This window comes from Cornus florida, unplaced genomic scaffold (genome assembly GCF_030987335.1).
Source record: "Cornus florida cultivar Cherokee Brave unplaced genomic scaffold, ASM3098733v1 CherokeeBrave_3.0.0_Hap2_Chr10, whole genome shotgun sequence".
NCBI lineage: Eukaryota > Viridiplantae > Streptophyta > Magnoliopsida > Cornales > Cornaceae > Cornus > Cornus florida.
In genome coordinates, this window is record NW_026775580.1 from 84,335,261 (window position 1) to 84,479,439 (window position 144,179).

A 144,179-nucleotide genomic window follows, 5' to 3' on the forward strand; every position below is an offset into this window, starting at 1 on the left:
TTCATCTAGATATCATAGCTATATTCTGACAATGGCACCACAAACAACACAACCAAACTAGATAATAAAAGTGAGTCTATGCCTATTAGCCAACCCACATGTTCTCCACAATAAACACAACTCATATATGAATGATTATTATCATTTACAACTTATAAGTTAAATAAGTTTGTCCTTGTGCATAGAACAAATCATTAATATGATAATCATCATTTAATAATAGAAAGACATGATTAACATAATCTATTACAATATCCCATAGTACTCTAATATGATTAGTGTTGAGGGTGAAATCCACGCGGTCCGATACGGTACCGTTTTCCTGCAAAGAAGGGAATAAAAGATCGATGAATCTTGACGGCACCGGTGTGGTGCCTGCCAAGAGCTCTCCGACAATTAAATCAGTCACCAGAGGTCTAAAAGAAAGGTAAGGATTTAATAATAGTTTTTTGTCGTACCTTTATTTACTGGTAGGATCTCCTTCTTATAGTTGCTCTTCCTCAGTTCTTCTACGGGATCAGAGGAGATCCATTTGTGCGAGATCAAAGGAGATCCGCTTATACGAGATCATAAGAGATCCGTTTGTTGCCATATTTGTCGGGGATATGATTTAACCCTTTTGACTTTCTCAATTCATATCAAGGTTATCTTATCCTGTTGAACCACATCATCTTATCTTTTCCTTGATAATGAAATATTATCATTCTTATCCAATGAAAATATCATCGTTCGAAAGTAAAAGAGATCTGGCGGTTGGTTAACACTTAGTTGCCTCTATCGTTAGGTCAAGGTAGGCTAGGTTTATTTTCCCCTATCAGTTGCCCCCTATTCCCAAACTTACTCGTCGAGCTTTGGGAATGTGAATTTTTTTTTTTTTTGCCCTGGGGGAATAGTGCCCGCGGGGGGTTACTGTTCATGTGAACAGTAAAGTTTTTTTTTTGCCCCGGCACTATTCCCTTGGGAACAGTTCCCGTGGGTACTCTTCATTGAACAGTTTTTTTTTTTTTTTTTTTTTTTTTTTTTTTTTTTTTTTCTTCTCCAGTACCCTTGGAACTTTTCCCTTGGGCAATGTTCCCGTGGGTATTCTGCCCTTAGGTAATCTTCCCTTGGGTAATGTTCCCTTGGGTACTCTGCCCTTGGGTAATGGTCCCTTGGTTAATGCTCTCGTGAGTACTCTGCCCTTGGGTAATGTTCCCTTGGGTACTCTTTTTGGTACCCTTGAACACTCTTCCCTTGGGTACTATTTTTGGTACCCTTGGGTAATCTTCCCCTGGGTACTATTTTTGGTATCCTTGGATACTCTTTCCTTGGGTACTATTGTTGGTACCCTTGGGTAATCTTCCCTTAGTAAGGGAATAAATTGTATGAGCTTCACTTAGGTCGTCATTCTTTAATAAGGGAATTAAATTGTACGAGCTTTACTCAGCTCGTCCCTTTAGTAAGGAATTTTTATTTACTATCTCTTATAGTGAGGGGATATTGATTACGAGATTCATTCAACTCAGGTCCTTTTAGTACAGGACATTTATTTATTATCCCTTATAATACGGAGATATTGATTACGGGATTCATTTAGCCCGAATCCTTTTAGTACAGGACATTTATTTACTATCCCTTATAATACGGGGATATTGTTTATGGGATTCATTCAGCCCAGGTTCTTTTAATACAAGACACTCATTATCATCCCTTATAGTACGGGAATATTGATTACGGGATTCATTTAGCTTGGATCCTTTTAATACAGGACATTTATTTTCTATCCTTTATAGTACAGGGATATTGATTACGGGATTCATTCAGCCCGGGTCCTTTTAATACAGGACACTCATTATCATCCCTTGTAATACGGGAGGTAGTCGTCTCGTCTCTCTAGTAAATAAAGGAAGCTTTAATTATCTCACCCTTCTGTGTAGAAGGAGTACTCGGCTTCTTATCCCTTTAATAAGAAAAGAATGTGTTGTTAGCCCTTGGTCCCTTTAATGAGATAAATAGATTAGTATGAGCTTAATATTACCACATAGGTAGGTAACTGAAAACATAATATTTTATTGCGTAGAAATTGAGGGTCATCCATCTCATTGGTGACGGTGACTTTATTGAAAAATAAAATAACATGTGAAATGATGAACTAAGATGCCCCTAGTCTTTATTCTGAATGACTTGATAAGGCTAATTCTAGCTGTGAGACAATTGTTAGTCGGTATAGTTATCTGAGTCCTCCTCACGATATGTCCTATTGCTTTGGCTGAAGAATGATCTTTTATAGCTGGTATCCTTTTCATCCCTGGTGAGAGGGGCTGACCTCTTCTTGTTCTCTCCTTCCTTTCCCTTCCATGCATTCATGGCGTCTTCAGCATTCATGTGTTTCTGCGCTCTGATCAACAAATCTGCCATACTGGTGGGAGGTTCTTTAGATAAGGCGAACAAGAGTCTGGAGGTTTGGAGTCCTCCTATGAAAGCGGTCAAAGCCACTTTGTCGTCCACCTCTTCTACCTGTAACATCTCTGCGTTAAATCGGGTGATGTATTCCCGGATCGACTCTCCCTTCAGTTGATCCACGGTAAGCAGGTAGGTGGCTGGCCTCCTATGTCTTTAACCTGCAATGAAGTGGCTCACAAATTGCTTACTCAGTTCTTCGAAGGTATTAATGGTTCCTGGCTTCAGCTTGTTGAACCAAACTCTTGCTGATCCCTTAAGTGTAATGGGAAAAGCTCGGCACTTGATTTCATCTGGCACGGCGTGTAAATGCATAAGAGCTTGAAAGGTCTCCAGGTGATCGAGGGGATCTTTAGTCCCATCGAAGCTTTCGAACGAGGGCATCCTAAACTTGCTAGGCAGGGGGCATTTCATAACAGCGGGGCTGAATGACAAATTGGTCCTCTGCACCAAGTCATTTACGGCGGTAGGACCTTTCCCTTTCATAGCCTGCATTACGTCTTCCATTTTCGCCTTGAGATCCTCGATCTGTAGGTCGAAATAGGTAACTTTCTCTGTTTTTTTCTTAACACAGAAGGTTGTGCCTATTTAAGACTGGGAATTCTGCGAAGGCGGGGAAGGAGGTTCTTTGTGTCGATTTTCGACTTGGCTTTATTCTGCCTTGAACTTGTGAGAAGGATTGTATTCTTGGTCTTCCTCGTGTTGTCCCCTATCATTCAGATTGGGATGATATAAGTCGGACAATTCTTGTTGAGGTGGTGGTCCCGTTGGGATAAGATGTTGCAGGATCTCTGCATTTTGTTGGATCAACTGGTCCATACCCTGATTCAAAGTTTGGACCTATAGTTCTAGCACTGCAAGCCGTTCCTGGTTATTCGGGACGTCTGGGTGTTCACCCGACCCTTCTCTTTGACTGGACCCTGCAACGATGTTTCTGTTCTAGTTATCATACCGGACCCCAAGTGCATATACCCAATCGAGTAATTGATTTAAGGGAATTGTCATTTCCTATAGACAGTGCCAACTGTTGAGGGTGAAATCCACGCGGTTCGATACGGCACCGTTTTCCTGCAAAGAAGAGAATAAAAGATCGATGAATCTTGACGACACCGGTGTGGTGCCTGCCAAGAGCTCTCCGACGATCAAGTCAGTCATCGGAGGTCTAAAAGAAAGGTAAGGATTTAATAATAGTTTTTTATCGTACCTTTATTTGCTGGTAGGATCTCCTTTTTATAGTCGCTCTTCCTTAGTTCATTTGCGGGATCAGAGGAGATCCATTTGTGCGAGATTAAAAGAGATCCACTTATGCAAGATTAGAATAGATCCATCTGTTGCCATATTTGTCGGGGATATGATTTAACCCTTTTGACTTTCTCAAATCATGTCAAGGTTATCTTATCCTGTTGAACCACATTATCTTATCTTTTCCTTAATAATGAAATATTATCATTTTTATTCAATGAAAATATCATCGTTCGAAAGTTAAAAAGATCTGGCGGCTGGTCAACACTTAGTTGCCTCTATCGTTATGTCAAGGTAGGCTAGGCTTATTTTTCTCTATCAATTAGTATCATAAACACAACTACAATCTTATTATGATTAATCATTATAAATAACATTATTAGTATCATAAATCCCATTAAATTCAATTATGATAAATATCATTTATAATATTATTAATATCATAAACCATAATAAATCACAATATGATTAACATTATTTATAATATGATCAATATTATTTATCAAAATATCTAATAATAACAACGATATAATAAATATCATTTATCAACGAAAATAAATAATTAAGTTTAATCGCGTTTATCAAATTATACCATATACTCCAACTACGATTATTATATTCTAATACAATACCCAGTATGTTTTCAATATGATTAATATTACTTATCAAACATACACCATATATTTAATTCATTTTAAATTTATCGAGTTTTAGTGTGATAAACGTAATTCTGAAAATAAGCCTAAAAATAAATTTTCTCTAAAACTTATGAAAAAATAGAATAAAAAACATAATCAACAAAAACTACAAAATTTAAAATGTGAGAATAATCGGACTTCGTTTCAACCTCCAACAAAAATCACAACAATTTTTCGATGTCTCCTAATAGATTAAAAAATGCGATTTCAAAATCATATACGATAGTTTTCAACTAAAAATTGATATGGCCCTTAAGCTAAAACTAGTGGGTTTTTCTCAATCGATCGTTTACACCAAAAAAATACTATGATCTGGTTGAAAACGAACATATTGAACTGTTGTTCAGAATTATTTTCAAACTGACATAATTCTGTCCTAGATCGTCTGAAAATTATTTCTTAACAATTTTACAGAACAGTTTAAATCATTCAATTACAGTTAATCAAAACATAAAAATGTTCAAATTCATCAAATAACAATAATTAATCAAATTAGAGTTTTCAAAATTAAGTTAATAATTTAGAGAAACAAAGACATACATATATATACACACACACACACATGCATATACAGTTCAATATAGATCAAATTAAAGCATGTAATCATGTTCAATTTCCTCTTAATTAAACCCTAAAGTCAAGCATAAGGTACAAAGCTTATGGGTTCTAAAGGAAATAGTAGAAAATAACTCAACTTAGGATTTTCAGATCGAAAATCAAATTGTAAACTTCTCCGATCTTCTTCTCCAACTCTGGCAGCCTTAGATTAGTTGTTTTATCTTCTCCCTCTTTGCCTCTCAATTATCTCTTTCTCTATTTTGATTATAGGTATGATACTAACTCGAATAATAATGATCGTAAATAAATATATATAATTATAATTATAAAATAAATAAAAATACATATAATATACTACATCGGCTTTAATATATTACATGGGCTTTACTTCTAATACAACCCAACAAGGCCTCCAAATAAGCTAAACCCATATCCATTAACTTAAAATAAATAAAATAATTAATAAAATAAATAATTACAATTAATAAAATAAATAATCAAATAAACAAACAATTAACTTGTAAACACAAATACAGAAACAATTGCGAACACAAATACATAAACAATTACAAACACAACTAGATAATAAAATATATCGAACAGATCACATCACAACCAAATTGACAAATTAACACACAACCAAGATAAATAACTAAATAATTCATTTAAATTAAACCACCCTTAATCAATTACACAAACAATTTAAATTAATTAACCAATTAAATCAATTACAACAATTAAATTAAAAATAATATTCTTTAAATTAGGGGTATTACAATAACATTTCAGGAAACAGACACACGTTAAAATTAGGGGTATTACAAAAACATTACAGGAAACTGACACACGTTGAAAATAAACGTAATAAAAATATTTGTATATCTTTAATTATCCATGCACATCCACAGGGTGTTTTTTCAGATTCTTACTAAAGAAAGAGCAACTGGTTGCATGGGACGCAAATTGGTTTCGCTACGCCCGTCACTCGCCCCGACGGCATCCCATTCGCCCCTGAAGATCCATAATTTACATTTTGATGCCATTTTAAATATTTTTTATGCTTTTTTTGGAGATTTTTTTACCTCATGCTCACATCACACATCCTATATGATAAAATATATACACGCAAAGGTAGTTCCCGTGAGGTCTCTACAACTTCTTGGAAGCCAACCAAAGTGACTTCCAATTAGAGCCAGCCAACTTCATATCGAAGTTGAACTTTTTGATTGCCCAAAGGGCTTTGTGCTCTAATTTTACTGGAAAGGTGACATACCTTACCATAGACAAAAGACGGTAGGGTGGCACATGCCAATGTGAGTCTTATAAATCTAAACCCATAATGCATCATTATCATTGACCTTGAAGGCCAATCTTTTTGATCCGGCTTAATGATTCCTATACGGGTGAACTCTTTGATTACAAGTAACTTTACCTTTTGTTTTCACAATAGGAGATGGAGTAGATTTGTGAACAACTTTTTGGGAAACAAATAAATTCTTCTTTGGAGAAGAATAAGAAACACATAAATTATTAATATAATTTAACATGCACATAAATTTATTAAATATAATTATTACATAAAAAATATTAAATAAATTAATATTACAAAATTATATTTATTAATAAAATATAACTAAGTTATGAGAGAATTGATATCAAGAAAGAGGGAAAACTTAGTGATTGATTTCACCATTAGCTTTATAACATGGTCAATTATAATGATTTAAGGGGAAGTTCATATTTATGTATATACGAGAATTAAGCGGCTACAAGCTATTTAATATTAATTATTTATCTATAATCGGGAAGGCTTTTTCAAGAAGCTCATATGATCTCTCAGAAGCAGCATTTGCCTTCTTCTTGTTCTCGATGTTAATACTATTGTAGTTGTTGTTTTTACCTACAACTCATCACCCTTTATTTCCGGTGACGGTTCCCAAACATGTCTCAACTTGAGTCATATCGTCAAAATATGTCAGGTTAAATGTGCCATTGGTCATTTCACAAAGGGATGGGACTCGGACGGTCTGAGGATTAGCCCACGCCAAACCTAACGTTCTAATTCTTTAAACCTAGACCAAATCTAAGTTCACATCTCAACTTGCGTCATACCATATGGATTACACATTATATAACTTAAATAAAATAAAACCACTCGAGTTATATAATTAACATAAAATAAAACCACTCATATCACGACGAAAATCAACCCAATTATGTTATTAAAATTTGAAAAACTTAATAAAATTCCTTTTTTAATTAAAATTTGGATAGAACTAGAATTATATATTCTTTATTATTTGTTTTCTTAATTAAAATTCAATTTTTATAATTTTAAGGGTGTCTAAGTTAGGTGAATACCCTACTATAAATATTAAATTATCTAATTTTAATTTTATTTTATATTAGCAACGTATAACATTAAAAATATGAAAATTATATGTACTTTTTATGTATTTTGAGTTTCTCAAGTTGCTCAGGTTAATAAAATCTTTGTCCCAAACCCACGTAAGGGAATATTTGGTAGCACGGTATTGCAGTTTTGTAATTGGAATTAGGTGTCCTAATTACAAAATCCTTAATTTTCAATTTGGGATTGGGATTGGGATTGGGATTGGAATCGGGATCGGAATCGGCAAATTGAATCCTTCTGTTCAACCAAATATCAAAACAAACCCAACACTACACTCTTCTCTCCCATGCTCACTCGCACCTAGCACTCATGGAATATCAAAACTGGATAAATGAAAAATTGAACTTTAGCATTTAATAGTGTCTCGTTTTTGTTTTTGTATATATATATATGTGTATAACTATACTATATATTATTAAATGTGCAAAGTGTTTCAGTGTATCAGTATTTCATTATTTATTTATTAATATAAAAAAATATTTATTAATTGATATAAAACTCTAAAAATTACTTAATAAAATTTAAATTATTAAATGTGCAAAGTGTTTTAGTATTTATTTATTAATATAAAAAAATATTTATTAATTGATATAAAACTCGAAAAATTATTTAATAAAATTCAAATTACCTAATAAAATTCAAATTACAAATTACATCATAAATCTAAGAGTTTCTATAAAATAAAATAAATTCTAATTAGACAAGAATAAGTCGACCACAAATTACCTATTATTATTTTCAATAAAACTCTATCACATTAGACAAAGATATATTTAAAGAGTTTCTATAAAACTCTAACACAAATTACTTATTTATCTATTTATTATGAGTTTTTAATTAAAGAAAATCTAATTATACGAGTATTATTAATATAAAAAATTATCTATTAATAGATATAATAAAAGGAAATCTAATTAGAGAAAGGATATATTTGAAGAAAATAAAATAATATATTTATATAAAACTCTACCACAAATTACCTATTTTATCTTCAATAAAACTCTATCACATCAAAAAAGACAAAACTTTAACACATTAGACAAAGATATATTTAAAGAGTTTCTATAAAACTCTAACACAAATTACCTATTTATCTATTTATTATGAGTTTTTAATAAAAGGAAATCTAATTATACGAGTATTATTAATATAAAAAATTATTTATTAATAGGTATAATAAAAGGAAATCTAATTAGAGGAAGGATATATTTGAAAAAAATAAAATAATTTAAATAAAACTCTAGCACAAATTACCTATTTTATTTTCAATAAAACTCTATCACATCAGAAAAAGATATATTTAAAGAGTTTTATTGTATTTGAAACTCAATCAAGAGGGCACATGTCATCCCTATAAATAGAGGCATAGAGGAAGAAGAAAAGGAGACAAATTTTGAGAATTCTAGAAATCTCCCGAAAGCCTCATCTCTCTCGGAAGAACTCTGTGTTATTCTTAATGAAAGTCATTCTGGTCAAGCTTGTTTGGTCTAAACAAGCATGCTTCACCTAGTGAAATCCTAATTCTCAGAAATTGTTTGAACTAAATATTGCCATTCTACTATTCTTTTAGATGTACTTCCACTTCATCAGGCAGTATTGGAAGGAGAATTTGGAAGGTTTTGATTTCTTAGATCCCAAGCTCATGTCCCTGAATTGTGTATGGTTGTGATTTGTGTTATTGGAAAAACACTTGTTAGGAGACTATTAATTGTAACTTCAGACTTAAGGTTTACAGTTGATGCTGGAACCAAGCTGAAAACTGACTTTAGGAAAGCCTAACAACAATGCTAATTAAAGGGACTGTGTTAACCGGATTACCTCCAAGTTTGGAACCTCTGAGAGTATACAGAAGCTCCCAAATTATTCTAAAACCAATGCTACTGAAAGGAGAATTTGGAAGGTTTTGATTTCTTAGATCCCAAGCTCATGTCTTGTTGAATTTTGCCGAGTAATTGTGAATACTTTACATCACTCGGGTATTCCTTTTCTTAAACAAAGTTTATTCCTTTTCTTAAACAAAGAAAAACTGTATACTATTAAATACTTTAGTTCTATAAAGAGTTTTTATAAAAAGAGTTTTATAATATTTATTAATTAATATAAAAATAGTTTTTATAAAAAGAGTTATTTATGAATTAATATAAAAAAAGATTTTATAAAACTCTAAAATTTACCTAAAAAAAAAAATCACCACTTTCAAATTACCTAATAAATCTATACTATTATTAAAAAAGTTTCTATAAAACTGTAACACAAAATAAAAAAATATTTGTAAGAGTTTTATAATATTTATTAATTAATATAAAAAATAGTTTATATAAAAAAAGTTATTTATAAATTAATATAAAAATAGTTTTTATAAAACTCTAAAAATTACCAAATAAAATAAACCACCACTTTCAAATTACCTAATAAAATTCAAATTACAAATTACTTAATAAATATATACTATTATTAAAACAGTTTCTATAAAACTGAAACACAAAATATAAAAAATACACGGTATTCCTTTAAAACTGTGTGGCGTGTAATTATATTTCTATCAAGCAATACTGTTGAATACTTTAGTTCTATAAAGAGTTTTTATAAAAAGAGTTTTATAATAATTATTAATTAATATAAAAATAGTTTTTATAAAAAGAGTTATTTATGAATTAATATAAAAATAGGTTTTATAAAATTCTAAAAATTACCTAAAAAAATAAATCACCACTTTCAAATCAACTAATATATCTATACTATTATTAAAAGAGTTTCTATAAAACTGTAACACAAAATATAAAAAAAATATTTTTAAAAGTTTTATAATATTTATTAATTAATATAAAAGTAGTTTATATAAAAAGAGTTATTTATCAATTAATATAAAAATAGTTTTTATAAAACTCTAAAAATTACCAAATAAAATAAACAACCGCTTTCAAATTACCAAATAAAATTCAGATTACAAATTACCTAAGAAATCTATACTATTATTAAAAGAGTTTCTATAAAACTAAAACACAAAATATAAAAAATATTTATTAATTAATATAAAAATAATATTATAAAAGAGTTTCTATAAAACTCTAAAATTTACCTAATGAAATCAATCACCACTTTCAAATTATCTAATAAAATTTAAATTAGAAATTACCTAATAAAATTCAAATTACAAAATAAGTTTTTATAAAAAGTGTTTCGATAAAACTATAAAATATTTATTAATTAATATAAAAATAGTTTCTATAAAACTCAAAAAATTATAAAAAATTAATTAGTATAAAAAAATCTATACTATTATTAAAAGAGTTTCTATAAAACTCTAACACAAAATATAAAAAAAAATATTTATTAATTAATATAAAAAGAGTTTTTATAAAAAGAGTTTCTATAAAACATTTATTAATTAATATAAAATATTTATTAATTGATATAAAAAGAGTTTTTATAAAAATAGTTTCTATAAAACTCTAAAAATTACCAAATAAAATCAATCACCATTTTCAAATTACCTAATAAATATAATTTATATAAAACTCTAACACAAAATATAAAATCAAATTACCTAATAAAATTTAAATTGCAAAAATAGTTTTTATAAAAAGAGTTTTTATAAAACTATAAAATAATTATTAATTAATATAAAACATTTATTAAAAATATTTATTAATTAATATAAAAAGAGTTTCTATAAAACTTTAAAAATTAGCTAATAAAATCAATCAACACTTTAAAATTACCTAATAAAATTCAAATTAAAAATTACCTAATAAATCTATACTATTATTCAAAGAGTTTCTATAAAACTCTAACACAAAATATAAAAAAATATCACCATTTTCAAATTACCTAATAAAATTCAAATTATAAAAATAGTTTTTATAAAAAAAGTTTCTATAAAACTATAAAATATTTATTAATTAGTATAAAAAAAAATCTATACTATTATTAAAAGAGTTTCTATAAAACTCTAATACAAAATATGAAAAAAAAATATATTTATTAATTAATATAAAAATAATTTTTATAAAAAGAGTTTCTATAAAACTATAAAATATTTATTAATTGATATAAAAAGTGTTTATGAAAATAGTTTCTATAAAATTCTAAAAATTAGCTAATAAAATTAATCACCTTTTTCAAATTATCTAATAAAATTTAAATTACAAATTACCTAATAAATCTATTTTCTTTAAAATTCTAACACAAAATATAAAAAAATATTTATTAATTAATATAAAAAGAGTTTTTGTAAAAAGAGTTTCTAAAAAATTCTAAAAATTACCTAATAAAATTACGTAATAAAATTCAAATTACTTATACTATTATTAAAAGAATTTCTATAAAACTCAAATATAAAATAAAAATTTATTAATTAATATGTAAACAATTAAAATATATATATATAAAATAATTTGATAAGTTACCAAATATTCATTACGTGTAACGCATGTGCCTTTTTCTAGTATATCTGTACACATATAGGATTATTTGACATTTAAAAAATGATGAGAAAAAAATAAAATAAAAACAAAAAAAAGAGAGAAGGGTAAAGCAAAACTGTAATGAGTGGATTTATGTACCCAGAAAGAGAGAGGTGATGTGGGTGAGGTCTTGCTGGCAGCCTATTACCCAAGATAATTAAAATTACGTTTATATTATATATTCAACGTGTTACCATGGGTCACATATATTTGAAGGGATAATTTTATAAAAATGGAGTTTTAGAGGTCAAATGATAAAAGAATGGAGTCAAAATTAAAATTTCTATATTAATGAAATTTTCTCAAATTCTGATGTGGACATGAAAATTTAATGTACATTATATATTTATTTCCAAAATACCCTTCTATTGTTATTATGAAATTCTGTTACTACCCCTCATAGTTAGAGAGAGAAACCCATATATGACAACCCTTCTTCCCAAACGAACAACTAACAAACCTGAGAAATTAATCCAAAACTTTTGGTCATTTGCACTTTTCTAATGATTAAATGGATTTGCTTTTTTTTTTTTTTTTTTTAATTTTAAAATGGGTTTGCTAATTAGGTGGGTGAAAGAAATAGATGGCCAATCAAAAAGAAAGAATTGTTTTTGCCATTAAAGATGAACACATTCAGAAGGGGCTGGTTTAGGGGTGAGAGAGATTGATGATGAAATAGGTTTTTTTTTTTTTTTTTTTTTTTTTTTAATGGGTTTGCTCTGGAACAATTGAGACTTCTAGTCTTACGGGCCTTTGGTCACCAGTAAAAGTTACATGGAGAGAGGGCCTTTCACCCAAAGAAAAGAAAAAAGTTCAAGGCATTCAAGCACAGGCGATGCAGAGGCAAAAATCTATAATAGTAATAGAAGGGTATTTTGGAAATAAAAAGATGATATACATTAAATTTCCATGTCCACCTCAGACTTTGAGAGAATTCCATTAATTTGGAAAACTTAATTTTGACACCATTTTTTTGTCCTTTGACCCACAAAACTCTATTTCTATGGAATTGTCCTTATTTGAAATTTATCTATCATGTGCCTCGGTAAATAAATAAATAAATAAGAAAAAAAAAAATTCCAATCATTCATACACATATTAAGTTACTTAATTAGTTAATTTCTACAAGAAGAAAAAAAAAAAAAAAAAAAAAAAAAAAAAGTTACTTAAAATTTGGGAGTCAATATAAAAATATAAAAATAAAAATAAAAATTCATAGTTATATGCTATTTAGGTGATGATAATTCCAAATGCATATTTTGGAGTATAGAATATTCAATCTTATTTGTTAAATAAAATTTGTCTTATGATTGACATTTATATCAAATAATAATAGAATTGGAAGAAGGTGATCAAGAAAAATTAATTTTAATTATTTTGTTGAACAAAGAAAATATTTTTAAAAAGGTCACTCACTAAAAAAAATATTAGTGTCTTGAATAATTTTGGCTACATATTTATTTGATGTCATTTTTTTTTTGATAAATATATCTCAAAATTTTCATGCAGTTTCCTTTTGGCTAGACGTATCATACAAAATATAAAAATTGTAATTCAATTAGAAATCAATAATGTTATCCAAACAATAAAATTAGAAATGGAATTCAATGGAATTTGAATTTTAAAATTTATCCAAATAGTAAATTTGGAATTGAATTGATAGGATAAAATGATTTTTTTTTTTTTAGTTAGCACCACAAACCTGGGTGAAGAGTCCCACCCCAAGGATATACCAGGTAAGTCGGAGAAATTGAAAGGCTTGGTAGGAGTCGAACACTGGCCGATTGGATGCTAACCCCGAGTCCTTACCATCACTGCCAAGCCCCCAGGGGCAATATGATAAAATGATTGTAGTACCATGAAATTACAATCTCAATACAATTTCAATTTAATTATAATTCGGTGCGATTGAAGATAACCTAAAATAAATTCAGACTCAAATTTTCGAGTGAAACTCGAGTTGCTTGGATTAGGCCCACCTAAGTCCCAAAAGAGCCAGTAAGAGCACTAACGAGAGCTCTCCATGGGTAACACTACTCCTCCCTTGTTTAAGGGTTTTTTTTGGTTTTTTGTTTTTAAAGCCTAGCAATATTTAGTGGTTAGTTAGGGAAGAAGAATTCAACATCTAACCAAGAGGGGGCAATTTAATCCTGACCCTTTTACCATTCATACAATATCACCACACCTTTCACCACACCTTTCGACGTTCTCGAGCTTTGCGCTGTATTTATTTGTGTCAAAAAATGGTGTTGAGGTTAAACATCTAGTTAGGTGTTTGTGATGTTGCTGTCACGCAACGAGGCTATCATAAGCTTTTGGATCATAGTTAGGTGTTTGTGGTGTTTGAACTGGAATATTTGGAGACTTTTTTTTCGATTGGCAAATACAAGATCTTTTTCTTTCTTGTTTAAATCACCTTTATCTTCTCGTGAGAGAGACATAGGAAGACGCGTTCTCTTTTCTTCCTCTGCAAGATCAGGCAATTTCCAGGAAACTGCAGCAATGCAACGGTTACTAGTCATAAAGAAAATGGGATGGGTTTTGGGGGTTTTTCAAAGAAGAGGGGACGCAAAAAAAAAAAAAAAAAAAAAAAAGGTAAGTGATAAATTGGAGCATTACTATTTACTTAAAATATGGCATGTGTTATGTGGAAAAATAGAAAAGAGAACAGTTACCCATTCTTTTCTTTTTTTTTTTCTTTCCTTCTTTATTTTGTGCTTATTAAAAAGAAAAGAAAAGAAAAGAAGAGAATAGTTGAAGCATTGCTACGAAACCCACTATTTTTTGAAATTGAATCTTTTAATTTTCATAGAAGTGCTTATATATATAGTACACATATGTATAGGTGTGTTTTTATGGATTTTTAATTCTAAAGAACGCGGTTAGGAGTAGGTGGTGTGGAACTAAGAAAGGAATCTCCTTGTTTAGGTTGAGTGGCCCACGCATACCATTTTGTGGAGCTGGGTCAAATGGAAAAGAAAACTGGGGACATGTTTGGTGTCTCTAACTTTTGAAACTGTACATCGAAAACATAAATAATTTTTAATAATATATTTTTTCTTTTTTAAAGTGAAAAATGTTTTTCATTTTTATGAAGAAAAATGAAAATATTATTTTTTGTGCTTTTTATATTTTGGATAAACCACAATTACATCACGAGGTTTAATTATTTTTTTTTTGGACAATAACACCTTCTCAAGTTTGAAAAAAGTTGACAAAGGCACTCATGTAATCATTTACCACATATGATACATGAGGAATTGACCAACTTACTCTCTAACTGTTTAGTGGACTTTTTAACTTCACAACTTAATGAATTGGACCAATCTACCTCTTACTGACATTTGATGCAAAAAATTTAAGTGTTGAGTTAAAGAAAAAATTTGCCCAGTAACGAACAAAAAATTTACAAAAAATTCGTTTGAAATTGAAACGGAGCAAACAAAAATGTTTTGGAAATTAGACTCACAGAAGTATAAAACTGAAAATTTTGGTAATGATTCAATGTCCATAAGGTTGTCAAATAAATTAATTAAAAACCTGATTTCAAAAAGTGAAAAATTCCATACAACAACTATTGTCGAATTTTTATAAAAATATCTGTTTGGCCAAAAATTATGAAATTTTTCAAAGAGAAACTAGACATGTAGAGGAACCTTTGGTAAATTTTTCATAGGAATCGATACAATACCTTGGAGAAATTAATGAATTTCAACACAATAAATTATCGCCATTTTGTAGCTCATATTAACTCAAGGGTAATTTCAACATGTCTATTATTTTATAATAAAACTGATTTTAATACTAAGTGGCAATTTCATCTTTTCAAACCATTTAAGGCCTTGTTTGGATGACAATTCTGATAAGGGCGTCATTGTTCAAAAAATAGCCAACTTGTATATATGGCTGTCCATATAGCAAACCTCAGGAGATGTCATTGTACTTTACCCTTATATTTTTGACACTCAATCGTAACAAGTTTTTGGTATTGTTATTACATGGATACTTCAACACAATTTAGTCGGAGTTGCAACACAATTACTAAGGCTACAACACCATTAAATCGAAGTGGAACAATATTATTTTAGATTTATGATACCCTCGAATTTCCACATGTAGGTTGGCCAAGCTCATACCAGAAGACCCAGGGATATAAAAAATAATCAATAATAAACAAATATGGAATACAAGATGGAATAAAATAAATAACTAAAAAACAATGAAAAGAAAACTAAAACAAAATAATAAATCCTCTGATACAAATACTCCATATTAATCTAATAAATAATAAATCTTCAAAATACAACTCGGGAATTCGTATATCAAGGACCCCTAACAAAAATCCCATAAACAAAACAACATCTATTGAAATAATAAATAACTATTAAGTCTGAGAAATAACATAAATCTAAGATAATGTCTTACATCGATGATATGGAAGAGTGAAGACGAACGATCTCTAATCTGCACAAACAAATCTAAGGCTGATACTGCTGAGGACTTGAAAAATAAATAGTGGGTCAGACACAAAAATAAGTTCCCCCTACTAAGACTCGATCAGAGAACCGATAATCAATACATCCTTAGCTAAACTCATACAATACCTACATAGTCGATACATACATTACACACTAAGACTCTCACTGGACAATAAGGCAGTCTCAACCAGATAATGGGTATCTTATGAAAAAATTGCACACGAGATAGTCTAGAGTCCCTTATATCAGGGTACACACGTCTTATATATCCAGCTACCCATCTAAACCGGTAATATACGCCTCAGTCCTAACCACTGATCCCAAGACTTCAAGCTCGTATCATGGCTCACACACACACACACACACATATATATAGCATCAATAAATAGAGTCATATCTAACAATGACATAAGTAGAAGGTCTTGACTTATTAGCCAACCACCTACACATCAAATCGTCAAAGCCATATCTAATAATAACATACAATATCAAGGAGCTTAGCTCATTAGTAATCTCAATGATCTTATCACATATAGGATAAATCTCATCATAGCTATATCTAATAATGACACCACAATTATACACCATAATAGTTCGAATCTAAAACAATAAATATGATAAACATGATTAAAATATAATACCATTTATTCATATTTAATAATGGTAAAACCAATTACTACAGCCATGTATCATGCTCGTAAATCATAAGTATATCAACAATAATGATTATAATAATGAATCCAACAATTATATTTAATTACACAAATTAAATATCACGAAAGATTAAATTATACTTATTAATTAATTCAATCCTTCCCATCCAACATTAAAACACGAGGGTCTAATACAAATTTATATATTTTAAACCTATGTCACTGTCCCTATACTTATAAATATGTTCGGGATCATTTATACTCAAACTGGGGTCATTCGAAGCATTTTTTAAGAAAACAGGTTCCCAGAGCTTGAGCACTACCTCCTTGTGCTCGAGCACAAACCCCAATGCTCAAGCACAGTGCCTTAAAACAGTGTTATGCTCGAGCACAAAGTCGCAGAGCAGTTTTGATAGATTCGTTTTTGGCCTATAAATCCATTGTTTGGGTCCTAAAACATAATTTCTAAGTCTTATACGATCACCAATGATATAGACAATGAAAATACACAAGATTCAATAATTTAAAACAAGTTTTATACATTAAATCAAAGAATCCATCAATTTGAAGAACAAATACATATAAACATGAAAATAGTTAATTTTAATTCATGCATATCAATTAATAGTCCAATTAATTCTCTGATTTAAATCCTAAAGTCTAGCATGTGATGGAGAGACTATAGATTCAAAGGGGAAGAGATAGATAAAAAATTTGCCTTATGATTTTCAGATTGAAAATCAATTATACAAGCTCTTTGGTCTTCTTTTCTAATTCCGGCAACTTTCAAGCTATCTCCGGTCACCTTCTTCTTCCTCTTCTATCTCTCTCTCTTTTTCTCTCTTTCACTCTCTAGATCTTTTCCTCTCTTTGAAATTCACGTATATGTACAAACCCTCTTCTTCTGACTACTACACACACACACACATATATATACGCACACACTAACCCACCTTCAAAATTCTCAAGTTCATACATATCATCCTTTATCATATTCTCATGCCTCTCAAGCACATCAAAGGAACCTCGCCTTTGAGGACAAGGTATTGGCTTCTTTGGATGTCCTCGAGGCAAATACACAATTATTTCATTCCTATTCCCAATCAATTGCAAAACTTGAATCCCAAATCGGGCAAATTGCAAATTCCATGAGTGCAAGGGAAAAAGAAAAATTGCCTAGTCAACCCGAGCCAAACCTAAGGGGAAACTACATGATGGAATCCAATCCCACATCGGGATCTTTCACCTATAAGCAAGTCCAAGCTATAACCACCTTGAGAAGTGGTAGAGTCATTGACAATAAGGTCCAAATGATACCAAGTGAAGAGGGTAACCCGGTGCAACCATATGGTTATCCATTACCCATTACCAAATCCATTCTTACTTTATCCAAAGAAAGTGATCATGACAAGAAGTGAATTCCATCATCATCTTTTCCTTTACTAATAGAGAAACTGTATGAGCCTAGGGCTCCATTTCCTCAAGCTTTAAAAGATTCTTTTTCTTTTGGGAGATAACAAGGAAAATAAATGACATGATGGAGATTTTTAAGCAAGTTAAAATCAATCTTCTTCTTCTTGACGGAATTCGTCAAATTCCACCATATGCCAAGTTCTTGAAAGACTACTGTCAATTGGGTTTTGGCGATCTCAAGCATACATCGATAATTCTCCAACTTGTCAATAGATCTAGAAAACAACCTCGGGGAATTGTTGAGGATATCCTCATCAAAGTGGATAAATTTTACTTCTCGGTTAACTTTGTAGTCCTTAACACCGAATTGGTGCCCAATCTTACAAACCATATCCCAATCATCCTAGGTCGACCATTCCTTGTCATCGCCAATGTCACAATAACTTGTCGGTCGGGCATTATGGATATCTTATTTGGCAAACATGATAGTCAAGTTAAATGTCTTCAATGCAAGCCAACATCCCATAGATGAAGGCCAGTGTTTCCTAGTTAATGCCTTGGATGATCTTCTGTAAAAATCTCTCTCCTCTATACTCTTAAAAGATCCACTAGAATCATGTTTTGCTCATTTCAACATGGATACTTTTGACATTGATAGCTTAATTTGTGAAGTGAATGTTATGATGGATACCTTGCTTTGATGGACTATCCTCAATAGAAAGCTTTAAGGGAACCACTCCCACCACTCTTAAGTACTCCTTTGATACCATCCTTAGTTTCACCACCTACTCTAGAGCTTAAGCCACTTCCATCAAATCTCAAGTACACCTTTCTTTGCCCAAATGATACTCTTCTAGTAACCATTGCTTCTAATATACTAAATGATCAAGAAGAAGAAAATCTTTTAGATGTGCTTAAAGAGAATAAAGAAGTCATTGGATGGAGGGTTTCCAACTTGAAGGACATCGATCCTTCCATTTATATGCATCGCATTCATATGTAGGAGGATGACAAACCTTTATGAGATGCTCAAAGAAGTTTAAATCCAAACATGAAAGAAGTAATGAAGAAAGTAGTGAAACTGTTGGATGTCGGGATTATCTATCCTATCTCCGATAGTGAATGGGTGAGTCCTACCCAAGTAGTTCCTAAAAAGTCGGGAATTACTGTTGTAGATAGCTCAAAGGGGGAATTAATTTCAAAATGCACCATCACCTCATGGCGTGTGTGCATCAATTATAGAAAACTCAACTCTGCCACTAGGAAAAACCATTTCCTATTGTCCTTTATTAACCAAATTCTAGAGCGCTTGGCCAGGCAAAGCTATTTTTGCTTCCTAGAGGCTATTCCAAGTACAATTAAGTAGCCCTTGACCCTCTCGATCAAGAAAAAACTATCTTCACTTATCCATTCAGTACATTTGCATATCGACGGATGCCATTTGGTATGCAATGATCCCCCCACTTTCCAAAGGTGTGTGATGTCAATATTTTCTGCCATGGTAGAAAAATTTCTTGAGGTCTTCATGGATGACTTTTCAATTTTTGGGTTTACCTTTGACTCATACCTCATCACCTATCTCTAGTTCTACAAAGATGTCGAAAGACAAATCTTATTCTTAGTTGGGAGAAAAACAATTTTATGGTTCAATAAGGGATTGTGCTAGGTCATGTTATACCCAAGAGATGAATAAAGGTGGATAAGGCCAAAGTGGAGCTCATTTCCGAACTTCTTCCACCTTCTACGGTGAGAGAGATTCGTTCATTTCTAGGACATGCTGGCTTCTATCACCGATTTATCAAAGACTTTAGCAAAATTGCTAGACCCTTATGTAATCTACTTGCCACGGAGACACCATTCGTCTTTGATAATGCATGCCTAGATGCATTCCAAAAGCTCTGTTCTCTCCTTTCCACTACCCCATTCATGCAATGTCCCAATTGGTCTCAACCTTTTGAGATAATGTGTGATGCGTCAGACTATACTATGGGGGCAGTTTTGGGGCAAAGGATAGGCAAACGTCCTTGTGTTATATAATATGCTAGCAAAACCTTTTCGGGGACACAATTGAACTACTCCACAATCGGGAAATAGTTGTTAGCTATCGTGTTCGCACTAGACAAGTTTCGTTCTTATCTCTTGGGATCCAAGGTAATTGTGTTTTCTGACTATGCCGTTTTACAGCATCTCCTTTCAAAAAAGGAAACCAAACCTCATCTAATTCGATGGATACTCTTGCTACAAGAGTTTAATTTTGAGATGAAAGATAAAAAGGGCTCCGAAAATGTGGTCGTCAATCATCTTTCCTCGTTGGTAGTTGAATTTCCCCAAAAGGACATTTCAATCTTTAATACATTTCCGGATGAACAATTGTTCCATATTTCCAATAGGAATTTGCCTTGGTTCGCCGATACAGTGAACTACCTTGCAATTGGCAAACTCCCTACCAATTGGTCAAAGTAAGAGAAGGACCGTTTCTTTGCTAACATCAGGAAATATTATTGGGAAGATCCGATATTGTTTCGGTATTGTCCCGCCCAAATCATCCGGCGGTGTGTCACTGAAAGTAAAATTCCTAGCGTCTTAGTCTTTTGCCACACTCTTGCTTGTGGTGGGCACTTTAGCGCTAAGAAAATTGCACTAAAATTTCTTCAAAGTGGTCTCTTTTGGCCAACAATCCATAGTGATGCCTATAATTTTTGTAAGGTATATGTGCGATGCCAAAAAATAGGCTCAATGTCAAAGAAAGACATGAAGCCTTTGACTTTAATACTCATTGTTGAAATTTTTGATGTGTGGGGGATTGATTTTATGAGTCTATTCCCTATGTCTTATGGATATGAGTACATCTTCCTCGCCGTTGACTATGTGTTTAAATGGGTTGAAGCTAGTGCAACCAAAACAAATGAACATTCCATGGTGATTGATTTCATCAAATAAAATATCTTTAGTCGTTTTGGGATGCCTAGGGTGATGATTAGTGATCGAGGGAAACACTTTTCTAACCGTTTCATGAAACAATTGTTCCTAAATTACTCCATCACTCATAAGGTTGTTACCCAATATCATCCACAAACTAGTGGGTAAGTGGAAGTCTTAAATAGGTAAATCAAGCACATTCTTGAGAAAATGGTGAATACGGACCGAAAATATTGGTTAAGAAAGCTCAATGATGCTTTGTGGGCTTATCGAAACGGCTTACAAGATCCCTATTGGCACGTCTCCTTATAGACTTGAATATGGAAAATCTTGTCACCTTCCGGTTAAATTGGAACATAAGGCATTTTGGGCGATCAAAAAGCTAAATTTCGATCTTGACAAGGCCGGAGAACACCATAAGCTCCAATTGAATGAATTAGATGAGCTTAGGAATTATGTCTATGAAAACTCTAAAATCTACAAGGCACGGTCAAAAGCTTTTCATGATAGCCATACTGTGAAAAAGCCTTTTGAACCGGGACAAAAGGCGTGGCTCTTTAATTCTAAGCTTCGACTTTTCCTCGAAAAACTCTGCTCTAGATGGGATGGTCTATATGAAATCATATCCGTTTCACCCCATGGGGAAATTGAGATCAAGGATTTAAAAGATCAAAGAATCTTGAAAGTTAATGGCTAACGTTTTAAGTTATGCGTAGAGAATTAAGATCTTTAAAGGAACGTGGTGTCCGTCACTTTGGTGGATCCCATTTACAAGTAAAGTGTTAAATACGTTATCTAGGGATGTTAAACCTAGTTGACAGGGTCTCATAACCCTGTTATTGTTTTTCTCTCTTTTTCTCTCTCTTATCCTCATTCTTTTTCAATAAAAAAAATCTAAATTTTCTGCGTTCTGCCCGATCACTCGGATTCCTATCCGAGTGATTGAATTTTCAATATTTAGCATAATTCTCGAGTCTCTCATTCTCTGCGTTCTTCCCAGTCGATCGGATTCTCCAATCTGGTCGATCGGAATCCTTCACTTAGAAAATGAAAAAAAATTCAAAAATCATCCTTCGGTTCGATCACTCGAACTTCGTTGAAGTCATGTTTAAAAAAGCCTTTCCGGCCTTTGGGCTCCATTTTTTTCGGCTCTCTTCATCTCTTTTCACTCCTTCAACTGTGCAAGGGGATTTCTACTCGAAATCAAGCTCCAAGTCTCACATTTTCCCTCCCTCTTCTCGGATTCTCATCACTAGTTAGCCGTTTTTTACTTTTTCTTTTATTTTTCATGCTTCATTTTTTTTCTTTTGATTTCTTCTCTTTGTGAAGCATCCTAAATATAGGATATGTTTCATGTATATATATGTTCCATTGTGCTCGCATGCTCATTGAATAAGTCCATATATCTTTAGAGTTTTATATATTTTCAAATGTCAAACGGGGGTCACATGCTGTCAAAGTGACCATTTTCTATGATTCTCAAGTTTCTTTGCGGTATATAAGGGGCCACAAGCCTTGAAGTGGCCATGTATTATATTGTGCATGCATTGATGTGATCAAAAGAGGCAAAAATGCATTTTCGGGTGGAATCCAACCATTCAGATTTGAAACCCGATCGCACAGAGTTCGATCACTCGGATTCCTACCCAGTCAATCGGACTTCCACAGTTGAGGATTTTCGAGCCTTTGTTTATCCTTAGGAATTTTAGTACTCAAGCATGCATGATACTTTACACTATTTTACAAAGTGTTCAATACTTCAGTTTTAGATTTAATCTTGCTTGCTTTTACCCGCATTGTTTACTTTACAGGTTATGGACCTTAGAATGAAACACGGGAAAAGTGAAAATTCACTCCAGTTCTTGAGGAGCCATAAGCTATGATAGCTTCATCATCTTCATCGTCCTCCTCAGGAAGCCAGTCTCCACCAGCTCATCCCCCTCCTCCACGTCATCCAGCTCCACATCCTTAGGATATTATGAGGGAAGAGGTCTCAGAGGAGTTCTCCTTCCAGAAGCTAGTTACATAGACTACATTTATGGAGCAACATTTCTCCAACTGCGAGAAACTCTTTGGTCATATAATCAAATCAGGGTTAGAGGACTTGGCGCTCTATTGGATCCTGAGCTTAGCATCTCATACCTCAGATTGGTGAGACTATTCTTCCAGCATTTGAAGATTGATTTCAATGACCCAGATACTCTTCTGACTTTTATGGATGGCCATGAGATTCGCATCACGTTGCACACTCTAGCTGTTGCTACCCACTGCCCATATGAGGCACCTATTCCAGAAAGTGATGCAGATTCTTACTTCCTTTCATATCCAAGGATCCATACTTAGACATTATCCAGTCCATGGGGTAAATTTGTAGACACTCGATATACTACCGCCACTACTTGTAAGTATTTACCACCCAAGATTTTTTTCCTAGATCATGTGCTCTACAAGAATGCCTATCTATATGGGCATAAGACGGAGAGGAAGACGGATCTACTGGTTGCATTTCATGCTGCCTATACAGGTTGCTGGTTCTCAGTCCCAACTTTGATTTGGGGATTTTGGTATGACTACTATGACCGCTTGATATGTAAGCGAAATCATTAAGTAAAGACATAGAAGCTACCATTTGCCAATCTTATCACCCAGATCCTCAGTGACCAGCTTTATCCTTTAGATCCAGAAAAGGAGGCCATTTATGGTTTAGAAAAGTTCGATAGCACGGATTGGAACATGAGTGCTACTAAGTTGCTAGATTTTCCAGCCACTAGTGAGGACTTCCAGGATCCAGCTCCAGCTCCAACAGTGGCAGATCCATTTATGCCAGATGCAGCAGCAACAACATTTCATGACCAGCCTCATCCTGACCATGCAGATCCACCATCGGAGTTGGCCATTTTGGCCCAGCAGTTGGCCCTTCGAGAGGATTTTACCTAGCATAGACAAGATGTGCGCTAGGACATCCTCTCTTTAGGAGCTGACTTTCGACGTATGATGTCTGAGTTTCTACAGTAGCACTTAGGTGGCCTATCTGTACCTCACCATTCTCCCTCTCATTGATCTCTCTTTCATTTGATATGATCCATAAATTATGATTTTCGTACACTTATTTTGACGGCCAGTCTTTGGCCTTGGTATTTGGTAATATGATGTATGGATTATTTTCAATTTGATTTTGATTTTGATTTTGATTTTTATGTTATTTTGTTACTTGCATATCTATCTTGCTATATCTTGTGTGTGACAGTTTTATCAGGTGGACGATTATCTAGCTTGATAGAGATGATTTATCTCTCCCTCTCTCTTTTTCTTCCCTGATGCATATATACTGCTTACATGTATTATCTACAACCTCTTTCCATGTGATATATTGATGAGACTGGTGCTAGTGTTCACTTTTAAGTGAGGCTGGAATCTAAGTTTAGGGGTTACCACCTTGACTTTTCACTCATTGTTACCGCCTTGCTGGTATACTCTATCCATCATATCTTTTTTTCTCATTGCACATTAAGGACAATGTACAGTTTAGGTTTGGGAGTAAGATAGTTTGTTACATTCTTTGTTAGTAATTGATGGAGAGTAGAGAATAATGTAACATTGAGTTCTAAAAGTGGAAGCATTGATTTCTATGTCTCAACTTGAGTTAAAAGTCTAATACTTCTTGTATGCCTTTGAATGCCATTAAGGGGAGATTTTCTTTTCCTTAGAAATTCTTGACATCATGTTTACTTTTGTGGTCCAAATTATCTTGCCTATTGAACATATGTTGAAAAGATTGATTATAGCATACTACATTTGCATAAGCGCATACTAACATTCAAATCGTGGGGTATATGCTTAGATGAACATTGTTTTGGTTATATCCCATTTGAGCTAGTAGGCTTTGATGAGTCATCATTCTTGACAAAATGACCTTACATGTTAAATAACAACCCTTTTTGCTAAGTAACTAGGATTCTTGCCTCATTAAGCATTGAATTCTCGCGTTAAAAGGTGAAGGGCACAAATAAAATAATGAACGCTCTCTCCAAAAAGAGTTGAAGAGTTGGGATATGAAAAGTGAGAGTTGTCTTGATTTGTAACCCAATTGATTTGAGCTATTAAGTCCTCAGGGGTGTCTTAACACCTATGCCCTAAAGCCGTCTGGTTTAGAAGCCATTGATCCAACACTCGTTACACAAGTTTTCTAAAGAGCTTAAAAGATCTTTATATTGCACCATGCTCTCATCTTCGATCCCATTATATATATATATATATATATATATATATATATATATATATATATAAAGAATAAAAGGTTCATTTATAGTCTTGATGATTGATATTTGAGATGTATGCTAGTTTAAGGCCGAATTGTGATCTTTACATTGACTATGCTAAAATAACAACATATTTGGATGCTGGTTCACTTAAAGGATGCTAGATTTTGATTTTGACATGCATGTTTAGCTAGTTAGATATGTGGGGACCATATTTGTTTATTTGATGTTGAGATGTTGAGATCGCTTAGTTATGGTTGAAAGTTGCATACTTAAGATAGTCTTCTTGTGATGATTGTTGGCATGTGCTTAGCGTTTCATTTATGAGAATGAACTCTCAATGTTTGTGGATATTATTTCTGGAAACTCTCACGAGACTTCATTCGTCCACTGGGGGTAACCTAGGGGTTTAAAAGACTTGTTTTATATGCTAAATGCAACCGTGATCTCTACAAAAAAGGAGTTATCTAGTTTTTACTTTTCACAGTTATTGTTTTCTTTCAGTTTTACTTTGTTTCATTGCTAAGGGGCTAGCAATATGTAAGTTTGGGGGTGTGATAAGTGCTGAAATTTGCATTATTCAGCCCTTAATCTTCATTAGTTAGTAACTTAGTTTATCTTTACTTTTCAGTTCTAATCGTAATTTGTTTCATTCTTTACTTTTAGACTTTGTATATTAAACAGGGTTAATTCCAGTGCCTTAGAGATTGACAGATGCCATGCCTTGGAAGAGCAATCAAAAGAAACTCAAAGTCAAAGTCAAGGGAAATCCGATCACTCGGATTGCGTTCGGACTCCGCTCGTTCAGACTTCTGACTTGCGCGATCGGATTGAAGTCTGCTAGGTGCAAAAATCATGTTTTAAGCTTTGATTCAAGGGGGCTCGAGGTGTAACCCATCAGGTTTCCTTGTGCATATATTATGACTATTTTGGGATCCTAAGATTCACATATAAATAGAAGATGAGCCAATTTGCAAAGGAGGTTGGACAATTAGAAGACTGAATAGACAAATTGGACACTCTCTCTGTATTCTCTCTCTAAGGTTTCTCTTAAGGAAGAAGAAGAAAAAGATGAACCCAAGCTTGGAGATGGATTGTGAGACCACCATAATAACATCTACCTTCTCCATGAGTGGTTAGTTCTTTACTTAAGGCTTGGATGGGCCCTAAGCTTGTGTAATTAAACCTTTTGTCTTTCAATTTTGAGGATTATGAATTGTAATTAATTTTGCTTAGTGTTATGAATTTATACTTGGTTGTACTAAGGTATATATTGATAATTCTTTCAATTGATTCTCTATGTTGATTACATGTTGTCTTATATGTGGTTAATTGAGGATTGATCTCTATATGGAGTACTTTTTGTAATTGTGCTTAGTGATGACCATACATGATTTTTATTGGATACATCTGCTCTTAGTGTGATGGATTATGCTTAGTCTTAATGGGTTGTACTACACCTTATAATAATTGTATTTAGGTAGATAATTCATGCTTGAGTTTGATAATTCATACTTATTCATTGCAATTTGTATTATCTTCTTAAACATTAATGTGTGCTTGTAGTCACATTCCTATTCCAATTTGTTTTCCCCATTTATTGAAGGCATTTGGTATAATGGCATGAGCTTAATGGTGTAATCCATGCCCCAAGCCTCTCTCTCCTTATTACCTTAATTCAATTTCACCTTAGTTCAATTAATTTGCATGCTTTCACATTATGTTAATCATTAGTTTAATCAAAACAAACACTATCTTTTCAATCTCACGCTCATTGATGTTGAATTAAATTCCAAGCCAATAATCCCAGTGGACGATTCCTACTCACTATATTAGCATATAATTGTTTAGTGGTTTTACAAATTTAAAAATTGATGTCCGATTTGCCATATATAAACACCTATTTTGATTGACACACTTCGTTCACATCAACAACCCTTTGTGCTCGAGTACAAAGTCGCAGAGTAGTTTTAGCATATCCGTTTTTGGCCTGTAAATCCGTCATTTGGGTCCTAAAACATGATTTTTGAGTTCCATATAATCACCAATGATATAGACAACGAAAATACACAAGATCCAACAATTTAAAACAAGTTTTATACATTAAATCAAAAAACCTATCAATTTGAAGAACAAATACATATAAACATGAAAACAGTTAATTTCAAGTCATGCATATTAATTAATTATCCAATTAATTATCTGATTTAAACCCTAAAGTCTAGCATGTGATGGAGAGACTATAGATTTAAAGGGGAAGAGATAGATAAAGAACTTGTTTTGTGATCTTCAGATTGAAAATCAATTATATAAGCTCTTCAATCTTCTTCTCTAATTCCAACAACCTTCAAGTTATCTCCCGTCACCTTCTTCTTCCTCTTATCTCTTTCTAGATCTCTGTCTCTCTTTGTAACTCACATATATATAAAAATCTTCTTCTTTTGACTACTACTTTTATAGATATATATAATAACCCACAAATGCTAACCGAAGTCTAACTATAATAATAATAGTAATAATAATAATAAATCTCAACATGTATAATTTACCAAATCAATATCTTCTTCTACTAATACACACACACACACACACACACCCCTTCCATGGGTCATAATTCTATATAACTTATCTAACCCTCTCCAATTAGCTCAAATCCATTTCTTTAGGTTAAATAACACTAAAGCCAAACCGTAATAAATTAAAATAACATAAACTAATTAATTAAATAAGTAAATTGCATATAAACAAATAATGACAAATAAAGTACATTAAATAATTTAAAATAACCTAACTAACCGAATTAATCAGATAGCCATTTAAATCAAATAAACAACAATTTGCCAAATAAAAGAATTAAAATAATAAATTAAACACTCTGAAAATTAGGAGTATTACAAGATTCAACACGATTAATCGAGATCTAAGTTACACAATTCTTTTCAACAGGTGTTGCTCTCATGCTTAACGCGCTCTTTCGCTCAAATTCTTACTAATTATGATTTAATTCTGTTACTCTCATGCTCTTGCTCTTGATTTCCTCTCGTTCCCGCTCCCGCTTTATGTGACTTAGATCGAGTTTACAACACATTATTTGAATCCTTAATTAATTATGTCGCTACTCAATTTAGTTGTATTGCATCTTGATTTTATTGTGTTTCATATGTGTGTAATAAAGTTTTTTTTTTTCTTTTTTCTTTTTGACATCATATTTGTGCAATATAGTAACAACACCAAAAATTGTTAAACAAAGGATTCGAATGGTTAAAAACGTGAAGCCTCTTGGGCTCAAAAGCTAGATATTTCGAGTGGGAAATAGAATTATTCATTGATTCTTCCACATGGACAAGCCCGTGGAATGCAAATCCTCTTCAACAAAAATTTTTCTTCGTTCTCTACGGTGTGAAATTTCACATATTTTTACTCGTCTATAAATATAATAAAATTCAGTATTTAAAATTAAAAAAATGGAAAACTGTATGGAGTTGAAATCCATAAAAATAATGAAATTCACCATTTAAATTATTGAAATTCAAAATGGTGAAATTTATGAGAGTGAAATTATCACTAAGAGTAATGAAATTTCAAAATAAATTTGGTAAAACTGCACCTAAAGCATAAAAGCTACTGTAGAGAATTCACACGTGGATCTTATGATTATAATGTATTTAGCACAGGACATTTTTGTCCTTTAGATCTTTTGGTAGATTTTTTTCAATCAAATTTTTTTATTCATAAGAAAAGATAATATAGGGAAGATAGCATCTAATAGTCACTGGGTCACACACTTCACTGAAGATCATCACATTGGGTTACAAGAGTTTTTTGGCTCAAAAAATGAGTTTTTTGGCTCAAAAAATGAGATACAAGAAGGAACCTGAACTATAACATTACCTTTACCTTTCCAAGAGAAGGGCCCCACAAACATTTGATAAGAACACCGACGTAACTTTGATGGCTGACCAATAATTCACTACCTACCAATTTTGTCCCAGTGGTGAAGCTTACCATGTTATGACGTTTGAATTTACCGCTTGGGAAGATAAATTATTCAAGAGAATTCAAAACCTAGTCTTCTTAATTTGACTTTGACAATTATTTTTCTTAAATTGGGATTGGATAAAATTGAAGCCTCCAAACTCCAAGAGGACACAGATTACTGTGCATGAATGCCTATCAATATATTGTTATTACTAATATTATATAAAATTAAATGCTACATTTTAAGACCTATATATATATATATATATATGTTAGGTCATAAGTTTCAGTAAAGATATATATGTTTAAGAACAATACTATTAGTCTCGTATTAGAAGAAATTTTCGAAAATCATAAAAGTGAGTAGACCATGAATCATTTTTCTAGGAAACTGTGCAACATATTTGTAATTTTTTTTTTGGGTAACAATTAGTCTTGGTATATAAAATGAACATCTTCGTATCGATTGTTGATCAAATCAGAAAAGGAAAGAAAGGAAGCTCTGTTGGAAGTTTAACAAATCTGTATCCATAACAATGTAAACCCAATTCTGTAAAATCTGATGCATTCAACAATAATTAACATTCCATAATATGACGAATTTTGATTGGAGCACTCATTGCAAAAATTCTTCAGTATCACAACCACAACACATTTTCAATAAAGAAAAAGATGCAGGTACCAGAAACTTTGTATCCAAAACGAATCACAAAAAAATAGAAATTGGCCACAACCTAGTAGAAATCAACAACTTACTTTTACTTTACATTCACGTAAAATGAAAGTAAAACATATATGACATACCAGGTATTCAGCACCCTGTGATTTTGTAAAACACCTATTAACAACCATAAGTACTTAATATAACCATTCCGTCATTACTGTGCTGCACAGTGTAAAATTTCCCCCGGATGTGAATTAACAAAAAAAAAAAAAAAACACCAAAAACTGCAGAGCAAAAGTTGGATGTTTAACATGTTGAAGTCATTCAGCATCCTCATTCCTTCTATTGACCGAACCTAAAGAAAAGAGAAAAAAAAAAAAAAAAAAAAAGATTAGTAAATAGGTAAGTGAATCACTCAGACACAAGTATATCAATTGATTCTCAATACCTAAATATAAACCATAGAAAGGTTTATACCTTGAGAAGATCTTCGTCGCCGCATTTTTCTCACGATAAATCTTGGTCGCCAGATTTTTCTTATGATATTTTTCATGATAAGTTCACTGAAGGGCGTCTCTGGGACAGGTAATAATTTCCCAAGCACCGCAAGAGGCCAACTGGTTCAAGTGAATAAAAGAAAAAGAAAAAAGAATGCAAATCATCAAATATCATTTCTATTAGAATGTTCATTTTTATAACCAAAAGTGCATAATATTATTAATTGGTTGAGAGAGAAGTAGTTGAATAAAAGCTTATGGTGATATTTGCAATACCTGTGCCAAGTTTTCACATTCCTATATCCCCTCCATGATTGCAGTTTAAATAATCAAATTAAACAAGAGCAATACTACTACATCGGAAGTATGCATATGTGGATCCAGAAAAGAAACAAGGGGCAAGGGGAAAGTGTAATCTATAATTTGTCATGTAGCATGCTCCAAGTACATCTCAGACGCTAGAAGAATGTCACTAATTAACTGCAACACATCAAAATTACAAGTAGTAATAAACTAACCTGATAATGCCAATTGCAATGGAAACAAGCCACAGTTTCCAGCTAAGCCTAACTGTTGTGGTAAATTTCCCAAGGAACATGATTATCATGACCTGATAAATAAAGACAAGAAGATATGTTAAACCATGTACGTAAAAACCAGCACACACACACACACACACACACACACAGACCTGAAGCACAAGAGTTAGGCCCACTATCCCCATGAAGAGACGGTTTTTAGTAACTCCTTTGAATACATTACGTTCGTCAGGCTTCCGAGCATTGAACTCATTGAAAATCTGCAAAATCAATGTTAGAAAGTTCTCCATCGGAAAAGGCGGGAAAATTTGTGATACAGCACATCCCAGGAAATCATATCAAGAACTTCACGTTTAAATGTAGGAGTTGCAGAACACCTAAGCCCAATTAAATTTTACCAACAAGACAAATTCGCAGTGTTACCACTCTCATAATAAGCTTCATTCATTGACCATAGCATCTGCTCCCAGAAAGCTTTTATATCTCGGATTGGCTCAGTTGACATTCAGTAAACAAAGTCTACCTTCAAAGCTAAAATTTACTTTATATTTTTCTTGCCATCTATGATTAAGCATTTGGATGTGAAATGAATATATTGACCTTAAAGTTAGGATGGTTAAGCATCTACCACAGAAGAAAGTGGAAAACAGGATCAATCTCATTATCCTGCTGCCTTTAATGCAGTGACAATGAGAACAAATTAGGACAACTTCATTATCCTGTAGTATCTGAAAAAGAGAGGAGCTATATGCACATTATCGGAGCTTGATAAGCTTACAGAGCCAGAATGGGTCGAGCACCACTCATCAAAAAATGGACTCAGACCACTTTGAACCATTGATATTCAACTCAAACTACAGCCTCAATTATGGAGCAATCCATATAAGATTTTGAACAGAATCAAAAGGCAGGATATCCCAAAGAGTATGCATTTAGTTCACAGCATTGCATACCAATAAATGGCAAATAAACATGTCATTTTCTATTTTCATTTCCTTTATTCAGGTCAAGAAACATACCTGACAAAGGACAAAAGCATTGAATATCAGTGTATTCTTCACTTTGTTGGCATACACACTGTCTTTATGCTCTAAACCAAGGAGGCTTTTACCTCGAAAGTTGAGAATAAGCAGGACAGTCACTTGATATAAAGCCTGTAATAATTCAACCACCACCAATTCTCGTCAATCATGAAGAATAATTTAACCAAAAAGAATTAATTTTTGCTCCCTCAAATTATGAAATTTCTATAGCAAAGAATAGTTGCCATAAACATAGATGTTCCTTCTTTATACACTTTTTAGAATTAGAGTTACACATTACTACTAATGTTGGATTCGAAAGAAAGAATACCTGTATTAGTAAGTTCCTCCACATGATATTTGTTATCAGAGGTTCCCTGAGAAAGATAAAAAAGCATAGTGATCAGTGGATCAGTGCTGTCTAATTATCAACCAGTGAACAAATAGAAGTAAAGAATAAAACATCAAATACATGAAGAAAAAAAAAAAGAAAAAAGACAAGAAGTTATAACATATGTGCCAATCTTATTTTAAAATGTGTACAGATAATGCGGAGAAGAAAACATACAGATTTGCCAAGTAAAGAGGCATCTTGAGTTTATCATATTAAGCGCATCATGGGAATTATCTAAGGATCTTCATGAAAAATTATGAAAATAGAGAGGTGAAAAAATTACTTTAAGAAGTTGTTAAATGAAAATTGTATGAGAAATTTACGATTAGAAGAATTTGATAGCTTTAGGAGGATTAAAGGAAACAATTTATTTTTTCATAAAGTCAGGATTTGCTAGGTAAACAACGTACTGCAAAAGAGAATAAGAAGAGCTTTATAACCATCCTTTTTATAGGATGATCATGTGTTGGACAACAAAATTGTTTAATAAGATCATAATAACAAATAAAGAAAAGTCTAATGAGTGTGTAAAAAAGATCCAGTACAAATATATAAAAAACATAAATAGGATACTCAATATCGTGGAAATTATAGAACTATTAAATTAATACATAGGAGAAGATATGAAGAGAAGACAGATATTTATATGGAATTTATAGATTTGAAGAAAGCCTGTGATAAGGTCCTAAAAATATAACATGGCAGATTTCAAAATAAAAATTGGTCACAAAGAAAGGCACACACATACACAAACACAGAGGGAGACCAGAGAAATAAATTTTGGAAACGAGAAATGTCCAGATACTTTTTTCCTGAAATTGCCCTACTATTTTGGCCCTAACCAAGGAACAAAAATGAAAAAAAAAAGAAAAAGAAAAGAAAAAAAAAAAGGGTATTTCTCAGTATTTATGTGGTAAAGAACTGCTTAATATAATATTATAGATAATGCGTAGAAAAGAAATCTATCATAATAAGTAAGTTTTTAAATATATAAAGAAATGCATAAAAAAAAAAAGTAATAAAGAAAAACTCAGATCAATCACAACTATCACATATAACATGCCTTCATCAATTAAATACATTGACCAATCTCCCTATTATAACTAAACATAAGAACTAACAATTACTTCATGAGCCATTGTATGTTCAGACACTATTTTTGACAAAAAATGAACATTGTTACAAAGATGAACATCTGGCCTTCCTTTTTTGCGTAGTGAGTTCTGTTCCAAAAGTATGTTATCAGAAGTCTCAGAAAAATTAACTAATAATTCAATTAGGTGATAGAAATGGTTTATCCCACATTTATTAATTACAAAAGTCAACAGTAAATAAAAGGCATTGGGAAATGGCCTAAAAAAAAAAAAAGGAATGCAAGAAGAGCAATAGTACTAAACAACCTGATAAAACATCTTTTAATATTTTTGCCAAAAAGGCTAAAAACTTTTTAAAAAATATGAGCATCAGACCTTTCTTCTTTGCAGTGAGTTCTGCTCCAAAAGCAAGTTATCAAAAGTATCAAAAAATTTTACTAACTCTATTAGTTGATAGAAATGGTTTGTCCCACATTTATTAATTAAAAAAAAGTCAACAGTAAACTAAATAACGGTTTCGGTCCGGTTTTGGGCTTAATCAGAAACAAACTGATCCCAACAGTTGCTAAAAAAATTGAACCTGGAAACGGACTGTTGGAACTGTGGAACCGAACCATAAAAGAATGGTTCGGTCTGGTTCTATCCACGAGTCTGAATTAGTAATGGAAACATATGCCATCATCATAACATGTGATTGCCTACCTGCTGGATTTTATAGTTTTATCTCCTATTTCACTTTTTTTCATATACTTTTTCAACAGGCATGAGATTTTTTTATTTTTAATTCCAGAAAGAAAGCAAGAGATTGAGACTCAAACTATGCAACGTAGTGACAAAAGCTCCGTTGGGTGCATGTATTATAAAACAAAGGAAAAACATTATAGATGTGAACAAATTATAATTTAACAAAAAAGTGACACCATTATAATATATATAAATTTAGTTAATGGTCTGATTCAGTTCTGATGGACCTCAAATGAGTCAAACCAGAACCAAACCGTGAGTTGGTTCTCTGTTTTTGGAACCGGAACCGGAACCGGACCAAATCAAAGCAGAACTGGACCATAGCTAGGATCATATCCATCCAATTTGCAAAAATAAATCAGACAACTTTTCCATTTTCTTTAAGCCTGATATTTTGAAATATGCTGTGTCCTGTGAAATATACATTAGTTCTAGACATGGACTTAAACCCATACCAATTCTTAGCCAGCTCTACGTTGGATAAGACTGAATCAAGATTAGATAAAAACGTCTATTCCTGCAATTTCCAAAATCTAAAGAGGTCTAACCTTCGACCCACTGGAGGCCTGTGCATCAGGTGATCCGTTGGTGGTTCAGTAGCCAGCGCTAGCGCTCCAAGAGTATCCATAATAAGGTTAACCCAAAGAAGCTGTACAGACAAAAAGAAGAGGACAATATAAGACAGTGACCCACATATACATACACAGAGAGACAGAAAGGCACACAAGGAGAGGAGAGGGAGAGAGAGAGAGAGAGAGAGAGGATACCTGCACTGCGTTTAATGGGACATCACCAGAGGAAATTGCAGCCACGACATTAATTATTAGAGCAGCAACATTAACTGTGAGCTGAAACTGAATGAATTTTTGAATATTCGCATAAACAGATCGGCCCCATCGAACAACCTGCATTTGACAGACAGAATCACTTATTTACGTTCCTAAATTCTTATTCTTTAATTTTGAGCTTCCAACTTATTCGAATAGAGACACTTGAATACAACATATGGATAAAAAATAATAATAATAAAATTGGCCTAGACAAGCAATTTCCTGGGTCTTAATCCCACTCAAGTGCATGTCAGAAGATCAGTATGGAATTGTGGATCCAAATCAGGATGGCTAAGCAATAAACTACTCTGAGATGTTGAAGGATAATTTCAAAGACCTCAACCACCAACCATCCATAAGAATCACATCTCTAAATGACCAAACGCTATACAATATATAAAATACTATAATTCTTTAAAAGATATTTCCTATACTGACCGTCCAAAATGCCTAGAGACAACTTGCATAGATATTAAGTTTCAGTAGGTCCTAGTATTGATCCTTGAGTGGTACAGTATGCAATTGTGCTAGAGAAAAGCAAAAGAAAAAAGTCATTACCCAGTTTATGTCCAACTGGGTAGAAATCACTACCTCGTTGATGCTATTATTGGGAACTCTCGTTCAAGAGACAAAACTTGGCTTTATTCCCCTTTCAAGAAAAGAAAAGAGGCACACCAAATGCTTCTCACAGAAACAAGATTCATCAAAGTGATCCTACCAACCTAATTACATCATACTAACCTTTACAACGGAAGCAAAATTGTCATCCAATATAATGATGTCTGAGCTCTCTTTGGCTACTTCCGTTCCTTGGATACCCATTGATAGACCAATATCAGCCTAAATTCCAAAGAAATTGCAAACCAATTTATGTGAATATATCAGAAATAAAGTTAATACCTTTTTGAAAGACAGATGAAACTAATAAGCAAAGAAAAAAAATGCCAGAACAAGCTGACAGTTGAAGTCCATCAACCTGACAAGGTGTTGCACATCTGTAAAACCTATAAAGTCTCACCATTTGTGTTCCATAGATTTTTTTTTCGAAGCAAACAATGTTCCATAGGAAATTTATTAAACAAAACTTGGGTGAAAAGTGGAAACTTTTTTGTATGAATCCAAAATGAGGGGAGGAAAATAGGGTACAAATGCAACAATTCTTACGGCTAACAATCAAGAAAAAGAATTCCCTAAGCTGTAGTTGTTGAACAAATAAGTTTACTGTTTCAAATTGACTGAGTAATATTGTTTCCAAGAGGTGAACATGTAAATGGAACACATAAACAATGGAACTTACATTTAAAAAAATATATAACTCATCTAATTGCAAAGATCAGATTTACAGACTTCTACCATCCATCCAACAAGTCCATCGTGATCCTACCATACCTCATGTAGTGCAGGGGCATCATTAGTGCCATCACCAGTTACAGCAACAACATGTCCCCTTTTCCTCAATGCTTGCACAAGCAAGAGCTTGTCGTTAGGAGAAGACCTTCCCATTACCTATGCATCAAATGGAAATTATTATTTATTTATTCATTATAATTATTGTTATTATTAATATTGGCTTTCTCGACACATTACACTTCAACTTCAAGTCTATGAACACATATAATAGTTTACATATATCGCAGTACAAATTGAGATAATACCGATATCTTCTCAGCAGTATCTAGTCTTTGCACTTCTGACAAGGCACGAAATGCCTTCCCTTCAATGAGATTTGGCTCAGTAGCATCTGCATCTGACCCCAGTATCCCGCATTCTAGAGCAATTGCTCTAGCTGTCTGAAGATTGTCACCAGTGACCATCCGTACCTGTACATCGAATTTTTTCCAACCAATTGTATCAGATACTACAATATACAAAACTATTAATACACATGCATATATTACCAAATCCATTAACTTATTTAATATGAGCAAGCTGAAAAATTGAAGAAACCTCCTAAGCCAATAAACAAATAAGAACTTCTTCTTGTCAAATATAAGCAATGAAAATCAACATATGGTGCCCAAGAAAGTATCTCCTCAAATGCTTGAGAAGAACAAGTTCAGTTAATCAAAAAAGCATCAAAACTTCAATGAGATAGAAGACTTCTTATGAAAAGCTTAATTGCATGTTGCTGTCAGTAACTTTTCTGAGAAAAGGTAATTTTAACTTGGTTTTAGAGCAACAAGAATATTAAATTCAATGTTGAAGACTGATAAAAAAAAAATGTTAACTCTGGGTAACGGGGTTCTGTTGCGTAGATGGATGTTCAGTGCCTAGGAAGATGAAAACCTAGAAACTGTATTAGGGTGAAAACCAAACTGACTTTAGGGGAATAGAGAGATGATGTACAGAACTGGGAGAAGTTTGTGGTCACTCATGTCCTCCCTTTCGTTGATGTTAAAAAAAAAAAAAAACATTTCAAAATTTGGTTAAATTTTGTTTCTTTCCCTTGAGAATAAAACTGATTGTAGAAACAAGATCTCTAATTGGGGAGAGAAAACCACACACAGTAAGATCGAGTAGAACTAGGGCTGCAAACGAGCCGAGCCTTTCACGAACTACTTGAACTCGGCTCGATATGGGATCGGTTCGTGTTCGTCTATTTATTAAACAAACCGAGCCCAAACAAAATTATTAGGTTCATTTATTAAACGAACCAATCTCAAACGTGCCTATGCTCAGTTATTTTATCCGTGAACTATGTAAAAATATGATATATATATCTGTAGGATTTAGCCCATAATATGGTTAATATTTTGTCTATTAAAGCCCAGCCCAACCCAATTAGTTTCACTATTTTAAAAAACACAATAAGTCAAGCCCATAACCATCTCAGCCCATCTTATGATTCTTATATATATTCCATCTAAACTAAAATCCTCATATTCACTCCTTACAACACAAACAAACTCTAGCCACACCAGTCCCCACCAGACACACGAAGCTTCTCTTCAGCAAGTCACAGCCCATCATCCAACCTAAAATCCTCATATTCACTCCTTAAAACAAACCCTAGCCGCACCAGTGCCACCATACAAACCCACCCTAGCCGCACAAATCTTCTCTTCCGCAAGTCACAGAACAGCAAAATCAAATTCACTCCATCAACAGTGCAACGAATTGAAGGCAAGAGTCGCTCACTCTCTCTTTCTCTCTCATCTTATTCCTAATCTGCACTCACCACTTTCCATCCGTATCATATGGCATCACTGGTAGAATTGTGAGTGCCTTTGGATGGCACAAACTTTTGGAGATTGGAGATTGGTACTGAAGATCAAAACTGCCCCCAACCCATTGAAACAATTAGGAACGACATATACACACATATTGTATACATATCGGCAAATTGCATAATATATAGCATTGTTTGTAACGTGAACCAACTCAACCGAGTTCGAGCGCTGAGGTTGGAGCTCGAGTACTTCTACTGGAGGCTGAGCAGAGCACAAACAGGCCACTACTTGGCTCGGCTTGGCTCGTTTGCAGCCCTAAGTAGAACTGTAAAATTTGACCTAAATTTAAAGGAAAATGTTAGTACGGAGGACAACTAGAGCTGCACCAGCCAGAAGAACATTGCCAAATTGAAATGCTAACACAACGAGCATGCCAACCGCAATGTGGCGAATGTGACTCTCCATTTAGGGCATCAAGCTGTAAACTGCAAAGGAAACACCTTGACAAACACCCTATCACAAAGGCCATAAACCCTAACGTGGTAAAAGTCTGTAGCCAATAGATAAGATTGTATTCATTCATTCAATGTGTTGTTCAGCATCTGAACGAGATCGTCTAATTTTCCTTGTTTTGTTTTCCATTCAAAATGTCTCATCTCTTTACTGCTTTGTGATTGTACATTTTTACTTGATTGATTGATAGGTTAATCAATAAATGAAAAGTGAAAATTTTAATAATAACCGAACCGGAAAAAGTGAACAATTGACCCCCTTCAAAAACTGTTATATGAGATTACATACGTTACTCCAAACATCACTTTGGCATAATTTAAAGAGATACTTCTGTGATTCCATTGCTCCAAAGTTGTCTTCGAATGGCAATGCCATCAGAAACCCCTGCCCCTCCATGCAAAGCGGTTTAAGGAATAACTGGTTTGCAGTTGACTGGGTCAATGAGAAATTGGTTAAGGGAGAAAATAGATGAACCTCGCAAGGCCTTATGTTCAGGCTGATTTTTTTTGATAGATCTTATGTTCAGGCTAATTGGGTCAAAAAGAAACTAGCCAAGATTTGATTTGCAGTACATAGCCTTGGAGTTAACATCCAAACAATGGAATGGAAAAATAATGGTGTGACGTATCACCAAGCTAGTGCCTTGAGGATGGCTTGTAATTATTTTGCTAATTTTGCTTATTTATATAAAAATTTGTAGTCTTCCCATATATAATAAATTTTGAGTAATGAAACAGAAGCAAATGATTGACAAAAGGAAGGTAATATCTTCATCAATTTGAATAAACAGGTTGAAGAGCCTCAGCTGCAAAATCAAGGAGAATGGAGTGCCTGAGTAAGTTCTCTTCCAAAACCAGTTGGCCCAAGGAACAAGAGAAGCTGTTCTGTATAAGATCAAGGGAACTCTAAGGTCCTACAGATACTTTTAGCAAAGTTATTATGTAAGTGGCTTCTGCCTGTCCATTCTCTCTAAAGATAATGATAGGGTGTAGAATTATAATGAGTAATGTTTTAAGATGCAAGAAGTCATCTGAAAAGTCTGGAGATAAAAGGGTCTGATGGGTATCATTCTGTGATAGAATCACCTTAGCAATACAGAAAAGACGAATTAAATTTTCAGACACAAAATTAGAAAATGTTGAGCCAGTTGCTCATCCCAAAGTCGATAATCCGGATGTCACCTTTCGCAGCCGACAAGCAACACGAGCTTGAGCCAGTAAGATACAACGTCCAAGAGTAAGAAGCAGGCACGGATCTATTGAGGGCTCAGTGAGGGGTGTCCGCCCCCACTGAATTTTTTTGTTTCTGTATTATTACCCAAAAAATTTTGAAATTGTCCCCACTGAATTACAGATAAACCCCACTATATAAGTTTGCCCCCCCATCGCATAATTGTTCACAGATTTTATTCCCCCAGACACTCAGTTTTTTGTGACAAATTGAGGATCATCTAAATTCCGTACCAACAAAAAAGCAGGTGGCATGTAGAAAAACCCTCTACGGACGACATGTCCTAGTGAAGAAAGAACCATGGAATTGTCAATGTACCCAAACAGTCTTAGAAGTAAAGAGTTCTCCAAAAATAGTTGATATACTTGCCTTCAGTCCAAAAGAGAATATACAGTATTACGCTATGATTTGTTTCTAAATTCCTAACATGTGGACAATCTTGTTAAAGCATTACTGCCTCTTTTGCCATCACATGCTAATCATATCCTTCCCATTGCATCCGGCTATAAAGGTTAAAATCACCATTACCACAAGACTTTTTATGATAGGATAGAGGTAGCCCTTCATCATGTTTGAAAAAGATAGTGAAGAGAAAGAAAGGAAATGATTGTTTTATTCTGTGAGTAGCAAGGGAAAAACAGAAATTCACTTGCTTTAAAAAATAGGGGCAAAATGGGTAAACACCAACTCTCCTATTCTTTACTCCCATGGGAAGGACAGCAAAATCACTATTCAAAGGGTTAGGGTATCCATCATCCTCCCAAACCCAAACCCTCTCCTCTCTCTTCTCATTTGTAAAATGGATACAAACTTCTCCTTTTTCTCTCTATTATTCCCTCAATCCATACGAGACCTTATGCAAAGCAATGGGTGAGGACCCCACAGGTCGATAGAGGAAGAGATCCCCTGCACTTTGAAGATCTAAACCTTCATAAATACTTTTCGAGGATCTAAACCAGCATAGATCCTTAGGTACAACAATCCCCAGATCAAGGGGAGCGAGGGTACAAGGGTAGTGGTTTACATAATCAACTGTCAGTGGCAAATTTTTTGAGAAGACAATTTTTTAATACACCGACATGAGAAAGAAAAGATAAAGCCGTAGTCATGCTGGTGGGCACAGAATGGCATCCAACAAGCAACCATGTTACTGATCCATGATGAAGAACATAATCATAAAGTATATAAAGCACATAAACCATTCACCTTCACAAATTCTATATGTGCTCAGTATCATAAATCAAAAGTACAAAACATACCTTAACACCAGCATCGGTGCATAATTTAACTGCCTCTCTCACACCAGGCCGACAAGGATCCTGTGTTAAAATATATACATTTATGTGAAAATGACTCTTTTTCTTTTATTGGGTAATACGTAACGTGAGAGTATTAAGTGTTTATTCAAACAATAATATTACAGAAATAAAAAGTATAATGTTCAAATGGCACACTGAAGAGAAGAGAACACTATAACTCACACGACACAAACTAAAAGAACATTGGATTAGGACTTGTGTTGGCTTTATTAAATATGCTGTCAAGTGCAGTTAAGCAAGTGCAAATATCCATAGAGTAGCAAATTGAAACAAAATAAAGCTTACAAAAGATGTTAAATAAATTATTACATTTACGCATCAACTAAAATATGAGGTCTACTCTTGTATAAAAACTGAGATTTGAATTGATTTGAAAGAAATGGAGTAATGAAATGAATAAATCTGTTTCTTTTATCAATAATGTTTTACAAATTTACCCAAACAAACTGTACAATTTCTATGTCATCATGATATATTCCAAGTAGAAAACAGATCCAAACAAAAGTGTGTCCAAACAAAAAAAATTGGAATCATGACCAAAACCACAAATGTATTCCAAGTAACACATCAGACTTTTGAACCTTAAAAGCACAACAAACATCTTCGTCAGTGAAGGCAAATAGTAGAGGTATTTCTTGGAAAAAGTAGTTATTATATTACAGAGAAAGACCATATTGTTGTCAAAAGCTTTTATAGCATTCTTTCTTACATGAATTGCATGATTGTGACTCATAATTATACCCGTATATTGAAAAAAAAAAGATAAATATTGACCAAAAACTGATAAATAAATAAATAAAAATTACAAAAAAAAAAAAAAGAAAAAGAAAAAGAAAAAGAAAAAGGAGGAGTGCATTAGAACAATTCACAACAAATCGAAGTGCAAAAGAAAAGCTCCTAGTAACTCAAATATGAAAATCACTTGATAAACAATATATATACATATATACACACATACATATGAAGATAATTTTTTCAAAGAAAAGGTAAAAAATCAAGATCATCGGCCCATTTTGAAATAATAACAAATTGCAATCCAGTTACAAATTTTGAATTTTGCACTTTGCAAGCATATCGATCAAAGGAAGAATAATACCTTCAAACCAACAATAGCTAACAACACAAGGTCATCGTCAGGTATTTTCCAATTAGTCAGGCCTTCATCATCAGTTGGAACTTTTTCCACGTCGTATGATCTATAAGCAATAGCAACACAACGCAAACTTCGAGCCGCCATATCTTCAATAGCATTTTTAAATAAAATCATCTACAGAAAAACACAAATTTCAAAACCAGGATCAGCTATATATCATACATTAATTAAAGGACAATATGTACGCAAGACATAATGTTAAATCAAGATTCAAGAACCATTCTATTTTAGGATTTTTTTTTTTTCAAGTTTTATTAACTGATAAAAAACCTTCAACTAACAGAACAATCACCTTTCTTCTTTTAGGTAAGTGAATAAAAAATTATTTTTTTGAGAAGCAAAACAGAAATAGCTTCAACCAAAATAAGAGGCCAAAAAGACATAAAAAATTAATAACTCATTGATAACATAAACAAATGGAATCTAAAATTCATTTCAAGTCCAAGAAAGCCTCAAATTTTTAACCATTACTGCTAAACACAATTTAAAATCTTGAAAAGAGTGCTTTTTTCCAACCTTATCATCATCCATTGGAACAACGCTATCATTTAAATCAATGTATCTTGTACACGAAGCCAAAACTATTTCCGCAGCACCTTTCCAATGAATATGAACTTCAGATTCAGGCTGTAAACAATACAGAAATAGTATGAGTAACACCATAATTGTATTGTTGCAAGGGCAGAGTATGACTGGTATGAATATCTTTAGAATTCCACAACTTCCATGTAACATCATTATTATTTCTAACTGGACCACAGATATATTTTACAGCATTTAATACCATTGTTTTTTTTATCACAATGCATAATACCATAGAATCATTGCAATAAAACATCTGGTATTCAGCCAGGTTACTTTTCTAATACAACTACAATCTCTATCAAAACTCAACATTAGGAGTTTCAACATAATGACAATTTATAACACTTGTCAATAATCTTATTTTCACATTCAACATGATTATCTACAGTTTATTGATTTCCTAAAATTAAATGCAAAAATACAACTACTCCGTCACTTTTCTAACAGACCTAAGGTAGGAGTGTCAACACTCGGCAGATACTTAATTAACTATAATACAAAGGTAGATGAGTTGGTCAAGACAATGGCTTAAGAAACAAACATCTCAGGTTCAAATTTCTCCCAGGTAGATGAGCTGGAAGACGTGTCATCTAATCCTAATGCACACATAAATGCAACAAGAGTTTAGTTATTTTAGTGTTGCCCAATATCTTTTCATCCAACCAATCTTATGTTTACTATTTCAGTGTTGGCCATATATTTGAAAAAAAAAAAAAAAATTCCATATCAGCAGATGCCCAATTATCTAACCTACAAAGGCAGGTGAGATGGTCAAGGCAATGGCTTAAGAAACAAACATTTCAGATTCGAATTTCTCCCGGACTTGTCACTTATCTAATGCAAGTGGTCTAGTGGATGATGTTATCTCACACAAATTTCAGTTTCTGGAATTTCAGAAGGGGTAGAAACTTGTGCAACCAGAAACATGTCGTTGAGAAATGCACCAAGTATTTTTTTCATTGTTTACTTCTTTTACTGTTTGCCCAATATCTTCTCAACCAACCAATCTTCAAATGTTCAATATTTTTCAGTGTTGACCAAAAAAAAAAAAATCTAGATATGCTCCAAGCAATCATCTGACAAATAACCTCACTAATCATGAGAAAAAACCAGCTCTATTCAATTCATGACTTTCTTTTCACTCGTTAATTATCTTAAAAATTCACTCAAAAAACCAATTCCCTCTTGAACTATTTTTCTATTTCTTCTCCTAGTCACCTCCCAGTGTTTGAAACATAGTTGTTAAAGGCGCACCAGGCGTGCGCCTCGGGCGCCAGGCGCATCAAGGCGCAGCTTCTGCGCCTTGAGTATGGTGAGGTGAGCCTTTGTCTTCTTCCTTTAATTTTTGCCTTTTAAACATTTGTTGTATTCAGAATTTCAGACTTTACATTCTTCTTCTTGTATAATAAATTCTGATGTGATAAAGTAACTTTAAATGGTGGGTGGTCCCTACCACTACCACCAAAAAAGTTAAAAGACCAGTCCAAATAAAAAAGTAAAGGAACCCAAATTAGGCTCAATTGTTCTACGGGAGCTATGGGTCTCTTTGTCAAGCTCTCTCACTCTCCGGCAAGCTCTTTCTCCGGCAAGCTCTTTCTCCGGCGAGCTCTCTCTCCGGCAACCAGGTAACCATTTATTCTCTTCTTCTTCTTCTCTGTTTTTTTTTTTTTTCCTTCTTTCTTCCCTGATTTCTTTTTTCCTTCTTCTTCTTCTTCTTCTCTATTTTTTTTCCTCCTTTTTTCTTCTCTGTTTTTCTTTTTTCCCTTCTATTCTTGCTTTTCTCTCTGTCTGTCTTCTTCTCTGGCAACCAGCGTCTTCTTCTTCTTCTTTTCTATTTTTTTTTATTTTGTCTTTCTTCTCTGTTTTTTTTTTTCCCCTTCTTTCTTCTCTGTTTTTTTCCCCCCTTCTTTCTTCTCTGTTTTTTTTTGTTCCTTCTTCTTCTCTGTTTTTCTTTTTTCCTTCTGCTCTTGCTTTTCTCTTTTTTAATTATTTATTTATTTTAGCTATCAATTATCAACATGCCTGTTAGTTTTTCATCTGGAGTGTGGCCTGTGAAACGCTGCTATTTTAGGCTTTTTAGCTATGAAAATGCATGCCTGTAACGCCTGTTATTGTTTCCTAATGTTGCTATTTTAGCTATGAAAATGCATGCCTGCTATTGTTTCCTTTGGACTGTGGCCTGTGAATGCCTTTTTTTTTTTCTTTTTTCTTTGCTGTGAAAATGCCTGTTGCACTTTTTAAGTGATGATCAAGATGGTGCTATGTTTATTGATGATGAGGATGATCCGATGATATTTAGATCATTTGGTGGTCTTCTTAGGAGTTAGGATGAACTGATGAAGTGAACATTTCTATGTTTGTTTTACTTTTTATTTAATTAGTTGATTTTTGCATCTTTATGTTAGTAATTACTATGTTACTATGTTGACTATTGAACGCCAATATTTGGTTTAGTTTGCTTTTGCATCTTTATGTTAGCATGTTGATTATTAAACTTATGTATTTGGTTTACATGATTTTGCATCTTTATTGGATGTTATTTTTTATTTTTTTTTCTCAACTTGCGCATCGCTTCAGTCGGGCGCGCGCCTCGCCTTGCGCCTTGCGCCTTAGGCTCCAAGGCACCTTTGCGCCTTAGTGCGCCTTGAGCCTTTAACAACTATGGTTTGAAATAATGAAACCATAAGCATACAACCAATAAAATCAATCTCCAATGTGACAATAAAAGAAAAATACAAGTGTAATGTTGAAGCAATATGATTTTTTGACCTAAAGAAAGCAATTCATTTACCAGTTTAAGGGCAACACCCCCTCGTTTTTTCTCTGAGTTGAAGGGGAAAACATGGACAATTGAAGACTCTGATCTGACAGCATCAAAAATCATTCCAAGCTACAAAAAAAATTAAGACATGGAATTAAATCACTTTTTTATATTAAAAAAAGAAAAAGAAAAGTGCAATAAAGTAAAAAAATTAGCAAAACGTACATTGACCCCCCACTGGAGAATGGCCTTTTCTGTTGGTGATCCAGAAATCTCCACATCTCCACCGCCCTGTCAAACATCAACAAGAGCAACATGATAGAATCAAATGCTTCAAAAATTTTAATGATAAGAAAAGACTTAACAAATATCATATACCATAAAACGGGACAATACCAAACAGGCACACAACAGTTCCAAGATCACAGTAAAAATGGACCGCAATTACTTGCTCTAATTGCTGGATTGGGCCTCAGTTATAAAAGCCAGCGGAATAGCTAAGAAACAATTAATTACGTAGGAATGACTAATAAGGACCAGAAAAATTTACATCTAATATTTAGTCCCTTGAAACATGCAAGACCTTGTAACTAATTAACCAAGTACAGGGAGCAAAAATGCATGCAACATCAACATCAGCTAAACGACATTTCACTTGCATGCACTAATTTATATATTTGAGAGAGTATTTTTTAAATGCGTAAAGTGCAAAAAAAAACCCGGCTACGTAAAAACTGTGAAAAAAACGTCCCTGCTATTTAGTATGCATAACTGCATATAAATCCCTAACATTTAAAATGTAATGACAAACAACCAAAAAACAATCACACGACAAAGACAAGCACGCCACACACAATGAACACAAAGATTTAGCTTGGTTCGACACAAGTTGTGCCTATGTCCACAGTGAAGTTCCCACAAAAGCTTTCACTATGCGAAAATCAGGACATTACAAGTTTCAGCCCCCAAACCCTAGCTCTAGCTTTCAGCATCTTTTCTGCAATTTTGAGTCTCTAAATATCCCACCACCCCAAACTGCTACAAGAGAGTACCGGTCCATGACCTAGAACCAAATTTAGGCCACATCACATAAAATATTTGCAAAATGCCCCTTGGCCGTCAATTTTGACCAGTATTTTTTTTATTAAAACCCCAAAATACCATTAATAATCAGTGTTTTACGAAATCAGTATTTTTTATTTTTATTTTGTCTCAAGGGCATATTAGGTATTTCAGTCTTCAAATTGACAAAATGTCCTTATTAGCTCAATTCGAAAAATGTAGAGTTTTTTTTTTTTTTTTGAACACCAGGGTATATAAGAGGTTTTTTTTTCACACTTTACCCATGTAAAATAATTATCTCTTTCCTTCCCTTCCACTAAACCAAACTAATTATCTCTTTCCTTCCCTTCCACTAAACCAAACAAAACAAGGATAAACATTCTCATATCCCTAGTGATGCCTCTTCTATCCCTCCTCCACTCCCTTCCACTTATTTTTCCTCTCTCCCACCAAAATGGGGGATAATCCCTTTATACCAATAATGAGGAACAAATAGGTAGAAAACCTACACATATAAGAAGGATAATTAGGAGACTTTTTACATTGAACAAGTAATCTCATCCGCATACAACTCATAAGCCAAGGCTATGTCAACAGAGTACATTATATGCCTTTCTTAAGTGTACATCGGGGTGCGACCAATTTACTTCCATGACCTGCTTAGTGTAAGTTATATTTTTTGCATAATCCCAAAAGACTGACCTACATTAAAAACATATATCAAACTATAAGCAGTGATGTGCTCATTCAATAAAATTGTATAACAGTGTTTCCCACCAAATTCTCCCAAGTATGCTACAGCAACACAAATTTTTTGAGCAACGAAGTCTATTTTCCTCAAGTAACTCAAGTTCCAAATAAGTCTAAAAAATCCAAAATCAATTGTTCTTACTCGGTTCTCATATTAACTTCTACAATATTGCGGAAAATTTTAAAACGATAAAAATCCATTAGAATCTTAAAATGTTGTCCTCCACTGCCTATAATTTAGAGTCATTTTTAACTTCATCATTTATCCTATCCTAGTCCAAATCAAGAATTCAGTTCATTTTCAAATTTTTTTTTTTGGTAAAAGCATATCAATAATTCCAAGAAATGTAAAAATCTTTATCCTTGGTAGAATATATATATATATATACACACTTTCCAAATACTTTAACAGTGCAAATGTTGAATGGGATTCTTCAAGTGCTTTTTGTATAAGCCGCATCAATTTCATATGAACATAGACGAATCGCTGCAATAATAAAAAACAAAAAAACCTATCCAAGGAACAGCTATCATTTCAACCTGCACTAAGATATGCCAATAATACAAATATCAAATTATTGGTCACAACCCATGTATAGGGAAATTTGTTAATGTGAGAATGATGCACTCATATTATAATTTTCAACTTAAAATCTCTAATTATCAATGCAGAAAGTTCAAGCTAAATGACAATAAACTCCAATCAAACAAAATCAACACTTTAACTCTTTCACCCACCTCAGTCATAAATACACTCCCAGTTGTATTCTGTGCTACACCTTCAATAAGCAGCGATTTAACGGTAGGGGGCAACCGCGACCTATCGTTCGGAGAGTCAATTTTACTCCCACCAACATAGGCCTCCACCACAGTCATCTGTAACAGAAGAAAAAATTTGACAATTAGAAAAAAAGACATTTCTCTTAATCTTCTTGCCACTTCCCCTCTTCCATCCTAAAAAATAAAACGCAAACAAAGAAAAAGAAAAAAGAAAAAAAGAAACCCTTCTCGATCCTCTAAAACACCCACTTCCATTGATGGTGAGTTTCAAGTAACACAAACCAACTAAACATCAACTAACAAAAAAAAAAAAATACCAATCAAAATAATAATAATAATAATAATAATAAATAAATAAACAAAGAATGTCTAAACATTCAATTGACATCAACCTCCAATTAACCAATAAGACCTAGAAAGATATGATGTCGAATATCATCTTCTTGGGACATCCCAATTTCTTCAAGCCAAAGCACTAAAGCACTTAACGAAGAAGACAGTTACACATTGCAAAGATCCTTCTCTAAGTGAACTCAAAAAATAAATAAAAAGAGCGCTCATTGACAAAAAATTGAAACCATGAAGTGGACACAAAAAAATCTAATTTGGAATAGTAGCGAAGCAAAATACGTACTCAAGAATTAACATAATCACCTGATTCAAAGTCAAAGTCCCAGTTTTATCGCTACAAATTGTAGTTGCAGAGCCCATGGTTTCACAAGCAGAAAGCCTCCTGACCTGCAGTCCAGTAGTTGTAAAACCATAAAATAAATGCACATCTGTATCAATGTCATTACCAGAAAGAATCGGAAAGAAAAAAAAAGAAAGATAAAGTGATGCATACCAAGGCCTTGTCTGCCATCATTTTTCTCATTGAGTAGGCAAGTCTGTAACACAATTATAGATGCAGATAATGTAAGTTAAAAGAAAATTATTGAGAAGAGATGAAAAATACACATGGACAAACAAACACAAAGAATGCATCGTTAGAGGCAGCATAAACTGAGAACTTGGGAAGAGCAGGCTGAGATGAGTTGGGCATGTGCAGAAGAAACTAATGTGGCACCAGTAAAATATCTTTAAAATGACATAGAAAGTGGTTATCAACAAAAAAGACCTGCAAAAAAATCTTCAGAAATATGTATTCATTTCAATGGATGAATAAAAGACAAAAGATAATGCCATGAAAGCAGAAATGAGTTGAAAAAGAAAGAAAAAGCCCCAAAAAGAATACATAAAGCCTACTTGGGTAAGGAAACCCAGGGTCTTACAATGCTGAAGTATGAATTATGGTCAGCTTAACAAAGCTGCCCGCGGGGGGGAGGGGAGGGGACTTACGTTAAAGTAACTGCCAAGGGAAGTCCTTCAGGCACTGCAACCACCACAATCGTGACCTAAAGTTCTTCTGGCATTAGTCATAAACTCGACTAAAATTAAAACCAACGCACACAAATATAACAAAATTTCATTTTAAAAGTGAACATACCGCAACAGTGAAAATCTTTATAGCACCATCTATGGCATCACCGAATTTAGTCTGGCCAGGTGTAAATGGAACACTTCCATCTGGATTTTTAGTATGCCCAGTAAAGTATCTGCAGATACTCAAAAATTTATAAGCTTCACATATCAAACACTTTATAAGAGTGAGGAAGGGATGGAGGGAGAGAAGAAAGGTATTTTTTTCTCCAAAAGGGGCGGGGGGCAAAGAACTCATCAAGTAAAATCCGATTTACCTGACAAAAAGGACAACCAAAACAAGGAAAGCTACTGCCAGTCCAACGATACCAATAAATGTTGCAACACCATTTAAACGTACCTATAGTAAGTCATTCAAAAATAGTCTTTTCTAGTCAGTTACTCAAAGATGCTTCATAAAGTGTAGTGTAGTGTAGTGACAAAAAAAAGTTGCATGGTCAGGCTAACTTATATAGAACAGAGCGTTGGGCAATTAAAAAAGAAACAAGAAAAATGCATTCATGTGGCTGAAATGCGGATACCATGATGGATGTTAGGGGTGGCAAAAGTTGACACAACCCGCCAACATGACTCGAACACGACACGAGTTAAATGAGTTTGGGTTGACCTTAAACGGGTTCGGGTCATAAAAAGGTTGACACGATTAACCCGTTTAGTTAATCGTGTCGTGTTTAGGTTGAGGGGTTCAACCCGTGTAACCCGTTTATACACATTTAACTATATATGTCGTAAAATTACTATACAAACTTGTGTCTTATAATTTAATCTTTTGTAAACTATAAACTATTTAGTAATTTGGTTGATTAAAACTTATATTTTTTTTAGTATTTATTATTTTATTGAGTATTATTAATAATTTAAATAATATAATTTTTTTTTTTTTGTAAATAGGTCATTAAACGGGTTACACTTGTAACCCGTTTAATAAACAGGTCGTGTTAGTGTTGAGAGTTCCTAACACGATTATTAAACGGGTCGTGTTCGGGTTGAGCTATTTAGTATAATATCCTTAAGTTGACACGACACGATTACGACCCGCGAACACGAATTGCCACCCCTAATGGATGTTAGGAGTAACTAGAAGAGATAGGTTAATAATCAACGTGAAAGAGAGATATTAGGAGTGGCGGCTATTAGTGAGAACATAGGAGAAACTAATTTAGGTACTATGAACATATTCAACGCAAACCAGTAGATGGCGAGTGAGAAAAGGAAGATTGGTTCTTGTAGACATTAAGAAACAAAGAGGTAGACCAAAACTAACATTGAATGAAGTAAAAATAAATGATTTTACAAAATTAATCTAATGGAAGAAATAGAATATGATATATGGGTTTGGGGGGGGGGGGGGGGGGGAAGAGCTGACCACGTTCATAGGGGATAAAAGGCAAGGATGACGATGACGATAATTTAAAAAGACAAACCTGCAATGGTGTTTCTTCACCAGAATCTTCTGAAATACTCGCCATTAGCAACCCCCATTCTGTATTTATTCCCACACTAGTTACCTAAAAAAAATTGAAAACCTGTAAGTTAACATAATTTAGCAAATAAAGTAAGCTACACACACAAAACATAGAAACTATAATTTATTAATAAAATAGGAGTTATTCAACATTGCGATTGCAATTTTTACTGTGTCGATTGCAAGCCAATTGGGCAACAAACAACATGGTAGGCTATCAAAATGACATACAGAAGAGATGTCAAAGAAGGTAACAATTTGAGTTCTGATGGGAGGAAAAAAAGAACAGAAAAGTCAAAACAGTAGACACCAAATGGTGTCATTCTGAATCCTTCAGACTTCCTTTATTCAGCAATCTTTTGCTATTACAGGAATTAAGTCTGTCCTTTGCTAGAGAACTCAATAATCTTTATATTATTGGTCGTGATGTATAACCTCTAGACCAACATGGAATGAAGTGATAAGAAATAACTTTAAAAAATTAAATCTAGTAGGAGATATTGCTTATGATAGAAAAGAGTGGAAAAAAAGAATCAATGTGGCCAACCCCATTTGTATGGGTTAAACGCAAGGATGATGATGATGATGTACCTCTAAACAGGACTGTTTTTTGTATCAAATACATATCTTATGCAGATACCAGTGGATCCTAAGTTCCCAGTACAGGTTTTTCACATTATATAATTATTTGCTACAATTTTGCTTTTGAATAATATAATGATGCAGTCTTGATTCAGGTTCAAATTAGACACACAACTATATATTTGCTTATTAATCAATTTCTACAGCAGTCATAACCCTCACAAATGCATTTGCAACACTACTTTACAGTTAAAAGACATGTTAACTTCAAAAAACGCCAATGATAATCACAATTCACAAAAGTAGGAGCAAGAGGGAGCAAGCAGCAGTAAATGAAACAAAACTTCACAAGAATTTTTACCAGCATAAATCCATAACCATCTGCAACTTTGCAGCCAGACATTAGAAATGGTGCTTTCATATCTTTGTGAACCTACAGAAAAGGAGATCATGCTAGAGAACTAAGAAAACAAAAATTGAAATTACAACATAGCACACCATATAATAGGTTATAAAGCTTACAATCTTGCTCTCTCCAGTCATGCTTGATTCATCAAATGCAAGAGAGTGAGCAGAAATTAGAACACCATCAGCAGGGACCTGGGGTAGGATTGAAGTGGAAAAGTAAGTAAGCTTGAAAATGCAAGGGTCAAACACAGAAAAAACAAGAATTTGTTCCATTCACCTGATCACCAATTTTAAGAGGCACGACATCACCAACAACAAGATCAAATATTGAAGCCTCAACCCTTCTACCACCTCTAATGACCTGTGTATGCATATCTTTAAGAGTGAGGAAAAGAAAAACATTGTAGGTCAATGACATCGCCAACCAGCAGAAATCGTACCTCCAAATGTATATTCTGCTTCTCTTCGTTTAGAGATTGGAACTGAAGGGATTGTTTATAATCACTTGTCGCTTCAGGATGGAAAAAATGAAAAATGAAAAGTCAAGAATTCAGTACAATGTAACAATATTTATGTTTCAAGATATGTATGCATATCTACATGGCATCATGGCCAATACAATACAAGATGCAAGCATAGAGAACATTTTCCGAATGGCCTCAGCAAGGATAACTGATAATGAATCAAATATGCAATGGTGGTGGTTTTTTGTGCAGGCCAATTCTTGTTTGGAGTTTCTTTATGACCACCAAAGACAACAGGCCTCAACTTTAAGTACTAATCAATAATCACACGACAATAATTCCGTAACAAATTTAATTTTTACCAAAAACAAAAACTAATAATAATAACAACAGAAGAATGCCGATTTCAGTATTCTAGAGAAGATGTAAAAAAAATACATATAGAAAAGATAATAGGTAATTATATCAATTTGAAACTAATGACTCACTAGAAATGGGTTAACAGTTCAATATTTAACCCAAGTGACCAGAGCATGGAGTGAGAGCAAACTGAGTGAAAATTTTACTAGTGGTATGATTAGGTCTAGAGAACCATATTATTTATGAAGGCAAATAGGTACACATACACATAATATACAGTCAACATAATATTAAAGTCAAAAAGATAAGAACAGGTATGGGGTTGGTAGCTGAAGGGAAGTATTGGAGTGAGAAGGGTGTATTTCAAAGGAAGTTACAATAACACATGCAATAGGACTTGGAAGAGCACAATGCCAGTGAAAATCTACTTCTGTAGATTCACGGTACAAAAAAATACTAAAATTTTGTAGTTCAGGGGCTAGAAAGATGAAAAAAGATAGTAAAAATTTTGAACTGAAAAGGGTCACATTTGGCTCAGATTTATGGTTTCAAAGGACAGGTTGCTAGATTTTCAAACTTGTTTTGGTTGATTAGATGTTTTAGGGTAGGAATTTTGTCGGGGTGTGGCCAGGCAACGGGGCAGTTTGGGTGCCAACCCCATCCCCGTTTAGTAGAGCTCCCCCCATCCCAGCCCAAAACCATCTATTAACAAAGCGGGACAGGGGAGGGGCTGGGGTAGGTTTAGGATAATACTCCTGTAATTGTATTATGAATCTAACAAAGTTAAATAGTGAAACAAATTTTCAACTATGATAATAATTCCTTTTCAACCAGAAATCCCTTGATAATGATGCCTGTCAACCAGTTAAGAATGATGACGATGAACCTTTTTTCAATGACTACTAATATATGTCCATTACTAATTATTGCATTACAGGGACAATGTATGGTAGACTTGTTAGGAACCATAACAATGAAGGACCATTGCATAGACATCAAACCATCAATAAATGCATAAACCTCACATTCAATATAATTATGAAGTAAATTATTCAAGCCCATATAAATTATTCACATACAGAAGATTGAAAAATATAAAGGTTGATGCATACAAGAGTCTGGATAACGTACACATGTAAAACTACACAATATTGATACTATTCAAATTAAAGTGGCAAATACCTGTAACAATTATAACAATGATAACTGCTATCGCGATGCTTCCCCCATCGTACCATCCTTCCTTAATACCCTACAAGGGAAAACTTAATTCAGAGACATGAACCGATATTAATTAATGAATCATTGTTTGAATTATACAAAAAGAAACCTTGCACAATACAGTGGATTAAAAGGGGGGGGGAGTGGGTGGGGGGGTTGGTTAACAAGAGTTTACCGTATAAAACAATAACTTATAAAGAGAAGGTAGGGTAGGAAGCTCCTAAGTAAATGTTAGCCAACGCACACTATAAATTGTTGGCCAATTACTTCAGAGATTACATAAAACAATCTCCCACATTTATATTTCAAGTAAGAACACGTTGAAGAACTGGGACAGGTAGTTATTCTTTTCATTTTATTTTTGCCCGTTAATTGCAACAATGTGACAACTGGCATCTAAAATTACCATTTCTAGAATGAAAATATAAAAAACCTACTTTTACATTCTTCAATAACAGTGAGAAGAAAAATAATTAAATTTGAACTACATCATTTTTCAAAGATTACAAAGATGAGCTTTAATTTTCACCAATTACTTATCAAATCAAACTTTTCTCCATTGCATGTGTTTCTACGAAGATTTCATACTTCTTGACCTAACAACAGAATTTACTAAAGAATCTGCCCACAGACCAGGGTTATCAGAATCAGACTTGACACATTGACCCAATGATGGAGCAATTCACCGGGTAACCAGACCAACCATTGGGACAGTTTGAATATTATATTAATATATGTAATTTAAGATTTAACATAATAATTACTAATGTATGGCACCAGATGCATAGAAATACTGATTGTAGTAAAACTTGTGAACAAAAGAGTGGTAGTTCAGTGGCTATAGATTCTGCACACGACTACGGATGCCAAGCTTCAAGTTTCCTTAAGCGCTCAACCCCATGTTTTCTGCAATGGGAAACAGGAAGGAGCAATCACTTGAAGCCAATTTATTCACTCTGGTTTGACAGAAATCCGACCTTCCCACTCTGCTCCGTATTTTTCACTAACCAAATTGGTTCAGTGATTGGTCCACCAATTCACCAGTCCAGCATCTTATCCAGTGTCACTTCTAATAACACTGTCATAAGATTTAAAAGGACTAACTAGAACAAAAATTTTATACAACATGTCGTGAGAACATACTTTTTTTCCAAAGGAAGAGTGTAATAAAGCATCAATAATGACATTCATGTTCTGTGGACAGTGACTGCAATGTTAATTAGCCCACAGGATAAAGAAATTATTATTTTTTGGGTAAGGAGAAAAGAAGGACATTGAAACACTAAAATGGGAATAAAACTGAAACAAAGCACTGAAAACATGAGACACATGGGTAGGAAACAGAAGAACATGTACCAACTAAGATCATTCTGAGACTTCAAAGAAGTTCTAACACCACTGCAACAATGCGACCCCGTATGATTTTAAAATGGTAGAAAGACAAATGATAATACAATAAAAGAAAAGAAAAGAAACAATAAAATAGAGAAGAGGACTACCCACACTTCAGTACAAATGTTTTCTCTAGTGAGTAATTCCAGGATTCATGCTCACACTGTGAGACATTGAAAGATCCACACGTTGTAATTAAAAACACTTTCTAAAATTATCAGCTAAACTTTAAAGACAATCTATTGGATTTATGAAAAATACAAGGAATTATCAAGTCATCAACAATTCTTTTAGCATCAAAATTTTTAACTCTGAAAATGAGACACAACCAACATTATGATTCAAGTATTTTACTACAAATCACATTCAAAAGAAATAGGTTCTGAGTGGAATAATATACTAAATCTAGTAACTTCTCATATTTTTACAAGAGAAGTGTCATATGAGTTCTTGAACCAAAACCATGATTCTCAAAGAACTTAAAAGAATGACAGTCAAACCGGGTCTCCACAAACTCCATACCAAAATTATAACCAATTTTTTCAAATTTTTAGATAGGCCTACTGTTTTATGACTTTCCAAAGCAACACTAAAACAATAACCATAAGTTTTAAAATTGCACTGGTATTAAGTTTCTTTTCAAAAAGTACTAAACATATGAACTCCTCCCACACAACAGATCTTACAGACCCATATGGGACTTTGTTTAAGCAGTAAAATGAGGGGATGGGGAGATCCACTCACCACCATTTACTTATAAAATAAATATGGAACAGCGAGTTTTCATAAATAAAGTCAGTGAAGAATAATTCAATTAAAAAAATAGAAACAAAAACAAAATCATATTTGGATCCAATACCACATTAAATATTGGTATACAACGATAGTTCTGTACTATGACTAGAGATGCTTAAATTTGCAATTAGGTAGTTCAGTAAAACAATTTTTGGCCAGAGCAAATTGTAAGTTAATGCTTAACTAAAAGGAACTATAATGGGCCAAAATTTACAATTTCTGGACAGTCCACACACTATAAGATGATGCAACAAACTCAGTAACATACTACAACAATAAGCATTCCTAATGACTAAGCTCCAATTAATCTCACCTCTGTCTTTATACCTAGCCCCAGAGAAGCAGCCGCAGCTACCATCAAGATGATCAGGGTTGTATCTCGGCAAGCTTCCCAAATAAACCTCTAAGAAACATATAACAGCCAAATAAATTCAATATCACAATTTTTTTCACTTATAAATAGATAGCACATATTACTTATTTAAAAATCAGTAGGAAGAGCGCAATGCCCAAATGTTGAAATTAATTGCAATACATACCCAAAAACTCCGTCCTTTTTTCCGAGGATATGTGTTGGATCCAAATAAATTTTTTCTCTCCAATATATCATCATCATCACCAGGGATTCCTTTCTCTAGATTTGTCTTTAACATATCTGCCAGTCCTTTAACCTAATGTAGAAACAAAAAATACATACAAATGACAATTAATATAAAAAACAAAAAAAAACAAAAAATACATATAAATAAATGAGCTGCAATTAGACTTGCCCCTCCATATTGCTGCAAAGCAGACATATCATGTTCCCTCGTCAATGATGCAAGTGCCTCTTGTCCAATATCATAATCACCAGTTGGAGTTGGAGGTAACTTTGGAGTTCCTGATTCCAAGATGATGAAGAAGAAGAAGTCCATCATAAATTGACAGAAACGTATAAAACACTGACTTGTTAGTAATCATAAGAAAAGACAACAGACTCATTACAAGCACCATAAGACGGTGCTTTAAGAAATAAACTTTTCTTACTGGCCCAAAAAAAAAAACACATGACCGTGAAATTGCAGCGGAATTAGACCCTTGCCACATCTGAATATCGTGTCCTAGTATATGTTGGAGGACCAGCCTCAACAAGCCTACAACTATCCCAAGAGCACTATAGTTGTTTTCTATTGGAAAAGCTTAATAAATCTTGCAAACAACGTAATACTTACTGAAATACATAATTGTATGGGAAGGCAAAATTTACTGAAGGTTTCTAGAAATATATAAATAAACTTTTGTGCCGAAAGAAAACAATATCAAGAAAATTGCAACAGAATTATATTTAGTTTATAAACGTAATTAACTTTCACATAATTCAAATTTCTACATTCTCTCAACACTGACTAACCACTAGGACCGTACAGACAATTCAAATAGTCAGCCTCAAAGCCTTTTTCCAACTATTTGGGGTCAGTTACATGAAATTGTATCACCATTCCGCTTAGCTTTTAAAACAATTTAGGCAATCAAAGAAAATGACGCAATTTTAACTGTACTCAAGTTTTAAATGTTTCCAGGACAAACTGAGAATGAATGACAGTATTGATACACTTGTGACGTTCAAAAAGCACACCAAATAAAAAATAATAAAAGAATTGGAGAAATCGGTTTGCATAGGTGCAAAATTATGGCCGATGTGAATCAGCAATTTTAGGGAGTTGCACGAAACTGACAAATAAATAATGTAGGGAACTACAGAAATAAGTCAAACATAGGTAAAAGGTGATGGATCCAATTTGAACGAACAAGTTTGAATCTGCATAAACTCAAGGGTTATGAATAAGTGACAGTTCAAGTATTTAGAAAGTTAATAAAAGCCAAAAAGGGATTTTTTTTTTTTTTTTTTTTTTGTTAAGTACCAAAAAGGGAAATCAATAGAACATATAAAGGTTAAAGACCATAGCTGAATAAAATGCATACTAAAACAGAAAAATGAAGAAAGAATTACACAAGTAAGAACACTATTCAAGTAAGGGAATGCTATTCAAGAATAACGACAACATATAGTTTTTCAAACCCTATGCTTACGATGCCAGATTGTAGGAAATTAAATACAAACTACAGTAAATTAAAACAAGAAAGTACAAAAAAGGCAGTACCATTTACTTGTTTCCCAGCTGATTGGAAAAGATAAGCCGCCTAACAGAGCAAAAATCATAGTTTAAGATTTTGCCAAAATGACTAAAAATATGTAAGAAAATTAAGTTACAGACGATATTACTCGTATGACTTGTGCATGTGCTCTAATCTTCCTTATTGTTTGCTGCTTCTCTTCTTCCTTTTTCAAGTCCAAGGTATATCGAAATCGACGAGAAGCATTTAACACAAGTGCAGCTTGCTAAAAAAGAGAGCATTCATTTCAGTTAGTCCAAAAATTAGGGCTATATTCAGATACAACAAAGAGAACAAAGTAGCGTGTAAAACTTTTTCGTTATAATAAATATAAACAGGTTATAAGAAATACAAGAGAAATACAACTAGATTAGGCTTTTTTCAACAGATTACAGCTACATAACTAGTGCTAAAATTAGATGCCTAAATAATGGAATCATAGACATCTGGTCACCTGAAAAAGCAAAATGGCATGTTACAACCACCAAACAAAGTATATCATATGCTTTAAAAATTGAGATTCATGTATATCAGCAACCCACATCTAAAACTAGCCATAAAACCAGAAAATTAAAGATAAACTAACAAGTTTCCCCAATATTAAATCACCCCGATGGTCTAAGAAAGTAAGTTTTGTGAATGTAAATACCACCAACGTATGGAACTAGAAGGTGGACTACACTGTGTGCATTCCATAACTTATGGTATTTCTTCTTCTATGAGTTAAGTAATTTCTCAAAAAATCTTCTGATGTTAAAATTAGACTGTCTCTCACACTGCAAAGTGTGTATCATTTTAGAAAAAGACGCGGCACCGAATGAAGTTTTCTAAGGAGATTGTTGCTAAGTTGGCAAAGCTAGCGGCTAAGGAGATTGAAATCTATGTGAATTGTGTGATACCCCAAACAAGATGACCTAGCATCAACTTGTCGCAAATCAAAATATAAATGGCATTTCAAAAAGTGTAAATCATTCACATTATAAAAGTAGATCCAAGAATAAAATGGCAAGGGGTTCCGACAGAGTTTTAAAAGGCAATATGAAGTGGATAATAATGACATGATCATTATGCCAGGCGTGAAAATGCCATAAAAAATAATCCATGAAAGTAGGACCTTCAACAGCATAATGGAGAATCCATTTAATATAGTGGATAAAGTAGACAATTCTTGCAAACCCAAGGTAAATAAAATGAAAAAGCAAGAAGAATAAGTGTTTCACGTAATTGCATGGCTTGAAAAGTATATAAATTTGTATGCTCAAGGGATTGACTAAACGAGAAGCCAGAAAAAGGGAGTTCAACATTTTTCACAAGAGCCATGGTCATTTTGATGCAAGACTTTAATGAATAAATAAGAGTTAAAACGATTTAGTATATGAAATTTTAGCTAGTACAAGACTGGAGTAAGAAGTATGATTGTGGGAATGCATGGTTAAAATTAGAGAGAAAATACGAACAAGAGAAACCTAATGGAGTCACACCAGTAGGCCTAGACGTCACATGTACAGAATGTTTCACACCCTCAAAAGTTTGTAATCACTCACAAAAAATGTTGTAAGACTCTCATTCATTAAACAATTTTTATATATAAAAAATAAAATAAAATCGAAAAGGACCACCCTTTTATAATAAGGGTAATGCTATATAAACCGAAACAAACAGTCGATCCCTTTGACCAAGTCAACCTATATACTCAGTTAGCAAATAAGTTTGGCAAATAAGACATGAGTCAACCTTGGAGTTTGGGTCAATAGTTTATCACCTTGTGACATATATACCCTTATTTTGGCCAAACTTTCCTCACTCCACTAAACTCTGTCATTCCTGAGATCAAAGACTCTTAAATAACAAACTCTAATTTCATAATTTCCTTCTATTATTGAACTATGTCATTGCAAACTACTATTAGGGCAATAGAGTTCTCTTTTATATGTGTGTGCGGACAACGACAAAATCAACTTGAGTCATGAGCCTCTACCCTCTAAATTCCTCCTATCAGACTATAGAGTTCAAGCCCAACCATAAGATCCATAGACGACATTGCCAAAAAACAAATAACTGCTGCTTCTATATCTTTAAATAATCCACACGTCCTTGCAACTTCATATCGTGTATATATAGCTGATGTGAAGAGCAAGAATGGACCTAATGGAAGAGAGAGAATGGAGTTGGCTGTTGGACTGCTATTGCGGTGAAGATGAGAGATGGCTTAGTTACGAATTTGACAGTTGTGAGTCTTGTGACTTGGCATACCCACCTGGACAGCCACATAGATTACCCAAAAGGAATTGGCTTAGCCCTTCATTTTTCTTATAATAAATATTAGGGTGGTGCAAATATATTTCATTTCATACGAAAATTACCATATCACCCTTTTCAATACTCTCTGGCTTATCCCGAAGTGTAAGTATCATTTTCCTTATAATAAATATTTCCTTTAATACAAAAATTACCATATCACTCTTTTCAGTACTGAAGCACTCTGGTCATTGGAAATCATAAATCAGTTGTCATATGTCACAATTCAGAGGTATCAACAATCATGTTTTTCAACAATGGTAAATGCCGTTAAAGAGTTCCACCAGTGAGAGCTATAGACATTAATAGTCAGTGATAATATATAACTACTCAGAAGAGCTATAATAATAAAAATAAAAATAAACACGAAACTCCAAAGCAACAATAGTTTGTATTTTGCCGCAAACAAATGCTGTGCACTAATATGTTTGCCTTTTATATATAAATGTTTAATTCCCATCACGTTTTCTAATAAAGCTTATTGAGAGCATGAGGTACTTGGGTTAATACAGGATTTCGTTTAATGGGCGTGGGGCAAGGCTTTGTAATGTTATATTATGTTTTCCTTCTTTGGCCAGATGATAATATCACAATCCACTTTGTGCCTGAAATGATTTTATATTTAAAACTTCACATGGTTAAGAAACATAAGTTTTCTTCCATAAAAAACTTCCTAATTTTGTAAACAGAGCACTGTTTTGCTACATAAAGATCAAATATACACTTCTTACTTTACTTAATCCACACTCCTATTTGAGAAATCTGCAAGCAAGGGTGTAGATCAGTCCTAGAGAATCCTACTTCTTGAAATCCAAGCTTATCAGAATAGTAATCAACAATGAAGAGGTCAAACAAAATAAAATCATATTCAGATTGTTATCTACCTGCAAACTTTAAACAAGTGATCTAAAAATGAAATAAATCACAAGAACAGCAATAAACACACAAATATTTTCATGTGATTGTGTGTGTAATGAAATAAATCACAAAAACAGCCATACATAAATATTTATGCGATTGTAATGTGTTTATTGTAACATAAAAACAAAATTGTAGAGAAATTAAACATACTCTCCATCTTTTAAGCCGGTCTATTGAGGCATTCTTGGTCCGGAAGATGTCGAATGGGCCAGAAGAACCCTCATCGTCTTCGTCGTCATGTTTGCCGCTGCGTCCGGCCTCAATGTCATTGTTTTGATGCCGCCGATTCGGCGAGCCGTTCAATTGATCACTCATTCTTCTTCCTAAGAGGACTGTCGCAGGAGAGATGACACCGTTCACTGTCAATTCTCAGTCACTGTACTCTTATTAGAGTGACTGATTAGGGTTTCAATTGCAAAAAACTTAATCGGCATTCACTCTTTGTTGCGAAGAAGTTCAATACACTATATACATATATGTGCTTGAAAAATGATAGTAGGAGAATTAAAAAGGAATCGAAGAGCTTAGAAGTTTACCTTACATGAATATTTATAATGGGAAAGTGAAAACGGAAGAATCTCACTCGGTTTCTTCAGAGAGAGAAAACTAGAAGACGCGTATTTTTTTCCCCCTGATGATCCAGGAAACTGCTCGAGACGAAATTTCCAGGAAACTGCTCTGTGCAATGGAACAGTTATGGTAATAAGTGGGTGTGGTTACGGTGGTAACAAGCAGTAAAAGTAAAAGCACTACTCCTATTTTATTAAAAAGAATGAAAAGAAAAAAGATAAAAAAAAAATACTTACGAGTAGTATTTGCGTAGGGAATTCGAATTTCTACAAATAGAAGAAAGTGGGTTTCGATACTTTCTTGAAATTTCTACAAATAGAAGAAAGTGGGTTTCGAATTCCCTACGCAAATACTACTTGTAAATATATATTTTTTCTTTTTAATAAAATAGGAGTCACATACTAAAGAACGCGCTAGGGTTTTCTTTTGTCCGTAATGGGAGCCACGTTAGGGTGGTGCGTGGTGTGCAATAAGAAGGTATTTTCCTTATCTGGGACACGTGTACCATTTTGAGGACAGGTGGATCACATTGAAAAGAAAGTTGTATTGACTTGATGCTTTTGAAATTTTTTATAAACTTGGAGACTTTCCACGTATACTCAATTGAATAATTGACAGAGCTGCAACAATTGACATATACAATAAGAGCAACCAGTATATAAATATATATATATTTATATATATATATATATATATTTATAAAATATACACGGTCATATATATGATATATAAATTTTTTTTTATCTATACTATCATATCACCGATATATAAAATTATTGTATATTTTAAATTTTTACATATTCTTTTTTCATCCCTCTTTCTTATTCTATTAACGAATTATTCTTATATTAAGTAGATTTGTAGAAATTATGTGAGGGTCCAAGTATAACATTAATTAATTGTTATTGAGAAATATATTTTTATATAAAAAAAGTATAAAACAATCGCTCGAGCTAAAAATTAATAATCTAAAATTTTTGTTACAACTGTTGAACTTACTCTAATATAATATAATATCTTAAGGCTCCTTTATTTGGCAGAGGCTTGGAATTTTACTTTTTACTATAAAAGACTTCCGAGATACTACTAAATTAAAACTCATGTTTTTGAAATTTCAGTATTTTACGAGAATTGAATTTCAAAAAGAGTTTTGACTTGTTTAAAGGTATTGAATTTAAAAAAAGGGAATGTAATTTGGAAGGACGTACTTGGTTGGAAATTTAAGAAACAATTAAAGAAATTTGTAAGAATTTAGTAACTAACTCTACTAAATAAATAAAAAAAAAAAAATTATTCCGAACAAAGCTAAAAAAATGAATAAGTTAAACCGTTTGCAATCAATATGTATCCGTTTTGAGAAATGATTCCTTCTGCAAAGAAATCAAAACCAATGTTTTCCATTTACATGATGGAATGCCCCCACCACGTGAACCGTACCGTTTCCATATTTTTGGACTTTCTATGAAGCTTCATTGTTTTTTTTCTTATTTTAAATAGTATTGCAATATTATAGAAAGAGATGACATATTTTGATGACTTTCTTTCTTAATTTATGCCATAAATTTCGGTGTTTTCCAATGTCATCTCTTTGTTTGGTAATGAAAAAAAGTTTAAAAGGGGTTTTTTTTTTTTTAATATATATATGAAAAACAAAAACAAAAAACACAAAATGTTTAAAATGATTTTTTTTTTTTTTTTTTTTTAAGTAAAAAGTGAATTCCTTGGAAGTCATACTATAGGTGTGTGGGTTAGTTTGAAAATTTCAAAATTTATCCCATAAATTTCGGTGTTTTCCAATGTCATCCCTTTGTTTGGTAATGAAAAAAGTTTAAAAGGGTTTTTTTTTTTAATATATATCTGAAGAACAAAAACAAAAAAAACAAAATGTTTAAAATGTTTTTTTTTTTTTTTTTTTTTTTTTTAAGTAAAAAGAATTCCTTGGAAGTCATACTATAGGTGGGTGGGTTAGTTTGAAAATTTCAAAATTTTGAATGCACTTCACACTTTCACAACCACTCGTTAGCATTGACTAATTTTCCTTTAATTAGGAACCAAGTGAAAAGCCCCGTCAACATAGTAGGAAGAGATATTTGTCTACGGATATTTCGAATATATACCAATATTTAAATAAAACAACAATATGTGATTTTTATATTTCTGATTTGTTATAGATATAGAAACCCAATTTTAATATACATTGCTTTATAATTTTCTGAACCAAAATTTTTTCTTTGAAATTGTACAGTTGATCATATTTTCTACCACACTTACTGTAAATTATTTTGATACTGAAAACTTCCCAAATCCCAAACTTGTCAGTAAATATTTACCACAATTTTGATGCCTTTGCATTACTGGAAAATGTATAAGTTCACCGACAGAAATAGAAATATTCCATCAAAAGAATACTAGTACTTTAGCAAACAGCAAGTTTGATATAAGCTGCGAAAATCTTTGAAAATGGTAGACAATGTGCACACAAATTATAATTTATCGAAAAATAATCATTAGTTGAATAATTTCTTTTCGTGGACGTCTGTATAAATAATAACATGTGGACCAAACAAAAGAAGAAGAAGAAAATTCAGAAACTGAAGAAGGTGACATTTCAAGAAGCTGCACTTACTGTTTTGAAGCGAGAAATAATTTTATTTTTTTTCTAGAAAATTAATTTTTGTTCGGTTTAATACCATTTTTGCATTACCAGAAAACATAAATTTTCAAAAGCTTACCCTCGAAATGGAACATAATTAATAAAATATGAATGTTGAGATACATACCGCGGAAATGAGGCGCAGCACTTGATCAATAAGCTTTCTTTGGGTGGGAGATGGAGAGCTATCACGTACAAGGACCTCTTCAACACAGAGAACAGAGACTTGATGAGAGAGAGAGAGATAGATAGAGAGAGAGAGTATTTCAAAATAAAAAAATAAATAAAATAAAATAAGAAGAAGATCGAAGAAGTAAGAAAATTAATGACATTTTATACTATATATATATATATATATAATGTAATTAACTAAGCAAAAGACCCGGCATGGGTTTGTTGCAAATGTCTCATGCAAATCAGTAATTGAGTAAATAACAAATATGAACAAATTAATAAAGTAATAAATAATCCATGCAGAAACACAAACACACACTTAAATATATATATATATATCTGCTTACCAAATCTTTATAACAGTAATCTTCGAAATGTTAGACAGGTTCATGAGCTTCCAACTCTCGAAGTATAGTTGCGGGCGGTAAACTTTCATATGAACGAACTAAATGCTTTTTATATCCCCACTGGAAACTGGAAAGGACGTATCATATTCCTACTTGCCGCACTAAACTTTCTTCCACGTACCCCATAAATTAAATTAATCCCATCTTTTAATTTTTTCATCACCCCTTTTTATTTTTTTTATTCTTATTCTTTTTCCATTTTTGGTTCTTCTTCCAAACTTTGCTTTGAAGCAAAGTATAAAAATAAGGCCAAGTGTTACCAATTCGGTGATTGCCAAACCCTTTTATGCTCGATCTTTTCCAACCTCTGGCCACTGGCAAACAGTTGCTTTTTTGTTTTTTGTTTTTTTTTTTCCAAATAGACCGGTTTTATACTTTGCTCATTCATATTTCTGAATGTAGGTAACGTATTCATGTTACCTGGACTTGATTACGTGTCGGATATAGTCACACGGCTAAACAGAAGGGCGCATTGACACACTACTAAATATTTATTTTATTTAATTATTTTATTTTATTTCATTTTTTTAGAGTCTATTAATGTTTATATCTAATATAGTGTTTAATATATGAAGGCATTTAATTCATTTTAAAGTAATAATATATTATAATTGAATATGTTTTTTTTAAGTATAAATCCACTCAGAAGTGTCAACACATATATTTCATATCTATGCCCAGAAAATATGTATCTAACACTGTATTTTATTACTTTTTTTTAAAGAAATCACGTAATCTTAGTATCTAACTATATAAAATACACCATTAAAACAGCCTCTTACTTAAAATATATAGTTAATTAAAAGGGGTAATTAATATATAGCAAACCTTTTGTTCACATTTTTTCATCTAATTATTTAGTCAGACATGCAATTTGGATATATAAAAAAATTGCAACACCCGTCAAATCCCAAAAGTTAAAAAATAAAAGAATCAAAAACCCAACAAAACACGTATATAGTTCACCAATTTTTTTTCTTCTTATTATTGTTTAAGCTTTTAACGTGATGAAATGGAATACATTATTGTATGTGGTACGAATTTGCACGAAACAATGAAAGGGGTGTGCCATATGGAAGAACCAAAATATCTGCAAATTTTCGGACGTGTTAGAGGATTTGTGTGAATATATATATTAAAACTATATATGAAGTTGTAGAGCTGCCAACTGCCAACTAATTTAACTTGCAAGTTTTTCAAAAATATTTTTAATATAATGTGGGATTGAGTCTATCGATTGGCAGGTTACAGGTAGGTGAAATTTTGATAAATATAATGCCATTATCACAGTATGATTGGCATTTATAAAAAAACTATTATTTATTTTATGTAATAGGGGTGTGACTTTGCTAAGAATTCGTACATGACGCTCGATCTCTACATGAATTGAATAAAGTTCGGATTATGTCTGTGGGGCATGGTCTTTAAAAAATTATTTGCACAATGTTTCATAAGGTGCATGACTAAGTCTTTTCCAACCAGGTCAATCACCGGGGACATTATATCCAAATTTTTATTTCATATTTTAGAAAATGTATATACACACACACATATTTGATTATAACTTTTGCATGCATCAATATTCTATCTTCTTCCCTTACTTTGATGGTTAGACCATATTAAAGTTTTTTATTCATCTTTTAGAAAAGAAAATAAAATACTTCCATTTACCCTTTTCTTTTCTTTTCTTTTCTTTTTTTTTCTTTTTCTTTTTCTTTTTTTAACCAAAAAAATGAAAATGTTGTTCTCATACCTTTACTTTCGGGCAACGTACGGATATTTTAGAATATCAATATTATTATATATGCCACCTCATGGACCAATTCCGAAGCCATGACCACATTGCTTCTTCCTGTCTTCATACTGCGTGTAAAAATACAAAACGAATCTCATAAATTTTTTGATGTTACATGTGTCAACAACAATTCTTGTATTATCGAGAAGAAATTTTATAAATTAAGCATACAAACTGAAGCATTTGCAAGTAACATATGGAGTATATTTTAGTCCTAACATCAATTACAAGATTGCACCAACATATATATATATATATATATATATTTACATGCCAACTTATCACAAACTAAACAATGTGATATTTTTTAAAATATAGATATATATTTTACATGCGAACTTATCACAAATTAAACGATGTGTGTTATTTTTTAATATTTTATTGATCATTTTGCCGGCATCTCGAATTAAATTTAGTATTATTTGCAAAAATTAATTACCCTACCCGCAAACTCACTTCTCACTCTTTTCACTTTTCTCAATCTCTCACCTTTTTCTCTCTGTCTGTCTTGAAAACCCACACATAAATTTATTTTTGAGTCAAAATAAAGTCGTATTAATAAGATGGTATTAAAAACAAAATTCAGACCTATACTATATCTTAATTTGAAAACAATTGAGTATTATACGAAACAAATCATCTTTTATATATATATATATATATATAGCACTCAACTCTTTGGAGTATGGGCCACTTGTATATTTTGTATCAATCGCAACATTTGGAAAGATAAGACTTCGTTTCCACCTGGCAATGGAAGCTCCCGTTGTCATCCTTGAACCGTGTTTCTGTCGGTAGAAATGTTTCCCCAATCCACTCAAGCACTAATGAATTAAGTAATGCCACTCACGTTGGAGGCATAGGTGGCAACTTTCAATATATCTCATCTAAGATATTTGCGATACTGAGTGACGGAGACAGTATTTTGTTTTATACCTATGATACGATTTGTGACTTCTCCACTCTCTCACATTCGCGAACCGCCCTTGAATGCAGAGACCCAAAATGAAGCAATATTCCTTCAAGTTTTAAAATCTAAATGATTCGGGAATTAAACAAAGACCACGCCGGGAGGCCCTGCACCTATGAGCTCCCAAATTAAAGATTGCTGCCATACGGAGTGTTATGGTAGACCTCTACCTATACAATTCCACTAGGACACTCATAAGAATTTTGGATTAGATGATGAGAAATTTGAGCATGCTCATCTAGCGGGCTCAATGTGAATAATGCAAAAAAACACATCCCATACAAAAACCTTTTAACATCACTTGGATGAAAGTCATTAATGATAACGTCACAGCTCTAAAATTTGAATTTCATTTAATTCGTCATTAGACGAACGGTTGTAGAGCAATGTGAGAGACTTGACATCTTATGGGTCAAAAGTGTAAATAATTTCATATTGACGTATGGTGTAAGGTAGGATTTATTACTAAGCTGAGCTTCAAACCACTAAATAATAACAAAAAAATCCAAAGCTATAAATAGGGGCAAGTTAAAAGCATTCAAGGTAGAAATTAAGCAATTGAGACACGTCACCAACCTTAACCTAGTTATTCTATGTCATGAGTACAAACCTTTCAACCTTCACCAATATTTCCTTGATTGGTCTATTTCTTCACCTTCCGCAAATAGTTAAAAGTGAAATATTCCAACCTTGTCGGCTACACCACCAGTTACGAAAAATAGTGTTACTAAAGGATTCACTACCTTTTGCAATTTTGAAATCTCAAATTTTTGTAATGTGGTAAGGTACAGCTGATCAATAACTTTAATTCAATGCTATTTATTGTAACATTTCTACTTTAATTTTGGCATTCTATGCTATATTTCTACTTTTAATGTATTACCGGACTACCAAGGCTTGGGGACACCTCACACCTTTAATAGTGTATTATTACATTATATTTTTAAGAAGCTCTAAAATGGTAGTTCAGAATCGAATCAAATTGGTCTTTTAAGATTAAATTTGGTTTAAGGGTCGCTAGTTTTGATTCTAATTTTTTAGAAAACGTTGTGATGGATTTGATTTTGATTTAGCCTGAAACTGACCGTTGTGCACCCCTTTCTACGTTGGAAGAAACTACATAGAAAAATGGGACTTGTGGACCAAAAGTGAAAGGTTGTTAGGTTCACTTATTCTACCAAAAAGAAAAAACGAAAAAAGAAAAAGTTTTTTTTTTTTTTTTTGAAAGTTAAAGTTTAATTGCAAAAAAAGCAAGAGAAACAAAGTTAGCTAAAGGGCTTAAAGTTTCAGCACCACTCTAGCTACTCCCGTACGGTATCAAGACGTTATTTCTATTCTTACAAGTACTTGGTCAGCCTAATTCCCGTGCACTCCTTAGCCAACACACTCCTCTCGTGCGCTTACTAGTGTTGTAGTGGCCCTCGCCCTCTCCTCACTTGGCTTGCACACTCACACACACTAAAGCACTTAAGTTGGCAAGAAAAGAACACTTCTATTACTTCGAAGAATGCTTTGTACAATGCTAGTTCTCAAACTCTCTCCAGGACTTGTTGTCTACAAAATAAAGTCCTACCTCTATTTATAGGCATCCCCATCCCTAATGGACAGCTAGGATGCATTTTAACCAATGGTAGAGATCGATTCTCTAGAATCTTCTCCCACTTTCTTCACACTTCCATACTTATCCATAAATATCTACAACATTCTAGAACTCTCCATACAACTTCACACAACTCTAGAGAACTCTAGAATCTTCCACACACTTCTACACATTTCTACACATATCTAGAATCTTCCACACAACTCTAGACTATTCCGGAAGACTCTAAAAACTCTCATACCATGCAGTTGCCATGCAGCGTCCTACTCAGTGTCTGCGTGTCGCCTGCATGGCACAACCTCCATAGGTGGGGCGTGACACATAGCTAACTAATGGAAAGAAAGTTGGGCCAGGCCCAAATACAAAACAAAGAGCCCAAAAGAGCACAAAGCAATAAACAGTTGACCATGTATTGCATCCCAATTCCGGTAACAGGAGCGTAACTCCAGCTAGATAGGAAATAGAGCAGATTGAAGGAGTTCCAATTTGTAAAATACGCAAAGTTCTAAGAACATTGAAACTTAATTGTCAAACAAATCAACTTATAAGGTATCAAAGTCTAATATTGGTTGGAATATCCCAAAATCAGCTGGAGCACCACATTTCTACTAAAATGAAGTTAATGTATAAGAGGGTTCTTTTGTTCTCTATAAAATTCTTCAATTTATCAAAAAGAAGGGAGTGAGAGAGCGCTTGGAATGTAAGCAGACACTTCAGAAAAGCAAATTCTATATATATATATATATATATATATATATATATATATATATATATATTCTGATTGTATTGGAATCAACAGAAATATCTTATCTCTATACTTAAATCAAGTTGTAGGAAAAGCTTGTAAAAAAAAAAAAAAAAAAAAAGGTGTCCTCCAGTTTGCAGAATGTGCATAAATTTGATAGGAGCAGGTTCAAATAACACTCAATTTCAGGTTTAATTTCCAATCTTTCCATTTCAACACAAACACCTCGTTTGTGCTACAAATAAAACTATAGGAAGAGACAAACAAAGAAGGCTAGTTGTAATAGGAGTACGTAAAAGGCAAAGAGGACAACCGGAAATAACTTGAGATAAGATTATTAAAAATAATTTTTAAAAAATTAAACATTCTGGGTGAAATAGAATGTTATAGAAGAAATGAGAGAGAGAGAGAGAGAGTTTATGTGGTCCACCCAATTCATATGAGATTAAAGTAAGGATGATGATGATAATGATCACGAGAAAACAAGACTATGAAAGTAAATATTCTCAATTTATGAAAGAGACTGTTAGATTTATCTTTTCATTTTTGTCTCTTTAGCTCCAACAATTTCTAGGAATCAAATATATGATGTGAAGTGATCGAATGACACAAATTGCAATCTTAGAATAAAGTTGTATTCGTTTTTTGACAATATAAAAGATAAAGTAAATGTGAAAACGAAAAGGACTAGTTGCCAAAGAATTAATTAAACAAGAATATAATCCGATAAGTATCACATATTTCACTTTTAACCTTTCTTTTTCTTTTTTTTATAATTGGATAATGCACGGATTATGCTAACCTTGTTGACCAGCAGTCGGTTCGCAGATTCACCAGAAAAAAGTTTCGATCAGTGCAAGCAGCTATTCGGAACTATCCAATACTTGATCGAGTAATTGTCTCTTTCTTCCACTGCCGTCCAGAGAATATATATATATATATATATATATATATATATATATGTATGTATTTCTATATTGTGGAGAATCAGTTGAAGGAGGGCTTCTTGCACAAGAGCAACTGAAAATGCGACAAGCATCACATCACTTACTTATTAAAGTAACACAAGACTATAGGGTAAAATAGGGAAAGTAAATATGGTGAAGTATTTATGGTGCGTTTAGTTCTGCTGATAAAATGATGCTGAGGATTTATGGTGCGTTTAGAATAGATATTGAAAGATGAAAAATTAAACCGTATACTTTCTCTCCTCACTATTAGATTATGAAAGCCAAAAGTAATATCATCTATATTCTCTCCCCTCTACCAAAAGCTATTCCCTCCCTCTTCCCTTTTGTTCTCTTCTTAATTCCTTATTTTCCTCAACAAACAAATTAAATAATTAATGCGATACATTTTCCTTTTTTAGTAATATTTTTATGCTAGAAATAAATTATGTAACTGATTGGAGTGGTGGGGTGTCTAATACACTGAAGCAGTGAAATCTAAGCATATATATATAATATATTCTCACCAAACACTTGACGCTTACATATATTCGATAAATAATGAAGCATAATTGTTCTTTAGTAGTAGCTAGTCATATGGTAGGGTATCCAACGAAACTTCGAGGAAATTAACATCAATTGCTTAATTATTTAGCAACGTACAGAAGAAGCTTCAGGGAAGAAGAATTTGAGGGTCTCCTCAATTGACATATATAACCTACAGTTGTCAGTTTTTTTTTGTACGATTGAGAGAGGAAAAATGCCTTATTGGTACTAGAAAACGGATAGAGAATAACACAAATTCAAATACAACGAACAGAAAAAAAAAAAAAGACAAAAGATTTTAATCACATGCACTAGTCATAACTCAATTATTTCATTTCTTGGTGTGTATATATATATATATATACACACACACACATACATATAGCTGTATTAGGGTTAATTAATTCAAAGCAATATTCGTCTCTAATAAGTTAAATATGGGGATATCAAATGCTTTTGCCAAAATAATTTAACTAATTAATTAGTGTCACGACGGACCAACTCCAAAACACGTTGATCTAAACAGTTAGGACGGATCCACACATATAACTTTCAACAATTTCTCTCAACCGAGCTCAACTTTATGAGTTTTCGATTAAGGTGGTTGGCTTGCCCAATTGCTAGTTAGGTCAGGAATGAGGATGAACAAAATGGTGTAACTGTAGGAGTACAGAGAAGGTAGCACTGCCAAACCCTTCCTTCACGTCACGACTTATAAGTAATATATAATGCCAACACCTAACATGCCGAACATGCAAGCATCATAGCTTGGGTAGCTACCTTAATTGATTATGATCAGTACGTACATAAGTGGTCATCACTCTTTCAAACCTACTTGGCCGGACCACATCTATATATATTTACACTCACAAACACACACACATATATTATATACACACAATCAGCTTTGACAACCGTGGATATATAATTACTTTACAGCCTGTTGATAATTCATTTGATCTTATGGGTCAATGGGTCATATGGTGTTCCAGTACGTACCAACATTCAACTGCTAGACAGAGAGAAAAAGCATTTGGTAATTTATAGCCATGGAATGGCAAACCTAATTATATATACTTAAATATTAAAATGATATAGAGATCGAGGAAGTCCGCAACAATATGAGTGATCACTGCTGCAATAAGCGCATCATTTTAATTACTAACGACTGTAAGTTTGGGCATGATCATAATATTGATTTGGACGAGCCCCTCTAACAAAAAGCCACTATACATGCATGAGGCGATAGTGATACATACTTAGGTATAAAAACCTAGCTGTAGCTTTGAGTGTTGGTCTTTAGTTCAAACTTATTCCAAATCCTTGACGCGCTTGCAGTGCAAGATTTTACTTACATGCGTGCACATGCACTTAAGTCTTTATGAATTTTCCAGGAAAACGGCATAAAGGAAAAAAAGAAAAAGAAAAAGAGCAGTTTTTGGTGACTGGTGAGCAATTATCCATCACAAACTGAGTCGTCGTCGCCGCCGGCCACGGCGGCGGATGTGGAAGTTGTGAAAGTCGGTTGGGAAATTGGCAGACAAAACAGATTTATCCACGCGAAACCACCTTTTAGAATGAATTCTTTGACTAATTTCGAAGAATTAAAATATGAAAAATGTAGTAGTATATATATACTGCTATTCTATATTTATTGGTATTGTAATACTAAAAAAGACTTGGGAAATAGGATCAAGTACTTAGCTAAAATACCAAATACGCAATAGTTTAATCGGTACAAATTCACCTTTTCTAAAAAAAAATAAAAAATAAAAGTTTGAATCTTAGTAAAAGTATGAGTGTCGAGTTTGTTTAAAATTCTAAAAAAAATAAAAAAATAAAAAGAAAATTACATATAAATAGAGTCAAAGTTCCATATTTACTTAGAGGCTAAGTCAAAGTTCCATATTTCTCTAAAATGGATTGCTGAGGTGGCACATGGTTTTTTACTGTTTAGAAATTGTGGTGCCTAAAATACCCTTCCGCGAAGGTACTACTTTTTCTTCGAAGGTACTACTTTTTTGAACTGAAGGTACTACTTTTTGGTGTCCAGGTACCATGTTTTTTAAACACCCGCGAAGGTACTACTTTTTCTTCGAATGTACTACTTTTTTGAACTGAATGTACTACTTTTTTGAACTGAAGGTAGTACTTTTTTGTTAGGGAAGGGCATTTTAGGCACCACAATTTTCTAAACAGTAAAAAACCATGTGCCACCTCAGCAATCTATTTTAGAGAAATATGGAACTTTGACTCAGTCTCTAAGTAAATACGAAACTTTAACTCCATTTATATGTAATTTTCCCAAAAATAAATACATATAGCTAAATTTTCTTGGCATATAAGTATATTATATTAGGAATATTTAACGTGGGACCATGTGGACTGGCACAACTTCCCTCGAAGTCCATTAGTGATGCAAAGGCTTATATTTTCATTGGATGGTGAGTTTGTAAGGAAATGTCTGTGGAATTAGTGAATGGAGCATGCAGATGGAGCCCACTCTCTCCTAAAAATAGACATTGATCTTCTTTGCAATTTCTGGGTTGACGAATGGAATCCAGTTAGAGTATGGAGAGAATTTATTATAGTCTATCTTTGACGGAGTGATCTAGTTGGTCCGATTCTTCCTTTCTAAGGCTTTTCCTTGAAATTGCCATGGATACTTTTGATTGTGGGCATTCACATTTAATAACCAACATGGTAATTAATTACAATCGTGGCCTGTCGGTAAAGTGGAGGAATGAAGCCTTCTAGACTACGTACCTCTGGATGAATCATATAGCTAGGGGACTGAGTGAACAAAAATGTCCACAGCTTCCGTGTTAAGAAGGTTATTGGTATGGCATATATGGTTCAGTTTTTTCAATGATACTTTCCATTAAGAGTTCTTCTTAGTGGAAAAGAATTAATGGAGAACAAAGTGTAACTCAAGAAGTAAAACTACATATGACCCGCATTTCTCGTTGGATGAGCGAGGAAAAAAGATGAAGATAGAATTAAGAATTTTAGTAATTTAGGATTTTTATTTATACTTATTATTATTTTTACTAGTGTTTGAATTTTAGAGTTCTTTTAGTATTTTAATATTTTAAGTTTTGCCTATACAAAGATCAATATGTACTATGAGAATTTACTGCATACTCAAAATTGAAATCATATAAGCCTATTATTTCTAAGCCCTATTATTTTCGCGCCGAATCTTTATCCTCGTTATTCCAAATACGATTATTCTTATATAGACACATTTTTTTATCTTCAAACAGTTGAACATGGCAATATTGCTACTGGGGGACTCGTCTACTTGTTAATTAGCTCTCCATTTACTATTCGAGGTTGAATGCTACAAAAAAACAAGACTCTACTCCTTTATATAGACATCCACCCCTTGTTGTAGCTCTAGGATACAAATATTCTTCTACTCTTTAAAACACTCCTCTAAAATATCTTAAACATATTGTACAAACTTTACAATATTTTCCACTTTTTTATAATTTCTTTAAACTACCAAATCATACAATCCTTAATTTATCTCTATGCAACATTCCACAATTTATTACGAAGTTAGGATAGAATACTCTAGAATCAAACTCTCCAAACATGCCAAGCAAACGTCATGCTCGCATGTTTGCCAAGCAAACGTCATGCTCGCATTTTTGCCAAGCAGTTGTGACGTCAAATATATGTTGTAAGAAACTAGTTTAAGGTTAGTTGCAATATGAATCTATGATATACAAGCTTAAGGTAAAATCGACTTCTATTTTTTCCCACAGGGTTTTGTAAGAAGTGTCATGCTCTCTATATCCAATTGTCCAATTCCCCCCCCCCCCCCCCCCCCCCACCCGACTTCTAAACCAACTTGTGTGCATTCCACTGCTTGGCAACTTGTCTCCAAAAAAAAAAAAAAAAAAAAAAAAGGTAAAGCTACTTACAACCTACACATGAAAATTCGGGGGTATCACACTACTGCAACATCCCTACTGCTAGCTAACAGTGATCGAGATATATATTGTCACCTGTCCGCTACCACTTGCCAAGGATCTTGATCACCATCCACTAGTAAGCCATTGTTCACTATTGATTTCTCATCATTCAACATTCAGCTCATTAACAAGACATGTAAGAGTCCCTACAACCCATCAGAGTCAACTTTTAAAGCTGTTCATGAAATGTTTTCTCCCATTACTACTGATTCCTTAGCTATGGAGGTTAGTTCTAACTCAGATGATGCAAGTTTAACTGATCATGACCTCCTTAAGCATACCATCTATCTTGGTCCTCCACTCAATGCATCAAACAGGGTTGGGAATATGGCCATGAGAAAATCCAAGAATCATAGCTCTAAGACCTTGCCAAAGATGATACTAACCAAATCTTCAGGTTTGAAGTATCTTAAGGGTTCCCATAAACACCCTTCCAAATAACTATCATTACATGAACATTAAGGGCCTAAATGAGCTCCATAAATAGCTTGAGCTAAAAAAACTCATCTTTGAGCCCAAGATTTATATTCTTTCTATTATAGATACTAAAGTTGCTCCTTGTAATATTGATGTTATTCAACAACTACCCTTACTCACAACTTAGTAGGATTTGGGTTATCTGGAACTCCAGAAATATTGATCTTATTTTCACACGTGAAACTAAACAAACTATTCATTGTTCCATATCATTGGTTGACACACAAACCGCATTCAATCTCACATTTATTTATGGTTCTAACCTTGCTGCCGAATGGGTTCCTTATAGCAGGATATCATTTCTCATTCTTCACAGTTCACTTCTTCCCCATTGCTAATCCGTGGTGACTTCAATGTTATTACCAACACAAATGAAAGGCATGAAGGCTCTGTCAAATGGATCCCAACCATTTCAGAATTCAAGGACTGTCTTCTTGATATTGAGCTTGAATACCTTAGATACAATGACATCCTTTATACTTGGAACGACAAAACCTCAGGTGTTGCATATATGGCTAAAAAGATTGATAAGGCTCTGATCAACTACAAGTGGCACTTAGTCTTTCCAAATTCAGAATGTTCATTCCTCCCACTTGACATCTCTGACCATAGTCTCATCTTAGTCAAAATTAATACTTTTATTCATGCAAGAGCAAATCCATTTTAGTTTTTCAATGATTGGTGCTCTCACCCTCTCTTTATGTCTATTGTTTACAAGGAATGAAAGGTTTTTGTTAGATGAACTGCCATATTCCAAGTTGTGTAAAAGTTAAAAGCACTTAAGCACCCTCTCAAAGCAACATGCAGGGACAACTTCTCTGATCTAACATCACAAGCCATGAAAGTCGAAGAGAAGCTCAATGGGTATCAATCTGACCTGGATAGATCTCTACAGGATGAGAAGTTGAGAATTATATAGAAAGCTTTCTCCCTTCAGTATGCTAATCTCCTACTAGCTGAGGAGAATGTCATGAGGCAAAAATCAAGGGTTATTTGACTCCAGCATGGGGATTCAAATACTTCTTACTTCCACAAGTCCTTCTTGTCTAGGTCCAAGAAAAAGAAGATTCCCAGTCTCACTACTTCTGCATGTTCCACTATTAATTCTGAGAGTGAAATCAAAGATTAAATACTTGCTTACTTTAAAAATCTTCTAGGTGAAAACCCCTTACTCACTATAGTATTGATGTCCTTTCACCATTTATGAGCAAAAAATTCCTAGCCATATGCTTGACTCGCTTGAGACCATTCTCTCTGATCATAAGATTCAATAATGCGCCCTCTCAATCAGTAAGGATAAAACACTTGGGCTTGATGGCTGTAATAGACACTTTTCCCACCATATATGCATGGCCAATTATAGGCAAATCCATTATTAAGCATGTTAGAGAATTTTTCTATAATGGGAAGCTATTGAAACAATGTAACTCATCTTACATCTCCCTGGTTCCTAAGTCCCAAAACCCCACTTTACTTAATAATTACAAGCCAATTAGCTGTTGTAAGGTGATCTATAGGTGCATAGCCATGCTGCTTGCATCCAAATTACAAACCATTCTCCCACTCATCATTGAACCAACCCAAACTACATTTGCGAAGGGTAGAAGGATCATTGACTTTATCATTCTAACACAGGAGCTCATGAGAAAGTATCACAACTCCCCATTGTCTTCAAGGCCGGTGTGCATGAAAGTGGATATCAAGAAAGCATTTGATACTACGGGTTGGGATTTTGTACATGACTTTCTTTAGCTTTTTGGTTACCCAACAAAGCTCATACGTACAATGAATTAAATCATGCATCACTTCTCCTTCATTCACCATAGCTGTGAATAGTGAATTTCATGAATTCTTTAAGGAAGTTAAAGGCTTAAGGCAAGGGGATCCACTATCCTCTTCCTTTTTTGTAATCTCTATTTAAATACTTTCAAGGATCATTAAAAGATTTGTTGGCCTATGTCCCTCGTTCAAGTACCATTGCAGTTGTAAGGATGTAGGAATCACTCACCTTTCATTTGTTGATGATCTAATTTTATTTTGTCACGGTGATATCACTTTTGTATCTATCATCAAGTCTGCACTCAATCACTTCTTTACACTTTTTGGTCATGTAATTAATCCCTCAAAGAGTTTTGTCTTTTCTGTAATTTGGATCGACCATACCAACTCAGGCTCTCTGATTTTCTTGGTGTCCCAATAGGGTCACTCCCAATCAAACACCTTGGAATTCCCTTGATTTCAACAGGTCTCAACGATGCCGAATGCCAATCACTGCTTGGCAAAATTACAACAAGGATCAACAACTAGTCAACAAAAGCCTCTCATATAGATATATTGGTCTAGCATATTCATTGGGCCTAAAAAGTTATCTCTGATCTCAATGTTCTTCTAAGAAGATTCTTATAGACTGGTACTGAACTTAAGAAAACTGGAGCAAGAATTGCTTGAGCTACAATCTGTAAGCCTATGCTAGAAGGTGATCTTGGGCTTCCCAACCTGTAAATTGCTAATAATGCAGCTATACTCAAACATATTTGGGAGATCAAAACTAATTGTGCTCAGAGAATTTGGGTGACTTGGTGCAAAACATACCTATTCAAATACGACTATTTCTACACAATAAAGATCATTTAATCTTGCTCTTGAAATTGGAGGAAAATGCTCCAGCTATGGCCACTGGCTAGGCATCTTGTAATACCCCTAATTTTAAAAGGATAGTCTCGGCATTTTTAATTTTTCTTTTATTATATTTTTATTTGTTATGTGTTAATTTTGTTGGTTTAATTGCTTATTTGTTTTTATTAAATGATATTTGAATTAATTGGGTTTGTTTGTTTTATGTGGATTGTTTGAGTTATTGATATTGTTTAATTTTGTGTTTAATTGCATTAATGAATTAATTTAGTAATTATTAATTTTAAAATAAATAAGTTAAATGAGTTTTTGTTTATTACGTTAATTAACTAGGGTCCCTAGAAAGACAGTGTGTTTAACCGACATGGATAAATCTTGGTTGCTCTCTGGGCTGACTTTGGGTAACATTAGGGCCCTGTCTCTAATATTACAAGGATTAGGGTTTTAGGATTAAGTCTATAAATACAACGATTATGCTGTAGCCTAGGGTTTACGCTCATAACTCATAGCACAAAAAAAAAAACGTGAAGTTAATTCTGTAAAAACAGAGGGTAGAAGGAACAGAGCACTGTAAGGGTTGGCAAGGAGAAGAACAGAGTGGACCAAGGTGGGATTGTGGTGGATTATCCCGGAGCACTAGGAGGCTTTACAGTGGTTCGTGTTGCTGTAACAGTGGACACGACGCCGAGATTTCATAATTGAAATCACAGACAAGTTCTTTTCTTCTTTCTTCCTTTTGGCTTGTGTTCTGTGCACCTAGGTAGCCTCTAAGGTTAAAAAAAATCATGAACTGAGTTTTACAGTTATATTAGATGCTGTATTGATACTCTGTATGTGTTGAAATCTGTTCAAGTATAGTTCGTGCATGTCAGTTTTAAATTGTGTTCATAAAGCATGTTTAGTTTGTAAAACTTGTAACCTCTGTATTGGATTTCAACTGATATAAACACACCATGGGGATTATACTGGACACAGTTAAGACTCTTAGGAACAGTTTAAACCAAATAAAAAGTGTTAGAAGCGGCCGGCGTTGAAGAAGAAGGTCGCAGAAAGCAGACACAAGAGACGGCTCTCAGAGAGGGAGAGAGAGCCGGCTCCAGGAGGAGGGAACCGGCTCCCCCCCCCCCCCCCCCATTATAGAGCCGGCTCTACCTACCTAGAGAAGGCTCTAAGAATTTGGAGCCTGTTCTTTTGTTTTCTGGAGCCTGCTCTACAAGTTTTAGAGCAGGCTCTCCTACGGGAATTGTTTTCTAAAGTTTTCTGAGCAATGTTTGGATGGTTTAATGTTTCCTGAACTGCTTTGTGAGAATACTGGGGTTCCTAAGTGAAGTTTTAAGAGTTATTAAAATCTCTTATTGCATGGTTTATGTCCTACGCAAAAGAATGGAACAGTATAAAAGTAAACAATTTAGCATACGGTTAATGGATGGGAGGAACTGAATTGTTTAATTTAATTTTAACAATTTGTTGGATTATAGTATGAATATAAATCTTGTTTAAAATGCATAATTTTTATATTTGACTTTGATCATCTGTTATTTGTGAAAACTTATCTGCAATAGTTCTGTCATGTATGGCTTTTGTCGTCTCTGTTTTAGCATAGAAGTCACCACTGTTTTATTTTTGGTACTGAATCTTACTGCAATAAATCGAAGTCTGGATTAATACTAGATATAATTTAAGACCTGTAAGTTCAATTTAGAGGAAGAACAGTAAGATCGGATATGCCGGAGATGAAGCAGAAGACGTGTAGTAAGGAAAAGAGAATGCTCTGGATTTAGAAAGAAAAGGCTCTTTGGAAAGGAGAAGGCTCTGGATTTAAAAGGAGAAGGCTCCAAGCCAAAAGAGAGGGCTCTTTGTTTTAAAAGAGAAGGCTCTAGGCTATTTAGAGCCTGCTCTCCAAGACTTAGAGCAGGCTCTTTTCAATATTAGGTATTCTGATTTTTTTTTTTTTTACGAGCTGTTGTTACTGTTGGAGCATGGGAACTATCCTGATTAATCTGGGACTTTAAAGAGTGATTAAGAAGTTAATTTTGGGTGTTAATAGGATCTTTAATTAAATTTTACATCTGAATTAACGGAACAAACCATATAAAATTTATGCATTTTGTAAACGGTTAACGGATGGAAGAAAACTTAAATTGCCTAAGCTTAATTTTGGCAATCTAGTGGGATTTAATATGTTTTTAAAACTTGTTCTAAATGCAATATAGGGTCATTGATGTATTGAATTTGATCTATGCATGAGTTAGAGGCTAATTGTTAAAATATTAAATCCTTTCAGCAATTATATGGATTATCGTTTGGATTGCAATTGCTAGAATATTAAATATCTTCCTGCAATTATTTGGATAATGTTTTGGACTGTAAATTACTAAACTGTTATTTATATATTGTAATTTATATGATTATGGAGGATTGTATGCACCGGTATGGGACGATGGCATGTTAGGGATGGTTTAGCTCAAAACGCTAAGACCTAACCTACCAAATGGAAAGAATGGATTGTAAAATATTGAATCCATCAATGTGTTTAAGTCAAATCAACTAACTAAGTTGAGTGACTTTCTGGATTAGTTGGTTGTAGTTAAGTAATATCAACTGAAAAAGTTGAGTGACTATCTGGACTGTATTTTGTATGTCACTTCAATGAATAATTGAATGACATACTCTGGTTTTGGATGGACTTTAAATATATGATTATGGTATCACGAGATGAGCTTGAGTCTCAGGCTCGTTGGTTAGGGTGCGAATATGCAGTGGGTGCGTAGCTGGATATAGTAGGTAGGTGTACCCTGTTAGGTCTAAGTACTCATGCCCACCTTTGGATGCGTTTTCGCATGATGTCTTCTATTCAGGTTGAGACCCCTATTGTAGTCCAGTAAATGTCCTTAGTGTGGATATATATATACTTATGGACTAAATAGATATTGTGAGGTATTTAGGGTGTATCTGCATATCGGGTCTCTGTATGGATTGCAATTAGATTAGAACTTGTTCGTGAGCCTGACCTATTATTATTTTTCAGGTAACGGACGGTTCCAGGTTATAAAGCTTGTTCGTGCTGAGCAAAGACGGTTACTCATTCTTCCAACGATGTAGGAGTTTTATTCATGGTTTATCATTGGAGTTCTTCAGTTATTATTTTCCAGTGTTGGAGTTTATTAGGGGCCCACCAGATGGAATCTCGAGTTGTACTAAAAATGGAAAAGTTGGATGTATTAAAATAGTTCTTTATCTATAAAATTTTATTCTGAGGTTTCAGTTTTGGATGATCGTTCTAAGTTTTTTTCAACAATTTTATTTATTCCTGTTTATCTTAATTGTATTCTGTGTTAATTTGTTACTAATTGGTTTGATATCCTCAGGTAATCGGGCGTGGGTTTGGCCAACCCGCATCCGGAAATCCAGGCGTATCACACATCTCTTTAAGCATAAGGTAAGAAATGGTCACAACACTTACTTCTGGATAGATAACTAGCTTAACAATGGTCCTCACTCACAACATCACTATAAAGACTCCATTAAATCCATGGGGTACTCATATAGTACTAAGGTTAGTCAGTTCATTTCATCTAATACTTGAATTTTCTCATCTGATCTTATAGTTTTAATTATTGAGCTCTCATCACTCAATCAACCATCTCCCAATTTAAGTGACTTAATTGTATGGAGTGCTGGTCCATCTGGGCGTTATACCTTTAGGCACACCATCACATCTTTATCTCCCCCACCTACCAATGCACCATGGTACAAGATTGTATGAAAACCAATTTCTCTATCTAAGCATAAATTGATCCTATGGATTGAAGTCCATTCCAAACTTGCCACACTAGATAACAAATGTATATCTAACCTTAATTTTGGTACCCACTGCTATCTTTGCTCAAGATTCCCTGAACCTTATTCCTATATATTATTAGAATGTGATTTTGTTTCGCCTATTTGGAGATTTATTTAGGGCAAGTGCAGGTTCTACACATTGAACAATTATTAGGCCCAATTTGTCTTTTGGGTGTGTCATCATTGGAACCATGATTCTCCAAGGGTTACTGTATGTCGCCTTGCACTCGCAACCTTAGTCTACAACATATGGCAAGAAAGAAATAATAGAGTTTCCAGGAACTCACATGCTTCGCAAATGAAAGTATTGAAGTCAATTACATATTCCATTGTTGGCACCTTGAAAGCTTTAAGGAACTTTGATTTCTCAAAATTTGTTGATGATTGGTCCTTTGCTCCGGCATCTTCTCGCCCTCCACATATTCCTTCAAACTGATCTCCAATAGTGGTGCGACATGTAAGCTTTGTGGTCTCCACTTTCGCTGCCATCGCTGGCTTGTATCGCAGTTATGACGAACAACCACATGTAACAGTTACCTCAACCATTATAAATGGTTATTATTTTGTTACTTCCTTTGGGTTGGTTGGGACGGGTCTTCTTCATTGGACTGTATAAGTTATTCGAATGGGCTTTCTCTTTTTCTTTTTTTCTTTTTTTTTTTTTTTTTTTGAAATGTGAATTTCAATTTTATAAAAATAACAGAAACCATATACATATTTAATTTAGCCGAGGCTAACCACATTAACATTCAATACATAAGATGTCTGGCCCAAGGCCCAAGTAGAAAACAAACCCACCTAACCTTGGGCTACTCTTTGCCCTTTATGGGCCATCACTCAAATTCTATACATATATACAGATCAGGAAAACCATTAATACTTAACTACCATCACTTCGCTAATAGTTGAATTATTTAATTTGCCGCTAACGGATTGCCATAGAGCAGTATGATAAAATTGACGTCTTAGGCAGCAAAAGCGTAAATAGGTTCATATTGACCTATGGTGAAGGTAGAGTTTATTACCAAGCTGCAATTCAAACCACTTAATAATAACCAAATATCCAAGGCTATAAATAAGGGCAAGTCAAGAGCATTCAAAGCCATAACTCAAGCAATTGAGACAATTCAACAACATTAACCTAGTTATTCCATGTCTGAGTACAAACATTTCCACCTTCACCCTAATTTCCTTTGACTGTCTATTTCTTTACTTTCTTCCCTAATCTTTTTCTGGTCCCTCACGTTATTTATTACCTATTTGTAATTACTAAAGAACCTACTACCTATTGCAAATTTGAAATCCAACCTAGTTGGCTAAACCACAAGTTACAAAAAAAAATTATTGAAGTATTTCTTATACAGGTTCAACAACGAATGATATATATATATTTTTTTTTATTAAACAAATTATTTGTATTTATAGGGTTGGACTACTATATTATTAATATGAGTTAATTTCACTCAAACCTTCTGAGGTTAGGTCATTTTTCACCTAGCTAAGGATTTAGTTTTTAGTTTACACTCATATTTAAATTAGTGACTTAACATTTCACTTACATCCCAAATGTCAATTTTTTATGGGATTATAGTATTTTGAGTTGTTAAATGATTATGTTACCCTTTGACCTCATATTGGCTATTTTTGTGACTAAACTACCCTCAACACACCTTTCCTCTTCTTCCTCCTTTCAGACAACCATCCCAATTTAACCCACACGAAGCTGTCATCGAGTTCTTTGACTCGTAAGGACTCCATCTTCGACGGCGACCGAAGAACGGCATCGTCATAGAGGGATTTTGAGAGAGAGGGTTGGGAGGTTAATCGAAGAGATCGGGTGTTGGGTCTTGAGGTCGTCGTTGGTTAAGAGGCAAATCGGAGAGGGTTGGGAGGTCGGCGGTTGAGAGGTTTCTGAGATCAGATGGCTAATGAATTGGGGCCGATGAGGAAGCACAATGATGAATTGGGGCCAATGAACTGTCACCGCTCCATCACCGAGAAGAAGCACAGTGCCAGAAAGACCCATCCGGAATCTTCGCCGAAGAATTCATCGTTGCCATGACAAACCAATTTCAGATCAGAAATTCAGAATCGCCTTGTCTTCACCGCTGATGCTGCGTCGCCACGGAGTCCATTACAGTCGTGACTCGCAGGCGAAGAAGCAGAGAAACAGTATGGATCACAATTTGCAGAGAGTTGTGCGAGTCTCTGTCACTGATCCTGACGCCATGGACTCCTCTTGAGATCAACGTCGGCTTAGTTGGTGGTTGATAGGGTTGGGAGATCGGGTGTTGGTGTCGCTGCCGCTTACACCTCTTGAGATCAGCGTCGGCTGAGTTGGTGTCGCTGCCTCATCATCAATCCGGCCAACCTTGTTGGCTACCCGGCTCTGTTTTGTATGTGTGTATATATCTATATACATATTTGTGTGTAATTTTCTGTATATATCTATACATATATGAACTATTTCTTGTGTTGTTGATCTTGTGTGTATATTTATACATATATAAACTAATAAAGTTGTCTGCAAATAGATTGTTAGTAAATGATTTTTAATTTTTTTTCTCAAAACAACTGTATTAACATTGTTACACTTGTTAGAACAGTAGAGAAAATGGGAGAATAGAAAAATAGAGTAACTAAATAACAAGCGCAAAACAAAGTTCAAGCGAAACAATAATCAAAACAGCTTGGAATAGCAGTGAGGTAAAGAACTGTGTGCCTTATTGGGTATAATTGCAAAGGTTGAAGAGAATGAAGGCTTACATGAGTAGGATGAGGCAATGGTGGGTGTTTGTGCGTATGATGTCATTTGCTGGGTGTGAGATGTAGAGGGGTAGTTTTGTTTTTTAGAATTATATATATTTTTGTATTATATTATATTAAAAAAATTAAGAGTAAAAGAGTCAATTCACATATGTTAGAGTCCAAAAAGCAAATTGGGGTGTAAGTGAAAGTTAAAAACCAAATCTTCATCTAGGTGAAATATGACCTAAACTCAGAGGGTCTGAGTGAAATTAACCCTATTAATATCTCATGATACACAATAATTTCTCACAAATTACAATTCCTAAATCTAAGTTGAAACAATAATTGAGATATAAACTTGAAGGGATAGGTCTTCAACGACTCTTTAACATTTACAATTGTAAAGATTCGTACAAAACTATGGATATTGATTTCGATATCACATTCAATTCAACTCTAAAAATTCATAGCCATACTCAATATATGAATCATGATATGCATGAATGTGCATTTATAATCCTTCAGTTGTAGACACGCGTCACAAGCAGAAATAAAACTTAGTTATGAACCGAATTTAACCATCAATTTGGTTTAGTTCTAGTTTTGATTTTAGAAATAAAGAATTGATAGTTTAGAGTTCGGTTCTGATTTCAAATCCATTACTGTAAAGACAATACTTAGATACTCACCAGTGAGGATGTACACCATTTTGACCGGTGATATGGACCAATAATAAATGAGCACGTCTTTTTTTAATTACCAAATCTGATTTGGTAATTAACTATATATACCCCATTTTTATTTGGTAATTAAAAATAACGTGCTCATGTGTTATTGGTCTAAATTAATAATAACGTGCTCATGATGAGGACCTAAGTATTGTCGTTATTTTAATATTAATAATATAAAATATATGATTAAATACTCTGACAGCGCTCCAGGTTTGAATTTATTGCTCTCATATTAAAATAGTGTGCTCATGTGTTATATCACACCCTCTTCAGGTTTAGTTAAAATTTTATGTGGCACCCTTTTTTTCAAATTGATAAAATATAATATCTAAATTACCCTCCATGGTTGTTTCAAGTAACATTTATACCCCATGCGTATTGCAACTCAGCTTACGTGTCTACAGTTGCTCACCATATTAATTATTATTTTTTCACCTTATTATTATTTTTATTTTTTTATTTTGGATTTTAAGTCTCTCTCTCACGGACCTCTTTGCAACTAACCTCTGTGTAACACAACCGTCACCATCACCGGTGACGGATTCAATGGCGGAGAAGAAGAAGCGACGTCCAGACGACCACCAACCACCAATCACCCCCACCACAAATACCACCACCGCCACATCTATCACACCTCAACCGCCACAACCACTACCCCATCACCATCATCATAAAACCTATATTTTCAATTTATCAACAAAAAAAAAATGCAAACCCAGATTTTTTCCCTAATTTCAGAAAACGGCGGTGCCGGCGATCCAGGTGTCTTTTCCGGCGCTCTTCCAAAACCAAATTCCACACCCAAGCATGCCATGAGACTGAAATTAGAGTTTTGAACTAAAAAATTACGGTTTCAGCATAACCCGCCGTCCCGCTGTCCTGCATCACAACTCTGATTGGGTCAGCTGCGTCCAATTTAGCCCCAATACGCTCCAACCAACCATCATTTCCACCTCCTTGCTCGTTGCTGGTGAGTCTATCTGAGCTCTCTTTAAAGACCAAGTTGTTTGATCTCAACAGGGACTGAACGTCCACCAGGTCGCTCCGACGACATGGTTCTTCCATTACCGGCGACCTCCTTCGTCGCCTCCTCTCAACCTAGCGTCGAAACATCCATGGCAGTGACCACACAGCCCATTCCGTCACGTAGAGCAACCTGTTTCTCCTCTTTTACCGGTGACTAATACGCCGTGATTGAGAATTTTATTTTTTACTTTTTTTTTTGGTTTTGGTTTTGGCAGTAGGCCTAAATTAATTAAGGGTAATATTGTTATTTCAAGTTTTACCAGTATAGGTCAGTAATGACATAAGCACGAGAGTTAATAAAGTTAAACGTATAATAGTAAAATTATTTTTTAATATTATTTATAGAGGGTGTGAAAGTAAAAATAATTGTAGTGTAATATGAGAATAATAAATTCAAACATGAAAATATGTCAGAGCATTTAAGTCTAAAAAAAAAAAGACAAGATTACACAATTTATATATCTTAACAACCACAGAGTTTATATTATAATTATAAAAATTGTATGCTTATATTCTAATACTAGTGATGTTTATTAGCAAGGTACGACTCAATAACTTTAATTCAATGCTATATACTCTAATATTTCTACTTTGATTTTGGCATTCTATGTCATCTTTCTACTTTTAAGGTATTACTAGACTACTGTTAGCCAATTCGGCCCTGTAACAATTATCAAGGCTTGGGGGACACGTCACACCTTTAATAATAGTGCATTATTACATTATTTTTTTAGGAAGTTCTAAAGTGATAGTTCAGAACTGAATCAAACTAGTCTTTTAAGATTCTTTTAAGATTCGATTTGGTTTAGGGGTTCAATAGAATTGTTTCCAATTTGTTTACAAATGTTTTGATAGATTCAGTTTCTTTTGTTCTCTATAAAATTCTTCTTTTTGGTTGAGAGAGCTTGGAATGTAGGTAGGCACCTCAGAAAAGAAAATTCTAATTTTTCTTCTTCTTCTTTCTATAAACAAGAATATCTTATCTCTATACTTGAATCAAGTTATAGGAAAAGTCATCCGGTTTGCAGAATGTGCATAAATTTGATAGAAGCAGGTTGACATAACACTCAATTTCAGCTTTCCGAACTTTCCATTCTAGCACAAACACCTCGTTTATGCTTACAAAATAACTAAAGCAAGAGACAAACGAGGAAAACTAGTTATAACAGGAAGTAAAAGACGGAAAGGACGACCGAAATAACATGAGATGAAATTATTAAAAATAATTTTAAAAAAATTAAACATGTTGGTGAAATGGCATGTTATAGAAGAAATTGGAAAGAGAGAGTTCATGTTGCAGATCCATTCATTTGAGTTTGTAAGAATGATGATGATCACAAGGACACAGAACTAAGAAAATATTATCAATTTGTGAAATGCAAAAAAAAAGGTTTAAGAACTTGGAAACTTTCTTTCAATTACAATAAATATAGTTTGTCCCTCAACCTCAGCCTGAAAAGTTAGGTACGTCGAGAAAATACTACTCAAGTTAATTCTTAGTAAAAACTTAGTTTTACGTAGAAAAGACAAGTAGTTAATTCTTAGTAAAAACTTAGTTTTGAATAGAAAAAACAAATGATAAAAATAACAATTGATACGGAATATTCGACTAGATAAGAATTCCAAGTGATATGGAGACTCAAAAGGTATAGATAAGGTGACCATCTCATAAGTTAATTAAATGATAAGATTTAATTTATTCAAATGTTGCACTAAAGATACATTAACTAATTCCTTCTCTCTCGGAAGGAAATGCAGAAACAACAACTTCAACTTTCTATAAAAGTGAGGCCCGTCAACATAAAAATGTATGTCAAAAATCCCATATAAAAAAGCTTGATCGGAGATTGAATTATGAAGTACTAACTTGACCGTCGAAGTGCACCGGCCGGCACCACGCCGGTCATCACTTTTTTTGTCTTGCAAGAATAACTCTCAGCTCTGGATCGTGCAGATTTTTTGCATCAACAACAAGACTAATAATAATAAGAAGAAGAAGGCTGCTGCTTTGTATTTTAATATTTATAATTCATTTTAAAAAAAAATGAGAATGTTGGATTTATCTTTTTTGTTTTTCATTTTTCACTCTTTAGCTCCACCAACGAAATTGAGCCTTTTAACACAAGTTGTGAAATATATCTAGAGAAAAGTCAAATTTCTAGGAATCAAATATAGGATGTGAAGTGAATGACACAAATTGTGATCTTAAAATAAAGTTGTATTCGTTTTTGACAAATATAGAAGATAAAGTAAATGTGAAAACACAAGGAAGTTGCCAAAGAATTAAACAAGAATATAATCGGATATATTTCACTTTTAATAGAAGATAATGCACAGATTATGCTTACCTTGTTGACAAAGCAGTCGGCAACCAGATTCACCAGTATATATAACTTTCGATCAGCTGCAAGCAGCTATTTGCAACTATCCAATACTTGACTAATTACCCTTTTCCACCGCCCTCGAGAGAATATATATATATATATGTTTTGCTCCAAGTAGTGTAAGAGAGGAGGAGATCTAATTGATATCGTACAAGAATGAAGGATCATTCGAAGGAGACATTCTTGTACAAGAGCAAAGGAAAACACAACGAAAGTGACGCAAGCTTACAAAGTGTCACGTCACTTATTTATCAAAATAACACAAGTTCATGAGGCAGAGTAGAATTAATAATATCATTTACTTATCAAAGTATCATAGACCACATGATAGAGTATGAATAAAATTAAAAAGTAAATATGGTAATGGTAAAGTGTGCATCGCGTGATACTGCAGATAAAATTATGCTGAAGAGATATTTTTTGCTTCGTTTAGAATAGATAGAAGATGGAAATTTAGATAAAAAGTAAATTCATAAATTAGATGGAATTTAGTGGGAGGTATAAATTGAAGAGATATCAAATTTGGAATATATATATTAAAAAAAAAAAAATCTAATTAAAGTAAAAAGAAATAAATCTGCTAATTGATTTAGATACCTGAAAATAATTTTTTAATTTTAAATAATTTTAAAATAGAAAATAAAAAGTCCTAAAATTTGCTTTTTTAACATTATCATCAAAATTATTTTCAAAAACTGAGTAATATTAAAGAATGTCCATACCTATCGATCTTTTATAGTTATGTAAGAAAGAAAAAAATCCATAAAATTAAGATTGTGTTCTTATAGGTTATAACTGAATAACAGACCCTATACTTCTTTATTCTTCTCTGCTCACCATTTGATATGAACGCAAAAAGTAATCTCATCTTTAATTGATTCGAGTGGTGGGGTGTCTATGATCACACTGAAGCCGTGAAATCTAAGCAAATATAATATATATGTTGTCGCCAAACACTTGAGACATCTGATCATAAATAATTAAGCATAATTGTTCTTTAATTAGTAGCTTCTTGTATGGTGAGGTATCAAAACGAAACTTCGAGGAAAGTTCATTATTTCGTTGTTTAATGGAGAATGAAACTTCAAGGAAAGGAGGATTGATATAACAGTTGTCAGTCTTTGTTATGATGGAGAGAGGATGCCTTACTGATACTAGAAAACGAATAGGGTGGGGGCCAAAGAAGCTCTTATAATTTGAAACTATATATTTACTAAATTGGTCACACACACACACACACAAATATAGGGTGTGGACTTGTTTATTTATTTAATTAAAGGACTAAAGTATAAATACAAAGAACAGTAAGAAAAACAAAAGATTTTAATCACAATAGTCATCATTCAATTATTTCATTTCTTGATATATATATATATATATATATATATATATATAGCTGTGTATTAGAGTTGCTTCCAAGCAATGTTGTTTCTAATGAGTTAAACTTTGGGATATTCAAACACTTTTGCCAAAATAATTTAATTAATTAGTGTTAGGACCAGTTTCAAGAGGTGTCTATACAATTAGAACTGATCTACGCAAATATAAGTTTCAATAATTTCTTAGTCTCAGCGTAACATGTGCTCAACTTTATGAGTTTAATTTCGGTTGAGGCGGTTTACTTGCCCAATTGATAGTTAGATCAGGGTGTTCAACGAGTTGGTCAAAGTTTATTCATTTGATTTGCACTATTAGTTACAGTAGTTTTTTTCTTCTTCTTCTTCACCAGCTCGGCCATAATTGATCACATGCACTCACATGGTTTGATCGTGAGAGGATAGCACTGCCAAACTCTTTCTTCACGTCACGACTTATGATGCCAACACCCACCTAACATGGACCACGCATTATAGCTTGGCTAGCTACCTTGATTGGTGGTTATCAGCAAGTACATAAGTGGTCATCTCCCTTTCAAATCCCACTTGGGCTAGGACCGGCTCAATATAATTAAAGGTCTTGGGCGAGAAATATAAAAGTGATATTTTAATATCTTTATATATATATATATATATATATATAATTTAATTAATTTTTCTTGTCACATAATTAATTTTAGAGTTATCCAACTTATACTTAATGAAAATGAGAAAAAATATGTCAAAAAAAAAAAAAAAATTATGAAAAGTTTTACAAATTACAGAGAAAAAAAAAAAAACATGAATGTGGAGCTGAGAGAGAGGTTTAAAAAAAAAAAAAAAAAAAAAGAAAGAAGTGTAAGATAAAGATAGAAATCTTTTGGCCCATATTAAATCTCTATTGGTTAGGGTTTATAATCAATACAAATAAAATTTTTAAGGAGGTTATAATATAAGGAAATTAAAAAAAAAAAATTTTTGAGGCCTTTCTATTGGACAGAGTTTAATAACAAGAAGGAAATAATATTTTTAGGAAGATTATAATATAAACAAATAAAAAATTTTGAAAGTTAAAATATAAAAAAATACAAATTTTGGGCTCTTTATATTGGCTGGAGTGGTAATAGTAAGGAAATAAAAATTTTAAGAATGATATAGATAAAAAAAATTAATAATAAAAAAAAAAAAAATTGAGGCCGACTTGGCCCTTAGACAAACGCCTAAGTAGCCTAAGGGTCCAGCCGCCCCTCCTTGGGCCACGTACATCTATATGTATATACATTATATATACACACACAAACACACATAGATATATAATTTACTTTACAGCCTGTTGATAATTCATTTGATCTATGGGTCATATAGTGTTCCAGTACTACGTACCAACAGGCAACAATAATATCCCTACCACGTTCAACAGCTAAAGAGAGGGAAAAAGAAGAAAAAAAAAAAAAGGCGCCATTCCGTAATTTATAGACATGGAATGGCAAACCTAATTATATATAGCTTATGATTTGTTGGTATAGAGATGGAAGAAGACCGCGACAAAATGACTGTAAATTTGGCATCATAACATTGATTTTGATCGATCTCCATCTGTCTCTTACTTGCAATTGCAAAAACACTTGTCATATAAGTAGAGTAATATGTAATAAAAGTGTAAAAGGTTGAAGGTTTGTTTTTTGATTTAAAAACTTAAGTTGTTGGGTAAAAGTGGACCATTCATTTTTCATCAGATTTATCTTGGATTGATATAAAAACCTAGCTCTAGTGTTGAATGTTGGTTTTTAAGCTCAAACTTGTTCCAAACCCTTGACGCACTTTCAGTACAAGAGTTTACTTACATGCAGTACATGCACGCACTTGCACTCTAGACTTTATGAATTTTCCAGGAAAATGGCAAAAAAGGACGAAAAAGATAAAGAAGAAAGAGCTGTTTTTGGTGAGCATTATCCACCACAAACTGAGTCCTCCCCGTCGGCCACGGCAGTGAGTGAGTTGGTTTGGGAAATTAACAGATAAATCAAATCAAATTTATCTCCCTGGAACCACGTTTTAGAATGAAACTGACTAATTTCGAAGAAATAAAATCATAAAAATATGAAAAATATAGTTATTGTACTGCTATTCTATATATATTGGAATTGTAGTACTAAAAAAAAAAAAAAAAAAAGATTTGAGAAGATTTTTCTTTTTCACCTAAAATATTTTCTTTATTTTTGCTGTTTGGATGTTTAACAAAGGTGTAGATCGAAATTGAGATCTAGTCCATAGACATGTAAAATAACTTACCAAAAATTTATGAATAAGTTATTTTTGTTAAGCTGTAATATATATTTTTTTTAATAAATATTTTATGATAATCAAATACTAAAAAAATAAATAAATATTTTTTAAAAAATATTTTACATCTAAAACCAACAAAAAATTCATAACTAAAATGTTATTGACATTATAATTAATTATAATATAAGCACGCTCAACCACCCTTATCATGTGGACTGGCGCAAGTACTTTCCTCTACATGGTGTGAGGAAATCTCATTGGAAGTTGCGTCTGTTGAAAGAAAATGTCTGTAGAAATAGTTAGCGATCGAGCAGATGGAGCCCACTGTCTGCTACAAATACGACAATGATTTTCTTTGCAATTTCTGGGTTGACCAATGTCGGAGTTGCAACGACTCCAGGAAAGGGTGATACGCAAATAAAAATAAATAAATATATTTTTTAGTTTTGGCGAACTTTTGTAACCTCAGTGGCCCATGGCCATGGGCTATTTTTGGCATTCCGTTTTGGGCTTGTACATTGTATTATTTTATGGCATGATTCGGCTTTTTCAATGTGTTCCAACTTCACTGATTGAATTATAGTTACTGAAAAGTGAAAGGACTATAGGATTTCTAAGCCCTATTGTTTTGGGCCTGAAGCTTCGCGTAGGCCCATGGCAACTAATTGGTTCATTAAGGGTTTGGATTTGGTAAGCTGGGATGCAGCCCGATCTGAATAAGCAATTATATAGCTTGCACTTTCCTTCCTCCTTTTTTGTTTTTTTTTAGGGTAAAGTGCATAAAACTCCCCTAATGAAGAGAGAAAAGATGGGTTGGGAATATTGGTTTTATATTAATAGTTTATAAGGGTAGGTTCATCATTTTAAAATTATAGCCGTGGCATGTGATCATCCTGCGCCTATTTAGCCGGAGAAATCAAAGAGAACCTCACCGGTGGATGCTTTTTGCAAAACTTTTAATAGGTCAAGGATTAACTAAAAAAATAGAAGTTCGCCTTTGGGGGGGGGGGGGGGGGGGGGGGTTTGGAGAATGAGAATATAGTTCCAAAGGGGTTTTATGCACTTTACCCTTTTTTATAATAATAAAAATAACAGCAATAAAATCTTTTGTTAAAAATTGTTAGGAGCTCATTTGTTGCAATAATAGACCTCTGTAATTACCAATTTACCACCATTCCAGATGCCCAGTGGCCGAATTATTTGGGAGATTAATCGACGTATATTCATTTTGTCAATAATTAGTTAGCTTCGTCTCTATATTCTCGATTGTTTGTGCTATGTTTATACTTGCCATCGACAAGAATGTATCACCATGGACGTGGTTGGAATCTTGTTGGGTAGTCGAACGAGTCCCGCATTAATTAGTGAAGAAGAAAATTTCAGACTTATATGAGGCAATGATCACTCCACCTAATAGGTTAACTTTTCGGGTTGGATGCCCTAACCCAACAACTGTTATAAGAGAGCTTCGTCGGGCAGTGGAACAAGTCCCACGTCAATTGATAAAGAAGAAAATCTAGGATTTATATGGGGTAAGGACCACTCCATCTAATTGGATAACCTTTAAAAATAGATACCCCAACCCAACATTTTATTTATATACTGAATTATATTATATGTCGAAGTAATGGCTTCAATGAACCACCCTTTAAAATTTGTGAATTAGAATTGATGTCTCATGTTGCTTTGGAGAGGCCTAAATTAATGTTCTTTAGAAGTTTCCTAAGTTGAGCCCTTGACACTATAAGGTGCACTCCTCTTGTCTGTTCTATTGTTTTGAATATGTTTGCAGTACCTGTTGTCCATGAAATTCTTTTATGTTCAAATCTTACTGCTTGTTATTGCATTTTTTGTTATGGAAGTGGGATCCACAACATTAGGTATTAGATAATGCTATCAAGTATTGAGGCATGAATTATATATATAATTATATATATATATATATATATATATATGTGCATCAGACCTTGCGTCAGCCAAACCTTGGAAATTGTGTCGCCTGTAATGATTCACTACTTACCTTTGCGTGAGGAGAAAGTGTTTACATTAGCTCCCATAGGAAGCTGGATTGTAACCTATATATCTCTACTTAATGTTGTTCTTGATGATGTAGTTCAGAAAATATATTAATAACATATATTTTGCTCCTTTTATATTTTTTCTATTGTCTCTTTACATTAATCTATATACATATATATTTATAATATGTTATGAGCACGAGCCCTAATCATCTGAGATTTGAACAAGAAACTTTATCTCTCTCTTTCTATCTTAACTCAATATATCTCTTTTGTGATGTTAATTTTGATAGATTATTGGGTTTGCTTGTTTTACTGAAGAAAATTATATTTCTGACTCCAAAAGGTAAAATAATCTTATCTATTTATTATTATTCATTAATTAATTTATCCACCTAAGTGATATATATGTACTCACACTATGATCGATTTTATCGCCTTTATTATTTAATGGTCTACTAACTATAGTCGGTTTTATCGCTTTTATTATTTAATGATCTACTAAATATGATCAGTTTTATCACCTTTATTATTTAATGATTTATTCATTTGGCTGGTCTTACTGCCTATTTAAAATTGTCTGATTGGTTTTACCCGCATTGTTTTTAATGATTCGTGTGGTCTCAATAAATTTTATATATATATATATATTATTTGATCAATTATAGTTGTGTGGGTTTTGGTATCAAATACATGTTTGAAGTGTTAACAGATTACTTATATAATATAGTAAAAAAAAAAAAAAAAACTAAGCATATAATGCATGTGTATATGCATATAATGATCTACTTGTCTTGAGCACTGTGGACAAATCCATATATTATTGTTGTCACTTTTATTAAAGCAACCATTAAATAATTAGTAATCTTGACAGCTACTCCCACCGTGCCTAAATAGAAGTCCATGTTTAGAAATTGGAATTTTTAAAGGGACATGCAATTAATGCATTGTTCCCTTTTAAAATTACCAAATTATCTTTTTTAATTTAAATATATATAGTTACAAAGTTTGAAATTTTTTAAAAAGAGAAAGGACAATGATGGAAATATAATAAAAATATGCTTTGAATTTTCAAAGAGGACAACTAATTTGGGACATGTAAAAAGAAAAAAATGAACTACTATTTAGGGACGGAGGGAGTAATATTTTATCCTACTAGTGGATGGTTTCATTTTGATTAGTGCTCACTAAACAGCTCTAATTTCCCCTTACTGCTATAGGTTTTAAAATAGTACTCATGACAAGGTAAAAGTTATTGCCTCTTTTAAATTTGATGTCTTGGTGGAATTTGTAGCCACAACAATTAAAATAAATTTAATTGACACACGATACTAATCATCATCTTTAATTTTGCTTTCCTGTAATAGCTTTTACATAATGTAATTTTTATTTAGATTGTATTAAAATAAATAAATAAATAAATAAAAAGGTGGAAGGTGCTCAAGGCACAAAAAGGTTGAACCATGAATATATATATTTTTTAATACAAATTTTGAACACTATAATCATAAAATAATGATTGTGGTGCTACAATAATTTCATAGTGATTGTCCTTTATGTATTACTAAATTGGACAATGAATATATGTTCTTTTAATGACTCTAAATGTTTTTGTTGAACTATACAAAACTTGAATTTGTTGTTATTCAAAAATTATTTGTTAACGATTCTTGAACAGATATTGTCATTCGAGAATTATTTGTCATGGATTCTTGGACAGATTCATTTTTTTAAATATAAAAAAAGGACATCAAGTGTCCCTGAAGGACCATACAAAAGTAATGATTTTCCTTTGCCACTATATCAATGAGAAATCAAAATTGAATACCTCACGATGAGAGACCCACTTATTTTGTGGCAAAATTTGAAAAAAGAGATATGATCATCTAAAGTATCGTGATCATCCCAAAAGTTCAATATGCAAGAAATGCAACTGCGGTTGCAAGATTATGCAATTGTTGGCAAATACGGCCTTATTTATAATCAGTTATATTGAGATAATGTGGAAAAATAATTACTCATAAGTATATGTTGAAAGGAACATCATTCACTTATCACGCCGAGTGCGTAAATTTATGAAATATTTGATGTGGAGGCAAATATTATTGAAAGGCATATATTAATAAAAAGATACTTCACTTTTCACACCGAGAATATAGATTGATGAAATCTTTTATGAAAAAAGAAGATATATATTGAACAAATGATACTCCACTAAATACGCTAAGTGTGTAGATTTATGAAATATTTAAAGTTGATATCATGTCTATTTATGTCAGAACAAAATAAATAGCTTTTATTGAGAAATTTTTAGTCCGATCGGATCGAAAACGATCCCTAAAGCGAATACAGACTCATTTTGCAATCATGGATGTGGTCGTGGGTATAATCATGGTAGAATTAACTACCAACACCATGGAGGTTATAATTCGAATTTCACATTGCATCCCTAAAGGTGGGACCAAAATAATATGAAACAAGCAAAGGGAAAATTTTTGCCTCAACCCCTACGGCACATGTTGCTTGTTATCAATGCAAAATTGATCAATGTGTCGATGATAAATTTGATCAATGTGAAGTTACTTATTATCAGTGTAACATCGAAGAGAAAAAGGTTACACAATATGCTTTTAAGCATTTATCTGATTCTTACCGTATGCTTCAAAGCATTTAACTGATCTTTACTAAGTCACAATCCAAGAAAATGAGACAATGATAGAATTAAGTTTTATATGATGCATGTGAACATTTCAGCTTTTATGAGGTGAACTAATCTTTTAATTAGCAATATACACACATCTTATTTATACTTCCTTTTATCATCTATGTTATTAATCATGTTTTATTTTACATGTCAAAGTTTATTTTAAGTTATCAAAATATGAAGTTTGCATATTTAAGTAGGCAGGGACCTGACCTATAACTAAAGGTAAGGATATATGTGTTGTGGACAGTAACACCATCACACACAATCCTTTGTTATCGAAATTATTTTTCCCAATAGGATGAAGATAATGTGGAATATATCTGTCTCACTTCCATTACCTAATATAAAAAATATATACTAGAAAAATTTTATTATCTTATTGGTATTGTTATACCACCAAAAACATGTTTGCTTATTTTATACACACAGTATTTCATTTGCTAAAATTATTCTCTTATTTGTTTATGAAATAAGTTAAAATCCTAATATGCGATGTCGTTATAGCACGATGTGCTGATTATCATTTGAATAAGAATGTTATCCCACCTCGAAGGGGAGAAAATGTAAGTTCATAAATGCAAAATGATATTACTGGAATGTTTTGAAATTATCTATATGAACAAGAAGTTCAAAGTAAAATATGATACAAAGAAAGTAATAATATCATATGTGCAAACTAAAAAACAATGCCACCATGAGTTGACATCCCGATGGGATAGTTTCTCAGCGTTGCAAATACATCTATAGCACACATGAAGTGTGGCAAACCAGTAGGTACAAAAGATTCTGTTCCATGAAAGATGAAAAGCACTAGAATGGGTGCATAATAACATGGACACTCCTGATGAGGCCCAGTTAGCTAACAATGATAAAGTAGCTCTTGATAAGGCAAAAACACTTAATATGGTATATGCAAAGGAGCATGATGAAATGGGTGCTCATGTAGAGACCCGGTTAGCTAAAAGTGATAAAATGAGGCACCTGCCAAAGAACACGACGAATGATGACAATGGTACTCCTAAAGAGACCCAATTAGCTAACAGTGATAAAATTGCCCTTTATATGGCAAAAGAACCTGACAAGGCACAAAGACCTGACGAGGTCAAGTTAGCTAACTATGATAATATTTCAAATGTACCTGAAAATAATGAGATCTCAATAAATTATGAAAAGAAATGGAACATAAATGAAATTGTCGTGGATACTTCTTATACAATTGATCTTAATATACATAACGAGGATCCGGAACCTCAGAATATCAAAGAAAGTCGACGAAGACATGATTGGCCATCATGGAAAAGAGAAATACATGCAAAGCTAACTACATCAGCTAGACTAGAAGTCTTTGGACTAGTGGTCCAGACACCTGAGGGTGTAAAGCCTGTTTAGTACAAATGGGTGTTTATACGAAAACGAAATGAGAATACTAATAAAATTATGAAATATAAAGCCTGATTGGTAGCTTAAGGTTTTCACAGAAACATGATATTACTTATGAGGAGATATACTCTTCTATGATAGATGAAATCTCATTCCACTTTATAATCAATTTGGCAGTCACAAAAAAATTGCACATGCATCTATTGGACGTAATTATAACATATTTATATGGATCACTAGATAGTGATATTTATATAAAAATCCCATAAGGATTTAAAATGCCTGAAACAAAACCACGTAGTATGTATTCGGTAAAATTACAACGATCCTTATATGGATTGAAGCAATCTGGGTGAATGTGATACAATCGCCTTAGCGAGTATTTACTCAAAGAAGGATATGTGCACAATCATCCTTGTCGATGCATTTTTATTAACAAATCAGAATCTGGTTTTGTTATTATTGCAGTGTATTTGATGATCTGAATCTTGTGGAAACATTGGACGAGATCGAAAACACAGCCTGACATAGTCTTTTCAGTCAATTTATTAGCAAGACGCTAGTTTTCTCTCTGACCCACATAAAGCTCAATTATAAACAAGATATGTGTTTACCTGTGGCGGCACTGTTATATCACGACGATCTATGAAATAGACAATGATTGTAACTTCTTCAAATCATTATGAGATACTCGCAATTCATGAGCCAAGTAGGGAATGCATTTGGTCGAGGTCAATGATCTAACATATTCGAACAACACGTGGTCTCTTATTAATAAAAGATAGTCCAAAAGTATTATATAAAGATAACGCCGCATGCATTACATAGATGAAAGAAGGATATATTAAAAGTGATAGGGCCAAACACATCTCACCAAAATTATTTTATGCACATGAACGCCAGAAAAGGGTGATATTGATATTCAGAAGATTCGTTGATGTGAAAATCTAGTAGATTTATTTACTAAAGCACTTCCAACTACAATATTCGAGAAGTTGGTGCACAACATTGGAATGCGTCAACTAAAGAATCTTCAGGGTTGATCTAATGCAATAATGAGGAGGAACAATTGATTGAAGAGGTATTGACATACTGTACTTTTTTTCCTTCATCCAGGTTTTGTCCCACTGGGTTTTCCTGACAAGGTTTTAATGAGGCAGTTTTAACCTATATAATACCATTTTCATATATATAAGAATAATACACTATTTTTCTTTCGCTAGGGTTTTGTTCCATTGAATTTTCCTTAACAAGGTTTTAACGAGATATATTTTTAATGTAACATAGTAGATTTCAAAGGGAGTATTATGGAAGTGGGATCCACGACATTACCTATTAGGTAATGCAATCAAGTACTAAGGCATGAATTATATATATATATATGTGTGCGCGCGCGCATCAGACCTTGCGTCAGCCACACCTTGAAAATTATGTCACCTATAATGATTCACTACTTACCTTTGCGTGAGGAGAAAATGTTTACATTAGTTTCCATAGAAAGCTGGATTGTAGCCTATATATATCTACTTAATTTTGTTCTTCATGATGTACATCAGAAAATATATTAATAACATATCTCTTGCTCCTTCTATATTTTTTTTCTATTGTCTCTTCACATTACTCTATATACATATATATTTATAATATTTTTCAAGTTTTTTTTTCTTTTTTTGTGTGTGTGTGCAATGAGTTAATTATTTGAAGAGAGTGACACATGGGTTAAGCTATTTCGTAAAGCTAGCTGAGTATGAATCAGGCACTTGGGCTGTCCTAATTACTTTTTCATGTACAACATGTCATGCATGTGTTACAATACTAATGGATTGGTTTGATGCAGATGCCAACCTCCGAATAAAGAAGTTTTGAGTCCAATAAACACAGTTTGTTATGCTTTTCAAATCTGCACTTTGAACTTCATTGTATGTATGAAAAAAATAAGAATAAAAACTTCATTGTATGTCTATAATCCTGCTCTAGTGTCCTGTGCTGAATAGAGTACAAATATTGTGGGTGCGTACTTTATCATTAAAAAAAATTCCAAAGAGCTCAATTGAAAACATGGAGAGATAAACATATCTTTAATTCACATAAAAAAAAATTATAATTGGTTTTTTTTTTTAAATCTATTTTATTTAAAGTAATCCAAGAAGATATGTGAGAGACGGAGAGGTTTTACAAAATTTATTTGGTTTAATTGTTTTATATATAATTAAATGACAGGCCAAAATAATCTCCCAATTCAATTAGTTGCCTAGTAAATTAAAAGTGAGGTGGAATTGACTTTTAGAATGCACATAATTCGTGTAGAGTCACGTCAACATACCTCTTTTGTTCAAATTTAAGGTGTTATCTTTGTAATTATTAATAATAACAACATTATCATCATAGACTCTTCTTTTTCTTTTACATTTTTTATATTTCGAAAATATAAGAGATAAATTGAACCTTAAATACAGAATTGATAGTTCAAAACGTTGTAATATTAATATATATATATATATATATATATATATATATATATATTGATTTTTTAATTACTTCCTCAATTTCAATAAACTATGAATTTATTTATGGGTTAATTACACTCACACCCCCTAAGGTTTGCATTATTGACAGCCAGATGAAAGTTAACTAATTTTTGAACAATGAGACCCCGTCAGATTTCGCATCCAAACAAAGCCTTAAATATTTGAAATGTCTAATTTACCCTTTAATATCTTATTAAATTTTAATATAAAATATCAAAAACATTAAATGACCGAAATGCCCTAAATGAGAAAATGCAATATTAATACTCAATTTTTATTTTTTACTTTTTCTCATCTCTTTTAAGTCTTTCCTAAAAACGATCCGAATGTCTTTTTCCACATCTTGCTACCCGGAAAGCTCTGATGAAGATTCCGACAGCATAGATCCGACAAGAAGGCTCCGGTGACAACCAAAATTGACACAACTGCTTTCTAACCGTGGTTGTTGGCGATGATGCAGCAGTGAAGACACTCCAAGGACGACGACGGTATCAGATTTCGGCGACGATGCAGCAGTGAAAACACAACGACAGTTGATGATGATGAAAGCTTGGGAATATTCGGGCGACGATTGTGGCAGATTCCGACAAGATCGTTGGCGATTAGAGTTGTTGTTTGGGTTCAAATCGTGCAGCTATGGTCGGGTATGGTGAGAGTGGATTTGTTAGTTGTGAGACCAAACTCTCTGTTACTCTTCTCTAACCCCAACTCTATCAGTTCAAACCCTAACCCTCTGCAAATTTTACTGGTGACTCTTCTCTAACCCTATTTTTATGTTATTCTATTAATTTTGGGGAATGCCAAACAACAATAATGGGATCAGTTTAATTAGTGTGTGTAAACATTGTATTTGTACTTTATATTCAGGTTGTTTTTGAATAATCAATTTGTTATTTTTATTCTTTTCTTAAATTTTGTGAGTTTTGCAATTAATTTTTGGTTTGGTTCATTGCTTGAAGCTTGAGGGATGATTTGGAAATGAAGTATTGAATTTATATATACACACACACGGACATCTGGAGTCTTTAGAGAGAAACATCTCTATTGATGAATCTCCATTGGCATCTAGATATAGAAGGAAAGAGTCTTTAGAGAGAGACATCTACATTGATGCTCTTATATACTGGATCTCCATTGATGCTGAAATTATATATATATATATACACACACGCGCGCGCACGATATATATAATTATTTTGTGGTGGACTGTGAATATAATGAGGGGATTAAAATTACTTATAGAGGGCATTTAAGTCATTTCATAATTTAAATGTGGTTATTGACAAGTCAAAGGACATTTAGGTCATTTTATCGTGTGCCAGATGTGGGAGATAATGATTAGGGGGTTTTTATTAACTTTATCAAACTTGAAGAGGTGTCATTGTTCAAAAAAATGCTAACTTTCATCTAGCTGTAAATAACGCAAACCTCAGGGGGTGTGAGTGTATTTAATCCTTTATTTATTTACGTCTCTTATCGATGTTTCCCCTGTGAACGGGCAGCGGGCAGTTGGGTTTTGAGAAATCTATGGGTGTGTTTGGACAGACAGGGAAGAAAAGAAAAGAAATGATAGTATTATTTAAGAGAGAAAAGAAAAGAAAAGAAAAGAAAGGATAGTAATAATTTTAATTCATGTTTAGATAGACAGGGAGATAAGAAAAAAAATGATAGTTATTCATGTTTGGATTAGATAGAGAAGAGAAAAGAAAAGAAATAATAGTGACCAAATTACTATCCTACCCTTTCATAACCACTTCATATATTATCCATTTCCAAAATCTCACATATGATATTTGGAATATTTCTTTGTGATAGTTCAATCCAATGGGTAAAAACAAAAGTAAAAAAAGAAAAAAATAAAAATAATGGATAAAAACAAAATTATGACATAAATAGAATAACTTTTCTTTATATTGATTTGTGGAAGGTATTTCTGGTGTTAAGAATTTACAACTTACTCCACTATCCTTTCTCTCCTATCTTCTCAAATTAGGAGAGAAAGCTTATAAGGGATAAGGAAGGATAATTATCCCTCCCTATCCTCCCTTTTCTTTTCAATTAAGTTATCCAAACACTCTCGTACTATTCTTTCTTTTCTTTTCTTTCCCTGTCCCTCCCAATCAACCCCACCAAACACACCCTATCTATCTAGGGTTTCTCTGGAAATGGAAGATGGCGAAGAGCGATTACATAAACCTCCCAAAAGAGTGGCACTGAACATCAACAACAAAGACGAGTTCACAAAAGGCACTTCTTTACCTCTTGAGATACTGATCGACATACTCATCAGACTCCCAGTAAAGGACCTCTGCAAGTTCAGGTCAGTTTCTAAAGAATGGCTCCTTTTGATATCCTCTGATCCACTGTTCTTGAATATGCACACCCGTCTATCTAATTCAACCCCTCTATACACTACTTGTAATTGCATTAGAGACAGCGAAAATGGCAATAGTGTATCAATGGTTCAAATAACCGATCTCGACTTGAACAACGGAACATTGTGTGATCAATTTACTACCATATTTCATGATTATGTTTATAGCTGGATTTCTTGCTTTGGTCTGATATGTTTGGTGTCGCTGCGTCATGTGTATGTATGTAACCCTAGCACCCATGAGTTTCTGAAATTGCCCGAAGCTAGTTTCTGGTTTGAAGATATTGGTTTGGGATTCATTCCGGCTAGGAACGAATATAAAGTTGTCAACGTGTTTTTACGTAACGAGTTTTGGTGTGAGATGTTTACAATAACAGATGGTGGTGGGAGTAATTCTGATTCTTGGAGGATGAGAAAAACCCCTTGTAGAAGCATGGAGAACGGTACCGCGTCGGTATGTGTCAATGGTTTTATTTATTGGTTGGCCACTGATTTTGATTTGTGCGAAAAAGTTTTGTCTTTGGATTTAGAGAAGGAAGAATTTGGACTCATTCGCCATCCCCAATACTATTTAGATTTAGATTATTCAGACTTCAACTGTTTTCGTTTGTCTTTGGTTGAGCTGAAAGGGCTTTTGTGTTTAGTGGATGACTTTTTCAGTCCAGTTATGGATGTATGGATGTTGAAGGATCACAGGAGTCACACTTGGGTAAAAAAATACATCATTAACTTCTCTATCGTGGATGGGAATATTGATATTTGCAGAAGACCTTTGGCTGAGGTTAGAGGGGAAATATTGATCGAGTCTAATCAAGGAGATCGGTTTTACTATAATTGTGAAGAGTCAAATCAGGGAGATCTGTATTACTATAATTGTGAGAATGGGATCTTCAGAAGAGCTGAGGAATCAAATGCAGGTGGAACAAAACGACGTATTCACTTTGCTAGCTTTTTTGCTCTTGGAAGCAGATAGAGGCATCATTAGCTTCGAACTATTGTGCTTGACAATGTTTCTATTGAAAGAACACCTGGGGTAACTTTGATTATATTTTCACATGTTCGATGTCTTTAATTTGATCTATTAACATGTTTGATTCTTATGGATTTCATCTTTTCGGACTCTTTATGGGATGTTACTAGTTACAGAATATGAGTTTGTCTGAAATGTTTTCAATTAAATGCTATTCTATAACTAGGGATGATGTTTTATCTTACTATGAAGACACATGTTCAATGAGGTAAGTGCTTGTTGCTATGAGTTGGTGCCAACATCCTTTCTCCTCTATTATTTGTACTATGCTTATAATTGCCATAGATGAAAATCATTTGCACTCTAGTTTGTTGTCTTGTTTGCAACTGCTTAATGACACATTATTCTTAGTTTTTATTGTGCATGAGTCGCTTATATGAAGTGAGTGACGCATGGATTAGCTATCCGAAAAGATTAGATTGCGAAAACAATCACTCTAGGCATCTCAACTTTGCATGAAACAATCATACGCACACACACATATGTGATGTGTAGAATATAATGCATGGTATTTGTTGCAAGGTTAGTGTGAAGAAGATTGCAGATATCATAAGCAAAAAAAAAAAGTATGATTGAATACTTGCCAGCACAAGATTTCAACTTTGCATGAAAGACAACTTGAACTGAACATATAATAACTTCAACTTAACATTGTTATCTAGCGCCATTGAAACCACTCTACAAAGCTCGCAAGGTAGTCAAAGAACACCAAAATAACAAACTGAGCTTCCAAAACCTCTTCACACACTTCTTTAGCCTACCATTTACATGAATCCAAACAAAGCTAATTATCATGTGATACATTTTAGAAATGTGCCTGAGCTAATTAAGTAATTTAGGTTGATCCATTAGCCCATATTTCATGGTAGGTCCAAACAATATTTTGAATTGTTGACTTGACCAAAAGGTTATCAATAAAATATTAATGACTACACACCTAAAAAAATGTATTTTCTTACTGTCCTGGCCTTAAACTCCTGTTCTGTTTCTTGAAGATCATATCACAAATTCACAAGGAAGGAAAAGAGCAAAAGAAATAAGAGTAGTATCCTAATACAATGTGTATTATTAATTGGCATACCCATTTAAGAAATGCATACTTATGAAGCTATATTATAGCTAAATTCCTGTAATTTGATAGTTCTTCTACTTCTGCCTCAACAGACAATCTTTTCCTTTTGTCCACACGAGCTCTACCAAGAGATGGGAAACAAAATAATTTATTAGTTGACGAGAGGGGGGACAATCAGAGTTTTGCCGGATGATATCAAGATTGAAGCAAGGAATTGTCCGGATCAATGCCATGAGAAGCGATGATTGGCTTGATAGAATTTGAGTCAAGGTAGAGATTTTTAGGAAATTTGGCTCAAATTCTATTGCAATTTCGTTTCTAAAGTTGTACTTTATAAGGTAATTTCTTGGTTGGCAAGTGTTGGACTCTAAATAATTGTAATCCTTTTTCCAACAAGGAATTGGATTTTTGGGCCTAGGTTATTGTTGAGAGTTATGAGTGGAAGGAGTTGATGAGTCGAGGGAGTTTACGAGTTTGGTAGAGAGAGGACTGATGGCGATGCGAGTCTTGTGGAGTGGTACACGGTGTAAGGCTTGGGCATCTATCACCTGCCCTGGAGATAGAGTTTGTGTACATGGTCCTGTATTCGGTGTTTTCTTCTTTTGTAATACCTCTACATGATTATAGTGGAATTTCTTCCTCCTTAGATGTAGCCCAAATTTTGAGTGAACCACGTAAATCTTATGTTTACGTGATTGCTCTATTTTATTTTGTTTTTCGTTGGATCTCAATGTTCTTTTTGCTTCCGTTGTGCCCCAACATATATCACTATCATGACTAAATTACATAAATCAAAGAAAGGGAAGTTGTGTTTTTTATTAAATCAGGTGTTGGTTGGAAGATTTTATTTCAGCATATATTTTTCCTAATTAGATAACCACCTTATATTCTTGGGGATTTGGCATTGATGATCTTCAACAATATTGATAACATGTGGGACACCTTGGGTTGGTTAGTCGCAAAGGTTAAAGGCTGTACTCTATAAAAGTATTTGTTGCCCAAACTTGCATGTTATCATGCTAGATGGAGTGACATTAAGATATATTAATAATTAAGTTCTAATATTAAATGACCCAGTTTATCACCAACGGGCCAGTGGCCTAGCGGTATCATCCTCTTACTTCTCAAAGGAAGGTCATGTGTTCAAGTCTCAGAAGAGACGTGTATGTGAGTACCAACTAGGGAAAAAAAAAAAAAAAAAAGGACCCAATTTATCCATATGAAACTAAATTTAATTAATTATAGGTGATAAATCATCATATAAGAAAATTTCTCCATTGATTCACACATTGCCTTGGCTAAGGCATCAACAATCTTATCAACTTGGTATCATGGACTTCCCCCCACCAAGCCAAGTTCTTACCCACTTGAGCCAACGCCTTGGGGTTATCATGGAAATTTTAATGTTTTCCTAGAAAAATGGAATGTGTTTTTAAACCAAAATGTTAAAGCTTCAATGAACCATCCTTTAAAAGAAAAGACCTTTCTACAAGGAGCTAACGCACTAAACATCTTTATTTAAAACCTCGTAATATTGTTTGAAATTTGTGAATTGGAATTGATGTCTCATGTCGCTTTGGAGAGGCCTAAAATGTTCTTTAGAAGTTTCCTAAGTTGAGCCCTTGACACTATGAGGTGCACTCCTCTTGTTTGTTCTTTTGTTTTGAGCATGTTTGCACTTGGCTGTTCATGAAATTCTTTTCTGTTCACATCTTACCGCTTGCTATTACATTTTTTAAGTGTTTTATTTTTATTTTTTATGGTGTGTGTGCGCGCGCGCGCATGAGTTTTATTATTTGAACAGAGTGACACATAGTTTAGCTATTTTGAAAAGCTAGATTATCAATCAGGCAGTTGGGCAGTCCTAGTTATTTTTCATGTACAACATGTCATGCATGTGTTACAGTACTAACGGTTTAATTTAATGCAGATGCCAACCTCAGAAGAAAGAAGTTTCGAGTCCAATAATCATACAGTTTAGCACATATTAATGGATTGATTGATTGGTGTTACCAAAATTTTGAAAGCAAACTTGTTACCCTGCCATTTCAATCAGGCAGTTGTGCAGTCCTAGTTACTTTTCATGTACAATACTCCTAAATGTATGGACCCTCAAGACTATCTGCCTTTATTTCTATGGCTATGGTGTATTAGTTGATTTTACAATGAGTACTATTGCAAATATAATGCATTTTAATCTGGTGTAGTTTACAAGTTCAGTTCATTTCAATAGGTGGCAGAGATTTAAGTTTATATAAATACTAATGCTGATGTGATTCTTAAATTTTCTGATGCAGGTTTTTGTGTGTGATGTTCCCTTCCATGGTGTGAAGAGACACAGCATCTATGCTACTTCCCCGCCAAAGCTTGTGGGATTTGAGTGTTTGATTATAATGTGGAGTGAGCAAATGGGTGCTAGTAGTTGCTGATGGCATTTATTCTTAAAGCATAAAATTTTGTTATTCAGTAAGAATGGAATAGTATTAACTATTTAAGGGACTTGCCTAAAACAGAAATGGCATTAAAGTAGCTTTGTTCACCTGGCATGAGGATAAGCCATCATCCATACAATCTCCCACAGTTGAGCCTTGGTTCATTTATTACAAATTCTGATATAAATTGACCTCTCCTCCATCAAGGCTGGATTGTCTGTAATGAGCTTGATTTTATATAATCTCTATTTTTTATCCTCATTTCAGGTTATTACAATATTCGAGGGCGTTAAAGTTTCTGTATTTCTTGTTCTTTTTAGCTTTAGGTGCAATATTAGATTTTAATGGTTTAAAAATTACAATTATCCTGTTTCTGTTGATGGTTTGGGTTCCCACCTTGACCTATGGGGGTTGATAGTCATACTGGTTTGATTTTGGGGGTTGGGCTGTTTGCTTGGGCTTGAATGTTTTGATGTTTTTTTGTGTGTTTTTTTTTTTTTTTGGCACTGGAGGTGGGCCGTGCCTAATGGGCTTTTTGGCCTACTTTTGCATTGGCCGTGGGTTGTGTCCCAACTCCCAAGTAAAATTGTAATTTATTTCTTTATGAATCAACTGCAACCACTATAGATGACCGAGAAATGGGTTTTAAACTTATAAGGGCGTGTTTGGGTAAAACAATTGTCAGAAATAAATTTTTTTTTTTGCTGTTTTTGGTTTTTTTTTCCTCTCTCAACACAACTGAACTAAAGAGCCGTTAAAACAGTGCCTCGAGGCTTTCTTGGGCAGAAAAAAAAGCTAAAAAAAAAAAAATCAAAATTTTTGTTTTTTGTTTTTACTTATTATGCTATTATAGCCGTTAACGGCTAAAGACTATATTGTCCCCAAAAAAAAAAAAATTCAAAAATTTATTTCTTAACAAAATTAAATTTATTTTAAAAAAATGATTTTTTTTTTTCTTTTTAATAAAAAAATTGCCTTTGTTTTCACCTCTATAAATAAATACATGAAATGAAAACTTTGATTTAATCAACAAACAGTTTCATTATTAATTTACTAAACAATTTATATCAACAAACTGTTTAATTATTTATTCCGAAATAAAACATTACATAATAAATATTTTATTACATAAAATTTTATAACAAATTAAAAACAAATAAATGTAATATAAATTTAACGTTTTTATCACCAAAACGGTTTCAAAAATTTCAATTAGATCTTTTATAAACCACAAATTTGTCTTTTTATTGTGAATTTGGACTTGGCGAAAGTAGTTATGTGCCGCAAAGACCGATGGGTTTTGAATTAATATGGAAATCAAGATTGTCTCTTCTAGTGGCGGAGTGCATCTTCTAACATTGGCATGATGCCCATCTTCCATAATCATAATGTGAAGGATAATGCATGTTTTCATTATGAGGCACAAGGCCTCTTTCTCCCAAAAATGCACTAGTCCTCGCGTTTTTGCCCACTTGATATGTAAGATCCCAAAAACTCGTTCCACATCTTCGTTCCAGGTCTCTTTGAGGAACAAGTTCTTATTTTCCAATAGTTGGGTGCGAGATGGTCTATTTCAAAGTTGCTGACTCAAGGTATATATCATCAGACAAGTAATACACCATTCTATGGTGATGATGGTCATTCACCACGAAATTAACCGAAGGCAATTGGGCAATGAAAACACTGTCGAATACCCGGGAATGATCCAACACATTAATATCATTGTGTGAACCCAACATTCCAAATAATGCATGCTAAATCCAAAAATCTTTTGTGGCTACATCTTCCAATATGAGCGTAGGCGTATGGGGGTGTCCCTTATGCGTACCATGCTACGACACTGGGATATTCTTCCACTCCCAGTGCATACAATTGATATATACAAGCATACACAAGAATCCTCTCTCCTCCCCTTCTCGTAGCAACCGTGGTATGTTAGCTTTGGTAGGTGGACACGTGTACTCTTCCTCATACATACCAATAACAGCCTTGCAAAATGCCATCAGGCTTTAAATAGTAGTGCTCTCACCGATTTTAATATACTCGTCACAATGATCGACTACATAACCATATGCGAGTATACGTATTGTAATTGTCATTTTTTGTATAGAAGACAATCCCAAACAGCCTATTGCATCCCTTTTTGGGGCGAAGTAGTCGTAATAAGCTTTAACGTTATTCATGATACGAAGAAATAGTTTTCGTCGCATCCTGAATCGTCTGTGAAAATACTCCAGTGGATATGTGCAATTCTCATCATAAGTAGTCTTTCATTAGTTGACGGTGACTTCCCATTCGATCACGATAAATGTACCATCTCTTACGCAGTTTAAAGACTTGTTCTACTATATCTGGGTTCATTGAATTCAAAAACAAATTTAAAAGGTCTTGATTTTGTTAAATCAATGCGACAATAGGGTTGCTAGATAAGGATGATGATGTAGAAGATAAAGAATTAGAGTCTAACAAAGGAAAATATCGTGATGAAGAAGTCATTGGAATTTTGAGATTGAAGGAGATGTGAATTGAAATTTTGCTAGAATGAATAAAGATGAGTGTAGTAATGATGAGATGAGAAAATGATTGTTTATATAAGATGCAAACTATAGCCGGTAAGGAAAAGTTTTTAAAAAATTATTAAAAATATTAATATTTTTGGAGAGCGAAATGCACAATTGGAGCACATGTGATAGCTAAATTTTGAAGAGTGTAAAACGCTGACGTGACCCTTGAAAAGACTTATATGACTCTTGAAAAATACTGAGGTGGAATTGCTGGCCAGATTGCCAAAATTGGGCAATGCCATTGGAGTTACTACGAAGAGAGGAACACATCTCTAATTCATATAGAAAATAGAATTAGTTAGGAAAAAAACTAGTCCAAGAAGTTATGTGAGAGAAAGGTGTTATAAACTTTTGAAATATAATTATGTTATATAGAATAAAAAGTAGGCTAAATCACTCTCCCAATTCAATTAGTTGGCTTAGGAAATTAAAATTGTGGTTTGAAAAGGTATCCGATACAATGATATAACATCTTCATTCACAGGGGATTAAACCGAGTGTGTGCAAAATAGAGTAGATTCAATCGAGTGTGGGCAAAATAGTGTGTGAGAGGGAATGTGTGAGTGCTTTCTTATCGAGATAAAAATAACAATAATAATAAAAAAATGAAATGAGGTCTGATTAACTTTTAAGCGTAGCATTCATTATATTTTAATTATTAAAAACAACAACATTATCATAGTAGACTTTTCTCTCTCTTTTTTTCATTATTTATATCTTTATACACTATAAAATGAAATGTTACTTCCCTTTAAAACTCTAATGCAGGAAGAAAGGAATAAAGGTGGAGGGAAAATAAAAAGAAAGTACCAAATTTCATTTATTTGATACGAAGGAGACAACGAGAGAAATTATAATAAGAAATATGAGTCATCTTTTTTTTTTTTTTAACTTTATAAATTTTCATCCCATAAATATGGTCAAAAAAGAAGAGAAAATAAATTGTGTTATTATGAACATTTTGAACTAATATACTATCCTAAATTATACACTTTTAAATTACAATACTATTCTTAATAAACTAACCCTTGACTCCCTTCTTTCCAAATTTTTTCTAATATGAATGCTAATTTATTTCTTTTTACTTCCTAAATTTCAATAAACTACAAGTATTAATTATTAAAGGTTGTCTCATGTGAAAAGTTATTTTATTCTTGTTTTATCACCTCTCTTCTCTTTCCCCTTCGGAACGGTGAAAGGGTTCCGAGGCATCATCCATCTAAGCTGTCTCTAGAAATGGAAGATGTTGAAGATGGTTTACATAAACCTCCCAAAAGAGTGGTACCGAACATCAACAGCAAAGACGAGGTCACAAAAGGCACTGCTTTACCTGGCGAGATACTGATCGATATACTCACCAGACTCCCAGTAAAGGACCTCTGCAGGTTCAGGTCAGTTTCTAAAGAATGGCTCGCTTTGATATCTTCTGATCAGCTGTTCTTGAATATGCACACCCGTCTATCTTATAGAACCCCTCTATACACTACTTGTAATGGTACTATAGAAAGCGAAAATGACGGCCGTGCAGGTATATCAGTGGTGAAAATAACCACTGTTGACTTGAATAACGGATCATTGTGTGACCAATTTACTACCATCTTTCGTGATCATATCTGTAGTTGGATTTCTTGCTTTGGTCTGATATGTTTTATCGCCTTTAGTCAGGTGTATGTATGTAACCCTAGCAACCATGAGCTTCTGGAATTGCCCAAAGCTATTTGTGCCGTACAAGATATTGGTTTTGGATTCATTCCGGTTAGGAACGAATATATAGTTGCCCATTTGTTTCCTGACTTTCGTCCAGAACACCAGGATGATAGAAATCTTTTGTGTGAGATGTTTACAATAACAGATGGTGGTGGGGTAATTCTGATTCTTGGAGGATTAGAAAAACCCCTTGTATACACGTGGAGAAGGGCACCACGTCGGTATGTGTCAATGGTTTTATTTATTGGATGGTCTCAGATTTAGGTTGCATACCCACAAAAGTTTTATCTTTGGATTTAGAGAAGGAAGAATTTGGACTCATTAGCTAACCCCAGTACTATTTAGATTTAGATTATTCAGACTTCACTGAGTATTGGTTGTCTTTGGTTGAGCTGAAAGGGGTTTTGTGTTTAGTGGATAACTTTTGCATTTCAATTATGGATGTATGGACGTTGAAGGATCACAGTAATTACACATGGGTAAAAGAATACAGCATTAACTTCTCTACCGTGGATGGGTATATTGATAATATGGGTTTCAGACCTTTGGCTGAGGTTAGAGGAGAAATATTGATCGAGTCAAATCAAGGAGATATGTTTTACTATTCTTTTAGCAAGTCAAATCGTGGAGATCTGTATTACTATAATTGTGAGAATGGGATTTTCAGAAGAGCTGAAGAATCAAATGCAGATGGAACAAAACGGCGTGTTTACTTTGCTAGCTTATTTGCTCTTGGAAGCAGATAGAGACATCATTAACTCCGAACAGTTGTGCTTGACAATGTTGCTATCGAAAGAACACCTGGGGTGACCTTGATTATACACTCACCTGTTCGATATCATCCGCTTGATCTGTTAACAAGTTTGATTCTTGTGGATTTCATATTTCTGGACTCTTTATGGTATGTTACTAATTACAGAATTTGAATTTGTTTGAATTTTTTTCAATTAAATGCTATTCTATAATTGGGGATGATGTTTTATCTCATTCTGAAGACACATGCAGCACTCATTAAGGTTAGTGCTTGTTGCTATGAGTTGGTGCCAACATCCGTTCTCCTCTATTATTTGTACTATGTTTGTACTTGTCATTGATGAAAATCATTTGCGGAGTTTGTTTTCTTGTTTGCAACTGCTTAATGACATATTGTTCTTAGTTTCTATTGTGCATGAGTCGCTTGTATGAAGTGACTGACCCATGGATTAGCTATCCGAAAAGATTAGATTGCGAAAACAATCACTCTAGGCATCTTCCCACCCGCAGACACAGGCACACACACATATATATGTGATGTGTAGCATATAATGTATGGTATTTATTTTAAGGTTAGTGCGAAGAAGATTGCAGAGATCATAAGCAAATTAAAAAGTATATATTGAATACTTGCCAGCACAAGATTCAACTTTGCATAAAAGACAACTTGAACTGAACATATAATAACTTGAACTTAAAATATTAGTCATATAAAAGCATAACATTGCATGGTACTGGCCATGAATGTATCACGATCATGACTAAATTATAAATCAAAGAATGGGAAGGGTGTAGTACTGTTTACAAATCAGGACTTGGCTGGAAACTTTAGTTCAATAAATAAATTAAAAGAAAAAACAAATTATATCTTCACAGTTTGACAAATATTCATAATATGCTGAACAGTTTGCAAATGGTGAAGGTAAAAGGCCTTACTTTGAAAAGTGTCGATTGCCCAAGCCCACATGCACCAAGCTAGGTATGTAGAAGAAAAAGGAAAATGCCATATAAGAAAGTTTTCTACACTGATTTAGTTGTTGCATTGGCTAGGGCTCTATCTTGTCAACATCATATTGTGGATGGTCAAATGTTATTCTAGAATTTTTTTCCGTATTTTGTAATCCAAACCCCGGATAAGTACTATATTAGTAGTGGAGCTTTAGAGCAGTAGATGCCGGATGACTACTCTATTTCATTTTTGATTTGTATTCCGGTTTTCAGTCTCTTATGTACTGTCCTGATCTTCTATGAATGACTGAATGAACATCCATTGAAGTGCTTCTTCACAATCTGGTCCTAGTGTGATTTAGAACTTTGAGGGTTGTGGGTTTTTTCTTGTAAGAGTTTCTCAGAGTTTAAAGTACTTGACAGGAAGCATGATTCTTGCCAAATTTATACTAAATTTTCAATTAAGCAAAACTATTTAGAAATAACAACTCTTAACACATGAAGTTTATAAGTTTTGGAAACCTTAGGTTGGTTAAACATTCGATTGGTGGTGTTGCGAATTTGATAACAAACTTGTTACCCCATAGGAAAATGCCATATAAGAAATTTTCTACACCGATTTACTGTCTTGTCAATAACATATTCTGGAAGTTCAAATATTTTTATATAATATGTACTATATTTTGTAATCCATGCTATAACTTAACCTTTAAATTCCAGTTGTTTTGTTCCTTGTTGAGCAGTCATGTTCCAATAGATGTTTTGTGTGTCATACGCTTTTAAAATTCTTCCTCTTTTTCTTTCTTCTTTTAGAGCCATATGAAATTATTACTTTTATTATGAATTTCTTAACTTCTATAGATTCATTGGAATTATGGCATTGTGGTTGATATCTCATATTGCTATTGAGAGGCCTGAAATTTTCTTTAGGAGAAGTTTATTAAGTTGAACCCTTGATACTATGAGGTGCACTTATCCCGTCTCTTCAATTATTTTGAGGATGTTTGCTCTTGCTTCCCATGAATAATTTGCATTTGAACATTATTGCTTTGGTGTGCATGAGTTTGTTATTTAAGGAGATTAACACATTGTTTAGCTATTTTGAAATGCTTACATTATCAATCTGGTCACCCGGGCAATCCTAGTTTACTTGTCATGTGCTATATGTCATGCATTTGCTACAATACCAGTCTGACAAAAATTTGAGAAACTCAACCTTTTCCTTGGAGAATGGAATGATAGTTGCATGCTAAAATAATGAACCTTCGGTGAAAATGGCACCTACCCTTAAAACTGACTTATAGGCGCATTGTTTTCATTTTACACGTTTAGTTCTTTAGCCGTTTACCACATCTCAAAAGCATTAAGGTGAGCTTTCTGCAATATGAGGAATTAACCTTCTTGTGGACTCTCAGAGACGAAGCATCTGATAATAAACTCTTTTATAGCAACTTTAGTTTACAAGTCTAGCAGTTGTTTCACACAATAAGTCAGAATGAACTGGTAGAAAACAGATAGAACATTACTCTGGTCTTATGCGCTGTTATACATATTAGTACTTCATTGGCTTAAACGGCAAATGCCGGGTAACTACTATATTTCTTTTTTGATTTGTATTCCAGCATTCACTCTTATGTACTGTTCTAATTAGCTCTGATTGTACATATATTGAATTGCTTCTCCAGTCGTAGAATTTCAAGGGTTGCGGTTTTCTCTTTTCAGAGGTTCTTAGAGTTTAAAATAATGACAGGAACCATTTTTCTTAACAAATTTATGCTAAATGCTCTATCAAGGAAAACTATTTAGAAAGAACCACTCTTAACACATGCAGTTTCTAAATTTTGGAAACATTAGGTTGGTTTTAACGTTTGATTGGATTTGCCAAGAATTTGATAACAAACTTGTTACCCCATAGTAGTTCTAGAGATTTTTGTTTCACACCTTTACTTGCTAGACTTTTCTTTTCTACGTAGGCTCATAACTCTTCCCCTATATTTCTATAGCTAGTGGTTCATTTTTTTCTACAATGAATTATATTACAAGTATTGTGCATTTTAATCCTGTTTATATCATGATACGGTTCTGGTTCATATCAATTGGTCCCAGAAATACTGATACTGATACCTTTTTAATTCGGTGTTGCAGCTTTCTAACCAGGAAGGCTCTTGTGGATGATGTTCCCATCCATTCTGTGGAAGGGGTGCTGCTTCTATAGTTCTTTTCAGTGATGCAAACTTCAGATTTTTTCCACCTGATTTGAGTTTTGAATTGTAGAATGACATTTGGATACTTGTAGCTGCTGGGCAGATCTTCTTAAAACATAATATTATGTTATTAGTATTGATGAAATAGCATTGAGGTACATATCCAGAAGGAAAAAAGAAAAGAATTAGCATTAAGGGATATTTGTTTAACAGCCATGGGCAGAAGTTCTTGTTTGGCTTAGCATTTCATTAAAAAAATTGCAAAATTTGATAGTTGAGCATGGAGTCAAATTAAAGGGAGCATCACACCACCTAATGGAAGTGGACTTCTCCAGCAAGCAAGTGGTCTGGCTGCTGCCTCCTCTTGCATTAGTACATGAATCAAAATCAAGAAAATGGATGAAGCTGGCATTTAAATCAAAAAATATCTCCTCATCATGTATATAAGCATATATACATACATAAATTTAAAATTATATATTTCTAACAGCAATGGTATGAAAATTGAATAACAACAACTGCAGCAAAATTACATGGGAGAATAAAGCAAATTTTTTATTTTCTTTTTGACTAATACAGATAAAGCAAATTGATAGTCAAAAATCATTATTTGTAGTCAAAAATTACATGGGAGAATAAAGCAAATTGATAGCAAGTGATTAAATCAATATAATCACTTGCTGCTTCAACAATGCCGCGCAAGACAGCACGAAAAGGTCGTTCAATGTATTAGGACGATGAAGAAAATTTGAAAGAAAGTCGAGCGAATATGCAAGCACGAGTTTGGAGTTGCGGGATCGAGTGAGGTGAAGGCTCACAAAGTGGGGATGTGCGAACAAGGCGAGCCAAGACTTGGATACACACTTGAACCGTACAATAGACTTCACGGGCAGCCTTGACAGTACGTCCGTCATGAGATCGTACGGAAGGATCGGTGATAACTCGTCTTTCTCCATAGCCATACCCCAAATTTTCCTTCAACTAGGGTTTTAGAGCCGAGCAGAGTTTTTCTTTTTGTGCTTTCGAATGGGGTATTCGATAATTTTCTTGGCAGGTTAGATAACCTGCTTTATGCTGCCATTATATATATATATATATATATGTTTCCTACTTTCCTTATTCAATCAAACCACCGACTGAAGATGGAGTCGGTGCTCGCCTGTTGTTCGCACCGGCGGATATGACTGAAGGCAAAGAAAACATTAGTTTAGGGTTCTTTAGGCTTCAATTCTCTTTATTCTTCTTTTGGGCCTCGATGGGCTGCTTGGAATACATGCTGTATTCAGTTTCTTTTAGGGTTGGGCTTTTGGGCCTTGTATATTCTTTCTTCATTTATACAATATTTACCTTCCGATAGAATAAAATTTTTTTCCTTTGTTAGTCCTTATCCTAGTTTAACATGAATTTGGTCTCTTATCCAAATAATAAATAAATACATAAAATAAAATATAATAAATAAATAATAATAAATAAGTGAATTTTTTGTAGAATACTTTTTAAGAGTAAAATTATTACTATTTTTTATTTAATTAATAATAAATAAATTATCAAATTTAATCATAGTAGATCATTAGTGATGATTTATTTATATAGGTTGAATGAAAAGGAAAAAAAAATAAATTATTAATATTACAAAAATAATACATTTACTTTTTAAATTGAACACTTATTAAATACGATGAATAAAAATAAAAAGACGAATACTTACTTTAAAATGAGAGTAAAAAATAAGAATAAGAATAAAAAAAATAAAAAATATATATCTAAAACTCGTTGCAACAAATTGATTTGATTGTTGTTAATAAACATTTCAGCCTAAAATTAAAACCAACCACCTTAGTACTAGCCATGATCTGTACTTAACAAGAAAAAAAATGGTATATTTATAAAAATATTCAAATCCTAACCCCTTATTTTCTTCTTTTATCACCCACTGTCTTCTTTCCCCTTCTCAACGGTGAATGGGGTTTTGAGATATCTATCTAGGGTGTTGTCTGGAAATGGAAGATGCTGAAGAGCGTTTACATAAACCTCCCGAAAGATTGGCCCTGAACATCAACAACAAAGACGATGTCACAGAAGGTACTGATTTACCTCGCGAGATACTGATCCACATACTAATCAGACTCCCAGTAAAGGACCTCTGCAAGTTCAGGTCAATTTCTAATGAATGGCTCTTTTTGATATCTTCTGATCAACTGCTCTTGAATTTGCACACCCGTTTATCTAATACAACCCCTCTATTGCTGTGCACTAATCTTAATTTTGAACTCTCCGAAAATGTCAAGACTTAATCAACTGTTCGGATAACATTTGTCGACTTGAACAATGGAACATTATGTGACAACTTTACTAAGCTCTTTGATGATCATATTAGTTCTTGGATTTCTTGTTTCGGTCTGATATGCTTGGTCCCTTTTGTTCATGTGTATGTATGTAACCCAAGCACCCATGAGTTTCTCAAATTGCCTGAAAGTTGGTCAAATTTGGGGGAATTGGTTTGGGATTCATTCTGGATAGGAACAAATATAAAGTTTTCGGTTTGTTTTCGCATGATTATGATGATGAGGAGGATGAGGAGTTTTGGTGTGAGGTCTTTACAATAGCAGACGGTGATGGGGTAATTCTGGTTCTTGGAGGATTAGAGATACCCCTTGTTACAAATGGACGGAGAGGAGAGTATTACGCCCGAATATGATCATCAAAGGATAATTACATACTCTTATCATGCAGTTTCTAAGTTTGGAAACCTTTGGTTCATTTAGACATTTGATTGGTGAATTTGGTGTTACTAAGAATTTGATAACAAACTTGTTATCCCATAGGAAAATGACGTATAAGAAAATTTCCTACACTGATTTGCATGTTCCATTGACTAGAGCATCAACTATCTTGTCAATGACATATTGTGGAAGTTCAAATATTTTTCAATAAATTGTATTTTTAATCCAAATACTAAAATTTCCATTAATTGGCACCTTAACCTTTAAATTACAGTTGTTTTGTTCCTTGTTGAGCATTCGTGTTTGTATTTTCTAAGGTTGAGCATTCGTGTGTGTCATCATCTGCTTCTGAAATTCTTCTTTTTCTTTCTTCTTTTGGAGCCATAAGAAATTATTACTTTTATTTTGAATTTCTTAACTTCTTTGGATTCATTTGAATTAACCACTTCGGTTGATGTCTCATGTTGCTATTGAGAGGCCCGAAATTTTCTTTAGGAGAAGTTAATTAAGTTGAACCCTTGATGCTATGAGCTACACTCATCTTGTCTCTTCAAAATTTCTGAGGATGTTTTGTCTTGCTATCCGTGAAATTAATTTGCATTCCCGATATCTTAACCTATAGGAGTATATATAGACGACTGACCACCCTTGACTACAACAGGCATCTTAACAGCTTATACTGATATATGCGTACGCATATATACGCATAACATTCAAATTAGCAACCTTTCGAAAGAAAAGCCATTCAAATTAGTATATTTGGGTGTGTGTAGTGTAACAATGTACTCATAAGAGCAAAGAAAAGAGAGAAGAATCAGGCAGAGATGATGGGGAAAAAAAAAAGAGTCACTAGCGTTAAATTAGAGAGAATGTGTGAGAATTGTTTAAAAAGAAGAGTTGGCAACACCCCAAATCTGATGACTCACAACAACTTCTATCCACATAAAAAAACTAAATATTAAATAAAGACGTTAATGCAATTAGAAAAAGAATTCTCTAGGCTTCGAAATACAATAACATTTTTGCAAGGAGAAATTTTTTATTTTATGAGATTTTAATGTACAGGACTCCTAGGTATTTATAGACAACTGATGACCCTTGACAATATGCATCTTAACGGCTTATGTCTTTTGGAAATTAGCTTTGTTATGGTCTCCTTTAAAACTATTGGTATCATATAAACTAACTATTGTTTTTAAAATGTATATAAATATTAGAAATTAAATTCACTTTTATAAGGGATATAGATATATATTCATTCATCAATAATATTTCAAAATTCTCAACTTTAGATTCAATTATGTTTTGTTGTATGAAACTGGTGCATGGATTCCATGCAACCGAACATAGCATCAAAGTTCTTCTCCTCCATTTCGTCACGTTTTCAATATTTCTATTAAAGGAGTCAAATTTATTATCGATGAGACTCAAACCTCTTGAGAGATTAAGTTAAGAAAATAGACAATAAAAATATTATGCATAATAAGAAAACAAATATAGCTATCAAACATGCCTTAAGGTCTCTATTCACTACAAGATTTATAGCGTACACCGGCAGTTTTTTATTGGGGGTTCTAAAAGTGCCGGAAATTTGCCTTTATTGCCGGCAGTTTTTAAAAACTGCCAGTGTAGACAAAACCGGCAGTTTTTGCAAAACCGCCAGAAATAACCGGGCAGAGGTAATAAATATGTATTTAAGTATCATCTCTCTAGTCTCGTCTCTTCTCTTCTCTTCTCTTTGATTATAAATAATTGTCGCAGAATATTCTCTTGGCAATCAGGTCTTCGATGAAAAATCTCAACCCTAGAAAAGAGCATTCCTCAATCCCTTGCAATTGAATTTCACATCATCACCAATCGATTTCTCACATCATGAATTACTCACCTCTGCTGACCAACTGATTTGTTACCATCTACATTCGAGCTTTCAAAACCCTAAACCCTTCGCAATCCGAACAAGCATCACGAATCCATGGTTGTTCAACAAGTTCTAGTACTTTGAGAATTCGATTTGCAAACGATGGGCATAAATTTCGATCTCTTTGATCGACTGAAGTTAGGGCTTCTTCGGAGGAAGCTCAGTCCATCACGAGCGGTTCATTTGGGGATGAAGACGAATTTCACGGCCAATATTCGATGAGTTCATCAGTTCATCACTTTGGAGATAGTCAAAGTTGTTATGTCAGTGGACATCGTTCCCCTCTCACTCGCTAATGGTTGGAGCTAGTCCTTTGCTGGGGTTGTTCAGGTCGTCTTCTCTCTCTATATATACACACACATGCATATATGTATATGCATGTGAAATTGTTTGAATTGCGTATAACTAGGTTAAGAATTTGTTGAATTGGGTTTCTTTACTGAAGGCTATGGAAAAAATCTCTCCCTATGAATTTGCTTCATTTTTTAAGTTTCATTCTTACTATTATGCTTGTTTATTCTGAAATATCAGAAATTTTAAATTTTTAAAGGCTTAAATAATGGAAAGATAGCAGGAGACACTTTCAACAACCCAAAACACCTGATTAGTCCTGTGAATCCTTTTTTTTTTTCCCCTTACTTGCAAGCTGCAAACCCCTATAGACTCTGCCATGGTTCTTTGCCATCACTTTTTTGTTCGAAGGTCGAATGCTAATCTTGATAGATTTGTGAGTTTCCTATCTTTCATGCTTCAAAATTTCTGAAGTTCTGTAAACTTCCATCTCAGGATGCTTCCTGTTGTAAGTATTTTTGGTACTTATCTGAGTTCCCCAAATCACATTATGAGTGCCATCTTTGATTATTTTGTTTGAATTAGTACCATGAATACAAATGTTTCGGAGGTGATTTATTGCTCAATTTTATCATCATTATGTATGGATTTTTACTGTAGATCAGACTGTGCTAGTTGAAAAATTAAAAAATGCCTCTATTATCTTATTCAAATATTTTCAATCTGTGTTCTAGCATTGGATATTGAACCATTTTAAAGTACTTTATGGAATTAATATAAGTCTCACTTCTTTGCTTCATTAGCAATTCCTCCCTAGTTCATTGTATGGTTGGATAGATCATAAATTGTTGGGGCTGACCAATTTAAACTAATATGTCATTGTTAGAGCTTAGTGGTCAAATTTCTTTCTAGGCAATGTTGTGTTCAAGACTGGAGATTTTATTTTTTTGACAAGTAAAGTGTTCAAGACTGGAGATGGTTTCACATTGGGTAAAATTTTTCATTAGTAGTACTGTAGCTAACTAGATGATGGGTAAGAGTCTGAATTTTATCTGCATTAATTGCTTTAGTTCATGATCTTATTGTTGCATTTACAATAAGTACAGTATGTTTCTTCCATAGTTGCTTGTTTGAAAGCTTCAAATCTATATTAATTTGGACGTAATTTCAGTTACTATTCTGAGTCAAATTTGTTTGTTGAAGAAGTTACGCAAATCTCCAGAGTTAATAGTTATGGAAAATTTAAATTTACTACTTCCGACTTTTGTAGGATGGCTGAGAATTACTTACTTCTGAATCAAAGACCAGATTGAAAAGGAGAAAGCTCAGGGCGTGGATTTGTCAGTTTATGGCTCTTCCAAGGTGGTGGGAACCCAAGCCCCTGTCCAACTTGGATCACTTTGTGCTGCTGATGGCAAGGAATGAATTGGATGGATGCCGGTCAGTTCTTCTGGTTGCAGTCAATGAAGGTTTTTCTTTTATTAGTATATGTTTCCATTAGTGATGTGTCTACTATATTACATGGGAAGTAGGAAGATATATGGATATGTAAAATAATTTGTTTTGGAGCTACTATTTCAGTAATCTATTATATATTACCTGTGATGCATGCAAGGAAAACTTTATTATCCCGTTGTATATATTACATGGGAAGTAGGAAGATGGTCATATAGTTGCCTTGCTTTCTATGATCAGCCTTTCAATTAAGCTCTTTTTTCTTTTTAGACTTAAAAAAAATGTGGTTGGTATGAACTTTGTTAGTCTAGAAAGTTTTGGTACATTGTGGTCCTATTACGTGCCTAACGAAACAGGAAGCTATAAGGTGAAATAAAAGAGGACTGGTTCTTCATTTGATTGTGTTCCATGGCATATATATGTTGATAGGCTTTTTCTTCAATTAATTTTGTGTTCAATGGCATATATATGTTGATAGGCTTTTCTTCAATTAACTTTGTGTTCAATGGCATATATATATATATATATATATGCAAAGTGATCTGATCAACATTGTGCAACATAAATTCAAGACATAAAAACTACTGAAACTACAATGAATTGAGATAATTTTCCCATCATTGGAAACGTCGCCTCTAGCAAAGATTGGAGGATGTTTTCTAATCCCAGCTGGTGCAGAAGGTTTAAAATTGACTGTCAACAGCTTGTCTTTGTCTGCTATCTGATACACCCTTGTATTTTTATACAAGGCCCTCTTAACAGATGTTCCCTCTCTTTAGTGGCTTAGGATAGCTTAGACCTTACTCATGGCTTATTGCTAAAACTTGTTTGGATAATTCTTAAGTCAATTTTGCTTTTCAATTAAATGGAATATTAGGCTAGAACTCCTTTCTCAGGTTGCATTGATTTTATTCCCAATCAATGGATTCCCTTTGCCTCGGTAAACAGTTCTTGCTTTACTTGTTTTCTCCTTGTATAAACTACCGCCCTGTTAGATAAATGTTGATGTGAAATATGTTGAGCTGACATGATGAACATAGAATTCATTTAAGGACAATTTGGACCAAGTGTTGCATACTTTTATTTTCTTTGTAGTGTGCCAATTATTTAGCTTTACTTGCCACAGGTGTTAGTTGAATCTGATTGCACGGCAAAGAAAGAATGGCAGAATACCAAATAAAAGTGGAATCTCTGATGCAAAGCAAGTGTGTGAAGATCTCACCTTGTATTCTGAAGCAAAATAGGGCATCATCAAGCTTTGTTTTGATTCTAACGAGAAGCTTCGAAAGTGGGAGGAAGAAAATTAATAATGAAATTGTTTGTTGATTAAATCAAAGTTTTCATTTCATGCATTTATTTATAGAGGTGAAAACAAAGGCAATTTTTTTATTAAAAAGAAAAAAAAGAAATCATTTTTTTAAAATAAATTTAATTTTGTTAAGAAATAAATTTTTGAAATTTTTTTTTTTTTTTTGGGACAGTATAGTCTTCAGCCGTTAACGGCTATAATAGCATAATAAGTAAAAACAAAAAACAAAAATTTTATTTATTTTTTTAGCTTTTTTTCTGCCCAAGAAAGCCTCAAGGCACTGTTTTAACGGCTCTTTAGTTCAGTTGTGTTGAGAGAGGAAAAAAAACCAAAAACAGCAAGAAAAATTTATTTCTGACAATTGTTTCACCCAAACACGCCCTTATAAGTTTATAACCAATTTCTCGGTCATCTATAGTGGTTGCAGTTGATCCATAAAGAAATAAATTACAAATTTACTTGGGAGTTGGGACATAACCCACGGCCAATACAAAAGTAGGCCAAAAAGCCCATTAGGCACAACCCACCTCCAGTGCCAAAAAAAAAAAAAAAAAAGAAAAGAAAAGAAACACACACAAAAAAACATCAAAACATTCAAGCCCAAGCAAACAGCCCAACCCCCAAAATCAAACCAGTATGACTATCAACCCCTATAAGCCAAGGTGGGAACCCAAACCATCAACAGAAACAGGATAATTGTAATTTTTAAACCATTAAAATCTAATATTGCACCTAATGCTAAAAAGAACAAGAAATACAGAAACTTTAACACCCTCGAATATTGTAATAACCTGAAATGAGGATAAAAAATAGAGATTATATAAAATCAAGCTCATTGCAGACAATCCAGCCTTGATGGAGGAGAGGTCAATTTATATCAGAATTTGTCATAAATGAACCAAAGCTCAACTGTGGAAGATTGTATGGATGATAGCTTCTCCTCCTGCCAGGTGAACAAAGCTACTTTAATGCCATTTCTATTTTGGGCAAGTCCGTTAAATAGTTAATACTATTCCATTCTTACTGAATAACAAAATTTTATGCTTAAAGAAGAAATGACATCAGCAACTACAAGCTCCCATTTGCTCACTCCATATTACAATCAAACACTCAAATCCCACAAACTTTGGCGGGGAAATAGCATAGATGCTACGTTTCTTCACACCATGGAAGGAACATCACCCACAAAAACCTGCATCAGAAAATTTAAGAATCACATCAGCATTAGTATTTATATAAACTTAAATCTCTGCCACCTATTGAAATGAACTGAACTTGTAAACTACAACAGATTAAAATGCATTATATTTGCAATAGTACTCATTGTAAAATCAACTAATACACCATAGCCATAGAAATGAAGGTAGATAGTCTTGAGGGTCCATACATTTAGGAGTATTGTACATGAAAAGTAACTAGGACTGCCCAACTGCCTGATTGAAATGGCAGGGTAACAAGTTTGCTTTCAAAATTTTGGTAACACTAATCAATCAATCCATTAATATGTGCTAAACTGTATGATTATTGGACTCGAAACTTCTTTCTTCTGAGGTTGGCATCTGCATTAAATCAAACCATTAGTACTGTAACACAAGCATGACATGTTGTACATGAAAAATAACTAGGACTGCCCAACTGCCTGATTGATAACCTAGCTTTTCAAAACAATTGCGAGCATGAGAATAAAAGTGGACACCCTATTCCTAGTATGGTGCGCCATACTAGGAATAGGACTTGATTTTATTCCCAATCAATGGATTCCCTTTGCCTCGGTAAACAGTTCTTGCTTTACTTGTTTTCTCCTTGTATAAACTACCGCCCTGTTAGATAAATGTTGATGTGAAATATGTTGAGCTGACATGATGAACATAGAATTCATTTAAGGACAATTTGGACCAAGTGTTGCATACTTTTATTTTCTTTGTAGTGTGCCAATTATTTAGCTTTACTTGCCACAGGTGTTAGTTGAATCTGATTGCACGGCAAAGAAAGAATGGCAGAATACCAAATAAAAGTGGAATCTCTGATGCAAAGCAAGTGTGTGAAGATCTCACCTTGTATTCTGAAGCAAAATAGGCCATCATCAAGCTTTGTTTTTATTCTAACGAGAAGCTTCGAAAGTGGGAGGAAGAAAATAGAGAACTGGTCTATGCTTTGGATGATGTATTAGATGATGGTGTTGTTGGACAAGTTATGATTAAAGGATGGGAGCCTCTTAAATTAATTATTTTTTGTTGAACTCTGTGAATTTTTGACACATTTGGATGTATATTTACTCTGAATGTTATGAAGCTTATGTCGGTTATGTGTCTATTGATAATTTTGAAGTTTGTAAAATAGAGAGAGAGTGTTGGTTTTTTTACACACAAAAATAAAAAAAAATAATAAGAATAATAACTTGCAGTTCTATGTTGCCAGCGAAAGTGAAATTACAGTCGGTTTTAATTTACTGCGGGTATTTTACCAGCGGTTTCAGAAAAGTGCCGGGAAAGCTCTTGGCGGAGGCATTCTCAGTACTTTTTTCTCGTCGGCAATGCCTTTTTCAGTGTTTTTTTGTGATTTTCCGGCAGGTGAAATCTACAAATATTATGGTGATTGTTTTTTTAGTGGTGTTGGAAGTGTTTTACATCATATCCGAAGAGGAAGCAAAATAAGAGAGTAAAAGATGTGATGGGGATAATGTTTTCCATGAAATTTGGTTGGGAATTGTTTGATACTTTTCTCAGTAATAAGAAGGAGGACGAAACAAATAATACACAATCATGGACGATTGTCCACCTGCACCGGACGATTGCTTAAGGGTGAAAGGGGGTTGAGAGGGGGGTAACAGAAATTATATTTAGTTTAAAACTTGATTGGAAATATTTATGTAAAGAAGGACTTGTTTGTCCTATAAATTTTTTTTAGGACTTCTTTGTCTTTAGGGTAAAAAAGTAGGACTAAGGTGAAATTTTTCCAAAAAAATCTCCCTTTGACTGTGTCTGTAGTACTAATTAGTCCGTTGGAAAAAATAGCTGGTAGAGTAGTGATTTAATTCGATTTCCACCACCCGTTTGATAACTGCATTTACGATCTGTGAACCATCAATACTACTATTACTATCAAACTCTCTTTTATTTGTGCACATCCCTCTTCCATCAGTTGACGAACTCTCTCTCTCTCTCACTCACTCATTGATAAGCGCCGAATATTGTATATTCAAGCGCCCTAAATTGCATTAGTTAAGTTCTTTATTTGTGTATTTTATATAGATTATCTCCAATTGTATGTTTTTGCACATTTTCAGGTTAAATTGCAAAAAGGAAGCAAAAATGATGCTTTGTGGAGTTTTGGCCATCAAAAGGCACAAGGCTGAATTTCTGGCAGCAGTAGATCCTGAATTTGCTCGCCATTTTGACCTTGAAAACTTGAGAACTGGACTTCCATCATAACATGACATATTTAGAGCTCTGAATCAGCTTTCCAAATCTTCAAGTGGTTCGTCGTTCGGAGTTCGGAGCAGAGAGTTATGATCTTCTTATCATAGGTGCTCAGAACTGCCTGGCAGCAATGAAGTTCTGCCTTGTTCTTCAATTTCGACCAACCAGACTTGAGAATTGGATCTCCACCAAAACATAAATTTTTTAGAGCTCTGAATTAGCTTTCCAAATCTTCAAACAGTTCATCATTCAGAGTTTGGAGCGCAAAGTTATGGCCATTTTACCAAAGTAGGTCCGGGCGGAGCAAACCAAGCATAGGGCATTCTGCCCAATTTTTGAGTGCTCGAGGCCCTATTTCGAGCACTCGAAATTAGGGCAGAATTCTACACGACTCAGCCCACTTGTGCTCAGATTTTACCTACTTTAGAAGCTTTGCTTTATGAGTTGGTTGGGGATGTTTCTTGGAGGAGAGAGAGCTTTTTGGGTGGATTTCTTATCTAGATAAAGAGGGGAGAGCCACATATTTCATTTGCTTTTGATTTTTACAAGAGAGAGGAGAGGGAAGAGAGCAAAGGAAGGAGAGTTCTTGGAGCAAGAAAGGGGAGCTCGAAAATGGAAGGAGGATCCATGGTTCTTCTTCATTCTAAGGCTCCCATGTGTAACTAACTCCTCCTCTAGGGAGGTAATGGAACCCCTCATTGTAAGCATGCTTTACTTTTGATTCTAGTTTGGGAAAAATAATGTATTTTTGTGGTGATTCCATAATCTAGAACTCTTACTTGATGTAATGAATTGATTTTGATTTAATGATCATGTTGGACCTACTTTCTTGTCTTAGAATGTATGTTTTCATGGTTGTATGGTTTACATTTTCATGGTGACAATGAAGATGAGATTTTTGGAATGGTTTTAATGGCATGTTGTTGAGAGATTTGATAGGCCATAGCTTAGGTTCTTCCTTTGATGGCTTATTCTTAATTCTTAGCTTCATGTGCTCTTATCATGTGATTGATGGTTTGACAATTTCTAGCTTAGTGAACATGTCTTAAATTACACTTTAGTTTAGGTAATTGAGCATGTAAAATCTTTGATAAATTGTTCTTGCCTATTGATTCCATTAATCCTTTAAAGGTAATGTAGTAACCATGAGTAACTACTTATCATAGCCACATATTTATGTTATTTTTCCCCGAATGAATCATATTCTAGCATGTTTATATTGTAGGTGGTGAAGTTACTTCCCTAGTCTCTTTTACCGACGTTCTATCTCATCTAATTCTTGCAAGTCACTATTGTTTTATGCACATTTGAATTCCTAGTTTAGTGACCATCAAACAAATCCTTATTACCCCTTATCATTCTAAGAACAATTCTAGACACTTAGGTTGCCATAGACTAGCGCAGTCCCAGTGGTTCGACTTACCCGACCAATAGCCCTATTTTACAATGATTCGTGCTATTGCGAAGGTTGATGTATAGTTGATCAACCGATCAATTTTTGCAACACAACACTTCATCACGCAACGGCGCCAAAAATTGATCGGTTGATCAACTATACATCAACCTTCGCAATAGCACGAATCATTGTAAAATAGGGCTATTGGTCGGGTAAGTCGAACTACTGGGACTGCGCTAGTGTATGGCAACCTAAGTGTCTAGAATTGTTCTTAGAATGATAAGGGGTAATAAGGGTTTGTTTGATGGTCACTAAACTAGGAATTCAAATGTGCATCAAACAATAGTGACTTGCAAGAATTAGATGAGATAGAACAATAGAGAAGAGAATAGGGAAGAGACTCCACAACCATCAATAAGCATGCTAGGATATGATTTACTTAGGGGAATAACATATATGTATAACCATGGGATGCAACAACACAAATTATTATATTCCCTTCAAGAAATTTATGAAATCAATAGGTAAGAATAACCTATCAAAGCATTGCATGTTTTGGTTACCTAAACTAGGTTGTAACCTTAGACATACTCACTAAGCATAGAGTTATCAAGCCCTTAATCACATAGTAGAAGCACATGACATAGAATCCAAGAATAATCTATCAAAGGAAGATCCTAAGCAATAGATTATCAAATCTCCTAAATATCATGCCATTAACAACACTTCCATAAACTCCATTCCATTGTCACTATGAAAATGTAGCAATATAATCATAGGAGAAAAACCATCTAAGACAAGATATTTAACTCAAGATGATTATGTATAGATATTGAAATTCATTACATCAAATAAAGAGCTCTAGTTCATGGAATGATTACATACATATATTAACCCCCAAATTTAAATCAAAACAAAGCAAAGCTTACAAAATGGAGCTTCATCACCTCCCTAGAGGAGGTTTAGTTACCCATGGTGGCCCTAGATGAAGGAAGAAGCAAGGTTTTCCCCTCCATTTTCGAGCTTCCTCTTTGAAGCTTCAAGAACTCCTCCTCTTTGCTCTCTTCTCTCTCTAAAAATCTGATCCTAAAGTGAGATATGAGATTGTGTGGCTTTCCTCCCCTTATCTACCTCCAAACAAGACTCTCTCTCTCCTCCAAAAACATCCCCAACCACTCCATAAAGAGGGAGATAAAAAAATGAGAAAAATAAGGTGCAAGTGGCTGAATTCCGAATGGCATTCTGCCCAAATTTCGAGTGCTCGAAATAGGGCCTCGAGCACTCGAAAATGGAGCAGATTGCTCCATGCTTGCCTTGCTTCGCCCAGACCTACTTTGGTAAAACAGCCATAACTTTGCGCTCCAAACTCCGAATGATGAACCGTTTGAAGATTTGGAAAGCTAATTCAGAGCTCTAAAAACTTTATGTTTTGGTGGAGATCCAATTCTCAAGTATGGTTGGTCGAAATTGAAGAGAAAGACAGAAATTCATTGCTGCCAGGCAGTTCTGAGCACCTCTGATAAGAAGATCATAACTCTCTGTTCCAAACTCTGAATGATGAACCTCTTGAAGATTTGGAAATCTGATTCAGAGCTCTAAATATGTCATGTTATGAGGGAAGTCCAGTTCTCGAGTTTTCAATGTCAAAATGGCGAGCAAAGTCTAGGTTCCACTGCTGCCAGAAATTCAGCATTGTGACCTTTGATGTTCAAAACTCCATAAAGCATCCTTCTTGCTTCTTTTTGGCCAATGAACCTGAAAATATGCAAAAACGTGCATATGAAGGTAATCTACATAATTAAACAAACAATGGACTTAAATAATGCAATTAAGGGCGCTTGAATATGCAATATTCGGCGCTTATCACTCATCTCCTCCATTTCTTGACTCCTCACATTTTTTTCATTTCAATTCGTTGGTTTGCTTTCCTCACCCTAACTCTAAAACCCTAACCCTAACCCTAAAGATCTTCTGCGCTTTAGAGTCCATTTCAATACGGTGGTTTGCTATAGGTTAGGACTTAGATTGACATGTCCCCTCAAGCATCAGGTAACTAACTCCTCTTATTTTTCTTATTACTATTAAATCTTTGTTGATATATTGTTTTATTCATATTTTAAATATTTTCTTTTTTTCTTTTTTGTTTTTGGTATGATGCGAGTAAAAATGCTTGTACATATCTAAGGCTAAGTTTTTCAATTTTGTGCTTCTAAAATAGGTTTGCTTCTTGCAATGGAGAAGCTAAACTGAAATGAGTGATCTTGGAAAAAAAAGGTAAAAATGAGAGCTCTGAAGCGCAGAAGATTTAATAGTAATAAGAAAAATAAGAGGAGTTAGTTACCTGATGCTTGAAGGGACATGTCAATCTAAGTCTTAACCTATAGCAAACCACCTTATTGAAATGGACTCTAAAGCGCAGAAGATCTTTAGGGTTAGGGTTAGGGTTTTAGAGTTAGGGTGAGGAAAGCAAACCAACGAATTGAAATGAAAAAAATGTGAGGAGTCAAGAAATGGAGGAGATGAGTGAGTGAGAGAGAGAGAGAGTTCGTCAACTGATGGAAGAGGGATGTGAACAAATAGAAGAGAGTTTGATAGTAATAGTAGTATTGATGGTTCACAGATCGTAAATGCAGTTATCAGACGGGTGGTGGAAATCGAATTAAATCACTACTTTACCAGCTATTTTTTCCAACGGACTAATTAGTACTACAGACACAGTCAAAGGGAGATTTTTTTGGAAAAATTTCACCTTAGTCCTACTTTTTTACCCTAAAGACAAAGAAGTCCTAAAAAAAATTTATAGGACAAACAAGTCCTTCTTTACATAAATATTTCCAATCAAGTTTTAAACTAAATATAATTTCTGTTACCCCCCTCTCAACCCCCTTTCACCCTTAAGCAATCGTCCGGTGCAGGTGGACAATCGTCCATGATTGTGTATTATTTGTTTCGTCCTCCTTCTTATTACTGAGAAAAGTATCAAACAATTCCCAACCAAATTTCATGGAAAACATTATCCCCATCACATCTTTTACTCTCTTATTTTGCTTCCTCTTCGGATATGATGTAAAACACTTCCAACACCACTAAAAAAACAATCACCATAATATTTGTAGATTTCACCTGCCGGAAAATCACAAAAAAACACTGAAAAAGGCATTGCCGACGAGAAAAAAGTACTGAGAATGCCTCCGCCAAGAGCTTTCCCGGCACTTTTCTGAAACCGCTGGTAAAATACCCGCAGTAAATTAAAACCGACTGTAATTTCACTTTCGCTGGCAACATAGAACTGCAAGTTATTATTCTTATTATTTTTTTTTATTTTTGTGTGTAAAAAAACCAACACTCTCTCTCTATTTTACAAACTTCAAAATTATCAATAGACACATAACCGACATAAGCTTCATAACATTCAGAGTAAATATACATCCAAATGTGTCAAAAATTCACAGAGTTCAACAAAAAATAATTAATTTAAGAGGCTCCCATCCTTTAATCATAACTTGTCCAACAACACCATCATCTAATACATCATCCAAAGCATAGACCAGTTCTCTATTTTCTTCCTCCCACTTTCGAAGCTTCTCGTTAGAATAAAAACAAAGCTTGATGATGGCCTATTTTGCTTCAGAATACAAGGTGAGATCTTCACACACTTGCTTTGCATCAGAGATTCCACTTTTATTTGGTATTCTGCCATTCTTTCTTTGCCGTGCAATCAGATTCAACTAACACCTGTGGCAAGTAAAGCTAAATAATTGGCACACTACAAAGAAAATAAAAGTATGCAACACTTGGTCCAAATTGTCCTTAAATGAATTCTATGTTCATCATGTCAGCTCAACATATTTCACATCAACATTTATCTAACAGGGCGGTAGTTTATACAAGGAGAAAACAAGTAAAGCAAGAACTGTTTACCGAGGCAAAGGGAATCCATTGATTGGGAATAAAATCAAGTCCTATTCCTAGTATGGCGCACCATACTAGGAATAGGGTGTCCACTTTTATTCTCATGCTCGCAATTGTTTTGAAAAGCTAGGTTATCAATCAGGCAGTTGGGCAGTCCTAGTTATTTTTCATGTACAACATGTCATGCTTGTGTTACAGTACTAATGGTTTGATTTAATGCAGATGCCAACCTCAGAAGAAAGAAGTTTCGAGTCCAATAATCATACAGTTTAGCACATATTAATGGATTGATTGATTAGTGTTACCAAAATTTTGAAAGCAAACTTGTTACCCTGCCATTTCAATCAGGCAGTTGGGCAGTCCTAGTTACTTTTCATGTACAATACTCCTAAATGTATGGACCCTCAAGACTATCTACCTTCATTTCTATGGCTATGGTGTATTAGTTGATTTTACAATGAGTACTATTGCAAATATAATGCATTTTAATCTGTTGTAGTTTACAAGTTCAGTTCATTTCAATAGGTGGCAGAGATTTAAGTTTATATAAATACTAATGCTGATGTGATTCTTAAATTTTCTGATGCAGGTTTTTGTGGGTGATGTTCCTTCCATGGTGTGAAGAAACGTAGCATCTATGCTATTTCCCCGCCAAAGTTTGTGGGATTTGAGTGTTTGATTGTAATATGGAGTGAGCAAATGGGAGCTTGTAGTTGCTGATGTCATTTCTTCTTTAAGCATAAAATTTTGTTATTCAGTAAGAATGGAATAGTATTAACTATTTAACGGACTTGCCCAAAATAGAAATGGCATTAAAGTAGCTTTGTTCACCTGGCAGGAGGAGAAGCTATCATCCATACAATCTTCCACAGTTGAGCTTTGGTTCATTTATGACAAATTCTGATATAAATTGACCTCTCCTCCATCAAGGCTGGATTGTCTGCAATGAGCTTGATTTTATATAATCTCTATTTTTTATCCTCATTTCAGGTTATTATAATATTCGAGGGTGTTAAAGTTTCTGTATTTCTTGTTCTTTTTAGCATTAGGTGCAATATTAGATTTTAATGGTTTAAAAATTACAATTATCCTGTTTCTGTTGATGGTTTGGGTTCCCACCTTGGCTTATAGGGATTGATAGTCATACTGGTTTGATTTTGGGGGTTGGGCTGTTTGCTTGGGCTTGAATGTTTTGATGTTTTTTTGTGTGTGTTTCTTTTCTTTTCTTTTTTTTTTTTTTTTTTGGCACTGGAGGTGGGTTGTGCCTAATGGGCTTTTTGGCCTACTTTTGTATTGGCCGTGGGTTATGTCCCAACTCCCAAGTAAATTTGTAATTTATTTCTTTATGGATCAACTGCAACCACTATAGATGACCGAGAAATTGGTTATAAACTTATAAGGGCGTGTTTGGGTGAAACAATTGTCAGAAATAAATTTTTCTTGCTGTTTTTGGTTTTTTTTCCTCTCTCAACACAACTGAACTAAAGAGCCGTTAAAACAGTGCCTTGAGGCTTTCTTGGGCAGAAAAAAAGCTAAAAAAATAAAATAAAATTTTTGTTTTTTGTTTTTACTTATTATGCTATTATAGCCGTTAACGGCTGAAGACTATACTGTCCCAAAAAAAAAAAAAAATTTCAAAAATTTATTTCTTAACAAAATTAAATTTATTTTAAAAAAATGATTTCTTTTTTTCTTTTTAATAAAAAAATTGCCTTTGTTTTCACCTCTATAAATAAATGCATGAAATGAAAACTTTGATTTAATCAACAAACAATTTCATTATAGCTAGTGGTTCATTTTTTTCTACAATGAAATATATTACAAGTACTGTGCATTTTAATCCTGTTTATATCATGATACGGTTCTGGTTCATATCAATTGGTCCCAGAAATACTGATACTGATACCTTTTTAATTCGGTGTTGCAGCTTTCTAACCAGGAAGGCTCTTGTGGATGATGTTCCCATCCATTCTGTGGAAGGGGTGCTGCTTCGATAGTTCTTTTCAGTGATGCAAACTTCAGATTTTTTTCCACCTGATTTGAGTTTTGAATTGTAGAATGACATTTGGATACTTGTAGCTGCTGATGGCAGAAAATTTGAAAGAAAATTTGAAAGAAAGTCGAGCGAATATGCAAGCACGAGTTTGGAGTTGCCGGGATCGAGTGAGGTGAAGGCTGACAAAGTGAGGATGTGCGAACAAGGCGAGCCAAGACTTGGATACAAACTTGAACCGTACAATAGACTTCACGGGCAGCCTTGACAGTACGTCCGTCATGAGATCGTACGGAAGGATCGGTGACAACTCGTCTTTCTCCATAGCCATACCCCAAATTTTCCTTCAACTAGGGTTTTAGAGCCGAGCAGAGTTTTTTTTCTTTTTGTGCTTTCGAATGGGGTATTCGATAATTTTCTTGGCAGGTTAGATAACCTGATTTATGCTGCCATTATATATATATATGTTTCCTACTTTCCTTATTCAATCAAACCACCGACTGAAGATGGAGTCGGTGCTCGCCTGTTGTTCGCACCGGCGGATATGACTGAAGGCAAAGAAAACATTAGTTTCGGGTTCTTTAGGCTTCAATTCTCTTTATTCTTCTTTTGGGCCTCGATGGGCTGCTTGGAATACATGCTGTATTCAGTTTCTTTTAGGGTTGGGCTTTTGGGCCTTGTATATTCTTTCTTCATTTATACAATATTTACCTTCCGATAGAATAAAATTTTTTTCCTTTGTTAGTCCTTATCCTAGTTTAACATGAATTTGGTCTCTTATCCAAATAATAAATAAATACATAAAATAAAATATAATAAATAAATAATAATAAATAAGTGAATTTTTTTTAGAATACTTTTTAAGAGTAAAATTATTACTATTTTTTATTTAATTAATAATAAATAAATTATCAAATTTAATCATAGTAGATCATTAGTGATGATTTATTTATATAGGTTGAATGAAAAGGAAAAAAAATTAAATTATTAATATTACAAAAATAATACATTTACTTTTTAAATTAAACACTTATTAAATACGATGAATAAAAATATAAAGACGAATACTTACTTTAAAATGAGAGTAAAAAATAAGATTAAGAATAAAAAAAATAAAAAATATATATCTAAAACTCGTTACAACAAATTGATTTGATTGTTGTTAATAAACATTTCAGCCTAAAATTAAAACCAACCACGTTAGTACTAGCCATGATCTGTACTTAACAAGAAAAAAAATGGTATATTTATAAAAATATTCAAATCCTAACCCCTTATTTTCTTCTTTTATCACCCTCCGTCTTCTTTCCCCTTCTCAACGGTGAATGGGGTTTTGAGATATCTATCTAGGGTGTTGTCTGGAAATGGAAGATGCTGAAGAGCGTTTACATAAACCTCCCGAAAGATTGGCCCTGAACATCAACAACAAAGACGATGTCACAGAAGGTACTGATTTACCTCGCGAGATACTGATCCACATACTAATCAGACTCCCAGTAAGAGACCTCTGCAAGTTCAGGTCAATTTCTAATGAATGGCTCTTTTTGATATCTTCTGATCAACTGCTCTTGAATTTGCACACCCGTTTATCTAATACAACCCCTCTATTGCTGTGCACTAATCTTAATTTTGAACTCTGCGAAAATGTCAAGACATAATCAACTGTTCGGATAACATTTGTCGACTTGAACAATGGAACATTATGTGACAACTTTACTAAGCTCTTTGATGATCATATTAGTTCTTGGATTTCTTGTTTCGGTCTGATATGCTTGGTCCCTTTTGTTCATGTGTATGTATGTAACCCAAGCACCCATGAGTTTCTCAAATTGCCTGAAAGTTGGTCAAATTTGGGGGAATTGGTTTCGGATTCATTCTGGATAGGAACAAATATAAAGTTTTCGGTTTGTTTTCACATGATTATGATGATGAGGAGGATGAGGAGGTTTGGTGTGAGGTCTTTACAATAGCAGACGGTGATGGGGTAATTCTGGTTCTTGGAGGATTAGAGATACCCCTTGTTACAAATGGACGGAGAGTATTACGCCCGACTATGATCATCAAAGGATAATTACATACACTTATCATGCAGTTTCTAAGTTTGGAAACCTTTGGTTCATTTAGACATTTGATTGGTGAATTTGGTGTTACTAAGAATTTGATAACAAACTTGTTATCCCATAGGAAAATGACGTATAAGAAAATTTTCTACACTGATTTGCATGTTCCATTGACTAGGGCATCAACTATCTTGTCAATGACATATTGTGGAAGTTCTAATATTTTTCTATAAATTGTATTTTTAATCCAAATACTAAAATTTCCATTAATTGGCACCTTAACCTTTAAATTACAGTTGTTTTGTTCCTTGTTGAGCATTCGTGTTTGTATTTTCTAAGGTTGAGCATTCGTGTGTGTCATCATCTGCTTCTGAAATTCTTCTTTTTCTTTCTTCTTTTGGAGCCATAAGAAATTATTACTTTTATTTTGAATTTCTTAACTTCTTTGGATTCATTTGAAATAAGCACTTTGGTTGATGTCTCATGTTGCTATTGAGAGGCCTGAAATTTTCTTTAGGAGAAGTTAATTAAGTTGAACCCTTGATGCTATGAGCTACACTCATCTTGTCTCTTCAATATTTCTGAGGATGTTTTGTCTTTCTATCCGTGAAATTAATTTGCATTCCCGATATCTTAACCTATAGGAGTATATATAGACGACTGACCACCCTGACTACAACAGGCATCTTAACAGCTTATACTGATATATGCGTACGCATGTATACGCATATTTCAAATTAGTATATTTGGGTGTGTGTAGTGTAACAATGTACTCATAAGAGCAAAGAAAAGAGAGAAGAATCAGGCAGAGATGATGGGGAAAAAAAAAAGAGTCACTAGCGTTAAATTAGAGAGAATGTGTGAGAATTGTTTAAAAAGAAGAGTTGGCAACACCCCAAATCTGATGACTCACAACAACTTCTATCCACATAAAAAAACTAAATATTAAATAAAGACGTTAATGCAATTAGAAAAAGAATTCTCTAGGCTTCGAAATACAATAACATTTTTGCAAGGAGAAATTTTTTATTTTATGAGATTTTAATGTACAGGACTCCTAGGTATTTATAGACAACTGATGACCCTTGACAATATGCATCTTAACGGCTTATGTCTTTTGGAAATTAGCTTTGTTATGGTCTCCTTTAAAACTATTGGTATCATATAAACTAACTATTGTTTTTAAAATGTATATAAATATTAGAAATTAAATTCACTTTTATAAGGGATATAGATATATATTCATTCATCAATAATATTTCAAAATTCTCAACTTTAGATTCAATTATGTTTTGTTGTATGAAACTGGTGCATGGATTCCATGCAACCGAACATAGCATCAAAGTTCTTCTCCTCCATTTCGTCACGTTTTCAATATTTCTATTAAAGGAGTCAAATTTATTATCGATGAGACTCAAACCTCTTGAGAGATTAAGTTAAGAAAATAGACAATAAAAATATTATGCATAATAAGAAAACAAATATAGCTATCAAACATGCCTTAAGGTCTCTATTCACTACAAGATTTATAGCGTACACCGGCAGTTTTTTATTGGGGGTTCTAAAAGTGCCGGAAATTTGCCTTTATTGCCGGCAGTTTTTAAAAACTGCCAGTGTAGACAAAACCGGCAGTTTTTGCAAAACCGCCAGAAATAACCGGGCAGAGGTAATAAATATGTATTTAAGTATCATCTCTCTAGTCTCGTCTCTTCTCTTCTCTTCTCTTTGATTATAAATAATTGTCGCAGAATATTCTCTTGGCAATCAGGTCTTCGATGAAAAATCTCAACCCTAGAAAAGAGCATTCCTCAATCCCTTGCAATTGAATTTCACATCATCACCAATCGATTTCTCACATCATGAATTACTCACCTCTGCTGACCAACTGATTTGTTACCATCTACATTCGAGCTTTCAAAACCCTAAACCCTTCGCAATCCGAACAAGCATCACGAATCCATGGTTGTTCAACAAGTTCTAGTACTTTGAGAATTCGATTTGCAAACGATGGGCATAAATTTCGATCTCTTTGATCGACTGAAGTTAGGGCTTCTTCGGAGGAAGCTCAGTCCATCACGAGCGGTTCATTTGGGGATGAAGACGAATTTCACGGCCAATATTCGATGAGTTCATCAGTTCATCACTTTGGAGATAGTCAAAGTTGTTATGTCAGTGGACATCGTTCCCCTCTCACTCGCTAATGGTTGGAGCTAGTCCTTTGCTGGGGTTGTTCAGGTCGTCTTCTCTCTCTATATATACACACACATGCATATATGTATATGCATGTGAAATTGTTTGAATTGCGTATAACTAGGTTAAGAATTTGTTGAATTGGGTTTCTTTACTGAAGGCTATGGAAAAAATCTCTCCCTATGAATTTGCTTCATTTTTTAAGTTTCATTCTTACTATTATGCTTGTTTATTCTGAAATATCAGAAATTTTAAATTTTTAAAGGCTTAAATAATGGAAAGATAGCAGGAGACACTTTCAACAACCCAAAACACCTGATTAGTCCTGTGAATCCTTTTTTTTTTTCCCCTTACTTGCAAGCTGCAAACCCCTATAGACTCTGCCATGGTTCTTTGCCATCACTTTTTTGTTCGAAGGTCGAATGCTAATCTTGATAGATTTGTGAGTTTCCTATCTTTCATGCTTCAAAATTTCTGAAGTTCTGTAAACTTCCATCTCAGGATGCTTCCTGTTGTAAGTATTTTTGGTACTTATCTGAGTTCCCCAAATCACATTATGAGTGCCATCTTTGATTATTTTGTTTGAATTAGTACCATGAATACAAATGTTTCGGAGGTGATTTATTGCTCAATTTTATCATCATTATGTATGGATTTTTACTGTAGATCAGACTGTGCTAGTTGAAAAATTAAAAAATGCCTCTATTATCGTATTCAAATATTTTCAATCTGTGTTCTAGCATTGGATAATGAACCATTTTAAAGTACTTTATGGAATTAATATAAGTCTCACTTCTTTGCTTCATTAGCAATTCCTCCCTAGTTCATTGTATGGTTGGATAGATCATAAATTGTTGGGGCTGACCAATTTAAACTAATATGTCATTGTTAGAGCTTAGTGGTCAAATTTCTTTCTAGGCAATGTTGTGTTCAAGACTGGAGATTTTATTTTTTTGACAAGTAAAGTGTTCAAGACTGGAGATGGTTTCACATTGGGTAAAATTTTTCATTAGTAGTACTGTAGCTAACTAGATGATGGGTAAGAGTCTAAATTTTATCTGCATTAATTGCTTTAGTTCATGATCTTATTGTTGCATTTACAATAAGTACAGTATGTTTCTTCCATTGTTGCTTGTTTGAAAGCTTCAAATCTATATTAATTTGGACGTAATTTCAGTTACTATTCTGAGTCAAATTTGTTTGTTGAAGAAGTTACGCAAATCTCCAGAGTTAATAGTTATGGAAAATTTAAATTTACTACTTCCGACTTTTGTAGGATGGCTGAGAATTACTTACTTCTGAATCAAAGACCAGATTGAAAAGGAGAAAGCTCAGGGCGTGGATTTGTCAGTTTATGGCTCTTCCAAGGTGGTGGGAACCCAAGCCCCTGTCCAACTTGGATCACTTTGTGCTGCTGATGGCAAGGAATGAATTGGATGGATGCCGGTCAGTTCTTCTGGTTGCAGTCAATGAAGGTTGTTCTTTTATTAGTATATGTTTCCATTAGTGATATGTCTACTATATTACATGGGAAGTAGGAAGATATATGGATATGTAAAATAATTTGTTTTGGAGCTACTATTTCAGTAATCTATTATATATTACCTGTGATGCATGCAAGGAAAACTTTATTATCCCGTTGTATATATTACATGGGAAGTAGGAAGATGGTCATGTAGTTGCCTTGCTTTCTATGATCAGCCTTTCAATTAAGCTCTTTTTTCTTTTTAGACTTAAAAAAAATGTGGTTGGTATGAACTTTGTTAGTCTAGAAAGTTTTGGTACATTGTGGTCCTATTACGTGCCTAACGAAACAGGAAGCTATAAGGTGAAATAAAAGAGGACTGGTTCTTCATTTGATTGTGTTCCATGGCATGTATATGTTGATAGGCTTTTTCTTCAATTAATTTTGTGTTCAATGGCATATATATGTTGATAGGCTTTTCTTCAATTAACTTTGTGTTCAATGGCATATATATATATATATATATATGCAAAGTGATCTGATCAACATTGTGCGACATAAATTCAAGACATAAAAACTACTGAAACTACAATGAATTGAGATAATTTTCCCATCATTGGAAACGTCGCCTCTAGCAAAGATTGGAGGATGTTTTCTAATCCCAGCTGGTGCAGAAGGTTTAAAATTGACTGTCAACAGCTTGTCTTTGTCTGCTATCTGATACACCCTTGTATTTTTATACAAGGCCCTCTTAACAGATGTTCCCTCTCTTTAGTGGCTTAGGATAGCTTAGACCTTACTCATGGCTTATTGCTAAAACTTGTTTGGATAATTCTTAAGTCAATTTTGCTTTTCAATTAAATGGAATATTAGGCTAGAACTCCTTTCTCAGGTTGCATTGATTTTATTCCTAATCAATGGATTCCCTTTGCCTCGGTAAACAGTTCTTGCTTTACTTGTTTTCTCCTTGTATAAACTACCGCCCTGTTAGATAAATGTTGATGTGAAATATGTTGAGCTGACATGATGAACAAAGAATTCATTTAAGGACAATTTGGACCAAGTGTTGCATACTTTTATTTTCTTTGTAGTGTGCCAATTATTTAGCTTTACTTGCCACAGGTGTTAGTTGAATCTGATTGCACGGCGAAGAAAGAATGGCAGAATACCAAATAAAAGTGGAATCTCTGCTGCAGAGCAAGTGTGTGAAGATCTCACCTTGTATTCTGAAGCAAAATAGGCCATCATCAGGCTTTGTTTTGATTCTAACGAGAAGCTTCGAAAGTGGGAGGAAGAAAATAGAGAACTGGTCTATGCTTTGGATGATGTATTTGATGATGGTGTTGTGGGACAAGTTATGATTAAAGGATGGGAGCCTCTTAAATTAATTATGTTTTGTTGAACTCTGTGAATTTTTGACACATTTGGATGTATATTTACTCTGAATGTTATGAAGCTTATGTCGGTTATGTGTCTATTGATAATTTTGAAGTTTGTAAAATAGAGAGAGAGTGTTGGTTTTTTTACACACAAAAATAAAAAAAATAATAAGAATAATAACTTGCAGTTCTATGTTGCCAGCGAAAGTGAAATTATAGTCGGTTTTAATTTACCGCGGGTATTTTACCAGCGGTTTCAGAAAAGTGCCGGGAAAGCTCTTGGCGGAGGCATTCTCAGTACTTTTTTCTCGTCGGCAATGCCTTTTTCAGTGTTTTTTTGTGATTTTTCGGCAGGTGAAATCTACAAATATTATGGTGATTGTTTTTTTAGTGGTGTTGGAAGTGTTTTACATCATATCCGAATAGGAAGCAAAATAAGAGAGTAAAAGATGTGATGGGGATAATGTTTTCCATGAAATTTGGTTGGGAATTGTTTGATACTTTTCTCAGTAATAAGAAGGAGGACGAAACAAATAATACACAATCATGGACGATTGTCCACCTGCGCTGGACGATTGCTTAAGGGTGAAAGGGGGTTGAGAGGGGGGTAACCGAAATTATATTTAGTTGAAAACTTGATTGGAAATATTTATGTAAAGAAGGACTTGTTTGTCCTATAAATTTTTTTTAGGACTTCTTTGTCTTTAGGGTAAAAAAGTAGGACTAAGGTGAAATTTTTCCAAAAAAATCTCCCTTTGACTGTGTCTGTAGTACTAATTAGTCCGTTGGAAAAAGTAGTACTAATTAGTCCGTTGGAAAAAATAACTGGTAGAGTAGTGATTTAATTCGATTTCCACCACCCGTTTGATAACTGCATTTACGATCTGTGAACCATCATTACTACTATTACTATCAA

The 144,179-nt window shown here is 33.6% G+C and overlaps 2 protein-coding genes and 2 long non-coding RNA genes across 14 annotated transcripts; 3 read left to right on the forward strand and 1 right to left on the reverse strand.

Moving 5' to 3' along the window:
* Positions 1-30,254: 30,254 nt before the first annotated feature.
* LOC132279506 (calcium-transporting ATPase 10, plasma membrane-type-like) lies at positions 30,255-90,581 on the reverse strand. Of its 11 annotated transcripts, none has more exons than XM_059781498.1 (39): positions 90,360-90,581; positions 71,879-72,096; positions 67,720-67,829; positions 65,513-65,589; positions 62,699-62,835; positions 62,313-62,558; positions 59,053-59,169; positions 58,931-58,970; positions 57,560-57,669; positions 57,329-57,460; positions 57,103-57,192; positions 54,564-54,633; positions 52,998-53,068; positions 52,835-52,918; positions 52,672-52,749; positions 52,511-52,582; positions 51,527-51,610; positions 50,360-50,442; positions 50,110-50,218; positions 49,962-50,017; positions 49,468-49,510; positions 49,278-49,361; positions 48,582-48,719; positions 46,257-46,322; positions 46,062-46,160; positions 43,202-43,312; positions 42,629-42,799; positions 41,473-41,532; positions 36,956-37,120; positions 36,690-36,806; positions 36,042-36,140; positions 35,238-35,375; positions 35,019-35,119; positions 32,570-32,615; positions 32,236-32,370; positions 31,369-31,476; positions 31,196-31,287; positions 30,658-30,797; positions 30,255-30,535 (listed from the first exon to the last, which is right to left on the reverse strand). In XM_059781498.1, exons 6-39 carry the CDS (start codon positions 62,475-62,477, stop codon positions 30,501-30,503), a joined length of 3,309 nt encoding a protein of 1,102 aa, XP_059637481.1. In that variant the 5' UTR covers positions 62,478-62,558; positions 62,699-62,835; positions 65,513-65,589; positions 67,720-67,829; positions 71,879-72,096; positions 90,360-90,581; the 3' UTR covers positions 30,255-30,500. The 11 variants fall into 11 exon arrangements, with proteins under 11 accessions (XP_059637481.1, XP_059637479.1, XP_059637480.1 ...); XM_059781496.1 differs by having other exon boundaries at positions 62,699-62,840; XM_059781497.1 differs by having other exon boundaries at positions 65,907-67,829.
* Positions 90,582-104,757: 14,176 nt separating this feature from the next.
* Positions 104,758-117,898, forward strand: LOC132278028 (uncharacterized). The gene is made up of 5 exons (XM_059779860.1): positions 104,758-106,013; positions 109,443-109,514; positions 113,267-114,069; positions 114,177-114,749; positions 117,695-117,898. Exons 1-4 carry the CDS (start codon positions 104,835-104,837, stop codon positions 114,592-114,594), a joined length of 2,472 nt encoding a protein of 823 aa, XP_059635843.1. The 5' UTR covers positions 104,758-104,834; the 3' UTR covers positions 114,595-114,749; positions 117,695-117,898.
* A 1,400-nt stretch (positions 117,899-119,298) lies between these two features.
* LOC132279508 (uncharacterized) lies at positions 119,299-124,290 on the forward strand. The gene is made up of 2 exons (XR_009471336.1): positions 119,299-119,908; positions 123,956-124,290. It is a non-coding gene; the product is annotated as an uncharacterized LOC132279508 (long non-coding RNA).
* Positions 124,291-137,080: 12,790 nt separating this feature from the next.
* LOC132279510 (uncharacterized) lies at positions 137,081-142,045 on the forward strand. The gene is made up of 2 exons (XR_009471337.1): positions 137,081-137,688; positions 141,696-142,045. It is a non-coding gene; the product is annotated as an uncharacterized LOC132279510 (long non-coding RNA).
* The last annotated feature ends 2,134 nt before the right edge of the window (positions 142,046-144,179 follow it).

Coding starts and splice junctions, on each gene's coding strand:
- LOC132279506 (XM_059781498.1), bottom strand. CDS start 62,477: ATGAGTGATCAATTGAACGGCTCGCCGAATCGGCGGCATCAAAACAAT. Junction 37,121..41,472: donor GCACCGATGCTGGTGTTAAG/GTATGTTTTGTA, acceptor TTCGATGTACAG/GTACGGATGGTCACTGGTGA. Junction 32,616..35,018: donor AGGCCTCCAGTGGGTCGAAG/GTTAGACCTCTT, acceptor TATCTTTCTCAG/GGAACCTCTGATAACAAATA.
- LOC132278028 (XM_059779860.1), top strand. CDS start 104,835: ATGGAAGATGGCGAAGAGCGATTACATAAACCTCCCAAAAGAGTGGCA. Junction 106,014..109,442: donor TTTTTGCTCTTGGAAGCAGA/TAGAGGCATCAT, acceptor TTTCTGATGCAG/GTTTTTGTGTGTGATGTTCC. Junction 109,515..113,266: donor CTACTTCCCCGCCAAAGCTT/GTGGGATTTGAG, acceptor TAATTATTAAAG/GTTGTCTCATGTGAAAAGTT.